The sequence below is a fragment of the Brachyistius frenatus genome, unplaced genomic scaffold (genome assembly GCF_029030835.1).
Source record: "Brachyistius frenatus isolate BFR_SWC_R1_liver_20210118 unplaced genomic scaffold, ASM2903083v1 Contig_36, whole genome shotgun sequence".
Classification (NCBI taxonomy): Eukaryota; Metazoa; Chordata; class Actinopteri; family Embiotocidae; genus Brachyistius; species Brachyistius frenatus.
In genome coordinates, this window is record NW_027210635.1 from 3,160,452 (window position 1) to 3,299,346 (window position 138,895).

At 40.6% G+C, this 138,895-nt stretch overlaps 8 protein-coding genes across 12 annotated transcripts; 7 read left to right on the plus strand and 1 right to left on the minus strand.

Annotated features, from left to right (window-relative positions):
• Window positions 1–5,533: 5,533 nt before the first annotated feature.
• Window positions 5,534–18,077, plus strand: nptxra (neuronal pentraxin receptor a). 2 transcript variants are annotated; one of them, XM_069701420.1, is made up of 5 exons: window positions 5,534–6,572; window positions 11,814–12,114; window positions 12,806–13,047; window positions 14,078–14,257; window positions 14,811–18,077. In XM_069701420.1, the coding sequence occupies exons 1-5, from the start codon at window positions 5,859–5,861 to the stop codon at window positions 15,039–15,041; spliced, it is 1,668 nt and encodes a 555-aa protein (XP_069557521.1). In that variant the 5' UTR covers window positions 5,534–5,858; the 3' UTR covers window positions 15,042–18,077. The 2 variants fall into 2 exon arrangements, with proteins under 2 accessions (XP_069557521.1, XP_069557522.1); XM_069701421.1 differs by having other exon boundaries at window positions 5,535–6,572; window positions 11,814–12,096.
• Window positions 18,078–37,792: 19,715 nt separating this feature from the next.
• On the plus strand, window positions 37,793–45,867 carry LOC138622547 (extracellular serine/threonine protein kinase FAM20C-like). The gene is made up of 10 exons (XM_069701428.1): window positions 37,793–38,352; window positions 38,998–39,182; window positions 41,179–41,257; window positions 41,396–41,488; window positions 41,841–41,956; window positions 42,089–42,269; window positions 44,731–44,840; window positions 45,114–45,195; window positions 45,342–45,401; window positions 45,609–45,867. Exons 1-10 carry the CDS (start codon window positions 37,793–37,795, stop codon window positions 45,865–45,867), a joined length of 1,725 nt encoding a protein of 574 aa, XP_069557529.1.
• A 1,520-nt stretch (window positions 45,868–47,387) lies between these two features.
• Window positions 47,388–58,917, plus strand: LOC138622546 (autoimmune regulator-like). 2 transcript variants are annotated; one of them, XM_069701426.1, is made up of 16 exons: window positions 47,388–47,921; window positions 49,144–49,318; window positions 50,488–50,733; window positions 52,784–52,903; window positions 53,144–53,277; window positions 53,377–53,421; window positions 53,536–53,575; window positions 54,487–54,567; window positions 54,686–54,814; window positions 54,963–55,102; window positions 56,422–56,490; window positions 56,786–56,919; window positions 57,641–57,758; window positions 57,860–57,934; window positions 58,127–58,270; window positions 58,408–58,917. In XM_069701426.1, the coding sequence occupies exons 1-16, from the start codon at window positions 47,778–47,780 to the stop codon at window positions 58,504–58,506; spliced, it is 1,893 nt and encodes a 630-aa protein (XP_069557527.1). In that variant the 5' UTR covers window positions 47,388–47,777; the 3' UTR covers window positions 58,507–58,917. The 2 variants fall into 2 exon arrangements, with proteins under 2 accessions (XP_069557527.1, XP_069557528.1); XM_069701427.1 differs by having other exon boundaries at window positions 57,680–57,758.
• Window positions 58,918–60,187: 1,270 nt separating this feature from the next.
• Window positions 60,188–65,329, plus strand: LOC138622548 (uncharacterized). The gene is made up of 4 exons (XM_069701429.1): window positions 60,188–60,918; window positions 61,081–61,149; window positions 62,616–62,908; window positions 64,023–65,329. Exons 1-4 carry the CDS (start codon window positions 60,687–60,689, stop codon window positions 64,884–64,886), a joined length of 1,458 nt encoding a protein of 485 aa, XP_069557530.1. The 5' UTR covers window positions 60,188–60,686; the 3' UTR covers window positions 64,887–65,329.
• A 1,175-nt stretch (window positions 65,330–66,504) lies between these two features.
• Window positions 66,505–70,510, plus strand: LOC138622545 (GTPase IMAP family member 7-like). The gene is made up of 3 exons (XM_069701425.1): window positions 66,505–66,559; window positions 66,665–66,895; window positions 69,132–70,510. Exons 2-3 carry the CDS (start codon window positions 66,862–66,864, stop codon window positions 70,091–70,093), a joined length of 996 nt encoding a protein of 331 aa, XP_069557526.1. The 5' UTR covers window positions 66,505–66,559; window positions 66,665–66,861; the 3' UTR covers window positions 70,094–70,510.
• A 1,314-nt stretch (window positions 70,511–71,824) lies between these two features.
• Window positions 71,825–76,331, plus strand: LOC138622543 (uncharacterized). The gene is made up of 14 exons (XM_069701422.1): window positions 71,825–71,871; window positions 71,969–71,985; window positions 72,091–72,310; window positions 72,503–72,565; window positions 73,130–73,263; window positions 73,357–73,410; window positions 73,501–73,543; window positions 73,690–73,881; window positions 74,005–74,087; window positions 74,548–74,593; window positions 74,760–75,128; window positions 75,213–75,362; window positions 75,515–75,626; window positions 75,710–76,331. The coding sequence occupies exons 3-14, from the start codon at window positions 72,103–72,105 to the stop codon at window positions 75,876–75,878; spliced, it is 1,623 nt and encodes a 540-aa protein (XP_069557523.1). The 5' UTR covers window positions 71,825–71,871; window positions 71,969–71,985; window positions 72,091–72,102; the 3' UTR covers window positions 75,879–76,331.
• A 720-nt stretch (window positions 76,332–77,051) lies between these two features.
• ccdc97 (coiled-coil domain containing 97) lies at window positions 77,052–81,516 on the minus strand. The gene is made up of 7 exons (XM_069701423.1): window positions 81,105–81,516; window positions 80,810–80,986; window positions 80,200–80,359; window positions 79,869–79,957; window positions 78,418–78,604; window positions 78,133–78,253; window positions 77,052–77,338 (listed from the first exon to the last, which is right to left on the minus strand). The coding sequence occupies exons 1-7, from the start codon at window positions 81,255–81,257 to the stop codon at window positions 77,206–77,208; spliced, it is 1,020 nt and encodes a 339-aa protein (XP_069557524.1). The 5' UTR covers window positions 81,258–81,516; the 3' UTR covers window positions 77,052–77,205.
• A 9,565-nt stretch (window positions 81,517–91,081) lies between these two features.
• On the plus strand, window positions 91,082–116,522 carry LOC138622549 (myocardin-related transcription factor A-like). 3 transcript variants are annotated; one of them, XM_069701430.1, is made up of 20 exons: window positions 91,082–91,388; window positions 91,516–91,661; window positions 96,659–96,724; window positions 101,893–101,948; window positions 102,449–102,560; window positions 102,650–102,811; window positions 105,992–106,158; window positions 106,364–106,480; window positions 107,027–107,089; window positions 107,219–107,403; window positions 107,566–107,746; window positions 108,169–108,442; window positions 108,704–108,873; window positions 110,490–111,383; window positions 111,613–111,810; window positions 112,483–112,569; window positions 113,703–113,852; window positions 113,969–114,052; window positions 114,321–114,369; window positions 114,511–116,522. In XM_069701430.1, exons 2-20 carry the CDS (start codon window positions 91,532–91,534, stop codon window positions 115,071–115,073), a joined length of 3,708 nt encoding a protein of 1,235 aa, XP_069557531.1. In that variant the 5' UTR covers window positions 91,082–91,388; window positions 91,516–91,531; the 3' UTR covers window positions 115,074–116,522. The 3 variants fall into 3 exon arrangements, with proteins under 3 accessions (XP_069557531.1, XP_069557532.1, XP_069557533.1); XM_069701431.1 differs by having other exon boundaries at window positions 91,082–91,661; window positions 102,449–102,524; XM_069701432.1 differs by lacking the exons at window positions 91,082–91,388; window positions 91,516–91,661 and adding an exon at window positions 92,200–92,229.
• Window positions 116,523–138,895: the final 22,373 nt, after the last annotated feature.

Consider the following 138,895-nt stretch of genomic DNA (forward strand, 5'->3'; position numbering starts at 1 on the left):
GCTGGTAAAGCATGTCCCACGTATCAAGGCTTAGTGGTCTGTGTCTAAATCCAGCCCTTTGCTGCATGTCATCCCCTCTCTCCCCCGTCTGCCCTGGCTCTCTATCACAATCAACTAAAGCTGAAAAGAAAACAGGTCAGTATTATTGAGATGGAAAGCAAATGCATAAATACACAAATGTAAATGCTGTTCTACTTATATTTATAGTGAGATGTATTCACATGTCAAATGAATGAAATGAAATCAAGTCTAAATTAAAAAAAAACAAAACAGGAAGAAAACAATATCTTTGCCAGCAAGAACAGTTGCCAGTTAACTCAAGTTAGAAAAATGAATTTAATTTAATTGGTTAGAACTGCTATAAAAGCTTAAGTTGGTCAATTGTGTGTGTGATTGATTTCTCTCTCCAGGTCTTTGTGGTACATGTTAAGGTCATGTGATCTCTGTTTGTAACTGAAAATTGCTTAACATCTTCTACACAGTTCAGTAGTCTGTACACTTATTAAGATTTTCCACAATGTGAGTCTGCTACTTTGCTCTACTTTGTGCACATTACATCTATTTAATGTCCACCCACACTCAGAGGCAGGTTCCTCCTCTTTTGCTCTCTCTGAGGTTTATTCTCTTTTCCATTAAAGGTTTTCAGGGAGTTTTTCCTCATCTCAATCAATGGTCTGATAGAGGGTGTATATGCTTTATATATTGTGAAGCCCTTCATGATTTGTGATTTTGGGCTACATAAATGAAATTGCACTTGTAAATAGAGCAGATTAAATAATGCATAATATACTATGTCCCAAATCCTTTAATACAGTAATGTCACTAATTCTCCTCATTTTTGATTGGTTAATGCAAAATCCAGGGGTCATATGTGCTGACAATCATGTAATCCTTTTATTTTAATCAATTTGGATGTCAAAATCTACTTGTCCAAATTATATAAGGCATAATGAAGCAGCGCTGTTTAAAATACAACATGCAAGAAAATGTATAAAGTTGAATGTATCTCAGTAATTTTCATTAGTATAGAGGCGCTAAACCATCAATTGATGAGGCAAAACATGCACTTCTTCCACAAAAGATGAGAGAAACACAGAAAACCTCTGCATCTATTACACAAGACATGGAAAGAGTCGCTTTGCCATATTTGATCAAAACCTCAGATGAAAGAAGAGAAAATTATTAACTCTTTTTCGTATTTCAGCCATCACATTTCGGCACAAGCCTCGGTGACACACTGCTGTGCTCTTCTCTCACCCTGCAGCTATGGTGGATTTATTATTGTCTGGCTGTAGATTTTCTTTTTTCCCAATATGCCAGAGTCAGTGAACTACATGGATGCTGATGTATTCCTTTTGTGAATGCATGTGGTGTCATCTGACTATTAATTCAATATATTTTAATTCTATTCAATTTGATGCATATTAAGAATCCAGGCAGGAAGTGAAGATGCACGCTGTGAAACCTTTGGTTCCTGCTTTAATAGTTCACAGTTTAACAGATTACAGATCCTAATGGAGAGAGAGAGAGAGAGAGCGAGAGAGCGAGCAAGAGACTCGTACAGTAGATGGCACCATAAACTAATGAGAGACATGACTGGAATTTTAAACAGCTTCATCAGACATACTCATTTAATCTCTTTCTTGTTTCTTCTTCTCTTCTATTCTTTTGTCTTCTCTCGAGTTACCATCTTCTCTGAATATTGATTGTAACGTGCAGTATTAAATGTTATCTGATTACAGACTATCAGCACTGGAGGAAGCAGCAATACTGCAGAATAAAAATCCTGCTTTTAAAGGCTTAATAAAAGAACAAATGCATTATCAGTGAATTTATTTACACTATCAATAGTAAATAAAAGTAAGACTGAAAATTTATGTCACTGGATTATTATTACTAAATTTGTAATGCCTGGGCAGCCTTTTCTAGGTTGAGGCTGTAAAGCTGCTCTCTCTCTCTCTATGTATATATTTAAATATATATAAATTAACTGATAAAGGCTGGTATGTTAACCCTTAAGCTGCAAAGTAACCAGTGTTTCTGGGTAAATGTGTTGAACTGTGGTACTTCAGTGTATTTTATTAGCAATAATACTTTTGACTTTATTTATTTATTAGGGCTCGAGCACCGGATGGTGCGAAAGCCCTATTGTTCTTCCCCGTTATTCTCGCTCATTAGGCTTAATCGGCATTTTGGCGGCTTTAACATACTAAAAAACTCATGAAACTTGTAACCTGCATCAGTTGTGGTGAAAATGTATGTATTGTAGTGGTTTCACCAAATGGCTCACTGGTGCCCTCTAAACTGACACCTGAGCACCTAGTTTCACCTGCATGCATGAAATTCAGTGGACGTGTAGATCATGCCTACATCTAAAGAAAGTCTCCTGGCACGAAGACCTACATTTGACATGAAGTCCGCCATTTTGAATTTAGTCGCCATTTTTGGCGATTCGCACATGTTGTACTTTAACGAACTCTTCCTACAGAATATTTCGGACCGACTTGAAATTTTGTCAATACAATGTTAACACCTTTCAGATTAAAAATTGTTAAAAAAAAAAATGTTTCCATCGACCGGTGTGCCCGTGGCGTGGTGGCCATTTTGAGCATCTCGCCATGAAACTATAAATTGCTGTAAATCTTATGTACATGGACTGACCTTCTCCAAACTTTACATGTATGATAACTGTCCATCCCTGAAAGTAATATTCACTCATAGTCGTAGAAACTCTGCCGGGAACTAGAAATTAAACTTTTCATACTTTCACATGCTTCGTTGAGCTGGTTGATCACATAAACCTAAATTCAGGTCAGAATAGCCTTAACATGTGGTTGATGATGTATTAAGAAGTTCGTGCGACTTCGTTGAAGGGCGTCACTGTGGCGTTGCTATCGTATGACTTTTTTTTTCATATTTCCGATGACATGCTATAGAATGACTTTTTTTTTCATATTTTAGACGACATGCTATAGTATGACTTTTATTTCATTTTCTGAAGACATGCTATAGTATGACTTTTTTTTTTTCATATTTATAGCATGTCCCAGATTTGACAAATGAAGCAATGGTGCAGTGGTTTGAACAGTTGCCTCACAGAGAGAATTTCCTGCCTTTGATTCCCACTTGAGCCATGCATGTCTGTTCAAAAAAAGTCCTATGTGTTGTACAAATACTTAATACAAAGGAATTCTGGAGTATGTCCTCAACAGCACAATGGAAAGTTAAACTACCAAAGGCATGATGGTGTAGTGGTTAGTTCCTTTGCCTCGCATGGAGTAGGTCATAGGTTCAATTCCCACTTGTGGCATGTACATTATACAACATAATGACTTTTTTTTCATATTTCCGACGACATGCTTTAGTGTGACTTTTTTCATATTTCCGACGACATGCTATGTTATAGTATGACTTTTATTTCACATTTATAGCATGTCATGCTCTAGTGTGACTATTGCTTCATATTTCTGACGGCATGCTTTAGCATGACTTTTTTTCATGTTTCAGAAGACATGCTTTAGTATGACTTTTTTTTTTAATATTTTGGACAACATGCTATAGTATGGCTTTTATTTCATATTTCTGATGACATGCTGTAGCATGACTTTTTTTTAAATCATATTTTAGATGACATGCTATAGAGTGACTATTATTTCATATTTGCAGTGGTTTGAACAGTTGCCTCACAGAGAGAATTTCCTGCCTTTGATTCCCACTTGAGACATGCATGTCTGTTCAAAAAAAGTCATACTATTGCATGTTGTACAAATACTTAATACAAAGTCATACTATAGTATGTCCTCAAAAGCACAAAGGAAATTCACAGTACCACAGGCTCAATGGTGTAGTGGTTAGTGCTATTGCATCACAGTGAGGAGGTAATGGGTTTGATTCCCACTTGTGACATGTATGTCATATGACTTTATATGATTGATTTATGACTTAATATGATTGATTTATGACTTTCAGTAAACTAACTGAGCAGCTCTGATAAAACACCCCTCATATTATAGATACAAACCTGTGGACAAAATGTACTAAAGAATGAAAAATCTCCAGCAAAGGAAAACTTTAAAACCCTCACATCACTGCAGAACACAACATAACGGTCAAGGGGGACTGAAATGATGAATCGAGCCCCTACTAGCCAACCACAGAATCTCGCAAAAGCTTTTATAGACATAATAGATCAGCAGTATATTTCAATCATCTCACTGGCCTTTTTTATGCCTCTTCCATTACAGCTCAGAGGAGTGAAAATGGACCCTGCAACAGTGCTGATCCTTCATTTAGTTAAAAAAAAAGAAAATGTATTTTAATATTTGTTTACTGCGCTCAAAGATACAAGAATTATTACAGTCAACATGAGGGCAATTAATGCGACAAGCTTGAGGAAAGATAAGAACACACAGTGCTGCTGCAGAGCCAAAACACCAGAAGTGACAGTGAGTGTTCTTGTTGAATACAAATGTGTGGAGCTCAGACATCGCTGTTACTTGTGTGTGTGTTTTGTATTTACTTTTCCCAGGCTCTTGTCTCCATCTCTACAGGAGTACTTAACAATCTCTTTTACTATTCCAGTGAGCCGGAGAAGATCGAGCTATTTCTGCTGCAGACATGTTCCATGCTAAGATGGGCATCTTAAGTTCGAGCACTCAGCGCCCACAACTTTGAGAAGTCTTAGCCTAAATCCCCCTTGTTACTTGTGTGAGAATGCACATCCCACCACTAATTGCATGCATGTGAGAGCTATACTTCCCTCCAACAGTGAAATATTGTTTCCCACACCAGTCTTTGCCTATCTGGGCATATGTCAAATATTCTGTCTCATGTACGCCTATTAATTTACTTTTTATATTATGTGTCAGGTCTTTATCATGCTCTGCAACACACACACACACACACACACACACACACACACACACACACACACACACACACACACACACACACACACACACACACACACACACACACACACACACACACACACACACACACACACACACACACACACACACACACACACACGAAACGCCCAGTGTCATATCTGCTGCTGTAGAGCTGTTCCACGGGGAGCCTCGAGGCTGACTTATGGCTATCCACACATCAGTAAGCTGGTGATGTGTTGCTGAGCGAGAAAATATTAAACCAAAGGGAGAGAAAAAAACTAATTTCTGATGTAATGTATGCGTGCAGGAATGATCAGGTTCAGAGCTCAGTGTTCAATAAATGCTGAAGGAACAAGAAAAGCTTCATACAGCATGCATTTTAAGATAAAACAGAAAGTCTGATTTGTTTCTTGGAGCAAAGAAAACGTGACATTCTTCACCCTGTGCACAGCAAAAAAGCAAAAAGATTACAGTTTGAACACTACTGTGAAACTGAGCTGTATTTGGAAATGTATCTGAGGCTAAATCAGTATCTGCAATATGTGTTTTCATGTGTAACTTCATCTCTGTCTTGTATGCTCCCCCTGCGTCTCTCTCCCCCTCATTCCTCTCAGTATTAACAGGCTGGGTTTTGCCTGCATACCGAGGACATGCGCGCTGAACAGGGGGAGGAGGTGGAACACATTCTGCTTCTGATGTTTTGTGTTGACTACATGATCACTCAATTATGGTGCGGAACTCTCATTTTCTTATCGCCTGTTGTAGTGGAGAAGGAGGAAAGTGAGGGGGGGGGTTATTTTTTTTTCTCCATTTAAGCTCTATTCACGTCAGTAATTTGATACTTTATTTCACTGTTTTGGGGGATCTAGTTTCTAACAGACCTAGAGTGTTAGTATTAGGTTTTTCTAATAATTGATCGTCACCGCCGCCACCCTGAAGTTCATTGTTATTATCTTAGCCGCCGGAATGGTGGCCTTCATCGGAGCGGTTATCTGCATCATCGCGGCTGTCCACACCGGATCCTCCAAGGCGGCTGCGGCACAACGGCAACCAGCAACCGACAACCATTCACTGTATCCGGACGCCGCAGCGCAGACCCCCGCTGCAGGGGGCTCCGTGGCCCGGGCTGGGTCTCTGGGCGCTCTCCATGGTTCTGAAACACCCGATTCAGAAGCGCCTACCTTCAACATAGGGCTCAGCGGGCTGGACGGGGTCACCGGTCTCACCGGACATGACCCGACGGTCAGTCGGCTCATCTGCACCCCAATACCCGTCGGGGAATGCAACCCGAAAAACTTTCAGCAACAAGCGGATGAGCCGACGCTGTACGCGGGAGAAGATTGGGGCTATCTCCGCACCACCGCGGAGGAGCTCCGACAGACCGTTCTGCAGCAAAAGGACCAAATACTAACAGACCAGCGGACCATCAGAGACCTGACGGGGAAACTGTCCGATTGTGAGAAGGGGCTGGACGGCAGGAGCAACGGCGCGGACAGACGCGGAAGCGCCGCTGGGCTGCGGGGGGGCAAAGGCGCGGCGGAGGAGTCGCACCTGGAGCGGATCATGGTGCGGGACAGCCCGGCGTCCACGCACGACAGCGTCCACTTACTCACCGTTCGGGCTGTGGATGAACTGGAGCAGGCTATCGCTCAGCTCAAAGACCGTATAGAGAAACTGGAGGTAGGTAGAGTGTGAAGAAAATCACTAACCACCCCTCCACATATATCATCCTCTGCATCCAACTAAAACAATACTTGACACGGGTGTAATTAATCCCAAGGAGCAGTGATAGTCCCACGTGGTAGGAGAAAACAGAAAAAAGGATGCTCTTATTATATGAAATGGTGTTTCATTGTTCTGCTTTGAACACTATTTATAATGAACTCCTCCAACTCTGGCCACATTTAGCTGTATTGAGTGATTATCAGAGCTGACATCCATGGCTATATTTGTCTCTTCTTTACTCCAAAGCCCCTTTTGTGGTTTCTGGGTATGAGTGTTTTTTGAAAGGAGGGGGTTTTCAATTTTAGATTAGAATACGTGATTTATTCAAAAGGCTTTGTGTGTGATATATATTGGAAACGTAGGTCTCTCCATACTTGCATTGCCTAATCACGTATTAATATTGTCAATGTTAATCACTGGTAACACTTATTTTTATCATAGCATGCAAATGTATTAACAATACACAACCTGATTGCTTTGAAAAGGTTGATAATTCTATCATGCTGAGAAAACGGACTGAAATGTCAAATTAAAAGACAGATGAAGAGTGGGACAAGGACAGGAGGAGGGAAGAGGGAGGGGGTGAGTGGTGGAGGAGAGAATGTAGCAGAGTAACATGAAACACGCTCTCAGTTGACCAGAATCAGATGATGTATAACCTAATTTTTGGCGAAAGGAATACCATACATAATTTATGAGGTGCCTATATTTGCTGAAAGCACGGACTGAATGTGCTTCTCTGCAGGGTATGACTCCTCTCTCACTGGTATGTAGGACATGCTTCTGTGGGTCATTCCTTTTGTGCAATCTTTTTCTGATTTGCCTCTCAGATAAAAGCCTGAATGGCGCACACATTTATTTCCAAGTGTTGCACTTTTCAGGAATCAGTGGATTCCTTTATTCCTGTAAATAAACAGAATTAGATGTGAAAGATTTCACAGGTCTCACTGTGATGCTAAAACCACACAGTATTCAATATGTTTTTCTCATCCTCACTGTTTCGTTCACCATCTGTTATATTTCTACAGTATGTACAGGAGCTAGAAGGCCTAGTTTATGTTGTGTTGTTTACATCAGATCTTATGCTGGTGAATACACAAGAACAGCATTCAGACCAGTCAGGTTAAATTCCTGAACCTCTCCAGCTTTCTTCTGATGTCTGCTGACATTGTTTTGCTGAGTATGCATCATGACTACTCTCTACTCACTCTAAGCCCACATATTATTTTTAAACCAGAGAAAAAGAATCTGTCATGACTCCTCATCGTTGTGCCAGGACAGGAACTTCACATACTATCTGTGGCCTGTATTTTCATAATATAAGTGAAATCCGGACAGACAGAATTATGCCAGTTATATACTATCTCTCTCTAATATGCTACAGTGCGATGATCCACCACACTATGCTTGCATTTGAAATTTGAGTCAAAGAGCAATATCTCAGGCAATGTGGGTTATTGTCTATTTGTATAATTCTCAGACTGATCAAATGAACGCTGACCTTGTTTCCATGCAACTGTTTTAAATTAGCATGAATAGGCATAAACTGCAGCAACACAGTATGGGCTCTGAAATTTAGAGCACTTATCCTGCAATAATCTTCAAGATGATTTGGAAGAACATTTTGTACAAACATTCATGGCCCTCAGAGTTTGAATTCTGACGCCTCCTCTTGTGCCACCATGAGTTTGACAATTGTGGTTTTCAGTTCAAATTTTTCAAGTACCGAATGGATTGCCATGTGCCAGGCAGCACCAGTCAGTCCGCTAGAGGATACCATGTCAGTGTCCCGCTCTGACTCTCTTATAGGTGTGAAAAGTAGACACATGTATGACCAGGTTCAAAGAAGAAGGTCATGTGACAGAGGTCATGTGATGAAGTACAAATCGTGATAAAGTCCACATAGGAAGGAGGTTGGATGGAACAAACAGAAGACAAACAGACAGAGAGCTTGAGTCTGCAAGAAAGCAAAAAAATGTGTTTAGAATATAATTTAAGTGAGTTACTGACATAACATAACATATTAGATTAGATTTGACTTTATTAATCCCACAGTGGGGACATTTTGTAATTTATTTTATGTACGTAATGTGCGCTAAGTAAACTACTTGACGTATGTAACTATACCTAAACTTACTTATGTCAACCCAAACCATGATCTTTTCCTGACCCTGACCATGTAGTTTTGGGTGGCCAAACCTTAGCCACCTTACTTTTCACGCCTAGACTAGGCCGAATGTGAAACTGACACAATATCCTGTAGACTGACGGGTGTATTACACACATTTTGGCTAGATATAAGGTTGCCTCAGGATAAACAGTAAACATTTTGATATTTCCTTGACTTTTCACCTAGCGCCACCATCATGTTCCAATTTTATTTCTTTAAACTTTGGTTTATGACTAAAAACCTGGAAAGGTAATGAAATTCCCATAATCCTCAAATGTTGACTGTGTTTAGTGTTAATTTGCTGATATTAGCATTTAGCTCAAAGTGCCATTGTGCAATATCCTCACAGAGGCTATCATGGTACAGCCATTATAGCTGATTGTTATCAGATGACACACTTGAGTTTGTGCCATGTTAGTGTGAACTATGTAGTTTCTAAAGACTTATAATGCCTGCCCCACACTTATACCACACAATATTAATTTCACAGTCATTCATGTATTTGTGTTTTAGAGGGTATTACAATTTTGATAGTTTTCTTTTTAGAAATGTTGGAGACCTGCACGTGAACAGCTGCCCTGAAGCCTAACCTCAGGCTCTATAACAGAACTGTCAGAAATATAGATCACCTATAGCATAAACACGTTTTGAACAGGCCCTTATATATTTTATTTATTTGTTTGCATACAAAATATAGCTATTGTAAAACACATGGTTACTAAGCGACTCACAAAGTACAACAACTCTCTTCATGTTTCTTTGAAGAGAAAGTGATCTGTCATTCTTGGGAAGAAAATCAATTCTCTCTCAGAACCTTCAAATATACAGGAAAGCTATATAAAGTGATCTTTTTAAAAACATGGCTTGCATTAAACACTATTTTTTTAATTTTTTTTATGAACTTATTCTTTTCCCCTCAGTATCTTTGTATAATATGGATGGCACACACTGTGTGGCTCGTATGCATTGAACATAGCATGTATATGCTGTATATTTCAGCGTTCTATGTGGTCTCTATATATTTCAACTTCTGTGAAACAAAATGCTCGGTGAATATACTAGGTTTTAGGAAACTTGCAGAGTTTGTATTTCTCACTTTTCTTCCCTTGTGGTTTGAATGTTTTTTTCAGGGAACCATTATTCAGCGGAGTCCAGCAATTTGTTGCTGACTGAAATAGTTCATTCTCTTGGCAGCCTTTCAAATTTTCTATTATTTGGTGTGTTATACTTAATTAAAAAAGTATTCTCTCTGAAACCAGTGTTCTAGAGTGCACACCCTGCTGTAATCATGCCTCAAGACTTAAAACTCAGAATCAGTGCTAGGTAATATTATAAAATCATGTTTGTGCCCTGAGAGATGTAAAGCTGTCAGATTAATTTCAAAGGAAGAAAACTACAAGTTTAGAGGGATGGTTGGTCATTCAGAAATTGTCTTGATTTGTTTTGTTGCCAAGATTTGAGAATATCTGCCTCCCTCATATCTATATGTGCAGTATTAAACTGGCTGCCACTTAGCTTAGCTGAACTTCTGTTCTTCTACAGAGTGTGTGAGGCTATATTTGGCCTGGTGCTTAGCAACCTCACAATGACTGTAATAGTATAGAAATAGTCCCACATGTAACTTCACCTAAAAGATATTGTTTTTATGTTTCCAAAAAATGCTGAATTATTCCTTTTAGGCAAAACCACATTATTACCCACAGCATAGTTAAACGTTATTAAATCAACCCCCTGATTTATTCCCAGGCGTAATGTAATGTTTCAGGGAAATACATTTTTAATTGGATGGAAGAACATTGCTTTACAAGTGACACACACTAAGAACCACCGGTATATCTAGTATGATGATATGTTTTCAAGACCAATGCTGCCTCTAACAAAGATGCTCTTAGTTGACAAAGAATTGTTTGTTTAAGCTAGTCAATGAGCTGCTTTTGACATCTGATATCAATATAATTATTCAATTATATCTTTTTTGGGTCATTTGAAAATTGTGAAAGCTCTGGGGCTGACCAAGAATGTAAAAGAAGCATCGTTGACACTGTGCTACAGTACAGTCATACAAAACCATAATAATGAGATGTTAAAACCTAACTCCTTAATGTGTGGCAACAACTAGCAAGGAGACGTAACATTTTGTTAATCGATTTCAATACAGTTATCTTTATCTAATAGCATCCGTGTCAAGCTAATAACAGATTATTGACTGCCCGGGCATGAGAGGTTCTGCTCTCCATGCTGTGTCTGTGTGTGTGTGTGTGTGTGTGTGTGTGTGTGTGTGTGTGTGTGTGTGTGTGTGTGTGTGTGTGTGTGTGTGTGTGTGTGTGTGTGTGTGTGTGTGTGTGTGTGTGTGTGTGTGTGTGTGTGTATTTAAGAAAGAGTGAGTGGAAGAGAAGAAGGAAGGTGCACGCAATTCAGAAAGCCTAATGCCTATTGCATGCAATGTGTTACGTTTCCAGACCCACAGCTCCTGAGTGTGGTCGTGTCTTTGCTGTAGCCAGTCCGGACCGACTCTGCAGTTGGAGGAGAGACAGAGATGTTGCAGTAGATTTCTTTTCAGGGAAAGGAACAGAACATGCACAGCATTTGGATTACTGTTATGCTGAAATTTGGGCTTTTCTGGACACTTGATGGCTGATTATAGTAACTTAACGGCCGCTGTCAGCGATGTTATTTCTCACATCTGAGTCGCTCACTTCCTACAAGGGCCCACTGGACACACATCACCCCCAGGTTACCCACAAATCCACCTTGGAAAAACTCAGCAATTAACAAATGTTCCTGAAAGTTATTCATGACGTCTCTCACAAAGGAAAGTTTGATGTTTCTTTTCCTCCCTGTGACTAAATGAGTAATGGAAAGGTGCTTCACTAAGACCTTTTGCTGAGTCGACCATTTGGGGGCCGCTTAACTAAATACGATATATTACCTAAACTGCTAAACACCACAGTGAGAGAGGTGAGAGCCTTACACCATGTAACCCACACTCTAAAACAGTTTCCGTCCATTGTCTCCCTCCTCTGCAGTCAGACATTGGCCCATTTCCTCACAACCAGACGGACATCAACATCTCTGGAGTGCCAGAGGAAGGCGGGATGTCAGGCGGCCCAGAAAGGTTGGCTGCTCTTGGGCACAGAGCTGGTGCTGACAGGCCCTGGAGGATGGAAGACTTGGAGGGGGAGCTGGAGAGGAAGGTGGAGCTGCTGGAGAAAGAGAGAAAAGCCCTGAGGCTGGAAACACAGAGACACAGACAGGATATCGACAGGGGCATCAATAAACTCCACCACAGACTCTCAGGGCTGGAGGAAGGTGAAGTGTTGAGACAAAGTATGCAGAGTGTGTGTGTTCAGGTGCAGGTACATTTGAATGTGTATACTCATTATAATCTTCTATCTCTTTTTGCTCACTGCGTACTTACACTGGTAAACAGCATCCTCTGTGATCCATTCCAAATTCTGTGCTGTCAGAATGAGCTGTAACCATCAGGCAGACGATACAGAGTTCAGAGTTCAAACTGAATCAGTATAAAGACTCCTTTGTGTGTAATCCAGTCGGAATTTTATCTGTCTGTTCATCCGTCCATCCGTTCAATCATCCATCCGTCCGTCCACCCATAAAATAAATGTCAAATAACAACAGAGGTGATGAGTGACAGTGATTGACCACTTGTATAACAAGTTAAGTCACTAATGAAGAAAAATAATCTGGCATAAAAACGACCCCAGCGGTTTCAATTTCATTTAGTCTTCATCATATAAATGTTTATAGTTTATGATGAATATATCATGTTTAACTTATGTAAAAGAAAAAGAAAAAAAGATCAGAAACACTATGAAATGCCTGCTCTGCTTAAAAAGAAAGAAATATATTTTTTGATGTGAAGAAAATGCAGATATAAAAGCAGGGAAACAATGTGATCTTCTTAGTCAGATAATTGTAGATTCCATAATAGATTTGTCTTTGCAGCTACGACTTTCTCACTATTTTCCATATTCATGCTTTCTTTCTCCTTTCCAAGGTATGTCGGGGCATTCCTTCCCAGAGGGATACAGACTCTCCTTCCCAACACGGACAAACTACATGTACGCCGTCGTGAAACACTCCATCCCAAAGCTGCGGGCCTTCACCGCCTGCATGTGGCTGCGGCCCGCAGAGGGAGGCATCGGGACACCTCTGTCTTATGCTGTACCTGAGCAGCCGAACGAAGTGGTGCTCCTGCAAGGCCTGCACACCCCCACTGAGCTGCTCATCAATGATAAGGTACAGTATGGGTCTAGAGATGCATGGCTGTCTTTGAACAGCAGTGTCGAGGCACAGAGCATCTACAGTACAGTAGAAACAACTGAACTGGCCTCTGCTGCTTTGGTGCAACAGATTTTTTTTTTCAAGGAATATTTATTTCAGGGATTTTGCATCATATTTCAAATCATGTGATTATATTCTTAAAATACATTTTTAATGAAACACAAATCTCCTAGACTGTTGGGAAATTCCATCATCCAAGCATTTATTTTGAAGAACTTTATTTCAAATTCTATTGAAGATGTCAAAAATCACATATGCAATGGAAATATGTGTTTTCATGCATATATATATATATATATATATATTATATATATATATCTTCAGATTGGTAACTGTTTAGAACGTTCCTGTAAGGCCCAGTGATTGGATCCAAGAGCCTGTAACTCTAACTCTGTAGAGAGGACTTGACAAAAAACAGCGTATCTCTCTCTTTTTTGTGTTAGATTATAATCACCCTGGAAACATCTGTAAAGAGTTTTCGCTACTGCTTTTTTTTCACCGTCTTTTTAAATTTTCACTATTTGTAGCAGTATTGTAGCCTCGATTCGAATTTCTAATGTCCATTAGGGAGGAAAAAGTGCTCTGCATTAGCATACAAATAAGAAGAACACGTCAAATGAAACGGCCAATTTAGCAGACAAGCTAAACAGTCTCATTCATGTGTTTAAATGACAAACTACAGCACCACCTTGACAGCATTGCAGGCTGGTGTAGTGCAGTGTGGTGGCTGTAGGTATAATTCAATGAAGTCATTATGGTAATAGATGCCTGGAGGAAAAGTTGTGTGTCCTTGGAGGTAGCAGAATGTCTTTGGAACTGGGGAAACACTGTTTAACAGGCAACATTGGACCCCAGAGACTTATAGAGAGAAAAAAGATGTCAAAGAGATGTCAAATGTATGGCCATGGAGCGGCATATCTATATGCAAATTAAATCTGCAGACATCTGCTTCATCTGAGCTGCCCTTTTGCACCCATCTTCCTAGGTGGCACAGTTGCCTCTGAACCTCTCCAGAGGCAGCTGGCAGCACATCTGTGTGAGCTGGACCCAGAAGGGAGGAGCGTGGCAGGCCTACCAGGGGGGAAAGCTGAGGGGCGAGGGCCATGGGCTGGCCGCCGGACATCACATCAGACCCGGAGGAATGGTCGTACTGGGGCAGGAGCAGGTGAATAACAGAAGTGTTTGAAAGACTGAATGATTGGATGGAGAGGAAGGTAAGGCAGGCAGTTTATTCTAAAATCAAATGTATTTATCGAGCCCTTCAGATGACTGCTGAGAACAGCACTGCAATCCAAAAAAGTAGTTTAACCACTGCAGCTGATCGTCTTTGCACTTTCTGGCTTCTCCATGAGTTGCAAGTAAAAGAAGACAATAAAAGCATGAATGACTTTGAGAGCTTTGCAGAAAGAGGACAAGATAAATCTACAAATTCAATTTCCTGCTAGCCGAAGCGTTGCATTGGTGGGCTAAGTTGTGATGTTGTGAATCAGGTGTGTGTGTATAATAGGTTGATAGCCTAGGGGACCATTATAAGAACCCCTCCCATATGGGTGTTTTGCTTTGTTGTCTTGCATTCAAACCAGTCCCCTTTTATATCATCTTCCCGAAAGCGAGTCCAAAGTCTTGCCTAGGCTGAGCTTGAGTGCATAGAAAAGTAAATGTGTTTTTATGTTTTTTGAAACTTCCAACAATCTAACAGCAGTCTGTTTTCTCTCCAGGATTCCCTGGGTGGAGGTTTTGACTCATCCCAGGCCTTTGTTGGAGAGCTGTCGCAGGTGGGTCTGTGGGACCGGGTTCTGTCATCTAGCCAGGTGGCCAGCTTGGCTCGCTGTGGCAAAGTAAACCAGGGCAGTGTGGCCCCCTGGACCGAGAACGGAGTGGAAGTTTACGGAGGAGCAACCAAAGACCCAGGGGAGCCTTGTAGTAAACATAGCAGGAGCTCCCAGTGATTGACGGGAGAGGCGTCTGAGGGAAGAGTCCATCTGCCCAGTATTACTGCTGATACAGGATGTCCTAACCTCTGTCCAAAACTCTATGTGGCGTGGGATGATCAGTGTGTTAACATGGAAAAACTAATAGTACATATGTATATGACATCAACGGTGGTTTTGCAGTTACTTTAACATACTTCGAACAACCTAACAGATGCTATGGAGGTCCAGTGGAAAATAGAGCACACAATGAGACTCCTCATGAATACACCCGTATTATGGGAATAAAACCCATTTTGTTAAAGTTATATATACTTTAAAAGTATAAGAACATTAGTTTTATTTTTAGATTCAGGCCACACGAAATGAAAATGTCATTGATTATCGCTCCTTCTGCTTACCAGAACTGGAATGATTAGCTAGCTACCAGGCAGTTATTTAACCCTTTTAAGAAATAATTTAGCATCTTAGAAAACAAAATTTCTTTCATTTCTTGCTGAAAGTTATGACCAGAGGAGAACCCTCCATTCAGATACAGTAAATAGGAATGTACCACCAGCATCCGGCTAACTCAGCTTCTGTTTCTTGGCCCAGGAAAGAAATCAGAGGTGGAAACCATGAACCACTTTGCTGATCTGAATCCCTTTGCTCAGTTCAGTTTCCAAGGTTCATGCTGTTACACCAGTCGGTGAACGTACGGTATGGTTACTGAACTTCACCTCGGTAACTATGTGACTGATTGTCTTCAGTTCAATAGCACTTTCAGTCTGTTCCAAGCTGTCACGTTGAGTTCAGGACAAAATCAGCCTGTACAAGCACAGTGCATAAAATCAATAACTCAGCAGCTTATTTTTTTCGACTGAGTTAAGATGATTTCTGTGGATTTGCCGTCTTTATAATACGTTTTTAAGGAGGAAAGAACTTTCTGTAAAGCACAGCTGAGCTAACAACGCCATTCTCAGTCTCAGAGGGAAGCTCCACTGCTACAGACTAGATGCATTCAGTTCACTTATAAACAAAGATTCCTTCATTCACCTCTATAAAACGCTTCCTCAAGTCTCTGCTGGTTTTCTGGCATTGTCCTGGAAATATTTTTGGTCCCCCTGTAATACTTTGTACAAATTACACAAATAGAAGATTTGCCAGGTTAATTAGTGAGCTTCAGAGGTTTGTTGCCTTCGTCAGGTCATCTGTTTCCCCTTGTTTCCAGTGTTAATGCTAAGCTAAGTTAGCCAGCTGCTGGTGGTAGCATCATACCTACTGTGCATGTATATATGAGAGGGGTGTTAATCTCCTCATGTAACTCTGGACAAGAAATGTAATTTACAAAAGGGTGAAATCTTCCTTTAAAATGTTCAGATTAGTCAAAATTGGGCAGAAATGACGATCTTGTTTATTTTGTTGAGACATCTCGCAAACAAATTCAACGAGTTGTTCTCAGCGGCAGAGAGCTGACCTCTGCTACGAGGGCCACAAGTTGTGTCAAGCCAGCTGAAATCCCTCCATGTGTGCAGCTCGGTGGGAGTGGAGGTAATTAAGGGCTGTGACAGCTTTAGAGTTTGGAGTCAAGGTAAGGTGATGAAAAACGGTAGCGAGGGTGGTGGGAATATTAAATAGTAGATGGCAGCAAGGAGGAGATGATGAAAGAGGAAGGAAAGAGGTGGGAGATAGAGAGATCAGGAACTTGTTAGGACTGATGCCACATTGTTTTTACCTCTGCATGATGTGTTCATACTTTTAATGTCTTGCCACTGCAGTGTGTTGCTTACAAGTTTCACAAAAGAGGACAGTGCCTCCAACGTTCATGCCGAGGTGGCTGTCTTTGTGATTGTCTATCAACTTTTAAGGGCCTCTGTTAATCACCTGAAATTCCTGAATTTCTGAACAAATCAAAAGTGAGAAGAATAGTCCTTTTTCCAAAGAAATCACCACCACCAACAGAATGTACATTTTTGTTTTTTTTAAGATGCATTTACACATTTTTTTGACAAGCTTTTTGCCCCATTTGTCATTTATTCTTTACGTAATAGAATAATTTTGTTACTGGGATTTATAGCTTGTTTGGTTTCATGGTTTGTTTTTCTGTGAAGCACTTTGTAAAGTAAGTTTAGAAAAGGGCCGTATATATAAAAATGATCATTATTGTTTTATTATCATTTAGAAATCAACATCAAATTAAAAATAAACTTATGTCAGATGACAACTTTTGGCTTAATCTTACACACTTTTCATAATGCACTTGTATTAATTTGAACATTCTTCAATGTCAACTGTTTCCTCTTTAAAATTTTATACATGCAGCCGCTCAGTAATGTGACAAATTAACAACCTGCAACCTCTAGCTCTTTCAACCTTAATACATTCCATGCATGAGTCGTTTGTTTGTAACATGCTTTGGTGCGTTTCTGAAGTCATTATTCTTAGCTGTTGTATGAGACATGATGTTCAATACAAATTATTAATTTCCAAATGTCTGAGACACTGGCTCTCCCTCGCATGAAAACAATCCTTAGCGGAAAGTGCCTGTCGGGGTGTTTGTAACCATCTAATTTATTATCCTGATGGAAAATTGTCACTGCAAGATATTTTGAACTAATTCAGCATCTGTGATTCTGTCAATTCCCCGGTCCTTTTTATTTTTAAGATTTAAGAGGTTTGATATCACTTTACTTGAAACTTCTGCGCAGTATCGCCAAACTGATGTTAAATCAGGACAAAATCATCTTGTAATGCCTGATGCTGTCTGTAATGATGCCTCTCGGTCTTCAGCGTTGATATTATATGTCATGCTTGGTGTCTGTTCAGCTCATGACAGAGCTATTTTTGGGGCTTTTTGATAGCAGTGTGGCAATATTATGTTTACTGGAACAGAAAACTACTGAAAATCTTTTTATTTTTTTTATTTTCACTGTATACATTGGTATCTGTCTATTTTCATGTTGTTGATTGTATAAATACTGTATGTCTATCTCTTGTATGGTGTTGTATTGTTCTGCATACGTGCCATGTACAAACCACAAATCTCTTATTAAAGTCCTGATTTTCAGATGCAAAGGATGTGATCCTTTTCTTTCTAATACCATTAAGAAAAAAGTAAATGAAGTCCATGAGAGTTTTCTTTAAGCTCCTCTTTTATCCAAGCACAAAAAAAAACTATGAACTGAAGGGCAGAAGCAACAGAACCTGCTGTGAGAGCAAACTCTCCTTCAGTATGAGTGCTCACTCATCAGACTCAACACGAGAAATTACTTTTTCAATTAATACGAAAAAAAATTATATTCTGATGTCCTTTGCTCATTCTTCTTTTTAAGAAATTAGAGACTGGAGAGAAAAAAAAAGCCTGGAGCCTTCTCCCCTGGGTGCTGCAAGTCTATCAATGAGTCATGAGAAAATTGAGGATTAGGGGGACCCAGTGAGTCATTTGTTGGCAGGCTGTATTTCTGTGACATATGGTTTAGTGGCATAAAATATTAAAGACCTCACATTCAGCTAAAATCCTAAATGGATAACAAACTATATAAATACTATGAGAACAAATAGAGCACAAAGGACAGAGCAGCCAATATGTTATATATGCATTAAACAGCATCTGTCATGTGTTTAATGTGTATCTACTGTGCTTGTGAAGACAGATGCACTTCTAGTAATTATGGGAAATAATATTATAACCGCTGAGAGTTAATTGAGATGATCAATATCACTTTCATATTTATGTGGTGAATATAAAGTCAGCAGCTCATTTTCTTATCTTAGCATAAGAACTGGAAACAGCTGTTGTCCAAAGGTCACACATCTAACAAGCATTGTTTCCCCCACTGACTGTACATAAAAATGCAATACCACCGAGAGCCACTGGGGTTTGGCTCCAAAAAGCCTCCGGCTCCATGGACTCCCATTCAACTTCTCATGAAATACAAAGTCAATCATTTTTTTCCATGAGTCAATTTTGTGTCATTCGCTAAATAATCCCATAAATTATTAGATATTAAACCTCCAAAAGTAATATGTTTTGGGGCGTGAATATGATTGGCAGGCCTGTGGTGGAGTCAGATTTCCACTATCAGTGGGCGGGGCATAGTGTCCTAGGGCTCCCAATCAGATCGAGTGAGATCCCCGCTTGCTCCCATCCTAGCTCATCAGACTTATGGTCACTTCTGGCTCCAAAATAGCAAGATGGCGACGGACAAAATCCGAACTTCATAACGGCATTTCACAAACCAGTGGGTGACATCACTGTCTGTTACCGCTTGGTTTCCCCCCTTTCTCCAGTCTGTATGCTGAGCTAAGCTAACCAGGTTCCAGCACTATCTTAAAGGGAAAATTCACAACTTTTATGTGGAAATTCACTTTGTGTATGTAGTGAATGGAAGCAATAAATTCCTTAGTGTGTGCTATACTTGCTGAGAAAGCTGACTTTTGCTGCTGGAGGAAACATGCGAGCAGCACCTTCATGTACCAGGATGCATTGCACATGAGCTTCTGACACCAAACCTCCAAATCTTTTGGTTCCCTTTGCCAAGTCTCTCACTTTAGCACCTACTCAACAAAAACAACAATACGCAGTCAGATCATACTGTCTGTAGACAGCAAAAGACAGGCAAGAAGGTGGTTATTTATCAGGAGGATAAGAGGACTGATCATACTCTGTAATGTTAGCAGCTGCTGTAAACACAAACAACACAGCGAGTTGAGAAAACTGCTTGTCCAAGGTTGCCACGTATCTGAACCCCAGTGTAATGTGTTGGCCAAAACGACGTTAGGTGATAAAAAATACTCACTCAGTATCCATCCTCTCTGTCCTGCTGGTTTTAGTTATCTTTTCCAGTTTATTGTAGGAGGCAGAAGGTCTCCAGCACACGTCCAAGTGAGGACCATAGTAACACACACAGCTCTCTTGAGGTTGGTGTCAGCATCCAGCTAAAACTGCCCTTGCTGAAATTCAAAGCAGCAGAACGGTTCAGTTTCTGTCGTCAATCTGGAGGGCAATTTGAGCCGAGGAACCACCAGAAGCTGTTTGCTCTCTGCTGCTCATGGATCAGTCTGGAGGATCCTCTTGTACAGCTGATGCAGCTGCAGCATTGGCCTTTCTCCACTGCATTTCTATGGATATATACTCGGGCTAAAATAAACACTGGCCAACAAGTCAGCCAAAACACTGTCAAATGTATCCTCATCAATAACATCCTAGTCACTTGTTTTTTTTATATGCCATTGTCAAACGTGGCTATTTGCAGAACAATCAAAGAAAACAAGGTTTTGTTTTCTGGTGGTATCTAGAGCGCCCCCTGGCTACTCATACGGCCGACCTGGCCTGTTGCTCTACTGGCCGGCAACTTTGTTGTTTTACACATGAAATGATGAAGCTGGTGCTGAGAGAACAATAGATCTTGCAGCTGCTTCCTACACACAAAGATAATTTATTGAGGACTGTGATGCTTCAGCTAACTACATTTACAATTTTCACTGATTGGACATCTACATAAAAAGTGGAAAATTATTGTTTTAATATTTAGCAAACACGAGAATATTATTGATCCCCCTCATTAAACTCTCAACAAGTAAGTAAATGAGCACATTTCACAAAACATCAAACTTTTCCTTTCACATCTGAATAAAGAAGTACGGAGCCCCTAAAGGGTCACAGCAATAATTCTTTAATATAATATATTTTGCATTACTTCAAAAATGTTCATCCTTTCGCAACATGTTTTGTGTTCTCTTGCAATATTTTACTGTTTGAGATCGGCCTTTAAAATATCTGCAGAGTGTTTCCTTTAACTAGCAGCATATTAAACCTGCAACATTACTGTTCATTACCAGAGCCGCTGAGTGCGAACAGACATATGGCTCCGAGGGAATGGAAGAGGAAAACTATTGCGAGGTAACACAAGACATATTGCAAGGAAAATTATATTCCATGAATACGGGATCTCCGTGAAGAGGCGATTTTAAGGTTGAATAAAAACACAGTAAGTAGAATACAGTAAGCTCTGGTAGGCCGCAGGCTTTGAACTAACCAGCTGAATACTGGAGTCTTACATAGCAAATAAAATGTCAACCTATTCCTTACGTCCATCACAAACTCTTCTGTGACATTATTATGTAATCTCCATGGCTCTCTTTTGCATGTATTACCATAAAACATCTATGTGGTGGCGGGGCGTGGTTAGCTCGGCTGCAGGGGGGGAGAGAGTGAGGGAGTGGTTCAGGGAACGGTGCCGGGAGGAGGGTAATTGGCGCAGCTGAACGGAATCGGGGGGAATTGGGTTCTTCCCTTATATACGTGAGCAGGACCTGGTGAGGGGAGAGGAGGAAGCAGCCTGGAGACGGACGCTCGGAGGCTGGGCAGGAGAGCGCCGACACCGGGTGTAACAGAGTGTGTGCCACAGTGTGGATCCCCCAATAAAGCGAAACCATAAACCAAACTTGGTGGCTCGGCGTGTGTCGTCTGTCTCAAAGAACCCCCACGGTAGCTCAGACGTGCTACAATTTAATTCTCACTCTTTATTCGTTCTCCCACCTCTCTGTCACCCTCCATTCTCACCTTCCTCTCATCTTCTCCCTCTCTCTCCTCCTCTCAGTGGCATTTCTTCTTTAGACATCTTCCTCCGCTTCATGTTGATTGTCACCTGCTCGTTATGCAAACCTTGCATTCCTCGGGTCCCATTCTTCAACCATTTCTTCAGCCGAGACACCCTCAACATGTTTACTGACAAAAAAAAGAGAAGCACACACAGCATGAGGCTCTGACTTCAAGGTTGCTGTCATTCATTTGTAATTTTTATAGACATGTTGGGAAAATGTGGGAAAGCACTGAAGGAAGCAGGCGTACAAGAGATTTGTAAAAAGGGGGTATAAAAAAAACTACTAGTTATGCTTCCTTGCGTCGAGACAGAAGTCATGCAACATCTTTTTTTAGTCTCTTTTTGGGGCCTGTATGCTTGCAAACCATAGAGAAGCTTTCACAAGCAAGTGACTGATAGTGAAAAGGTAAAAACAAAAACCATCTTTGGTTACAGCAGCGAACAGATACTGTACCACAGAGTTGTACAGACCAAAGCAGCAAAATCTCAAATCCCTAATTAGCCTGAGTCAAACTGGTCAACTATTCCAGTGGGTAAGACTCAAGAGAGCGTCGTTTGTTCACGCAATCCTCTCCTTTAGTAATAGATTTACACCACCTTAAGTCAATAAGCAACTCTCCAGTTCATGCCAGACAGGCACAGTCAGCTGTTCGATGTCACACAACTTAGATCTTAACAGAATCAAAGTCCCGCTAACCTCGTTACTGTGCGGGTGTAAACTGCTGTGTGTGTGTGAGAATCTGCTTACACTCCATAATGAGTTACAACATTGAGTTAACACTGACGCGCTCCTTCACTAGCCACTGTTATAGTCACAAACAATTCTCATTTTACTTGTCTTGTTGGGTTTAATTAAGGTTAAAAGAAAATGCAGCTATTAAGACGTCTTGTGCATCATTTGAAATTCAATCTGATATATTTTGTAATGTTTTTATTTTGAATTTTACATGATATTTCACTGGATCTGAGAAATTGTCAACATAAACATTTATGAATAATAGATGTATGTCTGGGTCTGTGGAGGCTGTAATATATAGACTCTTGTATGTTCCACAACTGTGCAGCACTTGTTATGCAACATGCAAGCGTTACAGGCAAATTCTTTTGCTGTTGCTTCGTGTCTCACACCTGCTGTGGTGCTGCAGCTTTAACAAAACTGCCTGTCACAGCCAGTTTCTAACTGCTGCTGGCAGGCTGTCGGGTGTTAATTTCTTTCTCAGCACACTCAACATTTTTCAGAGGCAGCAAATGGAGGAGACGTGAGAGGAGATGCAAATTTAATGTGTGATTCTTACACATTAATTAAAATGTTTTCCTCACGTTTTTGTTTTTTTCTGCTGAAGCAAAGGCATCAAACTTAAAAGCTGGCACCTTTGCTTTTCTTATTGCAACATACAGTAAAGAGCACAGTGCATCGTGTAGCACTGTGTGGAGGTAAAACAGCACAGGCCCACTCTGACAGGATTGGTATTATACTAGCTGCAGCAAGGATTTAACCTTTGACCTCCTAGTTTTTGTTTAACCTCGATATGAGGCGGACCATCTTTCATGTTCAACACATATCATCCACAGTCATAAAATTATATTCCCCCGTGGATTACCAACCCCTATCTAATCCATAATGTTCCATCTAGAAATGGACAGATTGTAATCCAATCTAATCCATGGACTGGATGGAGAGTTTGTCTCAACTCAGGACCCCAGACAGCGCAGCTTATGTACAAATACTTTACAAGGGCTTTTTTCCCTATAAAACACACAGAATCAAATGCACATAATTCCTACTCAGTCCTGATTGATCTGGTGATACCCATTGTTACTGATGATATCTTCTAGTGTAAAAGTAGCCTGGTGTTACCAGGTGCAAATATTTCTTTACATGGGTCTGAGCGCGCTCCATAGGAAATCGTTTGCTGTCGCTGCACCCTACTGGGCGTAAACCTCGGGTTCATTTTTAAACTATTGGAGCAGCTTCAACCAATCTCTATGCACCAAAACCGGCCAAGACTTTACAAAAACTGCCACTACTTTTTGAAAAATAACAACTTTAACGTCATCGCACTAAACCACAAACACTGGTCATTGATTGGTCCGTTCTTCAGAGTGGCTGAGCGAACGTTAATGCTGACAGGATGTCCAAAGACAGCAGAAAACTGAAGTTGTGGGCAGGAGTCTAGCGGAGCCAGGCTAATGTGGAAGTGCCATAAAGTGCAATACCACTGAGGACCACTAGGGGTTGGCTCCAAAAAAATGTCCAGCTTTATAGACTCCTATTCAACTTAACTCATGAATTACAAAGTCAATACATTTTTCCCACGAGTCATCATGGTGTCATTCGCTAAATTTACTCCTTCTGATTAGTTTTCTGGAAGTCCATTTGAAAATAGGCACATGATTAATTACATTGTAGCTCTGTTTGGGGGCGTGTCTATTTGACTGACATGCCTGTAGTGAAGTCAGGTTTCCGCTATTGGTGGGCGGGCGTAGTGTCCTCGGGTCCTCAGTTAGACTCAGTCCCCAGTTCGTCCACATATGGTCACTTTTGACTCCAAAAACTCTGAAATGGCTGAAATGCAGAACTCCAGGCTTCCACGAGGGCAATTCACAAACCAACGAGTGACGTCACGGTTGCCGCTTGGGCTCTCCCTGAAGTTTTTTTTTTTTTTTTTTTACTTCTTGAACTGGCAATAAACATGACTGAAATGCTGAACAATTTATAGTAATATGTTACTCATCCTTGTAATTTTAATCCATTTTAGAAGAAGTCCTCCTGGGATAAAAACAATAAAAAGTATTTTCAATAGAAATTGCTAAAACATCATGACTCGTAAACAATATCTGAGTTCATAAACATCTTGAGGATATTGTCTTAAACGTATTGGGTTTCTGCTTTATATTTTGTCAGAATAGTATTCAGTGTAAACAGAAGCATTTAAAAAAAAATTACATCATCCCAATAACTACTTTCTCTCGAAATCCTTAAATTCACCCAGTCATCATTTTCCCTCATTGAACCAGAGCATGTAATCCACCTACTCAGCCTCCACATGGTAGCATAGCACAATCATTACTCTACACACACACACACACACACACACACACACACACACACACACACACACACACACACACACACACACACACACACACACACACACACACACACACACACACACACACAGACGGTCCAAAATCCCATGGAGGCTCCATCTGGACAGGAACAAGCTCTGCTCTTCCTCTGTTTTTTTTTTTTTGTCACCGACTTTGCATCTCATATTCCGCCCTCCATCCTTACGGCTTTGTCAATACAGCACTCGCGTACAGACAGGAGGCTTTGTATAACCACGGCTGTAATGCTGCCAAACTTGTTGGTTTTGTTTCCTCTTTGGCTGCTCATGTTAAAAATATATACTGTCATGGTGAGTGTGTGGGAGGCACTTTGCATACAGCTATCCACACAAATGGTTATTTGATTAGAAAGAAATCTCCACTGTTTTCCTTAAATGTTTCATTAGTTTAATCCATAAATCACTCCGTTTAGTTAAATTTTTCCTCAGTTAAAAGCAGCTGTTGGGACGGTATACGATTTGTTGGTAAAAATAAGCAGTCTTGACTCACCTGGTTGTGTAAGCCATGTTATTTCAATCGGGTGGTATTTTTGCAGCACTTTAGAGAAAGCTTTATTTCACACATGTTTCACACAAATAGGGGTCTGACATTGAAGCCAATCTTTCTTTTTATGTGTAGGATAGACTGCAGTGGAAGATAGCAGACGAATGATACCCATTAGGGAGAAATCTATCATCTTTTTTTGCCGGTTTTTGTTGCTCTTAATTAGCTTAATAAACTACACTACCCTCTCCTGACAATTGCATATCATACCATTTATTCTCAAGCATCAATTAAATAAATAGCATTTTCTGTTTTCTTTAATAATATTCTGTCATTAAAGCTAACCTAAGATCCACAAACAGTGCCTGATGTTGATGGCATCCTTCCTGCTTTGCTCTGCTGTAAATATTCACAACATAACTTTCAGGGATATCAATTACCCAAGACAGCATCTCAGTGCTGTACATGTTGTAAATTCATTACGACAGCAACAACAGATTGAACAACTTGTAGGGTGTGGCTCAGCGGTCTACCCAATAATTATAGGTTGGTTAGTTCGCCCCCCAGGCCCTCCTCTCCACATGCGGAAGTGTCCTTGGGCAAGGCCCTAAACCTCCAATTGGTCCCAATGGCAGGGCAGCTGCTTGCACGGTAGCTTTGCTGCCATTGGTGTGCAATCAACTCAGTGAATGGGAGGGAATCTGTAAAGCAATTGGAGACTGTTAAGATGATAAAGCGGTATACAATAGACAATTTAACTTATCTGACAGTTGATATATGTATTAACTCAACGTATTTATGTCAGTGAAGGTTCTTAGTCATTCAGGTCATGGTCAATCAAAATTTTATGTTTTTTGACTCTTGGAATTTATTCATCTCTTTTTTAAAATTATTATGACAGCTGTATTCTATCATACATTTTCTGGGGAGTTTTTAGCACCTGTCTATGCGGAAAGATGACAATTTATTCATTTAATTTTGCTTTACCTATTTAAGATTTTATATTTGTATTAATATTATTCATATTTGATTGTGGCATGAATCACTTATTGTAACTTCTCAAAAACAAACGTGCTCTTGACAGTTGCCAGAATGTGTTTTTTGTGTTGTATGAGCCACCTGCAGGGTCTTTTCTGGTCAGGTATGTCCAGACTGACATAATACCTCTGTGACATTTCCCTCCAGATCTCCCTCTTTCTCTCCTGCACTTTTGTTCCTTCCTTTCTCGTTACCTCTCTGTAACGTACTCTTCCTGAGCCTTTTGTGTCTCATTCCTACCTATCCCACTGCCATGGCGTGAGCAGATGTACGTTAATTCTTTGAAGCATGTGATTCAGTTCAGTGAGGACTTGGGCTTTGTTGGCAGGATTGTGTTTCCGTCTGTGACAATCCACTTTGTTCCTTCACTTATTTATAAAAGGCATTCTGAATTATTCATTTCCATTGTATTGTACTTTCTTAAATGTTCATTTAAACTCGGGCACTTCCTGCATTTACTTCTCAATGCGTGTCTGTAAAGAACCTTTTCTCTGACTTTTGAACTTCAAAGTGTGAGTCTTCAAGCGAGAACTGCTTTGTTTTGAGTTTGCCATCTTCAAGATGAAAGTTCCTTTGACTCACTGCTTTACTTTCTCTCAATCAACAGTGTTCGGAAATGATATATTTTACAAATCCATCCATCTTTGCATTCATAGTCAACACCCACTCTTTTTTTTTACTGTTTCTGCATACTGCTTTGCAACAAAAAGAAAAAAAAGAAAAGAAAAGAACCAGATGATAAAAATGTGCTGTGAGGACAAATGAGTGTCAGAAGATGAGTGGGGATATGAGAAAATGAGTGGTGTGTGAAATAATGAGGCGTGAGACATTGAGACTGATGAAGAGTCGGAGGTGTCATACACACACACACACAGAAGTGAGCAGAGTGTCTCCACACAGTGGATCATTAAAGTTAAAGATCAGAGCACTTCTTCCACCACCGTCATTAGAATATGAAAAAGCTCCATGTGTGTGTGTATTTGAACGAACATGCTTAAAAATGCCTCCATCTCTGTGTTTGGTATTTTGTCCCCCAAATTTGGAGTGAGCACAGACTCGTGTCCTGAGAGCTTTTCATGCCATCTGCCGGAAATCAATTTGCTGAGTAAAAAGAAATACACAAACACAGGTAAGCATGCACATACACACACAATTTGCAATCTTGGCTTTTTGCTGACAACCATAGCGAGGGCAAATTTCAAATTACTCTCTCTCTCTCTCTCTCTCTCTCTCTCTCTCTCTCCTCATTTGCCCGCTCAGCCTATCTTCTGCTCAGTACTTGAAAATTATAGCCAAAAGAAAAAGGAAAAAACACACACAACACACGCACACACCCCACGTCTTCAGTCTGACTTCATGAGTAATGGATCCTCCGAACGCACCACGCTCTCACTCTGAATAAAACTCATCAATTAAGAATCACTAGCGTGTATCAGCAGCACGACACCGGGGCAGCTCTCTGAGTCATGAGCCATATGGCCAGTTTCATGTTGTGCACTGCAATCTTTTACCACTCTAACTAATTCATGATGTCCCCGTCCACAAGGGTACCCGTGGACCCGCACGATGGTCAATTTTGTCATCTGTCTGTGAGGGTCTGCGGACGACCACGTGCAGCCTAAAAACTGTGCCCTCGCAGACTGTATGCAGTGCAAGAACGCAGACTAAGCAAACTACAGTAAAATAAATGGATGTTTATCATGAGGAGAGACTGTGCGAGGAAATCTGCAGTTTTACTACGCATCATTAAAAGAGTACAAGGACACACAGATGCCATTAAACACCTGGGGAAACAACTCTCTTTGAGTATGCTATCACTGTCATGACCGGAGGCCCCCCACGTCCACCACTGGGGAGCGATAATGTGCATCACATGCACCCGTGTAGATCTGTTTGTAAATGAAGTAGTCGCTGCGAGCACTTTGGACCTGCTTGGATTTGTACATGCTTTCCTTCGATGGCGCCCAAACGCAGTGGGACGTTCCTCATTCTCCAGAAATCCTTTGCTACGTCTGCCCTCTGTGCATTGGAGAGGGAGGCAACAAACCCCAGCTCCCGTCCACGCAGCAGTGACCTAATGTGCCAGATGGTAGGAAGTCTTCTTTGGACACTGTTTGTAAAAGGGCAGGCACTTTCCAAAACATACTTGGCATGTGAGTGGATGAATCATCTGTCTGTCACAGGGTTAACTTCAACCGTCACTGCTGTGTTTAATTCAACAATTTTCGTACTGTTGTCTCTCCTAAACCACGCCCACAGTCTCCAGTAGGTTCGGACACAAGTACATATCTTGATGCGTGACAACTCAGGAGGTAAACATAGCAGACTAATTTCTACCCATAGTGTTGCATCCCTTATCCAGGTTGTGAGGAACTTATATGTGAACAATACACTGTGGGTACTGGCTATTGTGAGCCATAGCCCACACATCACAACGCTTTGCAAGTATCTTTCCAAAGTAGCCTCTCATTTTTGCTCTCTACAGAAAAATCTTCTCTTTTCCAACCAGCAGGGAAAAAAAGCAACTCTAACTCGCTGCCAATCACAGATGCTCTGTCTCACACGGATCAAGTTCAATAGCACTCAGTAAATCTCAGTAACTATAGTAGATTGTTTTTATCCTAGCTGAACTGCTGTTCTGAACACAGTGACACTCACACAACCGCCAAAACTTGTCACTTAGTTCGCACATAGTCGGCATAAGTCAGCACATGCAGATACTGAAATGATAACTTGGCCTTTACTCCTGGCCTATCATACATTTTCCCTGTACCAACTTGTTCTGTACTTCTGCTTGAAGGTGCAGTCAAATTTCCAGGATGGTGTTTAAAACAAGCATCATTTGGATAAAAACAGGATGAGTTGTTGTAGTAAAAAGAAAACACCTACTGCTGTAGAAAGTAATGCTTATTTAACTGCAGTGCTGCCGGTTTCAGGGTCACTATCCTCACACTGCATCATGTTGCTGTAGGAAGCCACTTCAAAGGCAGACATATTGCTTCATCACAGGCCACCTGAGGCTCTGTTTGTCTGATGTGACGACCACTGATCTCTTCAATAGATCTGTGGAAATAATCTCTCTGCTCTTAGTGTCACCAGGACGACTGTGCTGGTAAACAAACCCTCAGGATCAGTAACAGACTGCAGTAGACAAAGCATTTAGAACAGCTGTAATGAAACTTATCTTATACAGCAAGTCCAGTTAAGACAAAAACAGAAGGTGAGACACAAGAGGAGACCGACAACATTAAAACCACCTGCAAAGATAAAATAGCAAAAGTCTGGATCAAAAATACTGCACTTGATTTGTTTGTTAGTTTGTTTTGGTGAAATAACCTGGTGCTGTTTGGTTTATGTTGTAGAAAACTACAGTATGTGTTTCTCCAGCTGTGGGTAAGGAAAAAGTCCTCATGCTTGCTACAGCTTAAAAGAAGTTCTTTTAAAAGATGTATTTAAATGATCAAAGTAAATGTCACAAAGCAATTTAGTATAAAGCAACATGAAACAATAAAAACAAAACAATGAATAAATAAAATGAATGAATGAAAAATAATAAATAAATTAATAACAAGTTGCACTAAAGGATTCAGAATTTTTTAGGTCACATCAGAGACTTACAGTCAAGATGTATTGGTCTCTGGATCATTTTTAACCATCTTTTTTCAACATTTCCAACAAGCCCCATCAAATCACTGTAGTCCTTTGTAATACTGATTGGATGAATGATGGACTGGACATGGGCATTTATTTCTGTCATGCCATTTATTGCATAAGAGTTGTATAATAAGTACAGGTCAGTTATTCAGTTAGTTGCAGTAACTGGCTTGTTTGACATTTTACTGAGCTAAATAACTGCTGATTCAGCTCATTAGTTACAGTTTGTAGAAATATTTCTGAGTCACATGTTCAGACAGAAAACATACGGATTTGCTGCAGTGTCTGGTGCTTAAATAAACAACCTACGTTGAGCTTATCATTAATTAACTGGCCAAATTACACAGTAAAAAAATGTTATGACTAAAGTAACATTAAAATATGAACTTGGATATGAACAGAATAGTCTAGGTCCTATATGTAAAGGTCAGCCATGTATTTATTTAGCTGTGGTTAGCTCAGACAAAACACAGCATTAAAGAACGACAGGTAATTTATCAGCAAGGATTGTTTAGGTTGTTTAACAAAGGAACAATTTAACTGTGAGAAGACGTTCCATTATGAATTTGCCATATTTAATAACCTTCCTCTGGCTTATCTGTCATGACCTGACCATGTTACACTATGAAAATAACAGAACAGCAACATGAAACTGGATAGGAAGAGAACATCCTGCTCCATCTTATTGGTTACTCTGACCTCATGCACTGCTGAACAGCTTCATGTAACAAAATGTTCATACAGGAACATTAATTTGCCATAATTGCGCCGAGCACAAGTATTACCTCAGGGAAATCTCTCATGGAACTGGCCACCAATTTACACTCTGAATAGAGCTTAGTTTTCTCGCAGGAAAGCTTCCAAACATGCTGTATGACTCCTGGAATCACACACTGTGCCAACCTTGTAACATTTATATCAGTACAACATGGAACTACTCGTTTAAATTTTCATCAAATTGAATCAGTCTTAAATGAATAGCGTTCGTATTATTCACACTGGGGTTGTACTCTAATTCTTTCTTCTTTTCTCTCCTAATAATTTGCCCTCCTCTCCTTCTTGCTTTCTAATCCCCCCCTACACGTCCCCACACAGTAACACAAACATTCATAAACAACACAGATCCATACACTTAGCTCCAGCCGATGACAGATTGTCCCATGTGGAGCGATGTGAGATTAGATTATCCCACAAGCTGTCACCTTGAAATGGATGAGGACAAGAGAAACGGGGAGAAAGAGGGAGAGAGATGCACATGAGTTTGGATTGAATGAAGAAATACAGATGAGGTGAAAGATTCAAAATGCTCTAAACAAATACATAAAACAAGACGCATACGTTGCAATATAACGTATGTCTGCATTGTGAGTGAATATGTCTCTCCAAATAAGCCATACGTATCAAACACATTGTTGCTCTACTCTAGTTGATATTCCACATGAGTTTCATCTCCGTGGTCTCACTCCTCCAACATCTATCTTACCCACCCCCACCCCCACACACCTCTCTCTCTCTTGTTTCCATCTTTTCTCCTTTTGCATTTTCTCCTCTTTGCCTTTATTTGTACCTGCTGCACTCACTTGCCTTCCTCCGTCCCTTCTGTCTCCCCCCTCATTCTTTCTCTACTGTCTCCCGTGTCTTTTTATCTCCCTCCTTTTCTACCTCTCATCCCTTCTCTCACTCCCAAGATGAAATATTCATGCCCATCCATACTGGGAATGTGGCAGCAGCAGCAGCAACAACCGGAGCCACAGGAGTCAATGCTTTCAAAGACTTTGGGCCTCTGAGCTTACAGAGAGATGGAGAGAAGGAAAGAGAGGTGGTGGGGGAGGAAGAGTGGGAGTAGACGGGGAAAAAAAGAGACAAGGTGAAGGCAGGAACATTTTTTTTAAAAAACAGGTGTGAGAGAGAAATAGGGAGATAAGCTGTGACAGTGAGAGAGGATGAGAAGCAGTAGTAAGATGAGTGAAAGACCAAGGAGCCCCTCCATCACATCAAACACCAGGAAACTCATGATGAAATGCTCCTTTTGCATTTGACATACACACACACACACACACACACACACACACACACACACACACACACACACACACACACACACACACACACACACACACACACACACACACACACACACACACTCACGGGTGTGCTCAGGTACGCACACACAAACACACACCTACAGACAGCTTGTGTAGGTTAAACACAAAGAGAGAGAAAACCACAGAGATACAGCGCCTCCAGCACTTCAAACATCGATTCGACACATGATTAAACACATCGCTATCTTTGTATTCTGCTCTCCACCTAAAAAAAAACACTTGCACCCTTGGGTGCTCATAAGGCCACTTAAGCAGTTTTTACACGCAGTCACACACACACACGCACGCACGCACGCACGCACGCACACACACACACACACACACACACACACACACACACACACACACACACACACACACACACACACACACACACACACACACACACACACACACACACACACACAAACAAGAGATATGGACATAAATATTACCCGCATACAAGATGTGGTATTACACACACACTGGTACATAAACAAGCACACAAGCAAGTATAAACACAACTACACATGCAAGGCCAACTCACACACACACACACACACACACACACACACACACACACACACACACACACACACACACACACACACACACACACACACACACACACACACACACACACACACACACACAGATATATTAGATCTCGGAGGCTTTCATCGGTCAACCCTCCACATGATCCAATAGACGTTCCACTGCTCGTTCTCCCTCCAATGTGCCAGATGTGATCTTGAATTCACTTTGTCTAATTATCCTGAGTTTGCACAACAGAGTCGCCGCCCGCCCGCCTGCTGCACGAAGCATGAGCACGCTCCAATTAATTGCCAAATTTGGGGTTGTTTCCAAGCAACCTACATTAAGCTGAGCGAAGCTTCAAAGCTTTGAAGGATGTTTTGGTTGTTTGAATGTGAGTGTTTGAGTGTGTTTTATGTGGAGCTGAATAGGAGAAAAGCAATAAAAATGGGAGAGACGCTTTAAAGAGATGGAAAGCAACACAAATCTCAAATATGTTATTATGCTGGCTTTGCTGACATGCTGTAATCATATCTGAGTACTGGCACAACAAATCCACCGCACGTAGGATTGTGTTTTCTTTGATGAAAGCAGCTCTGAAAAAAAGAAACACAATCTTTCCATTTCGTGGCTGTTAAGCTGCTGACCCTGATGTGACCTGATGAGAAAAAGAAAGTGATTCATAATGTATCACATTACTACACCACACTTAGCATAATGTATAACTTCTATTAAAACTAGCCTGTGACCCGTGTGACAGGACGTCCTTCACTCAGACATCAGTTATCAGTGTTACAGCCAGCCTCTCCATTTATTTCCAAAGCCATACACTCAGCTTAGGCCTTTTAAATTATCTTCACTGACCCTGTAAGCCATCCAAATGTCTATTTCACAATCCATAGGTGCTGTTACTGTCAAGGTCTATACCCTTTAAGGAATAGCTTCTGTTGCTTTTGATAAGTCTTGTCCCATAACAGGTTTTTTAATCATTTGAAATGTTACATGTCTGGCTGTGTCAAAAAGACTCAATTGAGGTGGTTCTGGCATCCGATTGAAATGCCTCCTGGGCTCTTTCCATCAGAGGATTTCCAGGCACAACCAGCTAGTAGGAGACCTAGAGGCAGACCCAGAACACGCTGGAGAGATTATATATCTCATCTAGCCTGGGAACACCTTTTGATCCCCCAGCAGGAGCTGGAACATGTTACTGGGGAGAGGGAAGTCTGGGCTATCTTCCTTCACCTGCTGCCCCCGCAACCCGACCCCGGATAAGCAGAAGAAAATGAATGGATGGATGGTACATATAATCCTGTGCTTATTGTACACGGATGAATATACAGAATGATTATATCAGTGAGATGCCACAAAGTTTTCAAATGATTCATATCGTGCCTTGATATACGCCGTTTTGCGATTCCTAATTTTTCTAGACGCTTTACTGGAGGTGGAGAGTGCAAAGTTAGCATCACCCGAAGATCCGCATATCAATTGGAAATACGGCAGGTTGAAATACACCCTGTAAATACTTGCTAATGCATATTAATCCATGGGTGAAAAAAAGTTTAAAAAGGCCCTATTCACCATATTTTGGGGCATGTTTGATACAAACTACAGCACATCATCTGAAACTAAATTTCCTTAATTAAAAATGAAACTGTATAACTGATCTGTTTTTAGATATTTATATCTTCATGGCCATTCATTGGACCATGACATTTAGTGGGCATGGGACAGATTTCCATAGACAGACAGAATAATGCATTGTTGGTTTTGGTCTTATCAGGAGATTTATTAAAGATAATGTCAAGAAAATCATTCATTTCATTACGTGGTTCTACTTTCAGAAAGTGGTGAACTGAGCTGACCTGAGATCATATCCTCTGTTTTTACCTGCATGTCTTCAACCATGTTAGAGGTATGATTCTAAGGCCAGTAATGTCGGTCTATGATCAGTCCACAGCTTTAGTTCTGCAGAGTGATCAACAACTATTGGATGAACTACAAACAAGATCACCTCAGGATGAACTGAATGACTTTTACTACTAAATCTCCCTAAAATAAAAGTATTAAAACGTGTCCACAATCAAAAGAAGATGCTGGTCTTCTTTTAGCACTGCCCAGTCCTATGCAGTATGTAGTACACAGTACGACTGTCCCAAACACTACACATTCAAATACATTGTCAGGGAAAATGTATTGAATCATCACAACATTTTGATACCACAAACCATGAATATAATGAATCATGAAACCCTAATGGTTCCAGTCCACATTACATCCATGGTTCCAGGTTACAAGAGTCCAAGGACCTTATCATCAGGATGCATAATTAGGATAAATATATGGGCCTATTTTCCCGAGTTTTAAATTTTGAGTATTCTAACAAGTCATCTTTTCCGTGTGTTTGTGTTTATACTGTAACCTCATTTGTGACATTTAAGAGTTGTTTACATGTAATGAAACACTCAGAACCTTCATAAAATACCACAGTTTATTGCTACAGGCTTAAAAAAAAAAGATCAATCTACTCTACTGGGACCTGCTGCAACATACATAATGCATTGTCTCTCAGACCACAGCTAGCTAATTAACAGGAACATATAGTGAGCTAATTAGCAGTATGTGAGAGAACGATTTTTCAACTCCCAGAGGACACGAGATGCTGAAAGTCAGAGAAAATGGTTTATAGTCATAGTAGGAGATATATGATAAAGAAGGGAGCCGGGCTCAAAGAAAGGCAAAAGGAGAGTGTGGTAAAGGGATGAATATTTGATTTAATCGCAGCTTCTTCAGAATATCAATTGATTACTGTGCATATTTCTTTATGTGAGTGTGTGTGTGTGTGTGTGTGTGTGTGTGTGTGTGTGTGTGTGTGTGTGTGTGTGTGTGTGTGTGTGTGTGTGTGTGTGTGTGTGTGTGTGTGTGTGTGTGCTCTGTAAAGCACTGCCAGAATCAAATTGTTTGTGACGATCTTGCTCACTGCTGTCTCTTCCATTTTGATTGAGAGTTGAGGCAAACCATTGTGCATAATAATCTTAATGACGCACAAAATGAACACAAACCACACTAACTGACATCTCGAAAAGTCAGAACCAGAGACAGAAATTATTGGATGTGAAAATGAAAGAGACACCGTGGACATGAGGGATGAAGGGCCGACGACACGATTAGAAAGGAAAAAGAGGAAGAGAATAACAAATGTGGACCAGAAGGGGATAAAGGAGTAGTTCCATATTTTAGGACATATTTACCACATTTATGACTAACACCACCATCATGTCTGTAAGGTAAACATTAATATGCCTACTCAGGTTTCAATCCCAGGGCATCAAATACTGTTGTTATGTCACAGCCGCTGGTATCAGAGAACGACGAACCAGGTGTCCTTATAGACAAACGCACAAGATACCATATGTGTTATGCACCGTGACAAGGTGGGTCAAAAATGGTAATGTGACAAAGTGCAAAGGGGGTAAAGTCTGCAGAGGGAGAGGTCAGAGGTGATTGGATGGAAAAAACCTAGAGTTTCAAAAATGGAAAAGTCTAGAAGAGCTGCACCATTGCTTTATTTCACCCCCCCCCCCCCCCCCCCTGTGAGTTAGCATAGGGCTAACCAGTAGTTAGCTGGCTTGACTGGCAGAAGTCTCAAGTACATATTCTCTGCCCATAAAGCTTGATGAGTATGCATTCATCGGGCCATGCAGGAGTGTCTCAACAGACACCAGATTGGAAAACTAAATACACTGTGAAATACTGAGAGATTCATCTTATGGTGATAAATTGAATAAGCATTGTATGAACTCGTTTGGAAAAGGCTTAAATGTAACGTATCCTCAAAATCACCTATTAAAGTGACGCACTATAGCTTTAAGATTAATATCATGTGTTGCTGATACTCTGCCAGCCCTGTGCACTAGACTCCTGTTTAGCACCACCAACCTGCATTGATCCAGGCAGACTAAAAGATCATTTGGCAGTGTATTGTGAGTGGGTCACGCAGACACAGGTCACCGTAACATGCCAGCCTTCTAACTTCTGTTTGCACTGCAGGGACCACGTGTTAACAAACAAGCACACAAATGCAATCTCCCTGGGAAAGAGCAGGACAGAAAATAACTCTGAATTTCCATCTCATTGACATAAGTAAAGGAGAGGAATAGAGAAAGAGAGGGGGAAGAAACAAGGTCTTGAAAGGAAAGAGATGTAAGTAATTCCCCCAGCCTGCTGCCCCTCAGAGGGAATTTGGGAGCAGAAAATTGTTCAATAATGTATTGATTTTCTTAGTGAGCTTTTCTTTCTTTGAGGATTTGATGGAAATGATGATCTGAGAGTTTGTTGCTTAACTTGGGCAGCGTGAATGAATGCCTGTCTGACTCTCCGCCAGTCTGTCTGGCAGTAATTGCTTTATACGAGTAAATACTGTATGGATTCTTATATATAGTATACATTACGTACTATATGATAATGATGGGAAACTGTTTGTCCTCAGAAAATCTGCAGTTGGGGTTTGTCGGGATATTGTTCCACCCTTATCGAGTTTACTGAGGGATGAGTGGAGCGGAAACGTGCTTTAATTTATGGTTAAACTGAGGAGCCCAAAGCACAGGTTTAACGGCTTTGAGACGACTATACAACTGCTGCTGAATTTCTTTAAAAGTAGGATATTATTGTGGAAGTATACGTGGTAACAACATTTTCTTTACCGGGTTTTGTGAAAGGTGTCTGCTTGTTAGATTGTTATACAACCATGCAGATATTCAGTGAACTAAATGACCCTATACTGGCTCCTATACTCAACACTGGAAACAGCTTGAGATGGTTTGAGGCAATGTTTGGCTTTTCCCTTGTGGGTCAAAAATTGTAGTTCCAAAATCATGTATTTTAATGACGCTGGTGATCCCTGATTTTTTTTTCTTTTGCACCACCACAAGGTTGACATTTGTGTTTGAGTAAAATGTCTGGACATATATTCAAAATAGTTCACATGTTGGCGTTAGCATTTAGCTCAAATTGCTGCCGTGTCTGAGAATTGTGACCAGTTAGTACACTCTTGGTTGTGTCATGTTACGTGTTATGTTATATTCAAATTGGAAAAAAAACCAGACATGGCCTTCACTGGATTCAGTGAAGGCCATGTCTGGTGTTTTTTTTTCCAATTTGAATACAGTATGTGTAGTTCTCTGAGCAGAAAATGTTTCATCATGTTCAGGTCTGAAGTGCTGGCCGGACTCCATGGTCTGTTTTTCCCTTTCATTCTTCCAGCATGATGAGACGGAACCTGTTTCAAACCACTCGCTCCATCTATCTGGGTCTGGCTTGTGTGTCCCTCGCTCTCCACGTCCTTCTGGCCCTCTTTTGCCTCTCAGTCCTCCAGACCGCCTGTGTCTCTCCCACCTCCTCTTCTACCTCTTCTTCTTCCTCCATTCCAAGAACAGATACTCCGCATCATCATCAGTCTGTCTCCCACTCCTCCTCTTCTTCTGCTACCTCTTCCTCAAATAAACTGCAAACGAGCCCACAGAGTGAAGAACTTCCTGCCAACAAGTTACATCATGAAGAAAAAGGCTCATTCGGTGAAGCCACTGAGAAAGCAAAGAATCTGACTGGAGCTGGAAAAGAGATTCAAAAAGTCAAGGATCATTCAAAGCTGGAGGTGCTGTTCAAGCATCTGCTGTACAACCTGCCACGCCCAGAGCTGCAAGAAGATGATTTGTTGCTGACGTTGAAGAAAAATGAAAATGAAAAGGACACAAGAAGTTATAAAAAGAAAACAGGAAGTGAGGAAAAGGAGGAGGAAGACACCATCTCCATTGATGGTCTGTGGTAAGTGAAAGACATGGTGAAAAAATATCAATAAAGTACAAACAAGAAGTCCTCTGAGGAAAAGAAACTATCCTCTGTGCTGCATCTTTTAATGAATGTCCTCTGGATTAATTAACACTGGTTTCTGAAAGATGAGTTCCACATGAGGCTGAGGAGTTTCAGAAGCACCCAGCTCCAGTGGTCCAATTTCTTGTAATCTTGAATATAAGTGTGAACATTGGCTTTAAAGATGAGATCATTAGATTATTTTTAGCCATGAAATATCGCTACAGGATGGATGTTGAAGAACTAGTATGCAGACGTTCATGTTGCCCAGAGAGGATGAGGCCTGACTTTTCCTCTAACACCACCGTGCCTTTTTTTTTTGTTTTTTTTTTGGTCTCAAACACTGCAGGATTGCCACTTTGGTTTATATCTCTAAAACAGATGACATTGTCAAAATAACTCTTTGTCAGTTTTCACTGACTAGTTTACATTTATTTTTTAGGACTTTTCGACTTCATGGTCTAGTTTAAAACATTTGTTGGAAAAGTTATCAAAACAATCAGAAGATAGTTATATTACATTGTAAATTTTTAACAGAGTAACTGGTAATCTGTAACCTATTACATTTCAACAACACTGATCACCTGCACATCCTCTCAGGCAGAGTGACAGTGAGGAGGAGGAGGAAGGCTACAATAAAGTTTTTTGGACAAGCGACGTGGAGACCCACCCTCCCTGGCTGCGGTTCCACCTGGGCATCTCTCGCTGGGAGCTGTACAACAGGAAAGACCCCAACCTGGCCCAGATGACTCACTATTTGGCAACACAGCGTATCCTTGGTGCTGGTGAGGAAATAAAGGGGAGGGAGGTGGGGCTAAGATTTCAGATGACAGAAAGGAGAAAGGACAGGGCCCGGGAAAAATATCCAAAACAAAGCAGAACGATTAGATGGTGCACGGTGAGGAAGGTGGAGGATTACCAGCAATTTAATTACTCTCCATTTTATCTTTCTGTTCCTAAAAACTGCATCCTGAAGTGTCAGCCGGGTAGAATTGCTTTTCATTTGTGTCGAAAAATAAGTCCCTTCAGAGGGCTGCACTGCTTTTTAAATAAAAAAAAAAAAAACTGACTTTATCATTACCCCGATTGTCTCAGTAGTGCTGGGGCTTTGCTTAAGTATGTACATTCATATTCCTCTTGACACAGTTACAAAGTCATAACCATGCTGCTTTCTCATTTTAACTCTAATCCGTTAATACAAACAAGCTAGTGTGTGAGAGAGCCAGAGGCAAGACAGAGTATTCACTGATGTTTTCACTGAGTAGTACAATAGACTGTGCAGAAGCTCATATTTAGAACAGTGAACAAAACATTTTTTACAAACACATCCTCACAGTCACTTCAAGACACACATCAAAGATGATGTATCTTTATATGAAAACACTGATGGATGGAAATGACATTACAAAACACATTTATGAAACCCAGGAGGATTCAGTTGTGTGAGCGAGGTGTTAAAGCTAACAGCAAGGAAGTATGCAGACTATAAATTGATGTCTTGGGTGCTAGTATTAGTACATACACATTCTGACACACACTGATGTCTATAAGCACAAAATACAAAATGAAATGTAATTATTTAAAACTGCAGGCAAATAAGTAGAAGCTCAGAGACATTCAGATAATTAAACATCTCCAACTTGCTGCTAATGTGATATTTTTTAGGGTCAAAATATAATCCTACCACAAACTATGTCAGTACAATCTCAACACCAACACACACACAGCAGACACGTACTAATAGAAAGTGACCCATCTGCATGAGTGCCATATGGATACTGTACGAACACATACATACAGTACACACATGCATTCACACCACCTCACTTGCATCCACACACGCACACATGCTCATTTTGTTTGCTCATCTCAGACACGCCGTCTTCAGCACGTTGCAAAATGAATAATGTATTGAGATTTGTGTTACACAGTGCAGATTAAGCACTAATCTCAGCTACAGGCTGATTTTTTTTTCTATCTGTGTCATCCCTTCTTTTTCATGTTTAACACTCCTCTCACCACAGTGTATACAGTAGATCTTTAAACGCGCACATTTGGCTAAATTTTTCTTTTAATCAGAAAATAATTGGAAAAATGAATAAATATGGCAGGATTTGGTTTATATCTCAGAATTTATGTTTTGATTTATGTTCTAGACTTGCTCATACAAGCATGGCATACAACAAATTAAATCAAATTCTTTTCCTGAAAGTCTGTTCAACTTTATTTGAACTTGTTCATTTGAAAGAGTGTGAACACATGTTTTTTTTTTTGTACTCACCCAGGATGAAATAAAAAAAAATCCTTCACAATATACAGATCTCAGCAGAGGTTAAATGAATCAAATCTACTTGTCTATGAGCTGCAGTGCAAACTTGTTTCAAGGTAGCCAGATATATTCATAGAATTGACATTAACAATGTGTATGGACTAAAAAAATTCCACAAATGAGGCATAAAATGCTGCCATTAAACTAATCAATTTTCATTACTAAGTAATTTATGCAGGTTTTATTGCAGTCTTATTGCAGTAATTTGCAAAATGGAGGTTCCAGTGGCATTTGGTGGTTTTACTATGGAACAAGCCACCATGTGGATGAACAGGTGTAATGCAATTTGAGAAAAACTCAAAGCAGTACTAACAGTAACATCATCTAATTATTTTTGTAATAATCATGTGTGTGATGTGTTTTTTATTATGGCCTCTAAATATTATACACAGCAAGTGTATGAGTAGTGATCTTTTCTATCTTTTTGTGTTATTAATGTACTCTCTTATTAGTTCAGAAGACTGGAGGTACCCAGCTGAAACTACTATTATCATTCCCAAATTATGGTGAAGCTCTGCTCAAACCCATGAAGTAAGATGTCACCGTGGTGACTGACTGAAAACATTCTATCTGACACTGTTTGTTTTGTTCTGGTTTTGTTACCCTGACGGGTAAATCATAATAAGAGGTGTTATAAAACATGTGTACGTGTGTGTTTTTGTCGCACAGACAATCCAGACATGCAGAGACGGACTTAAACCTCTTCTACTTCTCAGACTTTGAAAGACACAACGCAGAGATCAGTGCCTTTCACCTCGACAGGTACACGATTACACACTCTGTCACCAGGAAGTAGGTGGATACACTATTCTGAGTGTGGGAATCATTCATTTAAGAGGGTTTACTACTCTACATGTTTCAAGGGATAAAAAAAAAGAAAAGAAAAAGAAAAATCAGTGCTTTGATCTCTCTCATCAACACCACTCTGGTGCCCTTGGACAAGCCCTGTCTAAAAGTGTAAATATGATCGGCACGTTCTCGTAAAATAAAAAAAATAAAATAAAAAATAAAACAAACTCACTTTTTCTTGCTGCCGCCTTCTGTCTTTTTTTCCTGACTTTTCTTTCATTAATATTTGTGTCTGTTCCCATCTTTCTCTCTTTTTTCAACTCAGATTGCTGGGCTTTAACAGGATCCCCCCAGTGGTCGGTCGACTCATCAATGTCACCTCAGAGATCAGAGGGATTACCACCGACCACAAGCTGTCTAGGACCTTCTTCGCTTCCCTTGGTATGTATGTGCATGCATGTGTGTGAGTATCATGCGTCCTGTATATTCACAAGACAAAATCTATAATTTCCTCAAAAGAACAGCATATATTGTACGCCCTAATTTATGTGTCGTTTCTCGGACTCTGTCCAGCCGGTAACGTGTGTTTCTATGGCCAGTGTGAATACTACTGCTCAACCGAGCACCCGGTGTGCGGTCAGCCACATTTACTGGAGGTTTCCCTGGCTGCCATGCTACCTGACCTCATCCTTGCTCCCCGCAGGTCCTGGAGGTCACCATGGAGGAGATCCTACAGCCGCACCAAGCTGGCAAAGTGGGTACACTGTGCAAACAAACCTAGTCGGTCATGTCCATGGTTCAATTATGTGCACTTAAAACTCAAATTTACATTACATTGGGATGGCTAAACATCCAAAGGCAGAGGAGCACAATGTTTTGGCTGGAGAATTGGGTTTGACCATAGCTTGGTTGGAGATAGGAAGGAGCATTTGATGCAAGAAGGGAACCAGCACAGTGAACAGAAATGAGGAAACCTTGGAAGGATTGAAGGAGTGAATCGTCCTTATGTTGTAAGATTGTAAGATTGTCAAGAGCGAGCTACCGTTGCAATCATCCAGGGTCCCTCACAGGTTCCTCGCTGTAAGAGTTGCCACCATCACAGTATTGTCAGTAGAGATGGACAGGTCTCAGCGAGGGGACCCTTTTCTTAGGAGGAAAATGTGCTAGTCTTGTCGAATTTTACGTGGTGCTTTGAAAACCATTCCAAGATCTCAGCCTGGCAAGCGCCCACCTGAGTGTCAAATGAAGGGGGAAGTGACAAGAATAACTGTTCCCCTAGACACACTAGTGGTAGGAGAAGTTTTAAAGCATGCAGCCATCACCAGAGTAAAAAGAGGAGGAGGCCCACTATTGAGCCTTGTGGTTCTCCTATCGTCAGGCTCCTTTCTGTGTTGCCTGGTGGGAAAAACCCATCAAATGGATCCATGTTCAGACTGCAAGCAAATCCAATTTGTTTCTCAAATCAGATCTTTAGGATAGACTGTCCGCACTGCTATTTGCAAGTGAGGAGATTGGAGTGGGGTGTCCGGACATCACCAAGCTATCTGCATGGTTTGCTGTGGTGACAATGTACGTGCAGCTACGCTGATGACACGGCTTTCCAACACGGAAGTGGCTGCAGACGTGTATTTCGGCCTCTGTCCACAGAGTTTTGTTACCATTGCCCTCCACAGCGCCAACAACTACACTTTCTGTTAGCAGAATCTTTGCAGCCACAAGCAGAGTGCTTGAGATTCTGCTCAATCTGTCTCTCTGAAAATGACGTTGTCACTCGCAACGAGTGATGCAAGAAATCCGATCTGAACCAGCAAACTGAGACGCATTCGTAGAAATCTGATTGGAATCACATTTCAAACCACTTCCAAACGTGGTTTGGATCTGGATTGCAAAAAGTTGCATTTCATGTGGTTGTTTGCTGTTCAGACTTTTAAAAATCAATCTGTATACAATCTGGATATGACAGAAATCAGATTTGAGCTAGCAGTCTGAACTTGGCCAAAGAGAGTTCAGAGCCTGAGACACCCAAACATCTGAGGGTGCAGAGAAGCACCTGGTGGTTAAAATGCAACAGACAGGTCTAGTATGAGGACAGAGAAGAGGGAGTTTGCTTTAGCAGGACGGAGCCCTTCTGTTATCTCAGGGATGGCTGTCTCAGTAGAGTGGCCCGCTTTGAAACCTTGGCAGTGGTTTAAGTGTTAAAACCTTTTATTAGATTTTTCTTTTTACGAGTACAAATATAGGCATTAATAATCTGAGCCCCTGCTCTATGAAATACAAATAACCAGCCATGTAATAAAACTACGTTAAATCTTACCTCATAACATTATTATTATTATTATTATTTTAGAAGCCATTGACAGAACAAGAAACAGTTCAAATATTTGTGTTGTGTCTCTGACCTCGTGGAGCTTTTGATGAGTGCATGCAGACTCATGAGGGCTTAGTGGCCTCCAGTGGTCTAAACGAAGAACTGCAACATGAGTGGCAAAGGTGGCGAGATAGAGAGAAAGTGTTCTTTATGAGTCCCAAAGGGAATCTGCTGTGTTGCAAGAGCTTTGTAACATAAATCACAAAAACGAGGAAGTCTGCAGTTAAAAGACAAAATTATATACAACAACAACAACAACAACAACAGGCTGTTCATGTGTATATCTTTAAAGATGACGAGTACATTTTTTTCCCTGCTCTTACTCATAATTTAGATTGTATTAAGTCACAGTAGAGACTGCAGACCACCCACCTGATGATGGATTTTTATTTTACACTCCGCTCACTGTACTAACATTGCTGTTCAAGGTGCTGGTCCTGAAGCCTGCAGAGAGGATTTAATGTTTCAAAAATAACTTGGCAGCAAATGATGCTGTCACTGTGCCATTTCTGGGCACCATTCAGATTTAGTTCTATTTTGATTGATAAATTTCCTGTGGCAACCTCACCAGTTTGATCTCATTTGAGCTTGCAGGTTGAAATGGAGGTTGTGCCAAAAGACACTGACGCAGAATGTATATGCACAGTATCTGCACTCTACTTAGTTTCAAACTGTAGACACCTGAGTCAACCTGAATTACAAAATGAAGCAACAAAAAAAGAAAATGATCTTGACTTGGCCCTCAGAAACATCAATTTAGAAGCAAAAAAACAAACTGTTAGCAGTGAGTCTAAGATCCTTGTTCTTCAACTTGTGTGAGTGAATGCCACTGGTCTGTTGTTCCCAGGTGGGAGAAGGACCCGACCTACTGTGACACAGTGAAACAGACGCCTCCGTACAACCACGGCACCAGACTGGTGGATCTCATAGACATGGCTGTCTTGGACTTCCTCATGAGTCAGTTGGTTTGAAACTTAATGGAGGTCACTCACTTGTGTGTCATCACTTTCCTCTTTTTATGACTTGACAGCAAAATACTCAGTCACAACAGAATTTCAACAAACTACAAAATAAGTAAATAAGAGAATTATCTCCCATTTAAATGCACTCAGGATGCTTTCAGTAGAATTTGATATAAACTGCGTATGTGTTCTTTTTATAGTCCCTCTTATAGTAAGAGACTAATGATACATGAGTGAAACATCAAATATATATTTTTTTAACTTAAAGGCAACATGGACAGACATCACTATGAGACGTTTGAGAAATTTGGCAATGAGATGTTTCTGCTGCACCTTGATAACGGACGGGCGCGAGTACCACGAACATCTCTCAGCTCGTCTTGGCCCAGGCCGGCTATAATTTTGTGCTGTTACTTTTAATTTCTCACCCAGGTGTCAATCCTTGTGATAACATTTCATTCATGTTACTTTAAACTGTTGTTGTTATGCTTTCCAGGTTTGGCCGTCACTCTCAGGATGAGCCATCTATTCTAGCTCCTCTGCAGCAGTGCTGCAGGTAAAATAACTAACAAAGCCTACACCATGTCATTCAAGAAAATAATAGAGCTGCATACATTTTAGTGCACACAATGAAAGGATCCATAAAGAATTCTGAAACTTAAAGTCTTTTGCAAAATGTGGGTTTCAGTTGTTCAAGATTCTTCTCACCATTTCCTTTTTGAAAATGTTTTCCCTCTCCCTCCTGTTCCACCTACCCCCGTAGGATCCGTCGCTCCACCCTCCTCCGCTTACGCCTCTTGTCCCTCCCTGAGTTTCGTCTGAGTGACATGATGCGGGAATCTTTGGCTCAGGATCCTCTGGCAGGTGTGGCGCCGCTCCTCTCTGATTCACACCTGTCTGCTTTGGACCGACGGCTTGAAACCGTCCTGCAGGTGGTGCAGACCTGTCAGGAAAAGCACAAGGATGTCATTTACAATGATGTGGAGAAATATGATCGAGACTATGACCAACAACCTGACTGAGGGAAATTAAAACCAATACATTATGTAACAGTTATGTATTACGGAGCGGAGCCGCTCAAGTTGGGGGCCGTGGGGCCAGGTTTGATCTGCACTTTCTTTGTTTTAGAACACCAAAACTCTTTTCCCAAGATAAGCATATGGATGCTTTATCTTTTTGAAAATCATTTCTGCAAAGTAATAAAATTACAATTGAGCAAATCAAAGAATATATCGGTTAAGTTATTCAAAATATTATTTCAGATGTAGAATACATTTTGTGTACAATGTATTACATTTGAATGAAATGTAATTTCACATAACATAAACATTATTTTTGGCTGACGGACCTCAATCTAGATTTATTTTGGTCTTTTCACAGGAAAGTACACTTATGTTACAGAGTTTATGTCTCAAATTTAATCTCAAAATAAATTTGTAATTTGCAGGCTGCATGAGAAAATTGTTCATGATTGCCTTAAAGGCCAAAGTTGGTTTCGGACGGTTGATATGAAGAAAAAAGAAGACAGTTGAGTCGTCACCCTCAGTTACACTGAAAAGAAGTAATAATACAGATGCAACATGTTTGCAGATCTTAAGTTTCCCATGAACAAACATTAACAAAATGACTCAGTTGAATGTATTATGTGTCGAGTCTAAACCGTGAGACGGTCATTTAGATGAGTATCCTCAATTGTGAAATGTGTTTGCCTGTGATTCGTCTGGACACAGTTAAGCAGTTCAAATAATAATAAAAAAAAGTTTGGTTCTGATTGTTTAACTTTGTGAATGGCCTCCACTTGCCCCTCCTTCACTCTGTATGTTTAACGCCACACCACGGGCAAAATAAACAATGGACTTACTGTAGGCAAACAATTAGGACACATACAGATCTCCACCCCCTCCCTGCAGGGTCGCTCAGATCACAGCGCTCCACATCTTTGCATAACTGTGGCGAATAACCGCTACAACTGACTGGGACGTGTTATGTCAGCCCCGTGTGGAGGACAAACACAGTTTGACTTGCTGTATTCGGTTTTATGTGGAGGACACTGTGCCTACCACACAATTTCTCTGACAACAAACCCTGGGTGACCTCTGAGCTGAAGACCCTGCTCGATGAAAAGAAGAGATCTGGGGACAGAAAGGAGCTGAGGAGGGTACAAAGGGAACTTAAAAAGGAGCACAGACAAGGCAGCATTCCCACCAAACCTTCTCCACATCAAATGCACACTTTTCAACTCCACTCCACACTCAAAACTCAACCCTAAAATTAAATGCACCTCTTTAGAGCGATTCTCATTGTTTTACTCTTCTTTTATATGCGAGTAATTACGTGTGATGTGCAGTTTAATTGTGTTGGTTTGATGGTTGTCTTCGAGTATGTTTGAAAGCGCCATGTAAATTGTTTTTATAATTATTATTATTAATAATTATGTTATTACATCACAGGGTAAACAACAGTTCGCAGTCCTGGTGTTGTGCGCGCTCCCGCGAGAGTCCCTGAAGTTCTCGTGAGCAGGGAGAGGTCTTGTGGACAGAAAACAGTTTCACTTTCCAAACGCCACCGCAGAGACTCTGGGAGGAGGAACCGTGCGAATATGGGCAGTTCTCCAAAGGAAGCTGATCAGTCAGGGAAGATTTATTTAAATCTGACCTTCGTTTAATGTTGAGATTTAAATTTTTTTTTTTTTTAAACATAAACTGTGTTGCTTATAATAGATTGTGCGCGTTTGATGTCCAAACTGCGGAGGAGGGACTTGTTCAGGAGTTTGAGAATTGCTGCATGGTGGAATAGAAGAAGGGGCACTCTTAAGGTTTTTGCACTGTTTTATCTTAATGGCTACGTGGTGACCATTTAGCCTGATCACTTTGAAGACGTTTTTTCTCAGTAAAGTGCAGTGAAGAAACTGTACTGACCGCCGATTAACCTGATGGACCCGCTGGATTTCTTCAATCCGGATGAACTGTTGCGGTTTCTCCACTGCAAAAAAACAGAGCTGTCCTGCATGGAGAACCCGCACACCTTCCTCAGTCAGCTCAGGGACCACAACCTGGTCCCGGAGGACAGATACAAGGTAAGACACCCCAGTTTTGCATTTGTTATTACTCGTCACGCTCATCTGCTCATCCGGGTCTTGTTTGAGTGGGCGCTGGTGTGAGAGCGGGAAATGAACGACGGCAGCGCCCCACAGTACTACATAAAGGCTTTATCGTCATGCAGGAACAAGTCACCAATGCAGTCGAATTCTTAGTTTGACTTCTCCCTATCTATTAGTAAAATATACTTAAAACAAACAAGTTACATCGAGTGAAACATATGAAATTAAAAAAGGAGATAGACATGCATGAAACTGATATGCAAATTACATTTGTCAGGCAAGTACAAACACGGCATATCCCTGCCCCCCACATGTCCATACTTATACATAACTATACTTCACTTAATCTATGCATACCTCCATACTTGCACCCTGAGGTAGACTATAAGAGTAAGAATTATGCCAACACAATATTAAAGTATGCGCATTATAACATTAAGGTGTCAGCCCAGTAGGGAGGGGGTTTAAAATAGAAATAATTTCAGCAGACTAAAAGCTATAAAATGAAATAAATAGAAGTTAAAAGGTTGCCTGACAACGCCACCTAGTTTGAGGAGTCTAGGTCTCCATTCGAAACACTCTCACGCTCTTTTAAAATCTACATTGCAAAAAATGTCTCACTCTCTGCGTCATGACAATGGGGAGAATATTTATGGTACAATAAACATGGCTTGTAAATTACAGGTGCTGCTGAACAGTGATAGTGTTCCTGGTCAGGACATCACAAGCCATGCGCCCCTATTGACCCCATTTTTCTCCTCTCAATGCATTTTGTATGTCGTTAAATAGCGAAATAGTGACTTGCTTGTAAATTAGTAAACTATTTGTATGAGCTATTCATGTTTATTGTTGGCACATCATGTTCTTTTGTTTGAAAATAACTTATGATGGTATTTTTTACAACTCCATGCTACGTCAATAAACAACAAAGAAAACATTATAAATCTCTCACTGAGCCAACATTACTCATATTGCAGTTTTCAATAAATAAACAGTCCCATTTAATCAAAGCAAGATAGCTACAACTGCCATAATCAACCCACAGCCTCTTCCAGAAATCCAGAATTTCTCAGTGATAATACTTTACTAACCAAGACGAAGACATCAGAAGTGAAGGAGCATTAACATATCTAGGTTTAGTCATGGGTCATATCTTCCAATAATATGATCTATAATCTCCATACTTTTGTGTGTGCAGAAGGTGAGCCGTATGAAGAGTAAAGAAAACATCAAGAGAGCCCTTTATGAAATCCTAGACTGGCTGGAGAAAGAGAAATCGCAGCACATCACCGTGTTCTGGACATGTGTCTTCAAGGAGACTATCTTGAACAAGTACCCCAAACTGAGAGAACTACGCAACAGCCTCATGGACGGTGCGACATTTTTACGGTCATCATGGTGTCAAATGATTGTGATTCTGCTTGCTATGTTTATGATTTTTGTTGTTGTTTCTACATGATCCCTGACAAATGAATTGAAAAACAAGACTGTCAAAACATAGTACATGGCTGGACCGTGTGTGAAATACGAGAGGGCTTTTAACTTGAAAGGCAAACGAAGTTGCATAATTCGACCGAAAAGTTGTATAACTGATAAATTCACATGTATAGAGCAAAAACAATATGTAATAGTTATCCAAACTGAACACTGCATATACTTTATCGTTGGTTCAGGTTTATAAAACTCTGCTGCATGGTGTTCACACATGTTCACAGAAGTCTAATGTCCACTCCCAAACTATAGCTATAAATAAATGATGGCACTCTTCTCACCATCTCTGTGGATGAGAACAGATTTCCTGCCGCAGTACTTCTGTCTTTGCTGGACGTGATGTGGAAAGACAAAACAGCACCATTTCTCCTCAGTACAAGCTACAGGCTGCTTCGAACATCTTGGAGAACTTGCCACAGATAATCTGTGGATTCAGGTTGCATCATTTGCTTCTGTCCATGGAGCGTATATAAAAATGGAAGTGACTTTAAGTGCAATACCACTCAACCAAACCAATGGTTGACGTGATAATGGGTTTTCTGTCTATTCATGCAGTTCAACAGACATGATCACGTAAAGATCAGGGTTCTGTGGGGGCCAGCAAACTAAATCTATGCAGTGCTTTAAACCTTTAGAGTAACCCTGATACTAAGTGATCATGTGTTGTGTTTGAGAGTGCGTAAAAACTTGTTAGCAAGTCAGCATGCAATCTGGTGATAGTGCAAACTGCAGGAATGCAATCTTTACGTTTTGACAAGATAAAGGCAGAATGCCATAAAAAAAGTTATGAACAAAAACCCCAACACCAGAAAACTACTTAGCAGTTAGCAGGAAAGTCTAAACAGTTAAACAGACAGAGACAACTGATAACTGGTTGGGATAGCAAAAATACTAACCACCCTCCAGAGCTGTCCAAAAAATATGCAGGTCAAATAGTTAAAATACCCATCTTCTTTCCATTCCAATGGAAGTAGTATAAAGCTGATCTAAACATTACGAATTGTCTGTACTTAATATTTCTGATATTCTAGGACTTTTAATTTATCTGCAGGTTCTTACCATTGTGATGCACAACTGCCTCCGAGGGTGGAACTGGAAGAGAGAAACAAAAAGGAACTTTCAGCAGATGAGCAGCAAACAATGACAAAGTCAGGAAAAAAGAAGAGAAAACAGAAACACATGAGCATGTGTGATGATGATGATGATGAGGAGGAGGAGGAGGAGGAGGAGGAACAGCCTGGTGCATCAGCCCAGGTGTCTCTGTCTCCGAGGAAAAAGGCCAAGAAAATATGTTTCTGTAAGTCACCTCTCACTTTTATCAAAGTGACTATAAATTACCTGAAAGTTGTGCTGCTGCTATCCATTAATCCATGACTTACGTAAGCACTTTTCACACCAAGTTTTAGCCATACACCTGTCTGAGTTGTGTGTGATGAACTTCCTGTGTGGGACCTGGAGGCTTCGTCGAGCTTGCGTCTACCGATAGCCTCACATTCGTGAGGCTTTTACCGGACATGGGTAAAATGTAATCACAGAAAATAACCTGTGGTTATTTGCATGGAAACCAAACAAATTATACCATAATGTGTAATGTTAGTCTCTTTTTTGTTAAAACGGATTTTATTAAATTGGTACAGAAATTTTTTTTATTTTAGGAAACCGTATCGAAGTTAAAGTACTGCTATCAGAAACGTTTGAGTAATACCCTGCCCTACTTCCATCCATCCATTTTCCATCCATGTAGACTGACTGTTAACAGTCGAAACAAAGTAGACACTGAAGCATGCTCCCCTCTCCTTGTAACATTCTCCAGGTCCTTCTGGAGGACACCAAGGCCTTCCCGTGCAAGATGGGATATATAATCTGTCCAATGTATTCAGACTCTCCCCTTACTTCTCCAACTGGCTGGAAGTGCCTGGAAACCCAGGAGGCATCCTGATCAGATGTCTAAACCACCTCCATTGTCTTCTTTCACAGCGAAGGAGCAAGCTCCCTCCAGATGTCTGAGCTCCTTACCCTGTTTCTATGGATAAGCCCAGCCTCAATACCGTAGCAGACCATGTATAAAAGTGGACTGAGCTTCCCGGGCTAACAATTGAGGCCAAGTGTCATAAAGTGCAATACCCTTAAAATGTTCTAATGAAAAACAAAGTCAATACAGTTTTTCCAAAAGTCATAATGATGTTATTCACTACAGTCCCTCCTGATGAGTTTTCTGGTGGTCCATCTGAAAATAACCACAATTACTAATTAGATATTTGACATCAAAAAGCGGTATGTTTGGGGGCGTGTCTGTTTGATTGACAAGCCTGTGGTGCAGTCAGGTTTCTGCTCGAGGTGGGCGGATGTAATGTCCTTGGGTTCCCAGTCAGATCAAGTCATATCCACCCCTCACTCCTCCACAGCTCGTCCAAATGTGGTCACTTTGGGCTCCAAATAACAGCAATATGGCAATGGACGAAATATTGAGCTCGAGGCTTCAGAACAGCCATTCACAAACCAATGGGTTATGTTGCTGTTGGTTGCTGCTTGCTCAAAACCAAGGAAAGTCTTTTCAGCTGCTTGTATTGGCGATCTCCGGTCACTACCCAACCACCATGACCATTGGTGATGGTTGGACTACAGATCAACAAGTAAATAAAAAGTTGGCCTTCTGGCTTCGGCTCACTCTCCATTATTCAAGTTCACAGTATATTTTACCCCTACTCATAAACAAGACACCAAGATACATGAACACTTTGGGCAGCAACTTCTTCCCAACCGGAAGAGAGCAACCCACCATTTTCTTGCAGAGAACCGTGGCCTCAGACTTGGAAGAGCTGACTCTCCTGTTTCAAACTCAACTACAAACCCCTCCAGTGCAAGTTACACATCGCAGCCTGTTGAAACTTAAAGAAACACGTCATTTGCAAAGAGCTGACAAGCAATTCTGATGTCTCCAACCTCTGCCGGGTTGCGCCACAGAATCAGTGACAAAGTTCAGCTCTGACAGAGGCCACCTTCAACCAGAAACATGTTGGACTTCCTGTCGAGAATACGGATTTAGTTTATTTATGAGCTAGATGGCCATAGCAACAGCTTCACACTTCTGCAGTACCCTTTACAAGATTCCCGAAGAAAGATGGTTAGAAACCTTCTCCAGCTCCACAAAACACATGCAGACTGGACTGGATGGTGCACTGTCACTCTTAAATTGTGTTTTTCCTTTGCAGTTTGTTACTAAGTCTAAATGTCAAACAACTTTTTATGCAATAGATTCAACATAGTGGCAAATGAGGAGATTGTATGACTCAGCAAATGTATTAATGAAAAAAGTGTGAATGTTTTTTTTTTTTTCATTTTACCAGCTTCTCCCTTGAAGAAGGGAGAGAAGACCGACTTTTGGACCTGGCCCATCTACAAGTACCAGCTGCCTGTGACCTGTGGAGACCAGGAAGCATTTCTTAAAAGAGACAGACTGGCTAAAGGTCCGGCATGCAAAGTAAAATCAAATGTCTAAAGTGACTGACTGCATATGTGGAACTAAGGTTGCATTGCAGTCTGGATATATGTACTTTGTCCAACAGCGGTGGAGTAAAATGCTCCACTGTATGATGGATAAATGATAGAAAAAGTTACAAATGGGGAAAATAAAAGTGACATAAACTGTGTAAAACACTTTCAGTGTGTGAAAGCATCATTTTAACAACTTCTTCTGAATGTTTCAGGAGAGAAATGCATTGTGGTCAAGAATCAGTGGTTCACTCCCTCTGAATTTGAGAGGTTTGCAGGGAAGCAGGGCAACAGGAACTGGAAGTTGAGCATTCGATGTAGGGACATCCCTCTGGGCAAACTTATACAGGTTTGTTGCAAAGTGTTTTGGCTTGCTTTTCCGTATGATTGTGTGCCTTGTTAGATCACCTCACTCACTGTTTTTGTTGTTCTTCTAAATTCCTTGCAGAAAGGTCACCTGGAAGCAGCGAACTATAGACATGGAAGTAAAAAGGTAATAACAAAAACTGGTGAAAATACATCAATAAATAAATTCTGACTCAGCTGTGTATCTTTTTGTTCTGGGTTATTCCGATTTGAACCATATTCTTTTTTTTCTTCCTGCTAGGTCAAGAAATCCTTGTTTCCCTCTGAAGACTTAACCACAGGTTTGTTGTACTGATTCAAAACTCAGATTTTGGAAACTACAGGAAGACCCAGTGGGTGTTTTGGATGGCTTATGAGTAAGGTGACCAAGTGTCCCACTTTATGTGCGACTGCAGGGCATTTTTATCCTTTGTCCCACGTCCTGCATATTGAAACGATGTCCCACATTTTGATTGGCTCAACTTTTCCAAAAGTCTGCGGGACAGACACTTTTCTTAAAATATGGCTTTTTTTTTCAAAGACTATGAAGGAAGCAGGGAAGCCTATTATCATGGGGCTGTGTTCGATGTCAGATAAGCAGCTGTAATAACTCACGTTTAGCAGACTGCAGCAATCCCAATCATACAGGTCAGCAGACTGGTAGTAAGCTAGCATCGCATAAGACCATAAGAACGGTGAAACTTTAGTTTCCGTTTATGCTTATAGTTTAGAGTGGGGGTTGGGAAAGCTGCATTCAAATAAAGTATATTTCTTTAGTCCTTTACATGAAAAAGGTCTAACAATTTATTGTTTATCTTCTAAGTTGGACAAACATATCCAAATTTTAGACTACATCTCAGCATTGTTCCACATTGTCCCACACAAACACACTCTTCACCCCACATGTGGTTTGTTGGTCACCCTACTTATGAGAGACAATGCCTCCCTACAAACTATAACAAGTGTCTGATACAGTACCTCACATTAAATATTAAAATAATAACAACTAATAATGAGACTACAGGCAGCCATAACAGACTTTTTTTGGGGGGTGAGAACAGTCTGTCCATCTATCTTATCTCTTTTTCTTTTAGATTTGGATTTATTTTTGTGTTGATGAAATTGAGTTTCAAATTTACATATTTAAGAAAAAAAGCAGGCAGATTGTGCTTCTTAACTGCTGACTTGAAATGCTAAAATCCTCCTTTTTTAGAGTCTGAGGGAGAAGACGATGAAGGCGAAGAGAGTAACCAGGAAGACCAGGTTTCGTCAAGTGAAAAAGCAAGTGCCACAGGTGCTGTTTCTTTATAAACTGGTATTCTGGATTGAAGTACATTCATGCCAAAATATAGAAATTATAATATAGAATTGGTTTGGTTATGTATCATATTCACAGCATGTGTGTATTACAGATGAAGAAGAACAGACAGAGGAACAGACTGAGCAGCAGCTTGGAGTCGGCCCTGACAAGAACAAGATGGTGTTCGAAGTTACAAGCGGAGCTGTAGCTGGGAAATTATACAAAAAACGATTTGCATCAGGTAGCCATATCTTGCTAAAAAAAAACAATTCTGCATTTTGTTTTTGCTGTTGGAGAGGTGCGACTCTGACGAACACTGTAATTACATGGTATTTAGTATTCAGTTCGATTTAGAGAGGTGACTCCTCTAAACTCACTTCCACCTCCAGGCACTTGTGGGAAGAGTATCCGCACTGAGACGAGCTGGATGAGCCCAGTGGACTTCGTGAATGGGGCATCAGGTCAGACAGGAGTCTCCTGGAAGAAAGACATCCTGTGGCAAGGACAACCACTCAGTGTTCTCATAGAGGTAACCATGATGACATGACGACAACATCTGCGCGTTGGCATCCCAAACAATATGTATCTTGAATCAAATTGGAATATCTTATTGTTGAATTGTTGATTGTACTCAGAGAGAGAGAGAGGGAGGGCTGACAGTTTTAAAGATTTACATTCTGGTCGATTTGCTGTCACCTGTAGTTACTGAGCAAACGCTCCATGATCAGCTAACAGAAACACAACATCATCTGTTTACAGTGCAGCCAAATACAATCACATTTTCATAAAGAAGTCACGTAAAGGTGATTGATTTTATGCTGCACATGACTAAAGCTTGACATCTAAAGGATGGATTCTACCGAAACCAGCTACGTCACATTCAGAGTGCGAGACGGTCACTGGAGCTGATCACTGACTTATTAGAAAATGCTTGGTGGAATCACCAGAGGCGTCCCTGAAACGGCTCTCCACTTCAATAAAAATACGTGTCATATCTTTTGTACACAGAGACCACATTAAGCTGCACAGAGCAGATCAGCTGGGCAGGAAGTCAGACACAGAAGTCACAGAGAATCCGGTCAGTTTTCAAAATAAAACTCCCAGCACAGACAGTATATCATCAATACTTCAATGTCTACCTCCTGGTCTTTGAAGTAGGGAAAGAAATGTGTTGTCTGCCTGCTAACAGACACTATGTGAAATACACAGGAGATAATAATGAAGATTAATTTTTGTTTGAACTAAAATACAGCAAACTGTTAACTTTGTCTGTAGGCTATAACGCAAGAAAGTAGCAAATAACAACAATAAACACAATTAAAAGAGACGGAAATAAACTATTTAATAACATACAATATGTCCCTAAGTTCTTCCATTTAATCCTTAAACAAATTAGAAAGAACGTAAAAGCCAAAAACGACAGTTGTTGTGTACTAACATTTTTAATGAGTAATCATGGTAAGCCCTAACCACTGAAATACATTAAATAATAGAGTGGACTGGCAAACTCTGCCACTACCAATCATAAGAAATATATAAAGAGAAAAAATAACAGTAAATACATGGTGAAGATATTGCAGGAAAAATACCAGCCATAAATAGTACCAAAAATGGGGTTTGGAATCATGAAATCAATATGGATGATGAATTTAAATGGTATGGAATTAAGGTACAGGACGTAACTCAAGGATCGTAACTAAGTCAAGTACAGCATAAAGGATGTTGTTTCAGTAAACTGCTTCAGCTCTAGAAATGAGTGTAATTAGCCGGGGAGGTAATGAGAGAGCCATAAGATATGTTATACCAAAAGTAATAAAATATGAAACAATGTTAATTTGTCTTTTTCAGGCAAAGGTCTTAATGATCCACTCACTGTTATGTCCTTGCAGCCTTTGCAGCAAAAAGCCGACAGACCTGGTGAGTTTCGTTCGTCACTCAGTTTCCGTCTTAATCCTGCACTGGTCTTTGCTCTGCTTTGGAAATTGAACAATTCATTTTACATTCAAAAAGCTACTTTTAAATAGTGCACAACCTGTGTCTCTCATAGTGAGCTACTGTAGCTCAGACTTGTACTGTACAAGTCTGAGTTTGTAGAGACAAGCAACCTGTTTCTCAGTTGTCTATCAAGGTCTATTGGACCTTTGCAGAAATGTAAAACATAAAATGAAAGTGTCTGAACTGAAGTGCTGTCGTGTACTCTGTGTCTTGGCAGGATGATCAGAAAAATGATGATGAGTGTTGCATCTGTAAAAGTGAAGAGGATGGAGAGGTGGTAGAGTGTGATCACTGCCCTCGATCCTTCCACCCGACGTGTCACCTGCCTCCTGTAGAGGACAACATTTTGGGGTGAGCTCTGCCAGAATAGGACATGAAAGACATAATAAGACATAAATGTTGAGTTTTGTTGTTACTTTATTTATTTTCTTTGCGCTGTCAGCTGTTTTTTAGATTAAGAACGAGTTAAAAAAAAAAAAAAATTTAAACCGTTTTTTACAGCACTCTGGTGAGCTGAAGAAAAATGCTGCTTTTAGCAGTTTTTTGACGAAAACATTTTTGAGACTTCAGCAGGCAGCTATAGAGACGGGTATGATTAAAATTGTATTGTACTCTTTATCAGTCTGGTTCTTTATCAATACCGTCAAAGCTCCTATTGGTTCTTTTTGGAATATATTTACATTTTGAATATGACAAAATATTGTCCTTACAGCAGTAACAGAAGTGTTTATAACAGAAAAGTCAATATAAACTCAATAATATGTCACCAATAATATGGAAAGTATCAGACACGCCTCCTACAGGATTTCTGCCTCCCTCTTCTTATGAAAAATGGAGGGATTCGTAGCAGATGGAATTCAGTTAAAAATTGCTCTACTAAATTAAATAAAATGCTCTACAAGTTTAACTTAATTATTTAATTTAATAATTACGTTGGGATTGGGGTTATAAAATACGACCTAAATACTCACGTTACATATATAGATATACAGATATATACACGTATATATCTATATATGTATATATACATGCTGTACATATTGATATATATTGTGTCTGTGTGTTCGAGCAGGGATGACAGACCATGGATGTGCACGTTCTGTATATTTAGAACCTGTCAGGAGTACCGCTACGCTGATAAGCTGGAGAGGGAAGCAGCCATGTCCCGACAAATATCTCAACACATGCTAGTGAGCAATTTCCATCTTTCTCCACCTCTATGTCTGTCCACTAAACTGCCTGCCTCTCCGTCGCACCGCTGTCACTCATATGTCTGTTCTTCCATCTACAGGAATGCCAGTATCTCCTCATGCTTCTGTGCACTGCTGATGAGGAACAAATATTTACTAACGACCCAAGTCTCCATGTAAGTCTCTTTATCTGCTGTTCAGTGCACATGCTCACTGTCTCCCCAGTCTTGAAGAATGGCATATATTTATAGAGCTAAAGTGAACGTTATAGGTCTGGCTACTGGAGGAATCACACTATCGACAGTTCTTTTCATAATTTAATATGAAATGGATGCAAATCAAACATAATGTGTGTTTGGCACCCACAGGTTGAAAACTACTCCACTTTCATCATAACGCCGATGTGGCTGGGCAAAGTCGCAGAGGAACTCAGTAAGAAACAATACCTGACTGTTGGCAAGTTTGTGTCCGACGTCCAGCTCATTTTCACCAACTGTGAAAAGTACAACCAGGTAAGAAACTATGAAAAATAGTTTTCGGATGTCATGCATGGTTGTCAGTTTTCATCTGTTTCATATGTGGCACTAAAAGGTTCTCATCAGTAGTTTTTTTGAAAATACGTGGCAATGATGACTACGTTCTTTTTTAGAATAATGCTGAATTCCTTGCCATGGGCGACCGACTGAAGAAGTTATTTGATGGAGAATTTGAAAAGGCCTTCAACATCCATGAAGAGACCGCTGGCTGATTGAGGGGGTTCTGTTTTCATAATGTTCAAACAGAGGAAAAGCTTACAAATAACAAATATGAACATTAGAGTGATGGCTTACAGGTGCATTTTTGTGACATACTCCCATGTGTCTGGTTCAAAATTAGCCAAACAAAGAGATTAGGAGACTGTCTGAAGTCAGGCTAAAATTATCCAACGTCACAATTTAAGTGATATATTAAAGTGCTTATATATAGAGGTTACACTTTGAAAATGTGTCACAGTACTATACTGTGTAATCCTGGACATGTCATGTTGGGACGTACCATAAGACAGTTTAGTTTAATGTAACTCTGCCGTAGTGCATTAATAGTCCATCATTGTGTGTTTTGCAAACAAAAATAACCAAAGTTTCATATAATCAGTACTTTTCAAAAATGTTATACCGTGAGGTAAATGTGTTGTATTAATAACAATGTTTTTGTGTATTGCACCCAACATTATTCAATTGTCATTATTCAATAATTTTGTACATCATGTGAGGAGGATTTTACATTATATGTATAGAATATATGTATTAAAAGTCAGAAGAGGTCTAAAGAGGATTTCCATGTGACTCTACAGTAATTAATTTGATGTCTTATCATCTCTGATCTGTTGTATGTCGATGTCTGTTAATAAGATACAGACAACTTTCAAGTTGGTGTGATAAATTCTGGAGAAAGAGTTCATTCAAGCATGTTTTGTACCCGGCCAGGAGAAGAATGTATACAAACAAGTCAGCATTTCCCCTTTTTCCTGTGACAATGTTCACAATGATCTGCACATTTGTTTATATATTAAAAAAAAAAATAATAAAAAAAAATCACTTAGAAATATGTTATAAATAGAGATTGTATGTGACAAATTGTAAGATTTACTTTTGACTGTTTTGACTTTGTGATGGCAGTTACCTTCGTGTTTAACAGCAGGTTCTCCTGGGCGTGGCTTTGATTTTGGTCTGGGAGACACAAACAGGCCGATCATCCCAACATGAAGCTGGAAGTAAACAAAACTTTTAAATAAATAAATAAAACATTTCAACATTTCTCTTAAACATTGTTACATTTATATGTCATTAAAAAAAAAAAAAACTTTTTTCAGTTCATGATCTGGTTTATTCTTCACTGACAATTTCATTCATTCATTCAATTTAAGACAAACTTTACTTCTCCACATTTTAGCTACTCTTTTTTTATTTTTATTTTTTTTATTTTATACACTTTATTAATCCCCGAGGGGAAATTTCTTCACTATTAAGTACAGCAAACTATCAAACTAACTTTTAACCTGTAGACTACGAAGATTTATTTTTTGTAAAGCTGGATGCTAATAAATGTTTGTTTGTGTCACATAGCCTAACTAAAATGAATTACAAATATCAGAATTTTACTTCATTTATCCAGTCAAATTTCAACATACGACAATATAAATCAATTATCAACTTCGATATGCTTACAATTTTAGTTACCTTTGCATTAAAATAGTTTTTAAATATAATTAAAAAAAAAAAGATATAGTTAACTTGACCAAACAGTCTTACCTCTGCGCAGCGACACATCTTCGTCGTTCTTCGGTATTATTCGGGAAAGAAGCGGACGCGGATCATCCTACACGGCCCGCCCCCGTCTTGCAGTCTGCAGACAGATAAAACTCGTGGATGACAGTTGAGCGGAAACTAATCAATAGACAGTGGAGGGAAACGTGCAAGGACAGGAAGTGTATGAAACGAGGTGAGAGGCGAGTCTACAAAATAAAACAGGAAAAAATATGGAACATGAAAAACAGAGCGGGACGGGACTAAATTATTATGACGCTTTATTGTTCGCTTGACATCCATTGTCATATGTGCGGTCAGATGACGTCACTGTCAGCGTTGCCGGCAGTAAATCTGTGCGGAGAGCTGCGCAGCCGCCCTGCGCATCCGTCAGCTGAGCTGAGGTGGACAGCGCAGCCATTTCTCTGCCTCTCGCGAAAACATGCACGGGATGGCGTTTGTCCGTCACGCACACAACGAAGCAGACGTGCGGGAGTCATGACTGCGGCAGCGTGACTTCAGGCTGAAGTCTGCATCACCGACTGAGAGCCGCGATCTCCAAACTTTCTCCCAATTCAACGCCTGCGCAGTCAAAAGAAACTCCCCTCCATCTGGCTCATGTTATTTTGTTTGTGTGTCAGCCATGGAGGGGAATCTGCAAGGAAGCTGCAGCGACGTAGCAGCGATGCATGTGAAGACTGAAGCCGTGGACGAGAACACATCTGCGCTGGTTTTGGGCAGTCAGGAGTCGCCTGCGCCCTGCGGAGATACCGCATGCAGGGGAGGAGGAGGAGGAGGAGGAGGGGAACAGATTGCAGAGGAGCTGGCTGACACAGAGCTGCAAGCTGCCACGACAAGTACTCCTGTACTACTGTGTGAGTCCATCATGTGGCTTTATCTCTCTTTTTCCCTTTTGTAGCGAAAAATCAGAAGATCTGGGGGTTCATTTCCATGTCAAGGTCGTCTTATTTACCACATTTGAATTGCCAATATTAAATTGGTTGCTTAATCAATAGGTGATATGTCTTTGTCATCAGATTCTGTGAGCACAGACCGGTTCTTCACCACATCCGGGGATGGAAAAACATACCTGAAGATTGCTCCAGGTACATAAGCTTCAAAGTGAGAGGATCATGCAAGTTACACAAAACATATACAATTAGAATTCTCTGGTGAAAAGAAGAAGTATTCAGATCTGTTACTATAGTAAACGTAAAGTGAAAATCCTGCATGGAAAATCCTACTGATGTAAATGTACATAAGTGTTAGCATCAAAATGCAAAAGTATTACAGTAAAAGTACTGGTTTGGTCCCTCAGACGGTTATATATGTTTTTTTTATGACATCATTAAATGATTAATGTGTCAGCAGCATGTTGCTGTTGTAGCTGCTGCAGGTGCAGCTCGTTTGAACTACTTTATATTCAGTTTTATTTACATGGACAGCAGATACATGTGAGGGGTCGTCAGATGATTACCGGGAGAGGAAAGAAGGAAAAAACAGTTCTGATCCTCAAACCTGTTTTTAGTTTTTGTGCTTTTCTCCAATCTTTGATTTTTTTTTTTTTTTTTGGTGAGATATTGGATCATTTGGACATTTATTAAAATTAAAGCTCGGAGGGGAAAAAAAAAAATCACTACTTGGTGAAGCTTTTAACAACACCTAAACATGTGGGACCGACTACACACCGATTTTTGTAAGAAGTCAAAACACAAACAGGTTGAAAACTAATCTTTAACAATGTGTCGTATGTCAAATCTTCATGTGAAAAGTAACTGAAGCTGTCAGATAAATGTAGTGGAGCAAGTACAATGTGTCTTGTTGAAATGTAGCAGAGGGAGAGTATAATGTAGCATCAAATGGAAATTCTCAAGTAAAGCAGAAGTACTTAATAATTGTACTTTATACAGTAAATGTACTTAGTTACTTTCTACCAATGCTGGCAGTGAAAACGTAATTACATTTAATGTCATGAAACATAATTAGATCTCAAGTTCTTAAAGGGTGGTTTCTCAATTTATTTATGGCTTACGACTTAATTTGGAGATCCTATTGTTATGGATGACTTTCACTTTATAATGGGAGCTCCAAATACAATTTACATAATCATATTTCCAGACAGTTTTATTTTGAAGCCCCTGAAAACTTGGGTTCAAATCATTGGTGGTTCTCCACAACAAAAAACAAGCATGACTAAATAAGGAACATCCAAGTTAAACTTTATTATTACTTCCTATCATTTTAACTCAAAGCCTTTGTGCTTCATTGTGACTGCAGGTTTGGTTTAATCAGATTTGATTGACAGAAACCAAACAAACAAACACCTGTGCTAGATTCTGATTGGATGACAGGAGTCTTGCCCTCTTTAAGGCAGTGACAAGAGCGGTGAAAACTATCACAGAAACCGTCTCATGAGAAATGACTAAAGTTTTCCTTCAGGAGAGAATTGTGTTCGCAGGGCGTTTAAACTTTTTTTTTACCATACAGACAGGTCTATGTTAGATATATCTCCTTCAAACCCATCTACATAAAATGATGCAAAGTAATCAAAGCCACCTTTGTTCTGTTCCAGCTTCAGTGATGCCACCTGCCTCGTCAGAGAAGATGCTCCCCTCTGGCTCGGATTTCTCCTCCAAAGCCGTCCTGTGTCTGATTGAGGCGGTCGGGCGCCGCTGGGGTCTGTATGAGACCCGGGAACGCTCACAGCTCTTCCAGAGCGTCCAGGAGGAGATGGCCTCCAAGGGCCACATGCTGCCTGTCGAAAAGATCCGCCGCAAGTGGAACAACCTCATTGTCACATACAAGAGGGTTAAAGACCGCAGCCGGGAGACGGGACACGCTAAAACGTCGTGGGAGTTCTTTGATGTAAGTCTAGCAGCAACAGAAACCGGGGGACAGAATAAGTGCTTCCTTCCTGCACTTTATCAAACACCACACAATGACATTTCCTCCAAAGGGGGAGCAAATAAGTAAAGATATAGTATAGAGGAAAACATCAGGCACTTCTTGTATCCTATTCATAATTTTATAGAAGTTAATGTAGACCTGCAAATGGCTCAGGAGAAAGAACTGGATCGACCTAGACGCTGACACTGGTACAATATGGCTCAAAAGAAAGCACAGACAACAGCAGGATACCGCCACGGCATTAGTACGAGGCCGGATCAAAAAGTTCAGAGACTTCTTCTGTGGCGCATGAATGGTGCGCGGCACTGTGACACATGCGGAGCAACAGGAAACTTTGTTGCACATGTTTTTGTGACCACTGGTACTGAAACTTGAGCAGAGAGCGCACATCAAGGTTAGTTTCAAATCTTTGAGTAACAGAAAGAAGTTGCAGAGAAGCAAATGCAGGAGTAGAGGTGGTGGCAAGCTATGATTGCTGTGACTGAACTTGGTGTTGACAGTCTGACCCTGGGGGACGAATTCATGGTGTGCAACCCGGAAAAATGTCAATTCAAACCCACCTGGTTGCGCTCATGACCGGATTTGCCTTTTTCAGTTTTTACCAGTGACATTCTGCCACTCTTGAAACGTGAATGATACTTACCTCGCTTGACTCATGGCGCCATTGCCGTTAGCTTTCTGAAGCATTTCAAGAGTTTGACACAAAATTTGATGTCCATTGAGAAATCGCCATGCGTCTGGATCAGCATTCACAAAAACGGGTGTTACTCAGGTGCTGATTTTGATCAAGTGAAAAAACTTGGAATACTAATTCCCAAAGGTCATAGCTTCCTGCCGCTCCGGGTACTTCACGGTGCTGCTCACCATTCACGCACAACAGGAGCAGACTCCAGACTCTTTGATCCACCCTTGTATACTGTATGAGGCCTGATGTTTGAGTCGGCTAATCCGTCACGTGAAGGGTCCTTGTGCTGAGAGAGATCAGCTGATCCTCAGCTGATTTGGGTGACACAAGTTAGTACGTGTATTTATTTTTGTCCTCTCTGTCTCCGTGTCTCTTTTCCCACTGTAGTTGATGGACGCCACTCTCTGTGACACTATTGGCACTCAGATCCTCAACAACAAAAGAAACAAAGGCGGCAGCACAGTTTCCACACTGCCTGGACCTCTGACAAAGATCACTGCAAAGCAACAGCAGCTCCCACAGCCGACCACCATCATCCGCCCCAACGGTGACTTTGCTTCAACCGCGGGTGTGGAGTTAGTAGGTCAGGGAGCTGCCACCAGTCAAATCATCAGTAGCACCGCTGCCACTACCTCAATGAGTGCAGCCACTGTTAGCCCGACAAACGCTTCAGAGCTCAAGCCTCTGATTGTTCTCAATGGTGACATTGTGAGCACCAGTATTCATCCGGCCACTATTGTACCAGCGCCATCTTTTATCTCATCACCTTGTTTTACAGAAACGGCCTCCACATCGCCGTCTCTCGGCTCCACCAGCAACACAGACCTCAACACAAGCCGTAAAGCTCCATCCCTCTCACCCGGTGTCATACCCTTTCGCCTTAGTACAGCGCCGCTTACCCACAATCAGAGTGTCCTCGGCCTCTCCTCCTCGTTCGCCCCGACGTCTCCCTGTCTCACGTCCTCTGCCGCCGCCTCGTTATCCGCAACAACCATGTCAGGAACTGAAGGGCAGAACCAGAAAGGAAACAAGGAGCACACTTTGTTCCAGGAGATTCTGAAGCGACAGGAGGAGCAGGCCTACCTGGACCGAGTGGCTCGCCGCCGGGTCGAAGCCAGAGAGAAGAGGCGCGAGAGGAGGGAGGTGCGAATGTCAGAGTCCCTGGGAAGAATAGCCACGGCTCTGGAGCTGCTCTCCTCCAAACAGGACACAGTCATCGCCCTCCTGCAGAGACTTGCTGATCGGAAGTGATTTGGGGCTGAAAGGCTGAAAAGACTCTTGTGTTTTGTCCCAACCTGAAAACATGAAAATGTATCGTGACCCAGCATACAATGCTACTGAAAAGGAGGCTTGCTTAATTGACATAAAAATCAATTAAAAAAATGTACTTCTCACTTTTCTAAATTGCCTACAAGTAAAATGATGTTATTGTTCCATGCTTTGCATTTCAGGGCATTACAGTTCGCTGCACTAGCAACCAATAAAATCCTTCCCTCCAAACCCACAGCTAATAAGATTTGGTCCAAACTGCAAACATCTTTTCTTAGTAAAAGCTATTACAAAGTTTAAAGTAAAATACATAATTCCCTCTGGATCTCCTTTTTGATGAAAGAAAATGTTGAAATTACAGTCTAAACTGTGAGTGTTCAGATGGTTGCACATTTTTTTGTATAAACAAAATAAACAGAAATCTAAATAAACTGTCTCGGTTTAAATTTGAGTAGTTTTTGTTTTTTTTTTGTGAATACTGCAAGAATGTGAAAGTCATAGTACTTTCCACGCATAGTACAAGTGTTCAAAGTAATCCGGCCTCTAAATCGTTCATGGACAGCTGTGTGTTGTTTCAACATTGTGCACAAAAGTCTGCACAGTGTCTGTTCGGACTGAGGTGCAGCTGTCTGTGAATACGAGGAGTAAAGCGATGACCGTAGAGTGGAGGAGCAAAGTTTCTGGACAAATGAAACAAAAATCTACCTCAATCAAACAGAGTGGGAAAAAAAAATAAGAGCTCATGACCAAAAGCACACCGCCTCACCTCTCAAACATGTTGCTGCTTCTGACAGCAGCAACAGGATGAATTCAGAAAAACAGGAACATTCTGTGTCCTCAGATTCAGACAAATGCATGGAAACTCATTGGACGACATTTCATCAGCAGGACAACGGTTTTAAACACACGGCCAATGAAAGCACAACACCTTTCAAGGGGAAGAGGTGGGATGTCCTCGTCTGCCTTGGGTCTTCAGAAGTTAGTTTACTGGGGAATGTTTCTTTTTTGGAACAGTGAACACCTCATGGAAACATAAAACTATTTATTTTACTTTAGTCTTAATTAAAAATAAAGTAACTTTAGCCATCAGGTAAATGTAGTCATAATTCCCTCTAAAATGTAGAGGAGTAGTATCAAAAAGTTTAAAATTTAAACATTCAAGTAAACTTCAAACTGTTACTTAAGTACAGTACTACTTAAGTAAATACTGTACATACTTTCCACCACAGAGAGTGAATGACAAACAAAACAAATGATATTTTTGGCATGGGATCCTGTTTATTCTTAGATAATTCACCCAGATCTCCCAAAGGTTTTAATACCTCTAAAGTCAATGAAGTGCATTCGCCACTAGATGGCGCCTTTTGACTGCTACATTGTTCATGCTCTGCAGCGTGTCCAGTATCCGAGAGGTACAACATGTTGCTGTCACATGATATTCAAATAGTTTCCTCATTGATTTCCCCATATGACCCTGACAGTACAACACAACACAAACAACTCAAAGGCCGTTGACACCGAGCGACAGGATTTCAATATGTGGCTGTCATTTGGTTCACATGAGATGACAACCAATGCGGCAGAATAGTTGCATGTCCTCCATCAAATCACTGCTCTTTTAAAGGCTTCGTTTCACGTCAACTCGTGCTTTTTACGTCAGTACTCACTTTCACACACTTGAACCTTTGAACCAGTGAAACCCAAATCACTGCGCCAGTGCTCAGTCCTTCTCAACTCACTCTGTATTGTTTCACTTTCAGTTTGCTCGCAGCCGCAGGAAGAAAGCTGGGGCGAGAACTTGCCTGACGAACAAGCCTCTTAATCGGACGTTTAGAATAAATACACTCCAGGCGAAAGCAACGGGTGCAAACACGGACATTACCTGAGCGCACCTGGTGTTTGTCAGCTCTGGTGGGAGACAACCGCTGTACCTTCGTCTGCCACGAGCCTTCCCAGCATGTCGATTGTAGAGCAAGAGGATCAGGGCCAAGGTCAGTCTGAAAATGAACTTTAATTTAAGCTTTTTGTCATATTGCAAAGTAAATTGTGTTCATTCTACCTGTTATACCTTCTCCAGTGAGCACTGTTTGGAAAGTAGTTAACGAAGTAGCCTGTATTTACTAAAGGTACGTCTCTAAGCCTATTCAAGAACACTTTTCTGGTACTTAACTTCACTATTTTCACTCCAATACATTTCAGAGGCTTTTTTTTTTTGTTGTACATTCTACTTTATCACATTTATTTGACAACTGTAGTAACTTTGACTCAGTCTTTAAACCAGGGGTCTCAAACTCGCGGCCCGCGGGCCAATTGCGGCCCGCGATACGATATTTTATGGCCCCCACCTTATTATGAAAGTTTAATGTTAGTGCGCGAGTTTTATATGAATGGCACTTTCCAGTGTTGTGTGCGGAGCTGAAAGAACCGACCAATCACAGTGGGTATTTGGCTCTCGGGGGCGGGACATCGACCGGGCTTGATGCAAGCAGAGAAACATTTCTCAATGAGTGAAAGTGACAGCAGCGTTGCCATGGAGAGTTTTCTTCCGGGCCTGGCTGGCTGCCTCGTTTCTATCCGGTAAACGTGGACATCCGTCCCAGCGCGCTGCGTTCACAACACTTCCAAAAAAAAGTTTTTTAAGTTGCTGCCCAGCGGGACATTATACGTATATATGTCTCTCTCTGACAAAATAAATCAAAGTGATGCGTACGCGGCGAGATAAAAGAAAGGAAATAATGTAGTCTAACGTGGTCTGCAGTCACAATACCGACACCTGTCCGTCGGCAATAACAGTCCCCGATAACCCGGACCAACTATAGGGTCGCACCGTTATTTGGGGGGGGTCATTATTTTGTTATTTGCATTGCCTCACACGATGAACACTACATGTATTTCTATATGATGTCATAAACACGACAGTGACACCAAGTGGAATTAAAATATATCCCACAGCCCCAAACATGTCTTTTTCAAAGCCTGCAGTGAAGAGAAAGGTTGGTGATGAGCACAGACAATCCCAGGGAAAGTGGGAGATGCAATATTTCTTTGTTGAGCACAGGGGCACCCCGACGTGTCTTATTTGCACAGAGAAAGTTGCGGTGCACAAGGAATACAATTTGAAACGTCATTACACAACTAGACATGCTGAGGAGTATGCAAAATACCAGGGATGCTACGCGAGAGGAAGCGCTGCCAGGTCTCCAGCAGCAAGGAGTAGGCAAGAGAAGCCATGTTCAGAAGAACAGTTCATGTTCTTCAATGTTCCATTCATGTTCAGAAGAACAGTTCATGTTCTTCAATGTTCCATTCATGTTCAGAAGAACAGTTCGTGTTCTTCAATGTTCCATTCATGTTCAGGACAATTCATGTTCAGAAGAACCCATTGAGGTTAAAGAACTGTTAATAAAGACGTTTAAATCTGAATACAGCAGATATAGAAGACTGAAGAAACCACACAGTTGCTGACTAGAGAAATCTAATTATTATTATTTTATTTATTACTGATTTATTTACTTATTTACTTATTAATTCTTAATTTGTTTACTTATTTTTTCATCTTAGTTTGTGTTCAAAAAAAATAAAAATAAAGACATTTGAGAAGATTGGAATTTTTTTTAACAAAGCTTTTCTTGTGGAGTACCCGATGCGGCCCAGCCTCACCCAGACTCTGCCTCCAGCGGCCCACAAGTAAATTAAGTTTGAGACCCCTGCTTTAAACCAAACACACTGCTAAAGATTTAACCATCCGTGTGGCTGCTGGTGTCTTACAAAAAAAAACCAGTGTGCAGTCGGGGTCACATTTCAGATTTCCATGAATTAAGAACAGCTGCACCAAACAGTAACATGTTGCTTACACACTCACTATTCATAATCTAATGATGTCATATATAATGTATCAGTTAGCAGGACCAGTACACTTACTTTAATAGTTTAACTACATTTTATTGCTAATACTTATGTTTGTGCCTCTTTGTCATTCATTTTGTTTTATGATAATGCAAATATATGTGTGGCACTATTGTGGACAACTTGTACTTTAGTAAAGACCTCACTGTCTGTGTTTTCCATACCATATAATGTGCAATTATTATCATCAGCAACAGAAGCTGAATATAAACATACAATGTTGATGAGCAATGATGACGAATAGGAAATGAAGGTGAGAGAAGACTGTATGAACCAAAATGATTGTGTAATAAGAGTATTTGTCATTTGTTGGATTCGCAGAGCGTGTGAGGATCATGCTTCTTGGAAAGAGCGGCGCAGGCAAGAGTTCAAGTGGGAACACCATCCTCAATAAACTGGTGTTTAAATCAGACATGAAGCTGAAGAGAATCACTTCCTACTGCGAAAAGGAGGATGGGACTGTTGAGGATACGCCCGTCTCGGTCATCGACACACCGGGGCTTTTTGAGAAAGACACCAAGAAGGAGGTAACTGTTCGAGAGATTCTGAAGCGTGTGAAACTCCAGGAACCGGGACCTCACGTCTTTGTGTGTGTAATCCCGCTGGGAAGGATGACTCAGGAAGATCAGAACACCAACATGCTGATTGAAAACATGTTTGGTCCAAGAGTGTGGGACTACACCATGGTGCTGTTCACCCACGGGGATCGCTTGGAAGGAAAAACAATCAACGACGTCATCACAGAGAGTGACGAAAACCTGCGCAACTTCATACGCAAGTGCAGCGGTGGCTTCCACGTCTTCAACAACAAAAACCTGGAGGACCAGATGCAGGTGATGCGGTTTATGGAAAAGATCCAGACCCTGATGGCCCTGAATGGAGGGGGTTACTACAAGACAGAGCTGTATCCCAAACAGGAGAGGAAGATCAGGGAGAGACAGCAGGACATCCTGTCAGAGAGAAACGAAGACATCAGCAAGAAGGAGACACAGCTGAAGGAGCATTTCCAGGACAAGGAGCTCAACACAAAGATCAGGGATCTGTGGAGAAACGAGGAGGAGGATGCAAGAAAAGCTGCTGAGCGTAAGAGCGTCATGGCCGTCTTCTTCTCGAAGGGATCCATCCTGTTGGTGTTATTAGTGTGTCTACTGATAGCGTGGGCTCTGCAGGTATCAGTTGGGTGGCTGATACCTGCAACAATCATTTGGATGGTGCTCTTCCTCACTGGGATGTTTCCATCTATTCCAGAAAAAATGTCATGGCTTGAGAAAAAAATGCAATAGGTGTGCTTTCAGATAATGGAGCATTGTTAACAATTAATAACACCTCAGTGATGGTCATTAGGAATGTTATGTACTTCAGTCCTAAGTAACTGCTTGGTTATATATTGCTTTAGTCCACAAAGATAAAATGATTTACAGCCTTCTCTGCTCCTGCATGATTCAAATTGAATTCATCAGGTAATTCAACTGTATGCTAAATGATCATTTCAGCTATACGGTTTGAGGGGAGTTTAATGTTTACTGTTTTATTTTCAATAAATGGAATTATTTGATGCATCTAGTATTTCTTTTTTTTTTTTTTTTGCAGTGAAAATGGGACAGCCTTTGTAATGTGACTGAAATAAAGGCAAAATAAAGGCAAAATGATCTTGCGTTGATAATAAACACAAACTACTATAATGGTTTAAATAGAAGAAACTTGTGCTTTTGTGTCCTTCTATGTAGCATCAGAGTTACCCCTTACAGGACGTCTGATTTTCATGTTACAGCGCCCTCTGGTGGTAGTTTTAGCGGAACAACATGGCTCGGTGGAAGTCAGAGTCAAAGTGGCTGAATCATTTTTTGGGAGTGTCTACAACTCTTACTTTCTGTTTCATTTCTCTTACTCGGGGACAGCGGAGGTAAGACACTAACTTCTTCTGAGGTTATTCAGATGTTGTTGTTTTTTTTTAACAAATGTAAAGTTAATATGATTTTATGTAGCTTTGTGTCGATTTGATGGTTGTTTTATGGTGATATAGCCTAACAAACAGACATACGTTTGTGTGCAGATAAACATGCCTGTCAGTTCCACTCAGTGATGGATTAAAGTGTTATTGCACAAAGCAAAATGAAAATAGTGCATCAGCGCAGCCTGTGAGAGATACATAAGACTACAAGGGCTTTATTCCGTTTTCCCTGTCAGATGAGGCACTTTGGATCATTACGTTTGTCCACAATGCCACATTTTGCTGTGTGTGAAGTTATGTGGAGAAATGTCTCCCTCCTGTTTTAGATTCGTTAGTTACAGAAATAGGCTTGTCACCTACAGGCCAATAATACCATGATAAAATAGGCCTAGTCAGTGATCTGACTGTAATGTGTTTGGTACCCTTCGGGAGTCATCCTAATGCATTTATGAGGCCTTCAAAACATGAAGACAGAACTTACCAGACACTGGGCTGCAACTGCATCTACGTCTTAAGGAAACAATGGGCTACCTGTGCCCATTCTCTGTATTTTAAATTCAAAATATTGCCTATAATTCACCTTTACTGCTGGGTTCATCTAAATAGCCTGTAGCTTCTGTTGGATGCAGGACTGATCTACTGCAGATTATTAAAAAACCTGCACCAGGTGTGTTAAACACAGTATCTACATCTCCGTATAGATAATACTGATGTTAGAAGTTACATTTTAAGTCTCTGGATCAGGCGTCTCCAACCAAGTAGACCTCGATGTACCAAGTGGATCGGGAAGCTCTTAGAAGAAGAAAAAAAGGTTGGAGACCCGAAAAAAACTAACAAACAAATAATAAATAAATAAATAATAAAAGCATGAAAACTATTGCCAGGGGAAAAGCTAAAGACAAAAAAATATTTATTGTTTCCCCTATTCCTACCTCCAATCTGTACAAACCATTGGAGGCCCACTGCACTTCCTCACTGTCTTGGTCTCTGAGTTGTGTAGCAAAAATGACACAGTGTAAACAGACAACAAGGACTGATGCTGACAACTGCTTTCTTCAGGGGCTCACCAGAAGCACCGGTGTCATGAACTGAACCTGGATTTGTACTGTGGTAGGCAAATCTTTTTTTCCCCTGCTTCACCCAGGTTAACAAAAGATGTAGCACACTTTTCAGGACAAAAATATTGTCTTGCTCTTTTGTTTTTCAGATTGGGTCTTTAAAAAGGTTTGCTCAGATGTAAAGCAGAAATGCATAGAATAGAATTATGAATTAAACAACATAACTAAAAACTGCGATGGCAGTCTGAGGGGAAGTGTGTATCTACTTTAGACAGAAGAACAAATGGAGAGGAAAAGAACTCGGTTAAGAGTCGTTAGTGAAGAAGAAGAGGAGGAGGACGACGAAGAAGAATGGAGGGTCAGAAGAACAAGCCTAAGGGAAAAAAAGAGAATCAAATACATTGAAGATGATGTTGAAGAGGAGATAGAGGATGAGGAGGAGGAGAAAGAAGACACGGAAGATAAACACAACCAGATGACACCAGAACATAGTGAGTGTTAAAAGTCCTGTTTTACAATAAACACTCGTATCAGATTTTTAAAATAGGTTTCCATAATCCTGAAAACAAATTCCAAGCACAAATAGCAAAATAAAATATTCTTCTGTAGAGTTCTGCTAATTAAGATGCTGGAAATGAACATGTGTGTAACACCTGTGGCATTTGTGTTGATGTCAAATCTAGGATTCTTACCTGTAACCTGTGGAACCAAAAAAGGTGTCCTGGATGTAGAAAAGCTGGACAGAGGTAAGCACATATAGTTATCTGAAAATAATACATGCCATGGAAATTGTTAACTTTTTTAAACTATTGGAATGAGCGAACACTTGATCTTACGCGACACAATGCCTAGAGATAAAGGTGACATACTCATGCAAATGCGACATAAGGGCTTATCAAGTGAGCACGTCCCTTCCTCCGGTGTTTCCTCGAGTTAGGCCCACGACACCTCGGGAAGGTTCAACTGTAGTCCGGGCGTCCCCCTTAATACCCACCCACCACTCTGCTCTACCTTCTTTACTTCCCAATTAGTATGAGTTGTGCCGAAAGCAACAAGATGTCACCTGCTACAATTACGATGGATTCCAATTGATTTTTGCCAGTTTCAAGTTATTTCAGAGAAAATTGTGGGTTTTTCTTTGTAATGTGAAAAGGTACCGACACAATCCTTCCTGCATGTACAGCATGTCAAAAAGACCAAATAAAACTTCATAAAAAAGACTAAACAACTAAATGCAATTTTCTCAATCCTTTGATATTTTCCATACTTATTTGTAACTTTTTGGTATGTAATGTGAATGCTTCTTTTAGGTGCGGCATGTATTATCTGTGAGGGCTGCTGGCTTACTCCAAATGCCTTTGAGGACTTTGGGGGGAGAAGCTCTGCTAAAAAATGGAAAACAAGTATTTTCTCTGGAAATAAATCTCTGCAGTTTTGGTTTGAGGTAAGGTACTTTTTTCTTTTCATCTTTTATGTACTTTGGTTTATTCAAGAAAATCTGACTACAATAAATAAACTGCCAACTAAATTATCACAGCAAGGTCGGCTTGCCACGAAAGGATATAAAAAGAAAGGAACCACAACAACAGAGGTAAATGAGCACTGGAATACTGTTTGCAAAATAAATGCATGCAACTTTGACAGTGCTGCTTTTTCTTTTTCATTATTCCTCTCACAAAAGGAGATCCTGCCATCGAATCGTGAGCCAGTGAAACTCTTTGAAGGTTTGTCTGCAATTTGGTAACAGTAACTTACAACTGAAAAATGAAAACATTAATCAGAGTGCATGCCAACATAATATTATTCATTTGAAACTAGGTACTAATTAATACAAAAATCCTTAAGTGTACATATTATTTTATCCCTAAAGTGTCAGAAAAACAATCTGTAGAGGAAACTGAGGAAGAGGGTGTTAAGAATGAAGAATGGTTTCAAGGCTGTGAAGACCTGGCCCTGGAGACAGAGGAAGAAAGAGCTGGGGCTGAAAATGATGTAGAGGTTGTAGAGTCAGGAGATACCAAGAGCAAAGAAGAGGAGGAACAAATGGAAAGTGTCATTCTAGGTGACATTTCTGACAGGAGTCATCATCTGTAGAAATAGTTTATCATTGAATTTAATGTTGTCATATTAGCATACTAAGTTTTTTAGTTGTAGATGTATCAATATCTCTCTTTTTTTTTTTCAGAAAGCGAGGAATTGATGATTTTAACACACGAGAAAAGTCGATTTCAGAAGAAAGCAAAAGTTACCATCTGCAGGCTTCCACAGGTAAGATGGAGGGGTGAGTGTTAGTATGTGTCAAAGCATTTCTCTAGTTTTTAGCCTGATGGTCTGACGGTTTGATTTTCACTCCATTGTGCTGGCATGTGTGGCTCCCATGTGAATCCTAATGACTTTGTATAATATCATCATCAGGTCAAATTTTGTATTTGTCAAACACTTTGGTGTAATAAATAGCTACAAAACTAATGACACAACAACTTGTGTTTTGGTCCTTTAAGCAAATGTCAGCATGGTAATATGTCCGTGTTACTACATTGCCATTTGTGGACACACTAGCATGCTGATGTTAAGTGCACTGCATGTGAAAACTTCTGCCAGTCATTATGCTGGCAGGGTTACATTAGTACCGACCTTACTGCAAACTGCATTTTCTATTGACTTTGTACACAATCACCTCCAGATTGTAAAGAGAATCTGTTCACTCTTCACACTGTGCTTGTCTCAGGCCGAGAGTCATCGCCTGACCAACGGCACGGATCATACAAAAGAAGGTGTGTGAATATTATTGTAATAATTGTCCTTGCTAAGCAAAGTTTTTGCCTTGTGAAATATAATTAAGTCTAATTCATTTGCGCGATGAAGCTGAAAGTCAATAAAGCTAACTGGACTTTAACTGGAGCGACCCCGCTGTGTAACCTCAGGTTGATTTGTGTACAGACTGTTGGTGTAAGCCCTTTGCTCAGGGTGCGTGCGGTGAAGAGGAGAGAGAACCCAATGGTTTGGTAACAGGTGACCTGACAAACGCAGCAGCCACGAATGTTGATCCTCCACAGATTTCAGACCTACTAATCACTGGAGTTTACGGAGTAAAAAGAGAGGATTTTGCACAAAGTTCTGAACGAAAAGATGAACAAAGAGAAAACGAAACTGAAACATCTCATTCTGCGTCAGCTTTCTCGTCCCAAGGCATCATAGATCAAAATAAAGCCACTGGATTAATCAGCACTGCTGACACTGCTGGCCTCCGTACCTCCCCTGTCCTGTTATACACTGTGGCAGAAGCAGGGTTTCCTGGCAACGTGACAGGTTAGTGTCAAATAGTTCCATCAGTTCCTGCATGTTTTTTTTATACTTTAATGTAACATTTATTTGTATTTTTCTTAACATAAGATGGAGAGTTGGAGATGCTGCATTACATAAAGGAGGAGAACGAATGGGACAAAAAAGAAGATCTTGACATGTCAAGACCTGAAGACAGTGGGCAAACTGGCACAACTGGAAATAGAGATGTGACCTCCAGCCCAGCAGCTCAGCTGACAGGTATTCAGGAAGAACTTATCGATTCAACGAGGGAGTTGTTCAGAAAACAACAAAAAAAACCTGCTGCTTAATTTGTTGCCTTTTTGCCTGATTGTTTGTACAAGAGCACAATTACATTTTAAATTGTAACTATGTGTCACTTAACTTTACAGATCGTTCTTCTACACCTCAGGTTGGGTATGTACACGACAATCCGGGGTGCACAGATGTAACCCCCTCTGGCCACAAAGCATCACAGCAACAAGCGATGACACCAGATACAAGGTAATCTGGAACGGTCACATCATCTAGTTCAACAACGATTCTTGATTTGTTTGCACGGCCTAAAAAGATCATTCCTTCTGCAGCATTCCCAAAACCACCCGCGGGTCAACGGTGGCGGCCTCGTCGTCGAGCTCTAACGAGGATACAATGGACCTCGATCAACTGAAGAGAGAAAAGATAAAAATGCAACTGAAAGTTTTAAAACTACAAGAGGAATATTACAGTTTGAAAATAAAGGAATTTAAAAAGTGAAACTCTCACGGGCCTAGTGTCACACCAAAACATGGAACACACACGTCAGTCCAGTAGAGGACACCGTGTCAGTGCTGTGTTTCGCCTCGCCTCGGCAGGACAGGGACACTGAAGAAGAAGGTTGGGACGAAGGTCGTGTGCTTTTTCATGCCTAAGGGAGGCAAAACGTGACACTGACATGATTGCTGAAGTGGAGCGACGGGTGCGTTACACACTTTGTTGTGACGCCGGCTTAGCTGCACTGGAGCCTGCATGTAAAGTTGACGGTACGGAGGGTTACGGACTGCAGAACAAACTGAACACGAGACGAAGAGGAAACAAAATAATACAAATAAAAACAAATGGATGACAGGAGAAGTTTTATATTGTATCGACTGTGTCATGCATTTATGAGAAGACCTCACTTAAACTTTTGGTTATGGTCATATTAAGTTAAGTGTTGCACAACACACCCGAGCATGAATTATGAAAAATGTATCATGTGTACACTGTTGTTTTGGAAATATTGCAATATATAAAACTGGGAAATCATTTACTTGCTCTATTACTGGGCTGAGTTTATATCTAGTTTTTAGGCATATTTTCATGTTTTCAGCTCTTGGAGAGGAAATCCATCTGGTAAAAATCTCTACCTAAACAGAAATGTGGTGAATCCATCAGGAGTATCATTCAGTACTTCATCTGTGTACGTCGGTCAAAACTTTACTTCCTTTTAGAAGATGATAATATCCTTCTTCTTTGTTCGGTTCACATTGAAATAGAAATGTGTTTTATTTGTACGAGATAAATAGAAAAGGTATACCTCATCCGGGCACAAATTCAGAGGTCATTAGTGAGAAAGCAAGTGTACATGATTTGTTCCCTTCTAGCTGAACCACGGCACAAACGGCTTTGTTGTCAAAATGACTTGGCCGACATAATAAAAAAAAAAAAAAAGAATGGCAGGTTTCTTCAGTTTCTTCTCTGTACTGTTGAATAAGACTGATTACCGAAGCAAGACACACCATGTCCAGGCTGGGAGGAAAACCAGGTGGAGTGTGGGAGTTACACTCCTAATTAATCTGCTATGTGCTGCAGAGGGATTTCTCAGGCTATTCGCTGTTTTATGTAATTTCAGTAGAAAATAATAGAGCAAAGGTGCCCTCGGGTTTCTGTGAAATAAAAAATCATATTGAAACCAATTGCAAAAGACCCAAAACAATATTTATTACAGGCTGTTTGCATTCAGAAGTAAACTTAAAAAAAACTGAATACATATTCCTGTTTTGTACATTTTTATTTACAGATCAGTCAGAGCAATGAGAAGTTGGTATTAATAAAACAGATACTATTCTGTCATATTTTCTTCCTCTTCCTCCACTTCATCTTCCTCTTCTTCATCATCTTCATCAAAATATTTATCCTCTGCATCTCGGCTGACTATGTCCAAGTTGTCATAGTCTGGGTTCTCGTCCACTTCGCTGTAACAGACACACAAACACTTTGGACTTTCTACTTTCTTTCCGGAGTTAATGTGCAAACTAAACGTAAACAGTCACTAGTTACTAAATGGTTCCTTCACTACTGTGTGTGAGAATGTGAAATTTTCCATTTATAATTTAACTCCTCTTTGAGTCATGAAAGACTACATTTCAACACTATTTGAACATTATTAGCTACAAATGTCAAATTTCTGTGTGCAACTGTTATTCTGTGAGCTCACCTCCAATTAAGATACCTTGTTGTATTAGTAAGTTCTTACACTTTAATCATATAACAAAACCAAACAATGTTTTTTTAGTCAGTAACAATATTTTTTAAAAAGAATGTTCACTCAGAGCTCATTTACAACCCTAAATAATAGACATATGTATTTGTAGTGATGTTCAGGCAGGAGCTTAATGAAATTGTTTTATCACTACACTGGTCAATGACAGCACATGCTGTCACCAACACACACACACACACACACACACACACACACACACACACACACACACACACACACACACACACACACACACACACACACACACACACACACACACACACACACACACACAGTGGTTCCATGATCTATCCTGTCACCAAGGTTACCCCACATAAAGCCTCTGACTCAAGATGGTCACTCATAATTATAGCCTTATATGTCTATGGTGTGGCCTGATTAGCAGGAAGTCGCCATAGAAAAATTCAAAAGCAGATGCAGCATTTAATCAGCAGCTATGCTTATAATTGAAAATATACATGTCCAGTCAGTGGTGGTGCTGCTGACCTGTAGTTGAAATCCTTGTCTTTGCCATCTAGGAACCGCTGGTGCATCTGACTGATGAACTCCTCCCTGAGCAGAGCCTTCTCCTCGGAGGTGGGCTCCCAGTCCTTCTGCTGGACATTATCTGCAGTATGAACACAGAGCAGTCGGAGTTAGACAGCTGAGGCGCAACAAAGAAGAACAAAACACCCCCTGTTTCCATCTTAGTCTCTTTACTTCAGTCCAAAAAAGCCCAGAAACAACATTCATTTTTTTAAACTTTTCCCACCAACCCCAACTCTTACTCACCATCGTCATCCTCGTCCTCCTCCAGCGCGCCCTCCTCTCTCTCTTGCTCCTCCTGTATACGGCTCTGGATGAGCCGCTCCTGGTAGGAGTTGAGGAGGAGGTGTGCGAGCCCTGATGTGCCTGCCCCTTGTGCCCCCGGCCCTCCTTCTGCACCATCCAACATGGCCTCCTGGGAGCGCTCCAGCACCTAAAGAAGAAAATAAAGTCAAGAAAAAGAAAATATTTCAAAAATAGCCCAAAAGAAAAAGAAACGCAACCCACAGAACCCGACAAATGCTCACTGCTTTCAAATTCACATCCCTTGTCAGTTGAATTGCTCTGGAAGTACTTGTCCCAGAGAAGTGGAGCTCATATGAAACAGCACGACCTTTTTTTAATGATGCATGTTGCTTGTCTGTGAAAAAAAACTGTTGCTGAAAAAAAAATCTTTTTAAATTTGCATCAAATGAAATCATAGTTACAATCTGTCTGCAGCTCTGCCACCATCTACACACCCCTTAGTCTTGTTTGAAGCACTCATGAATCGTCGGTGCATTTATACAGAACACACACACCACAAACGAGAGCTCAACTGGAGCTTTATAATGATAACACTCACAAATTTGTATGCCGAATAAATCACCTTATGAAGACAGGTCAAACATCTGCCAAGAAATATCTTTCCTCACCGATTTTCAAACGGCTGCCTCACAATGGAATAAATCCCAAAGTCTCTACCGCTTCACATCGTACCACATATCAAAACAAACCGCAGAACTTACCCTTTCTGATGACTCATTGCTTCTCTGCGCGATGAAAGTGTTGTCGAGTGATCGGTTTCAAAATTACAGCAAATTTCTGCATTGTCTCCAACATCGGGATGACATTATAACCCAGTTTGTATGAATAATAAACCAGAATAAAATGTATCTGTGGGTCAACCCAGCTGATGAGAGGTTGAGGCTCAAACCACGTGGGCTCATTTTCTCGAAGCAGTGAGTCCCCATTTTGGGCCGTGCTCACAATCCCACTTCACTTCCTGTCAGTCTCCACTGACACCGTCAAATAAAGGCATACGTTGACCATAAATAATGTATTTGCTGTTTATGGCGATGATTCAGAAGTTGTGGTCAAAGGTCGTGCAAGCCTTAGGTGAATACAATACTGACATGTATTTGAGGTAGACACTAGGGACATATTTTCTCAAACAGCTGATTCATAGTGTCCCACCACCGTGGTTCTGATATTGCCAGATTGTAGACGATCACTACACAATTATGAAAAGACGTTTCTTCTGCTAGTCTTTTATGGTAAGATACATGTAAAAATATCAACATTTTATAAGATGCAATATTGTTCTTCCTCAATATAAAGACTAATATAAACAAATCCGCCCTTATAATTACAGAGAAACATGCTTAAAAGTAAAGGTAGTGAAATTACCCTGAAAATATAAATCATTTGAAACTCACCTCTTCGTCCGTCAGGTACTGTCCAATGTATTGTTCATAGAGCAGCGGCTCCCTCATTCGCATCTGTTCTTCACTGAAATACTGACCCTCTATAAGACGAAAAGAACAGAGGGATGACATGTTGGAAAGAAAAAGACTACCAGTGATGAATGTGAAGGTTGTTGGAGTGGCAGCAGGTATCTACTGATCAAGTATCTGCATGAGGGGGAAATTAAGACACGTAAATATGATTTGTGAAAACTGATCTTCCATTAAAAAGAAAGGGTACACTTGGCGGGACCATTTAAGAATCGATATGTTGACAGTAGCTATTGACAAACAGACCGCGTACCCTTCTGCAGAGCCCTGAGGGCAGCATAGCGCTGGTTTCTGACTCTGGTCCTGTTGGTGCATGCTGCGGTCCGTCTCTGGATCACCTCGCTGTAGTGCAGGGCTCGTGGGTCCGAGCTGACGTGGCCAAACGCTGACAGGTGCTGGGGTTTCAGGCAAGCCTGTAAATGCAGGAGAGAAGACAACACAACAAATACAATGGAAGTATTCTTGAATTGAAACAATTCCTTGATTTGCCGTTTGACGTAAAATGAAGCGTCAACTATTTTGATATTCCACGAAGTGTTTGGAGTCATCTTTTAAAGTGAATAATGATCAAACTCTCTGGTTCCAGACTGGAAGTTACTGACTTTCCTGAAAATCCACCAAAAAAAAAAAAAAAAAAAAAGACAATTTAACGGGAGAGGATTTGACCAAACCTTTCTTTAGCTTTTGTCATTAATCTGACACAGAAGCGAAGAGACGCCACAATTAAACATACACTCAATTAGAAATGAAAAAGGTACACAAGTATCCAAAGAGGGGGGCGGGGGGGGGGGGGTTGGTGTAATCGCTGTACTTTAAATGTATACTTTGAATAGAGAGTACAGTACTGAGCCGTGTACACGTACATGGTACCTCTCCAGGAACACCAGCGGTCTGCTCCGGTACTGTCCCAGCAGCTCCTGGACGCGCTGCTCCAAGGTCAGCTCGTCGTCTCCAAGCTGCTGGCTCCTCACCCGGCTTCCGCTCCTGGCTACTGCCTCCACCATGCTCTTAACACAACTGGACTCAGCCTGGTTTACGTCCTGTGTGGGCAGCAGCAGAAACTATTATCAGTGAAGCAGCACAACAACTGACGGATATCTGTCCGTAATGGGCAAATACTAACAACAACAACAACAACAAAAAGACCGCGCGCGTCACCTGTGTTTCTGGCAGCGGCTGCCGGACATCTTTGGGGATGATAAAGTCACATATGTGGGACCGTCCCACCGGCTCTTCCGGCAGTTTGATCTTCTCTTCACGCTCGAATAAACTCGGTTGCGTCTTAACAGGAGGGTCGATCTCACCCCACATACTGAACCACGTAAACCGGCTCGCCGACTTGGTTTGCGGTGACCTGGAGGTAAACCAGCTTGCTCGGCTGCCGTTTATGTCGGTTGTCAGATTATCTCGTCTTTCGCGTAAATTCACTGTCCTCGATATGCTCTCGGAAAGAGCTGCTTAATGTGAACACTCTGGCATCATAAATTGTAGTTTAAGCTGAATTAAACATGGGCTTTTACGTTACTGCAAACTGCGGCTTGTGTTGACACCATATTCGTCCGTCATCATTTTTGTACCCCCGTTTCTGCAACCAGAAGAAAGGTTCCGCCGCCCACGCGCTTTTGATTTTTGTCGCCATCTGGTGGTAAACGTTTAACCACAGAAAGAAATACTGAAGAATTTCAATTTCATTTTTATGTATTCACAATGTATTTACATGGCACTTATTAGTATATTATGTGTTTCACTTTACATCATTTCTTCAAACAGTCGCCCCCTGAATATTAAGCTAAATAAGTAACCCGCAAAATGCTGTAAGGTGCATGATGTGACAGGACAGGTGGGACTCACATTAAGGTTTCACTGTAAAGCAAAGAACAGCGCAGCAGCAGAGAACCACCTGCAGGAAAAAAAAAAAAAAAAAAAAAGACAAATATTTGTTTGTGACGCAGCCATAGACTGTAGGTCGCAGCTTTACTCTCATCAGTAGATTCTACGGGTGCCTCTCGGTGGGTCCAGCAATGTGACTGAGATTTGTCCCTGAGTACTTTAAGATGCTGCGCCACACACAAAGACACAAATATAGGCAAGTCAAAAATTCGGAGCTAAAGGGGCCTTCGTTTTTAATACATCAGTAGCCTATTTGAAGGCTGGAACAAAGATAGAAACAAGGTACGTGTTTACCACAGAGTTTCCAGCTGACTCGCACAGCACGATGTGTGATGCCAGCTGTTCCTGTGTGCGGATGATACAGCTGTCAAGTAGACTTTAAGCTCGCCCTGAGCCTCCCAAAGTTTTGTGTCTGGCCAATTTTAGCGGTGGCAATAAATGCACTTCATGATTAATAGGAAACGGAAGTGATCATGCTTTGCTGCTGCAACACTTAACACCGACACATATACTGTACAACTACAACAACATGCATCTTGGCAGACAGAATTCTTATTTTGAAAGATTTGTATTGACTTTGTATTTAGGCCCCAGTAATTGGGGGTAATTGATGAGTAGGTTCATGTGAATTTAATGACTGTGGAGTGTAGGAAGACACCAAAGCAGTCGAAAGGAAAGCCATGCAGACACAGGGAGAAGTAAGCTGGTCGGCTTTGGTCTGTCACAGTGATAACACCAGCTGTGTGTGTGTGTGTGTGTGTGTGTGGGGGGGGGGTGATCAGGTAGGAATAGGAGTTGGCCCTTCTCCTTCATTCCCTTCCTCAAACCAGAGGTAGCAGATTTAACTGCAAGCTCTTGTTAATAAATTTTACTTTTTGGAATGATGACAAATGGAATATGACATGTTCATTGGTGAGCTGCAGACAGTTGGGTAGTTTTGTCTAAAGTAATACCTTATCACAAGCGCTTTGAAACCGCTACGGCGACAGAGCGCTAAACAAGACCATTTATATTCTATAAGACCATAATGATTGTAGCGTCAGTGTGAAAACTACGTATCCCTAAAAAGTCAACACGCTCAGGAAAACAGCCCCGTTTTCAGCTTTAGGACATTTGCCATCTCATCCAAGTGGGTTTTTAAAAAAGAAGTAGGAGAATTTCCTCAACTCTAAAGGAATCTTTGATCTTACCAATAAAATTCAAGTTCAAAATCACCAAATTTGGAGACACGTGGTTGGACAACACACATGAACAAACGTTCATACAAAAACCTCATACCACCAACTTGTGTTTGTCGTAGTTGGCTTAGATAGTATAAAGTGTATGTATGTGTGCATTTATGTATTTTCCCACTTTTTAGGTTTGCCTTTGAGCCTCACTCTCCCTCCCTGGTAACCATGGAGACCAGGTTTGGAGAAAAACCAAATGCAGATTCCTCCATCCCCAGCCCTCAGAGCGAAGCTGTAGCCAATGAGCTGCAAGGAGCTGGCTCTGCAACCTGCCTTCAACCTTCTGCCAATCAGAGAGAGGAAACACAGACAAATGAGGCCTCCCTTCACATTACCTCATTGTAAACAGCAAGTGATGTCTTCCAAATGCACACACTCTTGATATTGTACACCATATTTAACTTCCTGAAACGATGGCTAACTGAAAATTTGACCTTAAACTTGACCTAGGCCCTGAGACGTGGGAATGAGTGTGTCTGCAAGTACAGAGCTTAGTCGTGGAATTTGAACTAACTTTTACTTTCTACTCCAAGTGTTTCTATGTGGAGGGCCACATCTTCTCTGTTATTATTTGCATTTTTAAATCCCTTCTAAGTGAAAACTTATAGCTGCAGCTGTTCTTGTAGCTCTATCTTAACAAATAGAGGTGACCATTCAACATGTTGGGCAGATTTTTATTTCTGTACGGATTACATTGATGCCTGTCTGTGATCACATCACAATGCAAGCAAGACCTGGCCAGATGTTATCAAGCTAGTTCATTCTGCATGCTTTTACACGGGCATTTATTTGCATTGTTCCTCATATATACAGATATAGAGGCAAACATTTGATCTTAAGGCCGAGTATAAATATGGTTTTATTGAACACTGTTTTTCTGTATCTGGAATCTCTGCCACACCTGCTTTATTTGTTTTTTTCTAATCAATATGATAAAGACAGAGACCATGAGAACTGAGCTACCCAAACTTAAGCACAATTTTGTTTTTGTTGCATTTTGTAGAAAATTAAGTGCTGGTGCTTATAAGTGTCTGGCTAAATTTCTGTGTATAATTTGAGGAAAAAGAAAATTGACTTTCCCACACAGCTAAAAAGGGATGTTTCTTGTTTCCACTCGATATGTACAGCTTTTGCATATTTTCCTGGCATGATTGCTGAGATGTTGGCATCCTGAAATGCTTGCTGTTCTTCTTTTTTAGTTTATATGGAGACCGCACTAGCTGGAGGCATGCAGTTGGTGTATTGTGGGCTCCTGTATTTGATAATGCAGTAAACAGAAAGAATACCGGGTGGTTTATGTACAGCAGAGATATACAGAAGACAGGCATAAACAAAAACAAAAACAAACCATTGTGTTTTGCAGAAAATATTGTGCATATTTGCATTTCTACAAAAATAGAGTTTTACTAACTGTCTAACTAACTAATGGAACTGTTGCATTATTTGAAGTTGTGACTGATGCAGCTGGCCTGTGTGTGTGCAGGCCATTTGTATATAAGTGTTTTCTTTGTGTCACCTTCATATAGAGAAACTATGAATTATTTTCTACCTCCCTGCATTATAAAGTTGTAATTATTTATTTAGTTGAATTCTGAGTTAAAATGACGGTAAATGTGTAAGACGCAATAACCTTCTCACTCTGTGGAAATCTGGATGCATGAGCATATGACCAATTAAAGTAAACTGTGGAGAGGAATTCAATTTTATGTGGAAATAAATCCCAATAAGCACATACATGACATAGCTTCTTAAATGCCAAAGTTGTATTTGTATCTCTCCATGATTATCTTTTCATACAGCAAAGTTTCTTGTTTTGTTTTTCATAAATCAGTAGATCTGCTACAGTAAGTTACAGCTCACAGCAATCTGAAACGTGGGCAAGACAGGAACATACCCTTATCGAAATGGCTCAGGTCAACACCACCTGTTCAGTACAAGTACTACAAGAACAATATAGATTTCTACAACATAGAAAAACATGTAAATGCATTGTGTCTGCTTCATGAATACCAGCTGATAGATTTAAGTTGGCATTTAGTCCACTTCAGGTCCCATTAATCGGCCTAACCTTTCTGTACGTGGTCGCATGTTTCTGTGTGTATGTGTGTAAGGTATGTGTGCAACCTTAGCCCCAGTGTGCACAGATAAAGAGGTTCTGGATATAGCAATGAGGCCAGCTGGTCCTGCTATTTAAACCTGTGGCAGAGAGTACAGAAGTTAAGAGGAAAGAGAGATGTAATATCAGAAGAAGAGTTGTGTGGGGGAGTGATGTTGGATGCTGGGTCAGTATTGGCTGAGGAAAACAGATAAAACTGTGATATTAATATACAATTGAATATAAAGTCAAACAAAGCCTTTTTTTTCAACCTTACAATTAAAACTCACCTGTCAAAATATCACTTCTAACACAACAGAAACATACTATAATGTTGGTGAGGTTTCCTGTGAAAACACAAACCAAAAAGGATGCACACAACTAAAAATTTGCTCATAAAATTCATTGGTGAATAAAATCTGGAAAACAAGCTGGTAAACCTGGAGAATGTTTGGACCCAAAGTGCATTTTCATAACTACAGAATTGAATGCATCTTGTGGAGCTGTCAAAACAGGATCTCATTATTTTCAATTTTGGTGAGATGGACCCAAATCATTCTGTCTTTGGTTTTTACACAGGCTTCAGTTTGACTGACATGTGGATCAATAGTTAATAACTATATTTTTTATTTTGCAGTGAATTATTTCTCAGAGGCCTGAAGGGAGAGAAAGAAGGAGCAGCCGCCTATCCACTTTATCTCCTGGGCCAAAAATGGATATCATTGAGTCAGCAGCTAATTAAAAAAATAATTGCTCTGTAACTTTCTTCGGGCAATAAGAGAGACTTTAGGTGACAGATATGATTACTGTACTTTAATACCATGGCAACGCCACCAGGGGGAAGAGGAGCATCTCGGATTGGAGTTAATTTGACACGTGTTTACAGCTTTGTCCTGTTTTCAGAAGAAGAAATGAAACCAAAGACAAGGTGGGTAAATCGTCTAAGCAGCAAATAACAGTGGGAAATACAATATAAAAATAACGCATATTTTCTTTCTTTAGTTCTTGAAAAACGTTACATACATATTATTCTTTATCCCTTAAACGTTATGTGTGACAGTTTACCCATGTTCCTGTACGACCCTATTAAACGGCTTCTTTACAAGAACCAAATATTAAATAAAAGGCCTGAACTGAACTGTATCCTGCTGCTAGTGCCTTTAGCTCAATGTCTTGAAGCCTGCATAACTATTCCTCTGTGTGCTGCAGCCTCAGAGCCATGCTTTCATTTCCTGTATTATTGAACAGAGGGTCGTGGGTTCTCTCTCGGAAGTACTGAGTCAGCCTTTTAATGAACACACACATAGTGACGCATTACTTTACAGCAGCTGCTTTTGGCAATGCCTTTTGACCTCCAGTCCTATAATTCCCACACAACAGTGAATCCTATTAATAAACCCACGGTCTACCTCCTGAGAGATGACGGTGATGAACACATAGCCAGACATGCTGTAAGGCTGCGAGGTTAAACAGAAGCATTAGGTAGAAACCTCTTTGATATTTGAACTGTTTTTAATAAGATGTGCTTTGTTCGGGGCTCTGACTGGGTTTGCGCCACCACTGTGGTCCAGACTGAAATATTCCAACAACTGGATTGATTGTTAGGAAATTTGTGCAGATGTTTGATGTTCCCAGAGGATGAATCCTTAGGACTTTGATAATCCCCTTACATTTTACTTAACCCAACCTGTAGGTCACAGTTTTCACTTAACAAGAGAAATATCTCAACAAAAACTGGCACATAACTTGGCACAGACATTCATGGTTCCCAGATGATCTTTAGCATATGACCTTGGTAACACCAAGAAGTTGAAATCTTTTGGTTCGGAGTGAAATGTTGTCACAAGTGTTGGATGGAATACCGTGCATTATTTTAGTCTGTACACTGTCAGCTGACAGGTTTTGTTACACACCTAACCAAAACGAATGTCATTTAAAACAACAGGCCTACATTAACATCTTCCTTCATGACGCTGTTCAGTTTTGTTGAAGCTGTTTTAGAGAGGCGATGATTCAGCTGTATAGTTATGTTGGAGGATGCAGTTTGTGGTGCTGTTGAAATGTATTGTGTTATACGTTGTTAGTTATTTCTGTCATTAAATGTGCCTCCATTGATATAAACGAAGTGGACGTAATCATACATTTCATTTCCTTCATTGATTTTCTTTTTTGACTCACTCGATTGAGAGGTAACCAGATTTGAACAAGCTGGGGAGGATCGAGAGGTGGATTGGACTCGATATGATTGAGAACCTGAGGACACTACGCCTGTAGCAAAAGCCTGACCCAGGCCTGTCAATCAAACCAGACATGCCTCCAAATACGCTGCTCTTTGAGGACTAACATGCAAATAATTAATAATAATAATAAATTAATTAATAATGAATCATTTCAGATGATCAGCAAGAAAGCTAATCAGAAGCAGTGAATTTAGTGTGTTTAGAGGCTTTTTGGAGTCAACCCCAAGCAGCCCTGAAAGTTCGGGCATTTCCGCATTGGCTTCACTTTTCCGACCCAGAAGCTGCACTCACTTTTATACATAATCTATGGGTGGCGAGTACTTCTGCTAAGGAAACATCAACGCCTCTATAACTTGTGTTTTTATGCACAACATGAAAACAATGTGACTACGTGAAAAAGGCCACTTGAAGTGTAAACCTGCAGAGAATGATTACCTCAATCTGTTGTTCCCCTCAACTTCATAAAGCTTTATACTGAATTTCAGCCCATTGTTTAGCTTCTAGTGCCACAACTACTGTTTAGATTCCCTCTCACTGCTCTCATAGCATGTTTTCAGCCATAGCAAGCAGCTGTTTTCATCAAAAAGGCTCTGACACCCCACTGTATACCTGCTCAGCACCGAACTGCCAGACAGATCCAATTAGTGACTCACTGTTAAACATAGTTGAGCTTTCAGCAGCTGAAGCACCAATTCTTCCCCCCAGGAGTTGGAAGAGAACAAAATACAGACCAAAAGGAGAGTGAATGTCAGATTTACATTAACCACACACATGACTCCAAATGAATAAAAATGTTGTTCTGTAATTGCTGCATGTTTACCTGAGCAGCCTTTTATCAGATTTAATGGTCATTATAGGAGGGATAATGTCTTTATTTTTTCTTTTAGATGGATTTTAGTTACCTTGGGGATTTGAACTTGGAAGTTCATTCTTGCCCTTTGTAGAAGTGCCACAGATAGATACATCTGATAATAGCTCCATGTTAGCTGAGTGGGCATGAAGACTATGGGAATTAGTTGAAAGCTTTTTGTTTCTGTCCAATGTTGTCTCACTAGAGACGTTATATTAGTTGTACTCCTATAAGAAGAAACACTTCCCTCGCCCCCACAGGGACAGACATCTGATGGTGATGTGAAAATCCAAAACACGGACCTTGTTTGATCCGTAATTTTAGTTTTAATGGTCGAGAGATGTCACTTCTCCAAACCACTTCCTTGGGATCTGTTTGTGTTTATTAATAAACAGATTAATATCTGCCTCTGCTGAAACAGCCAGACAGAGCTCTGTGGGTGGGAGGGAGAGGGAGAGGGAGGGAGAGGGAGAAGGAGGGAGAGGGAGAGGGAGGGAGAGGGAGGAGAGAGAGAGAGGGAGAGAGAGAGAGAGGGAGAGAGAGAGAGGGAGAGAGAGGGAGAGAGAGGGAGAGGGAGAGAGAGAGGAGAGAGAGGGAGGGAGAGGGAGGGAGAGAGAGAGGAGAGAGAGAGGGAGGGAGAAGGAGGGAGAGGGAGAGGGAGGGAGAGGGAGGGAGAGGGAGAGGGAGGGAGAGAGAGAGGGAGAGGGAGGGAGAGAGAGCGGGAGAGAGAGGGAGAGGGAGAGAGAGAGGGAGAGAGAGGGAGGGAGAGGGAGGGAGAGAGAGAGGGAGAGAGAGAGATTTACAGTCCACTCTGTTGGCTTTTTATCTCAGCATTTATGGCTCATGTTAGGACACACACTTAATTGAGACTGTGACCGACTCAGATACGCACAAACAAAGACACACTTTTAGATACACTCTTCTTGTTACGTAAATTATACAGATATATTAGATTTAAACACCTCGCACACGCAGATACACTCTTGCAGAGACGAAACAATCACACACACCTCCACACGAGCACACAAACACACACCAGGATTATCCCTGCCAGCGTTTCGGTCGGGGCCTTATCTGAAGTAATGGCGGATCAGAGTCACGATTCGTTTTCCCCTCTCTTGTCAGAGTGAGGAGTTCTTCGCCTGGGGACGACACTTCTTGCATATTAACAGCCTCTGTAACGGGAATGCACACAGACACACGTCATGCTGCCTATTCAACGCAAACACACAGGTTGCTGCTTTTTGTTTGTAATAGAGTTACTGATAATCAAATCATTTAAGATGGCCAGTGCTGCATCATGTGCTCTCTTCTCTACCGTGTGCTTTGTTTTTGAAGCACCGCTGCTGATACATCATTCTTTCATCAACGTAATGCGAACATGACAAGAACCACCAGCTCCTCGTAATGCTAACCGACAGATGAAAAGAGAGCGTTTTCTTTTGTTTTGTTTTTTCACCTTGGAAGAGCCCTCTCTCACCTTTTTAATGTCTTGTCATATTATGTGATGTCACCTGAGACAGAGCCTTAATAATGGAGATGAATGGAAGTGTCGGAACAAGTGTTTTGCACTGGCACACAGAGGAGGAGGCAAAGTAATGCAATACAAGCTCGCAAGCAGGTATATGCACTTTATTGACCCACAACAGGAGAACAGCTGTTGGACTGGATATGCAGTCATACCTTGTGTTTCCTACGTGGGACGTACTATAGCTAAATGTCAAAGCCACCGCAGAGGAAACTCTGATCAAAATCAATGAAAACGTTCCTGTAAGAAATGAAGCTCTTTATATCTCATGTCACTGTTCTTCTGTGTGCTAGTTAGCTACTGCTCTATAAACTTAGTATTAATTCTCAAGAGGGTTAGTTAAACCTTCTGTGATGCTTTGTGTTCTTGGCTTCTCGTACAAAAACCGAGTGGCCTTTCAGGAAAATCTGTCGCATTACTATCCGATTGTTTTCAGGGACATCTGTCCTCACAACAAGTTGGGCATTTCAGTATCACATTCAGGAGAGTCATAAGAAGAAAAAAACAACTAATTCTGATCGTTTTAGCTTGGTGCAGAGGATTTATCTGTGCTCCTTCATTTACCCTGTGAAGAACACATGACTCATGAACGTTAGCTGCATCCCTGACTGCTGCCTGCCCCCCATGTCATTTACACACCGAGCTTTGCATGCATGAATAGCTGCTGTCTGTCAGATATAAACATGGATCGTTTTTGTTTTTTTTACTGATGAAAGCATTACTGAAATTGTGCAAGTCCTTGTTGAATCGTTACATCTGAAACGCTCGACAGAAGATCTTTAATTTCAGCGTTCTTCATCCAAACAGTTTAATGTTATCCTCAGTCTGAATAAATGCTTTCAAACGTGGTTACCAGGAAGAGAAAGAACATAAAAGTCAGACGGGTGGGTACGAAGACCGCCAACAGAAAAACGCTAAGGCAGACAGAAATAATTGCTGTCGTGCGGCGTGGCGGAAGGTGTTGTGGTGTGTTTGTATGCGTGTGTGTAATGATTTTAGGCCTGAAGGGCACGACGTTAGAGAGCTATTCACACAGGTGCATATCACTGACACCACACTGAGCTGAGATCAGAAGTGCAAAGTGAGAGAAATTTGGTGAGGAGGACTGTGTGTGTGTGTGTGTGTGTGTGTGTGTGTGTGTGTGTGTGTGTGTGTGTGTGTGTGTGTGTGTGTGTGTGTGTGTGTATTCATGTGCGCCTGTTTCTGTCTGTCAACAGCTGAATGACTGAGTACAGCAACAGCTGTGACAGACTGCTCGATCACGGATTCACCGACATCTGACACACATGAAGGCACTCACGCACGTCTTAGTCAGTCCTGCAGCAACAGCAAATACAGGAGAAGCTCCGGTGAAGCTGCACAGTAGATCTGACACACTTTGTATTGTTGAGCTCTTTTTTATTTTTTAATTCTGGTGTTATGTTGCATTTAAATCATTTATTACAATGTTTTTTATTGAATCTAACCGAGGAGTTTTTCCAGAACAAGTGGGTGGAAACGGCTGTTTTGATGAAGACAAATCTCTTAATCATCTCTGATTTCTGAAACTTTGCAGCACTCCTCGTCTTCCTCTTCCTCTCGTGTTTTTACTCTGAAGGATGTTCAGCTCTGTAAGAGGATTTTGCCTCGCTCCGTTTTGTGTGACAGCTGCATAAACCCAGCACCTGGACTCAGCTGTGGCTAACCACCAGGCTTCTTGTTTTCGTTGTTACTCTTTCGTGGATGACTCACTCATAGTTGGATCACGCTCGCCATGCTGGAGCACCTGCAGTGTGTCCGCATCGACCCCGCCCCTTTTGGGCCGCAGCCAATCAGCAGCAACATGGATGAGAGAGCCATACGGTTTGAGTTAAAGCGCCAGGCCTGTCAGAGTCTCAGACAAGGTGGGATACCCGCTGTGTGTCATGTTTCCAGTGCACTTACAGCACACAAACATTTTTACAGTCACGCTCGCGAGCATGTGATGATTTTGAAATGTTTGCACTGTAGCATGTGGGTGCTTTGACAGAATCGGTTGTTCTTTGTAGCTACCGTGCCGTAATTTCCCTAAATGTACACTATACAAAAAAACAACCTGCATGTTAGAAACTGGATTTACTGTTTTACGGACCTTTCTCCAAATGTCATCCAGGTTTATTTTCTGGGCTGAGGTGTTAAGTGGATCAAATACTCTACAGGTGGCTGGGTTACATTTGGAGCTCATCCAGCCTGGGCACAGCACACTTCGCCTCCACTGCATGAACCTGTTGACTTTAGTGGCACCGAAGTAGCGGGACAGAGGAGTTTGGACCAATTTAAGAAAAGAAAAAGTCTTCATTAAAGATTTTTTACGAGCTGACATTAGGCTACAGTTGAAAGGCCTTTATTCTAAAGACATATTCTTACACATTATCTATTTACAATTAGTCGGACACACCAGATAACTTTGCACAGTGACAGAATTTAAATACGGTGAGCAAGGACAACTCGTCCATCGACCTTATTCTGTCTTCCTTTTTCTCCATCCATGTGAGTGTGAGTGTGTGTTTGTGTGTGTGTTGTAGGGAGGAAGTGGTGGGGAGTGGAGGCAGTTTACAGTAATGTTCCTTTTAATTTATCTGGCTGTCCAAAGGGGTTACAGTTACAGCATGAACACAAATAGAAAACTGAGTGGGGTGGGGGTGGGGGGGTGGGAGGGGAACTGAGTTAGGATCACAGGTGAAGGGCAGAGAGAGAAGTTCAAAGTACAGTAACAGCATTACAGTCTGAAAATGAGTTTAGAATAGAAGTTTTTAGGATATGGACGAATGGAGTTATGTTACTGTAAGTAGTAAGCTGGTTCGCAGGATATGTTAACATTTGTAGCCTATTGGAAAGCAGACAAAGACCGTTTTTTTTTTCATTCCTTGCACATTTGATGTTATATTTCTGGTTTTGGAGAGCTCAGAAAAAGAACACCTAAATATACATAGAACTGATCTTATAAAAATCGCACCCACAGCATGTCAACATGTGGTCAAATCAAAACCTTGACAGCCTTGAGTGCCTAACTACAGCTGACAAGCAGTGATTGGACAAATGTATTTCAGGGGAGGGGTTTAACAAATGATGACTGTAATATGTTGCCATGATCTGGCAACCTGTTTCAAGTTGTTTTGAAATCTATGCTAACTGCTAAACTTCTTTTTACAGAGGAAAAATGAGGGTTGGCTTTTAACTTGATTTAAAGGAGCAGTGTGTGGTATTTATTGGCATCACCTTTGCTGGTGAGGTGGAAGATTGCAACCAGTTGTCCACCCTCGCCTCGAAAGGCCCTCTGTGGAGCTAGCCACAGGGTTGGGCCCTTCTGGGCTATATGGTGGTGCAACATGGCGTGCTCCATGTAAGACCTGCTCCCTACTGTAGGCCTATGTAGATATAAAGGGTTCATTCGAAGGTAACAAAAACACAACTCTTAGTTTCTGATGATTATATACCAATACAAATATAATGATGAATATCATATTTCTGCCAATAAATCCCCCTAAATCCCACACACTGGTCCTTAAAAACTCACCTTTGTAGTAATATGTGTAATTGATTCAGAGTATTTTATTCATTTGTTTACCTTGTGTGAGACAAATCAGGATTCCTCTTGAATCTGTGTATCTGTCTGATCATTGGTCTGCATAAACTGTTGTTGAGTAAAGGTACACTGACTATAATGTAGAGGCATTTGAGCAATGAGCACACTTTCCCAGAATAGATTCTATATCAGCACATTGCATCACTTTCCCGTCATCTCTGGGCACAAATCATCTGCCTCATAAAGTGTTTTGTGTGAGCCCCTGCGAGTGCATCGTGTGTGTGGGCATGTTTCGTGACAGTGTATGTACATTCTCATTTTGCAGCCGTAAGTGGAGGCATTAAAATGTGTGTCGTTGTTTGTGTATGTTTTGCAATTATTATGCATCTTGTAATGAGTATCTGTGTTAGTGTTTGTTTTGTTAGTCTGCCCATGTTTGCCTGCAGGAGCCAGTTAAATCTTTCCTGCTGCCAAGGGGAGAAGCTGCACCATCCTGCGTCAGCAACGTCCTCATCACAGAAATCAAAGGAATATGAATGTTTTTATCTCAGGCTACTGTAGGACACACACAGGGACTCTATGCACATTTTGCTTGTAATGGGCCACGGCGACAGAGCCTGCTCTCATTATTTCACACTTGGAGGACAGGAAATCTGAATGCACACTTTTCTACTGTCTAGAAAAACATGACTTTACAAACAGGAATGTAGAGCGTAGAGTGTTATGCAGACCTGAGGTAGATGAAGAAGGAGAAAAGAAGGGCAGATGTTTGAGAGACGAGGCTCTTCCTTCTGTTTTCTCTGAAAGTGAGATTTTAAGAGCATAGCAGAGGAATAAATGAACGACAAAGTTTCAGTTGACATGAGGGAAACCAAAAGAAAAGAAAACAGACATGTTTTAGTTGATGAGGACTACTGTTGGTTTGAGGGAAAGAGGTTCAGGGATGTGAACCACGTAGTCGTCAGGAGTAATGTGGAGGTTCGGATTCAAGTTTGGGGAAGATTTGGCCAAAATCTGAGGGGCAAATCCAAAACTTGTTCAGTCCTACAGTATCGTATAGTCTTTTTAAGGAATGGCATTTAATCAGTTTAATGTGATTTCAGCACTCTGACTCACCAAGCATCAGCTTTCCTTTATTCTTTATGCAAGCAATTCAGATAAGCTCCTTATATAGTGTAAAAATAATCATCAACTGAGATGTTAGTGCCTAAACAACATGCCTTTAAAACAAGCTTCATTATTTATATATATCCAATTACAATGTGTAGTATAAAAATGGTTACGATTTGACTGAGAATTATCATTCAAAGCCTGCAGATTGTCAGCTGGTGTTTAGTGATTTAGTGTTTTCCAGCCTATTGTTTTCTTTGTTTTTATGTCTCTGCATTGTGTTTTACGGCCATCTGTCCATCCAATTCTCATGAAAAATACCTTGAGAACAGCTTGAGGGAATCTCTTCAGATTTGGCACAAACATTCACTTGGCCTCAAGCATGAATTGATTTTTATTTAGTCGGTCAAAAGTCAAGGTCACTGTGACCTCATGTTAACTCATTCTCTGGAACGTGACATCTCAGAAATGCCTGAAGGGGATTACTTCATATTTGGCACAAATGTTCACCTGGACTTAAGGATCAACAAATTCAGTTTTGGTGGTCAAAAGACAAGGTCACTGTGACCTCCATTCTCTGTTGTGAATGCAATATCTCAGGAACAACGTGAGGGAATTTCTTTAAATGTCACACAAACACTCAGAAGCATCCACGTATTAGAATTTGTAGCTCCTTTATAGCACCTATATTTGAACTATTTTCTACTCTTGATCACTTTCATTGGCCAATCATGTGAACACTTCATCCAGAAGTTTTCACTACATATTTGATATGAGTCTGGACAGATATGGATGTAAACTGCAACTTAACTGGTTGGCAGAGGCCGACAACTGCAAGGAGGTAGTTATAATGTTTAAATAATACAAATATACATTGGTAGAACTATTTATAGAATATTGAAAATGACTGTAGTTTTCCATTTAATTTTATGTATAACCTACCTAGCCCTCCTTTTAGATGCAGATCCTGTATCAATCATATGATAAGTTTATTAATTTTGGTTTTATGAACTTGGCTGCTGACCAAGTAACCTCATGTGTGAAGGAACTCTCTGCTGAGGGAAGTTGAGCTACAGTATGAATGTCATTGGGGCGATTAACCTCAGCCCAGAAAGTACAGCAGTAAATTTTGACTTTATGGATTTGTCCTCTCAGATCACTGATCAGACGTAATGACCGAGCAATGAATTTGGGGTTTTTGGTTTTGGACTTAAAGCAGAGAGACAGATACTCTTATTGGTGCAGGTTTAAGAAATTGGGAACTGAATATTATCATTAAAAACATGTACAATAATTGCGTGGATGCAGCATCCAGTTTATTCTCTACTCTAGGAGAGATTACCTCCTATATTCTATAACATAACTGGATGACCTTTATGACCATTAACGAAAGTCTTAGTACTGAGCGGTAGTCACAATTTATATCACATTGTGCAACACCTCCACGCCACAGTTCTGTAGTGCGAAGGTGTAGGCTATTATTAAAACCACAGATGGCCAGGGTGTGAAAAAGACCTCTCCAACCAAAATGTTTCCAGATGCAGCATTTTATGACACTTCAGTGCAAATTTCACGACGCAGATCGAACTGCTGATGTGCAGAAAGTAATTCCCTATCAATTCATACTTTGATATCATCTTGTCCTCAAAACATTTCACAAATAGGTTTTCCTCTGAGGAGACGTGATGCTGTTTCAGAACAGGTTTTATATCTTTTCAGTTGCTCGATAGAATACATTTTCTCTCTCTCTATATACATATATATTTTTATATATATGCATTCTAATGTCTATTTCTTTTTTTCTCGTGTGCTTTTTTATGATCAAATTTCTTGAGTGTGTATGCTGCTATTTAATCAAAGACTTGGAACAGGAAACTGCTAGTATATGTGTTCATTTGTTTGACTTCTCTTTCACTGTGTGACAGAAAACCATGAATTTCAGGGTGAACTACAGGGTAGATCAAATCCTCAATACTGTGGCTTAGATGTAACAGCATACCAACATTTACTGCTTCCAAATTTTATTCAACGGTATTTTTGTCCGATTATGACTTTAACCTGCGCCTATGTTGCGTAATATCTCTACTTTTGTGGTTTTCTATGTCTGAGAACTGAGGTAAAGATGATGCACAGTTGGTTTGATGATGCACTCCATTCATTCTGTATCACTGACTTTTTTTTTCCCTCTTCTATTTATTGTGTGTGTCTGTCTGTCTCGGTGTTCAGTTCTCAAGCTGAAGTTGCAACAGAGAAGGACCAGAGAAGAACTGGTCAGCCAGGGGATCATGCCACGTAAGTTTACAACACAATATTTGAGAGAAAACATGCTGGGATGAGCAGTCATATGTACCTGATGCAACTTGTGAAAAACACTTTTTACTGTATAATAATTGGTAAACTTCAACCATTCATTCATGAGAAAAATGGAAGATACAGTACTGTGTAAGCCTTTAAGTGAACATGGCCATGACAGGGATTTAAGAGATTAAGTTTATATTTGATGTGATTTATTCCACTATTTTAAATGATTGAAATTTAACTTGAAAAAGAAAAAGTAGTTTTATTTGACCACATCACAAGACAGAGTTGCCAGAAGTGATTGTTTAAGAGTCTTGTATAAAATGTCATTACATGGTAAATGAAGCCTGTTCTTTCCTACAGCCCTCGGATTATGTATTGAGGTAGCTCTTTTTTAACATCTGACAAACCTGTACCAGAGAATTGTTGCCATGATTGCTTAAAAATGTTTTTTAAAAAAATCACAAATCTCAAAACTTCATTTCTCTATCAACTGTTAATCATTTAGAATAGTATTCAAAACAATAAAACTACTATGTCCACCACAGTGTAACATTATCTTTGGCTTATCAAAATATTCACGCGGCACAAGAATCTGTAATATTGAAAATGAATAGAACAAATGTGTACTATCACAGTACATAAGTGAGGAGATACAGACAAAATACTGTAAACAAAACATAAATCAGCAACACAATATACTGTAACGAAGGAGTTTTGTCATAGGTACTTCTAAGTATAATGCAATGCCATTCAACATCTTAGATTATGACATTTATGTTGAATTAAAACCTCTATAAATAGCATTACACTGAATTAGTTGGAGCTCTGTGCGCCTACAAAAGCCAAAAGGACAATAGTGCAGTGTGTCATGGTGAAGTTTTTCATTCAGCAACCTCTGAGAAACTGTCCCGTTGTTTTAGATTTAGCCTCCTTGGTTGCACCACGGCAGCTTCTGAAGTGATTTGAATTGTGGTTAGGATGGTACCATCAGTAAGTGGAAACAAGGTCATGCTTCAACTGCCATCATGAATATCCGTTAACTGCTTCTTTTATCTGATTGAGAGATTTCCTCCTCCACTCAAAATGTGTAGCTGTTTTAAGTTCCAGCTTGTTAATGACTGTTTATACACGTTTAGGTCCTTTTAACAAACATCGCTTTATTTCTGCTCGACAGAAAATGTTTCTGCAGTATAAAGTTAAGTGTTTAATTTTCATTAGGTAGCACTTTGGAGAGCATACCATTATGCTGCTGTTCAGCACATGTATTAATACAAGTATTTTCTACCTACATTTCTGTATAAGAGAATAACTCATGACTTAATGATCCTATTTGTTATGCTCATGGGAACTCACACTACCAGTTTATTTTCACTGCTATAAAGGTTCATACTTTGCCTATGACAGATGAGCTTGTGAATTACTGTCATGGCACACTTATTTTCACACGTTGTCACACAGGAAGTGCACTGTGCTGTGCCTTATCTGCTAGTATTTCCTGTTGTTATCATTCTCCTGTGGTAAATGCATGAATTAGCAACCGGAAAACCATTTACGTGAGCATTTTTTAAGTATTCACCTTATTGTTGAAGGAATAAATTCTGCATCACAAATATGTGCAAACACAATTTTATATCATTATTTGTAACAGTTAAATTGCAACAACCAGCTCCTGTCTTCGTGGGCAGGTGGCATTAATAATAAGCCTGACTCAGACCTCATCCACTTGGAGAGCTGCTCTAAAATGAAATGATATAAAATCTAATTTGCCATTCGTAACAATGAGGGGACAAATGGTAATGTCGAGTTTCTCATTATCTGCGTAGTGAGCATTAATGCTACACGTGGGTGTGAGAGTGAGCGAGGCAGAGCCGCAGTCCAGCTGTGATTGGGCTGAGTGTGACCGGAGGAGTTAATGTTATCACAGCTCTTATCTGTCTTGACTCGTGTGTCTTCTGCTCGGCCTCTTTGTAGAAACTGGCTGGGACGAAGATCAAAATGTTTTGCTTCCATGGTTTACTTTTGCTAGCTCATGACTTTTTATGCTCCCTCAGCAGAGGCTTGTTGCTTCATTGGGTGCTTGTTTTGACCTTGTTTGATGTGTCCTGCGGTGTTCAGAGGAACTCCAGCACGGCTCTTTTAGCCTGGACAGACTGATTAAACTCTGCATAAACAAACTGAATTCTGTGTTTGAGAGGTAGCTGAATTGCAACTAAATTGAAAGGGCCACGAGGGGCTGGCTCCAAAAAGGCTTTGTCAATAAGTCAATACATTTTTTCCACAAGTCTTAATGCTGTCATTCTCTGAAGTCACTCCTTCCTATTAGTTTTCTGGCGGTCCATCTAAAATTAATCCAATCACTAATTAGATATTAACCCTCAAAAAGCAGTATGATTGGGGGGGTGTCTTTTTGACAGACGGGCCTGTGGTGCAGTTAGGTTTCCGTGACAGATAGTCAATCAGACCGAGTTAGGTTCACTGCTTGCTTCTCCACAGCTCATCCAAATGTGGTCACTTCTGGCTCCAAAATAGCAAGATGGTAAAGGCTGAAATGCCGAACTGGAGGCTTCAGAATGACAGTTTACAAACCAATTGGTGACACCATGGTTGGCTGAAACTTGGGTGCAAGAGACCGCTGTTGACTCCCCATTTCTAACCACAAGTTTGAAAAGTTTTTAATGTGCCGTTTACTGCTGCCATGACGACAAAGGTTGCATAACTTTAATGCACCACACGATTTAAGTCATTTGAATTCAACTCATTATTATTTCTCACCAACTGTTTTTTTGTCCCTAAACCTGGCAAGAATTAGGACACATTTCTGGGAGTCCTTTTTTGGGGTAGGAACAAACAACCTATTACTTATTGTTTGAAAGGGTTTGCTCCAGTTAGTATTGTACTCCTGTAACTTTTTCTGACTCATACCAGACTGTGTTGCTATATACACTTAATCATAATAGTCTATTCAGTCTGACAGGGAGCAGTTGGAGGAGCTGTTACACACAGTAGAAGGGCAGTGATCACAACATCTGATACCACTTGACCACAACATCTCTACAGTTCCCACTGACCTATCTCATCGTCCTGTTTATGTCTTCTTTCCTTCTCTTCTCTTCTCTTTTCTTTCACCTTCAGCTTTAGTTTAATTGCTGTAACCTCTTTTCCCATCTTAACTTTTTTCTATCTTCTTTTTTGCCTTTTCCTTTTTTCTATCTACCGACTCTTTCTTAAAAGAGTGTTTCCCAGGCCAGCACTCTCAACATTAACCTCCTTTCTTCCGTCTCTCCTCTGCTTTTGTTCCCCGCTCCACTACAGCCATTATTTCCGCCTTCTTAGCCATCAAAGTACTTCTCTTAACTCCATGTCCTCTTCTCTTTCGTAAAACATCAGATTAGGCTTCAGAGGAAAACCTCCTCTCTCATTCTGGGGCGATAGTCTCACAAACAGCCAGTTGACCTCTTTTACAGAGGTGGTGTTTCCCTCTCTCTCTGTCCACCTGCCTCAATGTCTCTTTGTATCTCATGACCTGTTTCCCCCTTCATCACACCATCAGATGACTCTGTCAAAGGCCTTCTTTTTTTTTTTGTTGGTGAAAACATTTTGTTTCCCCAATAATTGACGAGAATGTTTTCAGCCAATTTTTTTTTCTATACTAAAGATGCTCTTGGCCTGGTTGTATTGTCAAGTACCAATATGGTTGGAGTGGCATTTCTTAATTTGCTTCACCCATTATTGTGTATATTTTCCATATTTTTCAGATTGGGAAATGTTTGTTAGTTTTAGCATGGTGGTAAGAAGCTATTCAACCACATAATGGGGTCTTTTCTCTCTGACCTCATCCCACCTCTCTCTGTTCACCCCTCTTTATTTCGCCCTTCAGTCTGTTTTTCCATTTTTCTTGCCGCTGCCTCGCCCCATTTATCTTTTCTCCCTGTCTATCCATTTTACGATTCTCCATCTTCCTGCTATCTATTTCTATCTCTTTCACTTTCAGCTCTGCCTCTAAAACCTCATTCTGTGCTCATCCATCCATCCCTCCCTTGATCCCACCACTCATTTCCAATGTAGCTGACTGACAGGCAGGTTCATACACCCTCAAGGAGGCCACACAACCTCCTTGTGGACGGGTGAGAGGTCTAAGAGAGCTAATGTCCCCAGGGTGTGCAAGAGCAAGTGTGTACCAGCAGTGTGACAGTGCTCAGCGACGTGAACTGAGGCTTGAGCAGGTACCAGCAGTGTTGCCCCGGGGTTGCTAATCCAGTCACACCATGGTGTGTGTGTGTGTGTGTGTGTGTGTGTGTGTGTGTGTGTGTGTGTGTGTGTGTGTGTGTGTGTGTGTGTGTGTGTGTGTGTGTGTGTGTGTACAATGCAGCGAGACGGTGTTAGGACAGCGACACTTTTTTCTGTTAGCTCCTGCGCATTGGATTTAAAACTGCAGTGTGATATCGAAAGCAAATTGGCATCTTTTACTGATCAGATTGCCAACATGGGCAATCATGAATATACCACTGTTTAGAGACTGAACACTTTTTAGTTGCCTTGTCTGTATGTGCAGGATACAAACAAGCCAGTTCAAATTCAATACAAAGGGCTACGAATCATACACGTCTCACTCAGTATGGACACACACCAAACTCCTGGTTCACTTCTCTTCTTGTGTGTGTTTTAGAGAGCCACAAGAACAAAATATATCTCATCATTATGACGTCCTGTATGAACAATAAAAGTGTAAACAAAGCAAAATACAGTGGTGCCTGAAAGTTTGTGAAACCTTTAGAATTTTCTATATCTCTGTATAAATATGAAATAAAAGTTCTCCAAACATTTCCATGCTACTCCTTGCAGTAGGTCAGTTATTTATAGAGGAAAATGCTTGCTCAGCTGTTTGATTACGGTTCTATAATTCTAATACCTAAATTTAAATTATTACAGTTATATAGAGTCATAGCAGACATTTACTACACTAATACTCAGGGAAAGCCAGGGCTATATATGAGCAATAATTATCATCATCAATAAACCTATAGATACCGAACTAAAACTAAGCTCAAGAGGAGTGGAGCCATTGAAAGCCATTTTGCTCTCCTCCGTAGCATGAATTCGCACAATGCCTTGTTGATGCCATGTCTCTTCTGCTTTGCTGTTTCTCTTTATTCTTCCAGCACTGAAAAGTTCAGCTGCCTTCCATGAACAAAGACGAAGCTTGGAACGAGCACGGGTGAGTTTTCCACCCGCACATCAGTCAATGCAGTCAAAGCTGGCCTGTTTCAAGCTTTGTAACACTTGACATCATATCATGTAATGCAGAAAATCTGGGAAAGACAAATAAGTGGAGATGAGAATATCTGCACAGACGATGAACACACTCACTGGATTGTAAGGTGCAATGTAAAAGCACCCACTAAATCTGTGATCGCTCCAGAGGATACATCATCTACACAAGTTCAACTGATTTGAAATTCCATTTTGAAAAGATTTTTCATCCACATATTGGAAATATTCAAAATATTCACCATAAATGGTGAATAGCTAAAAGTAATTCTCCATTTGTGAATAGCTAAAATGATTGGATAAACATAAACTGCAAGTTAGCTCAAACCGGTGGTCTACTTAATTCACTGCCATGTCAGAAGGGGTAGTGAAAGGAGCAATCACGACATGAAATGGTATATGATGGTCATGTCTGCGAAACTGAAGGACTCCTCTGTTTCTCTCCAGACTGAGGACTATCTCAAGAGGAAGATCAGGAGACGGCCAGAGAGGTCCGAACTGATCAAGATGCACATCTTAGAGGGTACGTGCCTCATTGTGCCGCCGGCCTTGTCCGAAGGTTAGGAAAGTCAAACAAAAAACTTCCAAAGACCTTTGCACTCTTGTAAAAATAAATATGTCCATGTTCGGTTTTGCGCATCTTTCCAGAGATGTCAGCAGAGTCATCGCTTCAGGCCAAGCAACTGCAGCTGAAGAGAGCTCGCCTTGCTGATGACTTGAATGATAAGATCGCCCACCGGCCAGGGCCCATGGAACTGATCCACAAAAACATCCTACCTGTTCACTCCAGCATTAAACAGGTCATCATAGGTAAGCCAGGTCACGTTTTAGATGGCACTCTTGTATTAAAAAAAAATAATAATTGCAGTCTTGAACATCCAGAACAGATTCCATTTGTCATTTACATTATGTTTCCACAATTATTTTTCACTAAAGGAACTATTTCTTGGACTGTTGCCAACTTTGGCTGTACCATAATGAACCCCTCTCACAATTACTTCTTTCCAGTGGAGCCAATTATAAGCTTGATTATAAAGGTGGAATTATTCATGAATGATTACTATAAGACGACCACATGCTCTAATGCTTTGAATACCAAGAATGTATGAGAGCAGCCACACTGCCTGCGTGAGACATCTCACGTGCGCGCTTCCCAGCGAAAATATACAGGGAAACGATCTGTGATCACATGTGCACTGTATAATCACAGCAAAAAAAAACATTGCAGGCTCTGATCATTATAACGACAATTTACCAGGCGAAGGACGGCGTTTCCCCTGCTGCTCTGTCCGTCCCTCTCTGTATTGCTCCTGACTGAGTGTCTGTGTGTCTCGCTCTGAACGAGGGGAAACAAAGATCACATGACAGGTTTTTGGCTACAACTCATCACTTGTTGGACCTCAAACATTAAATAATGATGGCAATTATCAAAGGGAAACTAATTGATTCAGTGGGTAGGACCTGCAGTCGCAGCACCGCAGCTGACACGCAGCCGGTGTGGACAAACACACACAACCAGGCCACATATCACAAAGGCAGTGTGTCCCAGGCCTAAGAATACAGACATAGTGATGGGGAATATGCTGTCCCTTTCATCTGATAAGCTTCTGTTCATGTTTTGTCATTTCACACATATATATTTAGTCTGTACAACACACAAATCAGTGATAATAGTTTCCATATAACTTGGATATAAGTAAACAACTGATAACACATTAGCCATGGAAACTTTATACGATTTGATGCCATAGCAGCTGTATGCAATATCTTGTTTTTTTAATATCCTGTATAAATGTGTGGGAAGGAAGTGTGATATCATTTTAAAAGTGTGATCTATCACAACACACCCACACTTTAAGGCTCCTGACAGGATGTCCCCCCTGACCTCCTCCTCCAGCTATCGTAAACATACCAATAGTTTCTCTCAGGGGCCTCAGCTGTGCTTGCCACACACACACACACGCACGCACGCACGCACGCACACACACACACACACACACACACACACACACACACACACACACACACACACACACACACACACACACACACACACACACACACACACACAAGTACCAACACTCAAAACAAAGGCGCACACGCGCATCCAATATGCCCACAAGAACCATGTGACACAGAAACTCCCCCACATGTGTATTCGTGCTTCAAACAGCCACTTCTGTGGGTTTAGAAAGGTTAAAGTGAGGTAGTAAATCATGTATGCCCTGTCATCCCTGCTTGACAGACAGGAGGGGAAGACAACACTTCCATTTCTTATGTAAGCTTAAATAAAAGCGCCAGGGCATCTGCAAATAAAAGATATTATGTTTTATAAAAAAAAAAAAAAAAATCACATGCTAATTGAAGAGTTGGCGCTCCAAGTCAATGAATGTGATTCCTCAGTTGCAATTTGGGGATTGAGGGAGATTTAATGACCCCAACTTAATATTTTTGTTCTGTAAACATAAACAACAAAAGAAATCAGGATCAGTACGATCTGAAAAGAAGTTCGTATACAGAACACAAACAACTTTCTTGTGTGTGTTCAGTCCAGTGGGTCGAGCAGCTTGATTGATGTGCAGAGGGAAGATGCTGAGATTCAATAACATAGTGTCAGTGGATTATCCATCTCTGTCACCACTGCACAATAAACACAATTACATTACCGCCACACAAGAGTCACAAAGAGTGGACATCCAAAGATATGAACATACCGTACAAGGCACGAAGCAAGCAAGTGCAAGCGCGCGCACACACACACACACACACACACACACACACACACACACACACACACACACACACACACACACACACACACACACACACACACACACACACACACACACACACACACACAGCACAGCAGTAGGTAAGTCATCACCTTATTGGATCAGAGGATATTAAATCAACCCCATGTTGTCTTTTCATCATTGCCTGCTGATGGGAAATTGATGGCCAGCAGTGGATTTTACATCGCTGTCTTCTGCAGCACATAGCAGCTCCTGTAATTAAATAACACACTTCTATTACTTAGAGAAAAAAAAGTCTCTATACTGGTCCAGGGGAGCCTAGCAGGTACCGTTATTCCCTAAATCCCTATGAAGACTCATAAATCTGCATAGTAATGAAATGATTATATGATATGCCTGAGGTGAAAATTAGCAGGAGGATTATGGCTTGGACCCATGGCTGTGCTGTAGGATGTCTCAATCTTTCTAATGCTGGTTACTATGGAAACATTTGCCCTGTGGTTGACAAGTTTCTGTGACGTTCATCTTTACATCAGCTTTTTTTATTTTTTATTATTCCACTCAGCAGCGTTAATTTGTTGCCTGAAAAACGTTTTGTAAGGAGGATATTATTAGCAGCGGACACACACTCAGGAGGACCCGGCACATAAACAGCTAATGTATTCAGCGCATAAATGACACAAGTGGTCCTCTCCAGAAGTCTCGTAATGTCATCCTCAGAGAGAGGCCATCTGTCACATAAAAAGCGCTATGAATGAGGTGGCCAGCCTCATTTGGCTGTGCTGAAAATGAAGTTAGAATGAATGAAAGCAATTGCTCGGGTAAAGCTTTGACTTATCGCAGCCACACCATGGACACAAGAGAAGATGTCATCGCAATCTGGCTTTTATGATGCCAAGGCAGAGAGGACAAGCATTTAGGTTGTCCTGCAGCAGTCATCTCTATCTCCGCACTGGCTGACAGACACTGGAGAAAACTCTCTTGTGTGTATTTTCTTATAGTATAGGAGACAATCCTTGTAGAGGAGGCATTGGTGATGATGTGGCAGACTTTGGGGATGCTCACAGGATGTTAGTGCATTAGCAGGGGCAGCTATGTAGCTCGGTATTTGAGGGACACAAGAACCACGCAAGGAGGTAGATACAGTAGCCGGTAATGATATTTGTTTTATGGTTTCATTTAGCGCGACATCAATTATTTATTTTCCACCTCTTCTCTCAAACCCCCTCCTTCTCAGAGACACAGTATACAAAGGCCTCAGGAGAGAACTCATCATGTGACGAGGACAGTAATGACAGTCTGAGTCCAGGACTGCCGGTCAGTCAAGAGTGCCCTCTAAGCCTGGGACCTCTGCCCTCTCCGGCAGAGACACTTGCTGGGAGCAGCATCCCGTCTCCTACACAGGTAGGATCACTCCAGAGCGGGAGTTAGTGATTAACATGTCGTGTACCGTGGATCCAAGGTTGTAAACTTGGAGCTCAAAGTGAATGTCACATGCACTTTTTTTTTGTAATTTCTTCCTCTCTTTTCCAAAGCTTTATTTGTATGATGTTACAGTGCCAGACCTGTAAGATTATGATCACTCTGAAGCTTTCATCTTGTCATTCAGGTCCCTCCTCCAGCTCCTCCTCTTCCACCAATCTCCAGCTCCTCCACTTCACTAAAGCTGACCAATGAGACAGTGACATCATCTGTCCAGAGGACAGGTGTTAACTCTCACATCAAGGTGAGTGACATCTATCAAAACATGTGTTGGCTGTCCGTTCACGGTAGCTGCTCTGTCTGTGCTCTGACTTAAAGCTGCTCTAATCAATATTTTATATCAATAACATGACATATGTTGTACGACAGCGGTTGCTCGAAGTGATGAATACAACATTAAATATTTAAAAACGTAAAGTTGGAACTCCCACTCAAGCTATGGACCATTTTGGTGTCTTTCTGCTACTTATTTATATTTTGGTTTCGCTTCCAACCTGTTTTCAGCCCAAAACTCTTTAACCCACTTTGATATGCCTATCTACCCAAACAGACAGAAAGTTGGCAACTTGCTGGTGAGTTATTGTGTTTAGAAGCTAAATAGCAGAATATTTTCCTCAGGAGTTAGTAGAGACAAACCACTGCTGCGAGGGGAGTGAATACAGGACTTAAATTCATAATGTAGCTAGAAACGCAAGTCAACATAAATGACAATGTTGCGCAGCGCAACTGCTCGTCAACACGTTTGCTTTACAAAACACACTAATCAGTATCACCTGTCATATTTTTACAGCCTAAACTGAACTCTGATCGCTCCGCCCAGAGACACAAGAAAACCAAAGACAACAAGCCGAAGGTGGGTTTTTTTGTTCCTTTTAAAAAAACAGAATATCTAAATCTACGAGAAAAAACTAAAATTGTCATAGAAGCAGCAATGTAGTTCTAAAATAAGAACGTGATATATCATCAATATGTTGCCGTCTAGATAAAGAAGTTAAAGTACCATGAGTACATCCCTCCTGACCAGAAGGGAGATAAAGAGCCTCCTCCACATCTGGATTCATCCTATGCAAAGATCCTCCAGCAGCAGCAGCTTTTCCTGCAGCTCCAGATCCTCAGTCAACAGCAGCAGCACTACAACTACCACACCATCCTGCCAGCGCCGCCCAAGTGAGTTGAGTGGGGGGTTTGTCAGGATGCTAAATTAGCCACTTCTTAGAGATATAAGAGTTTAACATAGGCTTCATTTTGAAGGAACATGGGACGTTTAAGGGGGTGATTGGGGACCTGTTATAGGTTGTTCTTGTTTGACCTTATCTTTCTCTCCAACAGACCTGAGACAGATCAGCAGCCATCTTCCTCCTCCTCATCCTCCAATTTCATTCCCACCTCCTCCCCACCTCGACCCGCATCTTTAACAATCCCTTCTAACCAGCATAAGCACAGCTGTCTGAGTTCTGCTCCTATAGGAGGGACTAGACTGGCCCTCCCTTCAAACCTGGATGAAATGAAGGTTAGTTGCTCGGCAACATGCAAATCCCAAAGAAAACTGCAGCTATTCCTGCCTTATGTCTCATTATCATGAGGTGAGCAGCACAGGGGATGTTTGAACACTCAGTATTCAGTATAGAATGGATATAATGTAGATCAGTGGCTCTCTGTGTTATGTACGAGCTGCTGAGTCGATGGAGTGACTGGTAAAGCATAAAAAATATCTTCTGTTAACAAAGTTTTGTCTCTGAAAGCTCTGAGTGGCCTGTCAACTCAGAGCGGATAAAGAGCGAGAGACGTTGATGGATTATTCTGTCCTCTTGTTCTCTCCTCTTTTTCTTTTAATCTTTTTTCAATTTTCCTTTCATATTCATCCTCGTCTCTTTGCTTTTCCTCGTCCTCACACTTCAATCTCTATTTGCCTTTTACTCTGTCTTCTGTCAGGTCGCGGGACTGAAGTCTGAGTTGAAGCTGCGCAGCTTGCCCGTCTCCGGCACCAAAAATGACCTCATTGAGAGGCTGAGGGCTTACGAGGAAGTGAGCCGAGGCAGCAACACTACCTGCTCTCCAACAGCAGGGGGTACCACAGGGCCAGGGGCTGAAGGAGCAGGAAGGTCCTCCAGACCTGCTGCAGCCACCACCACCACCAACAACAACAACAACAACAACAAATCACAACAGCAGCAGTTTCAGTGCCATCAGACATCGTCTCTGACCGGTCAGTAAGGTGATTAGAGATTGTAAATACACGTCATACCTTTTTTGTAATTAAGAAACGTGACAGAATTGTGTAGGCCTATTAGTCAACAGGGAAATAATTATTCCCACATAATATCTGATGGAGAATATACACGCTCAGTCTATTTTCTATGAATAAATCAAGTGGCAAAAGAATAACGCAGACAGAGAAATCAGTATATACAGGAGATGAATGTCATTTCCTAATGTAATTTCACCTTTTCTGAACCTTCCTGTTCAGCTGATGCAGGTAGTAGTTGTGTCACCTCAGCTGTAGCAGCTCCTCAGCAGGTCATGACCTGTGGTGCCAGCGTCGCCCCCCGAGCCGTCTCCCTCACCCCCTCTGACTGCCCGTCGGCCCACTTGAGCCCAGAGGACGCCAGCTTTAACAGCGACCCCTCGGAGGAACTGGTCAGATATTTTTGTTGTTCTTGTAACACACCACCTAGCCTTACGGTGTGTATGGCTATTTGATTACACCTCACTTGCATCAAGGTCATACCTAATTTTCCTATTATTCAATGTGCAGTCATGCTTAATGTACTTACATACTAGTTTTACATTTTAAGACACGATACTATTAAGTTGTACGTGTATTTTAAGAATGTTTTTGGAAATAATGATGGACTTTTTTTTACCCATTAGTTATCTTATAATTACGTGTAATATAATGACTTCTTTATACTTACTTAAAAGTTATAGAACAATAGAATTCTATACTTCAAGTAGTACATAGTATTATGGGATTGCGTGATAAGTGTAGGATAATTGAATACACTGTGATAGTTAGGAATGAGATGGGGGGGATATATAGACGTTGATATACCAATGTAGCTATTTCACTATACAGTACTAACGTGTATCATTTAGTAATGTTATGATTCTGCATTCTATAATAATAACGTTATAATAAGTCAAAGTATCAGTCATAAAGTTTACGTGAACTGTGTTTGTGGTTTACTCATAGTTAATACAATGCAATTTGGTTACAATTAAAGAATGTCTATGTAAGTACAAAGTGAGACACCTTTCACCTCAGCTGTGTGTGACAGTCACAGAGCAGCGACAGTTTCTGACGTGCAGCTTGAACATCAATCATATCGAATTTTAATGTGGAGCTTATTTTTCATGCCTGAGGTGACCGGTTCTCAGCAATAATTGACAGTGAAAGAATTGTTGATAGTCATAGTGATATCATACCAGCAAGATTACATAACTGATGCCTTTTACCATAGTTTCAATGCCTAGGCTATAAATATATATATATATATAAATATAGATTTAAAAAAAAAAAAATTACAACTCAGCACATGCCTCTTAACCTTTTTCTTTCTAAACTTAATTACTTCCATCCATCCATTATCTATACCCACTTTATCCTGAACAGGGTCAACTTAATTAGGTTAGGTTAGGTTAGGTAGTTACTTTATTAATCCCAGAGGGGAATTTTTTTTCGCTACAACAGCATACAGAAGCAATGAGATAATAATAGAAAAGCAATAAAATAGCAGTAAAATAGCAGTAAAAAATATAAAATATAAATATAAAATATAAAATACAAAATGCACAGTATATACAGTGTATACAGTACAGCATATATCTATATAATTATAATAAAATTACTTTTACAATGAAATTAAATCAAACATTCTAATATTGATGGACATTATCAAAGGCAGTCTCCGTGTAGAAAGATAGGACTGGTGGAGCAGCAGCGCTGCAGCATCTACGCTGGCAGTGTGGAAACACACATGCGTGTGAGATGCAGCAGTTCAGCAATGTAGCCGTCAAACACAGGTAAAGTAAGCAGGGTGGCCCAAGCATAATGGTCTCAAATGAGCACAGACACGTACACTAAATTAGAGTCAAATATATTTTAAGGTGCACTACTTACATCTCATTAATACTCTAATTAGAAAATAGCACAGATTAAATACAGAGATCATTACACACTTCTTAGTCAAATCAAAATATATTCTTTGCTAATTAACAGTCTAAAAGAATCCTTATTTTTCGTCTCTCTCTAGATGAGTTCACCTCTCACTCAGCTGAGCCTTCAGCCATCTTTAACTACTCATCTCCACACTAACATTAAAGAAGAGCCTGCATGCTCTGCCCCAGCACCCTGTCAGTTCTCTCTGCAGAAACACAGCTCGATTCCCTCAGCTGCTCCCATCACTACAGCCACAGTTGCAGTCGTCACTATTGACAAAGACAGACTGCTCCAAGAGAAAGATAAGCAGATACAGGAGCTGACCATGATGCTGAGGCAGAATCAGAGGCTGGTGGAGGTGCTGAAGATGCAGCTGGAGCATGTGAACACAGGAGGACGAGTTCCTGAGCACCGGATTCTTCTCAAAGTAAAAGAAGAACCTCCTGATAAGCCCAGCGTTGCTCTGTCGACTGGAAATCCTCTACTTCTCCCTCACACAACATGTGCTTCAACTATAATTGATGTTACCAAGGTAACTGTCAAACAGGAAGCCATCGAGGGAGAGGACGATGCACCTGAAACAACTGTACAATCACCATGTACTCATGGATTACTGCAGCCTTCAACCCAGACAAAGCAAGAACATGTTTGCCTCCAGCGGTCGGCTCAGCAGCGGGCCATACAGAAACTCCTGCTGCAGCAGCAGCACAGCATTCAGAAGCAGAAAGTTCTGATCCACAACCAGATGATGGACAACAAGCAGAACCCACAGAAACTTTGTCAGCAGAGAAAGAAGAAATCCCCAAAACTGCTGCTCAGACAACAACAGCAGCCGAAGCTACCGTCGCTGGCACAACAACAACAGTCAAAACATCTGCAGCAGATGCAACTGAAGCACCAGATTCTACTGAAGCAAAGAAACTCACTGATACAACAGGAAGTTAAGCTGCAAGTCCAGAAACAGCCGGTGCAGCAGCAGTCACCACAGGTCAGGAGTAGGTTTTATATATGGTGTCAGATTTCTATAATACAGTATATACCAGTAAAGTTCTGTTTTTAAAGATGCTCCGAAACAATCGATCTGGTCAGATATAAATAGAATATAATCAGCACAGCAGGGAACTGCCAAATCATAAGAGAAGCTGCTGGTGTAAAACACAGTCAACTACACAGAAATTAAGATTCTTTCTCTAAAAGTTATCATTGGTTTTATACAGGTGTCTCCAGCGTACCTCAACCAGCAGTCAGGCTCTGCCCCCTCTTTCCCACTGGACCTCCTTAAGAGTGGATCCACCCCTACACTGGTCACCGATGGCAACGGTAACCACTTTTTGATTGCCCTGACCAACCACATCACTGCTAACCAAAGACCTGACATCTCTGAGGGAAAAGCAACCAATCACATCACACTGCAGGTGCATATACTCATTTTTTGGGTGGTTTGGGGGTTGGGGTGTGTGTGTGTGTGTGTGTGTGGGGGGGGGGTATTCTTCCTTGTGCCTGAAAATGTTTGTATGTTCTGCTGACAATCTGCGGACCTGATGGTCGAGAAGTACAATCACAGGTTTACCAGTTTTTAATGTTGAAGATTGTGTATCTCTGTCTACCATGTCAGCATTATGGATACGTTTATTTGTCCATGGATTGGGTGTACTAATAATAATCTAGAGTGGTGTGTCGATGTAGAGTCATAACAGCTGTTTCAGTCAGCCAACTCACATTACAGTATGTAAACGTATGGTATGCACCACTTTAAAGTTTGGCATCCAGGACTGATCTCCCTCCCACAAGGAAATATCAGCACCCCCCCCCCAAAAAGGGGGAAGCTAGACTCAAGAGCCTGAAGGTGGAGGCTGGGTTATTGGGGGTTATAGGTGGGGCTTTTGTAATGTTGTAAGCAGTGGCAGCGTAGGTTTGAGGTTAGTGCTGTACAATGGCATGCCGAAGACAAAGAACAGATCACTGGTGGCTCGTGCACCAGTTGTGCTGCCTAAATTTAGCTCACAGGCTTTGATTCATTTTCTGATTTCCTTCATTTTCAGTGCTTTACATTGATAACTGTTTATGTTTTTGCATTTTCCCTCCAGCGACTTCATTCAAGTCCAGCCAAACTCCCCGGCCACAACCCTGCTCAGCTGACCAGAGCTGATGATACAACCAAACAGAGCTCAAAGGTGAAAGGCAAAGACATTTCTCATCGGATTTTGCAGCCCATTTAAAAGTAGCCAGAGTAGCATCATCAGATTGTAAACACTTGAAAAACGGACAATATGATATGCCACTATAAAGAGATTTTGAGCTTAGTGAGTATTTCTTCTGTAACACAGTATGGTAGTGGAACATTTCTGACAGTGAGGTATATGGATTACCTATCAGAACAAGGGCAATGTTTCAAAACAGCACATCCACATGTATGTTTTCACTACTCTGAGTAAAATAAACAAAGTTTCATCCACCTCTATGGCACTGAAGGGCTGGAAAAAAAATCTCAACAAATAAAAGCCACACTATCATCTTTGTGAGCTTTGACAATGTTTGTGTTGGAAAATGCAGCTTTTTATTTGCTTTAAGTGAACTGACCTTTTCAAAATTCTAACCGGGACACTCCTGCCAGCCTCAGAACAGCTAAAGTTAAACCTCACACCAAGCCGGGGAGAGAAATTTTAAATATTCATACCATCTCTTTTATACATTTCATGCATCACGGTCATAAAACGTATTCTCAACCAAACCTCAGAGCCTCTTTTCCTGTCTCTAGTGCAGCAACAGCACAGTCTGCTAACGCTCCTCAAAGGCAGACAGAAACATGAGAGAGTTGGAGAACTGCTCCAGTGGGTCCAATCGCAGTGAGAATTAATGATGTATGCTGTTTGAAAAAAAAAAAATGACAGCATTCCTTCATAAATGCCTGACACTGGCCTGGTGCTGATTATTATTGCTTTGCTAATTACTCCAACGACGTGCTCCATTACTGTGATTTATGGCATTAACGGAGGAGGAACAAAGACTCCATCGCATCTCGGCTAATTGAGACGTACAGTATCTCCTGCCGAGTGCAGGTGTGCCGGAGCGCTCGGCCTTCCGGGCAAATTCTGCCTCGAAAAATGTCAGAATTTAGTACAGTATATTGCTGTTATCAGCAATTTCTCCTTTGTCTATTTATGCTGCTGTGACACTTAATACAGAAGTGGCATTGGGCTAAAGTTTAGCAGCAGAATGTCCAACTTATTGACGATCATACCAGTGTTGCCGATTCTTCAGTAAGGAGGACTAACAGTATTTTTCCGTTCCTTTTATTGAATCGAAGACGCAGAATGGAGCCCTTCAAGTATCTGTAGCGCAGCCGCAACAGGAAGCAGCTCAGTGTTTGTCAGCACCACTCAGTCTGTTGCCTTTCTTCAAGAACCAGGCGACCACTTCCTCTGGGAAAAACACCTCATCACCATCCTCTCAGATGGCAAGTTATCTAACAGTGACATGAATAATCTCTGACGGTTACTTTGTAAAGTGAGTGGAAACCTTTTTTTGATTTCTTTAATCCGGTCTCCCTCACTTTGCTCGTCTCTCCTGTAGAAGGTGTGCTCTACTCCAGACGTCTTGTTCAGTCCTCTGTCTCCAGCTTCCATCCAGACGGCCGCCTCATCGCCTGATGACAAAGTACGCTGCACTGTCCGATTATGTCACACCACAACAAGCCATTTCATTATTTCAGTAACGCACCAAGCTGCAAAACTAACTGAAAATTCATGATCTATTTTTTAGTGTGGGGTTTGCTTCGTAGGTTTTGTTACAGTAACACAAATATTCAGCTCTACATCACGGCAAACCACATCAAGCCCTCCTGTTATATAGTAGTTCTGTGTGTTGTGTGAACTTTTCATTCAGTTTTGAAGGACAATGCGTTGTTCTGTGTGTTTGTTGTCAGGATACAGAGCATGAAGATGATTTCATTGACATCATTTTGCAAACAGGAGGTAAAGTGTTATAACACTGTCTTTTCTGTCTATTCTATCATTTTTTAATATTTTTTTATTTAATGAATTAATAAATCATTTGGGAGTGAGCACATGCCTAAAATTCATGCTTTTATGGTTGCTCCATGGTTTTTCTTTCAGAAACGTCCACCACCTTCATACCAGCGCCTGACCCCTCTCTGGACCATCTCAATTCAAACTTCTCGGCTCCTTCCCCTCCTCCCTCACCCCTCCAGCTGCTGCTGTCTCCCCCCAGCCCTCCCAGCTGTGACACTCCACACACGCCCGCCCCCTCGGTGCAGCCTGAGCTTCAGGCTCCGGCCGACACCACAAAAGAAAAACAACACCTCGGTCACGCTGGAGGTGGACGCCTGGAGGACTTCCTGGAAAGCACCACCGGAACGCCTCTCCTGGGGGTGGAGCCTGGCGGCCTGTCCACTTTGATTGATGACCTCCACAGCCAAATGCTGTGCACTCCCAGCATCCTTGACCACCCCCCGTCTCCCATGGATAGCTTCTACATGGCGACTGAGGGGGAGCAAGGGCTAGACAGTATGGACTGGTTGGACCTTACAATGGGAGCGGAGAGGGATGAGGAAACTCCCACACTGGAGCCCCCGGCCCCTCAAACGCCCCCGAGTGTCTTTTCCACAGACTTCCTGGATAGTTATGACCTGCACGTACATTGGGACTCCTGCCTATAGCAGTCGGAAATCTAACATCCAATGTGGAGCTGCATGCACTCACACAGCTACAGTACACACTCACACATGCCCTAAAACATGTAATTGGTTGCCAAGGTTTCAATATTTGATTAGAGCCTGTATCTTCTCACACGCTGGCATATCAAATCCTCCGGCACTTTGACCTTTATTTATTTCATTTACACACTGCCATATTGATTTGTGTGCACTTATTAGGCAGGTCCTATACTGTATCTCATCTTGCTTGTTTAGCAAATGTTTTGTTGACACGTTAGAAGAACATTTAACTGGAACATGAACCTTTTGCTTCATTCATTCAATCTTTGTACAAACATCAAGTTAGAATGGGAAGGTGGGTATATTGGCTAATTTGATCTTTGTCAAATTAGAATGCAAACTTTTTTAGCTGCATTTTGTAGCAAAGTTAATCAATATTTTCCCACCACATGAAATGAGGATAGGTAATCAATAACTAAAGTTTAGGCGAAAGACAATCATTTACAGGGAAGAGTGGAGATGTTATGTGCGCATCATTTTTGAATGCTTTGTAATTTGAGGTGGATGATGCTACACTATACTTATCTCCATGTTTGGGTTATTGGACAGGTTACATCAATGAACATGTTAATCTATCGTGTTCTTATACTAATGAAAATGACATTACATGCATTCATTATGCCTGAACTATTGCTTAACGTGGATTCACTCCAGTGACAGTTCATTGGTAAAGAAAAAGTGTTACACACATTTGTCAACTTTCCATTAAAATACAAATATGTTTGAACATGCTTAACAATAAAGTCAAAACTTTCAAAAGATAATTCAAAATTAAGGATAAAAGGAGCCAAAATTATAAATTCAAAATCTTGATTTACAGCATTGAAACAGTTGACAGTTGAAATGTTGCATTCGGATCTTTTTCCAGTTTTAGTCTTGCAGTATGCTGACATCACAAAACAGATAGTCACCATCCTATGTGACAGGGTTCAGTGCACAGAACCTCCTCAGGCCATAACTTAATTGAAGGTTGTACTGTAGTTTTACCAGACATGTCCAAATGAGAGTTGCAAGAAACTTAAAAAAAATAAAATAAAACACCTCATTGTGTCTGAATGTATAAAAGCAAACCAGTGCCTTGATTTATTAAGATAACAACGTATGATGTTATGAGGAAAACTATTGAAGGATGTGTTCTAAATAGTCCATCATGATTTCATTCACAGCTACACTTCTTTTTATGTAAAAATACAACACGCCGCAGACTACTCACCAGTTTTGAATGTTTCTGAGATGATTTCCTGCACTATGTAACGTGTACTTAAGTTCTGAAATGTAATTTGTGATGCCTAATCACAGCAAAATACATTTAAATGGTCAAACTTATTTGGCACAATTTCAAAGGGAATATTAAACTGATATTCATCATTTTGGCATTTTGAATATGTTACGTGAAGCCCATTGTTTTATTATTCTACTTAATTCTGTTTTATAGTATGTGCATTTTAAAAACCTACACACATTGTATTTATGTGTCATATGTGAGGGTCTTGGTATGAACTTTTGAATCTCATGAACTGCACAGCTTGATGTACATTCTACATGTATGCTCAACATGCTTCATGTTTACATACAGGGAGGTAAAAACAGGTTTTTGTGGTCATTTTAGTCACTTCAGTCTTGAAAACTGCCACTTTTGTAGCAAATTAGATTTATATTCGGGGCACCACTTTCTGTCTAGCAGGAAACAATTAAGATTTTATTTTAATAGGCTGTATAAGCCAATATACAAGTGATCAGTCAACATAGTCTGAACCGTGACTTCTGCATTCAGGGATTTCTTTCAAGTTCTTCCAGGAAATACACAACAATAAGTGCTTGGTCGTTAAGGATATTTATTGAACAATATTTAAACCAATAATAAACTATATGAATATATATTGTAGTATATGGATCATGGATGTGATGAACAGGATTTCTAAACTACAGTGGAGTGATGGTGGGAAGAATAATAGTTAGGTTATTGAAAACGGAGCGAGTTCCTGATGTAAATTAGAGATTTAAGTAATTTAGAATTGGATAAAGCAACTATTAGACATCAACCCAATGAATCAAAGTACTCAGACAGATTGTGCCTACCGGATGGTGGTCCTATCTTTACAGGAGGGTGGTCCCATCTTTACAGGAGGGTGGTCCTATCTTTACAGGAGGGTGGTCCCATCTTTACAGGAGGGTGGTCCTATCTTTACAGGAGGGTGGTCCCATCTTTACAGGAGGGTGGTCCCATCTTTACTGGAGGGTGGTCCTATCTTTACAGGAGGGTGGTCCCATCTTTACAGGAGGGTGGTCCCATCTTTACTGGAGGGTGGTCCCATCTTTACAGGAGGGTGGTCCCATCTTTACAGGAGGGTGGTCCCATCTTTACAGGAGGGTGGTCCCATCTTTACAGGAGGGTGGTCCCATCTTTACAGGAGGGTGGTCCCATCTTTACTGGAGGGTGGTCCTATCTTTACAGGAGGGTGGTCCTATCTTTACAGGAGGGTGGTCCTATCTTTACATGAGGGTGGTCCCATCTTTACTGGAGGGTGGTCCTATCTTTACTGGAAGGTGGTCCCATCTTTACTGGAGGGTGGTCCTATCTTTACTGGAGGGTGGTCCTATCTTTACAGGAGGGTGGTCCCAGTCGTCCAGACAAGCCTCTTTCCTGCGGACCTCCGTGCAGATGTCAGGGGTCTGGAGTTTGGTGTCGTGCTGTGGGTGTTGATTCCCGCAGCTGTCGTCCCGTCCAGGCTTCTTCTGCTGGTACCGTTGGGTCTCGTTTAGGATCGACTACCAGGGTGCAGTGATGCAACACTTGTCAGCTTTGGCAAAAAGGATCTTCTGAGCTTCTTCGGGTTGAGAGGTAACTTGACTTATCCTTACTAAATTATCAAAAATATTTCTTGTGAGCCGAGAGAGAAAAAGAATAAAACAACGGCATTGTAATAATTATTAATTCAACTCAATTAGTCCAATTAAAAGTATGCGTTCTTCACTTGGCTTAAAGTTTACTTGTGGTTAATACAAATATAGAGTGTGGTAACTCTACGACGATCGGAAAGTGTGAGATTAATTTAAACAGAGCGGGACTAATGATCAATATTAAGGTTGATCAGAAGAGAAAAAGCCCGTTTTCAGTCTGAGCAATACAGTTTTTATGAACGTCCAGGTTGGAGGCGGAGTCAAGTGTCCGATGACCATTCAATGAGCCCGCTCTGAGAAGAGGGACAATATTTCCTTTAAGAAAAGGGCTAATTATTAATTTTGATACGGCGAAGAATAAAAGTTTATTATTCGTCCACCATGACTAAAGTTAAACACTCGTTGATATCAGTAACACAAATACTTAATACAAGTTTATATTGTTAGCCAATATGAGTGACTAAAGACAGGCAGAGAGTCTGCAGATTAACTATATAAATGCTTATATAGTTAATCTGCAGACTCTCTTATAAACATCAATGTTATGATATGTACAAGTGTTATTAATTTGCATGAGAAACAAACAGAATAAAACATTATATGCGCATTATAGTTTCAGCTTGAATACTGAGTTTGTCATTGTGGAGTTGTAACAATTCTTCATTATAGGGCAGCAGACATTAGTTGTCTGGATAGTTTCCCCTTGTTAGGCTGATGGAAGGGTCAGAGGTCAGCCGAAAGGGGAGTTGATGTTTGTTTATTCAGCCTGGAGTTTTATTCGGTGAAAGCTTTTTGGAGTTTATCTGTAGATCTGTGGTGTCCTGCGTCATAAGTTCTTGTGACTTCAGGATGACTGGATGCTCTCTGTGCTGAACAGGATTTCTTGCTACACTTTATTTATTCCCTTTCTGCACTGGTTCTAATTAATAAGTACACACAGAATATATAATGAAAGGGAAACTCTTGCATCTTAGATTCTTGACATGTTTCCGTTTGATGAGGTGCCTTCTATTTAGGGACTTGAATAAAAAAATTTGTTGTAACTTTTTTTGGCTGCCCTGTTCTGTATCAGTACTGCCAATACTGAAGAAATACTTCAAGTGTTTTGCCTCTGAGATAATAGGCAAGTTTGGACACTTGTCTGTAGATTTGTTTTGCCCCGTTTTACTGTAACACTGTGGTCATACGGGTTTATGTGAATTCATATTTTGACCAAAAAAAAAAACCGTGTTGAGGAAAAATGTTACTGCAATTTAATTTATCATTATACACATCTTTTCATTTTTCAGGACAAACATACTGACCCATACTGTACATTACTGACCCATACTGTACATTTTGTGATTGTATTTGTACTGAATAGATGATAAGTTCAGAGACAACTAAGAGAGTTTATACGAGATTACTGCTTTCAGTGGTCGCCATATTTTACAGGTTTTACTGATCATCTCCCAATGTGATGTGATTCAAATGGTGCTACTGAATTTTGCAGATGTGTTATCTCTAATTGTTTGTTTCGCTCTGAGGAATAACAGCCACATAAGTTTATATTGTTTGTTCAGTGCAGCCTCCCGGATTTTACAATTTTGCTTGTACATTTCTGTCTACTTAAAGGATCAAAGCGGTTACTTTTTTATGTATAACAGGTATATAATAAAATTTAAAAAAACTAACACTATCATTACTGTGCTACTGAACAACAAACCAAGGCTAAATACTGTAAACTCAGTTCGTAAAACAGCTGTGATCGCATGTCCTCCTCTCATGTAAAGTTCTGTTTTAACTTTTCATTAATTTGAAGTGTTTGTCTTGAGATATTAAGAGCACTTAAGCTCTGTCAAAGTTATGAAGCCTTTGAAATGAGGCTGTTTATGCTGTGAATTAATGTGAGCCAGAAGCTTTGAGAAAAGTCCTGGATAGTTTTAGGACAAACTGTTTGAGCTTTTTGTGTACTCTTAATGCAGCATTTTTTTTTTTTTTCTTTTTCGAAAAGAGGAGTTTATTAATAAATTTAAAAAAAACATAAAACATAAAAGTGAGACATGGATGGGACATGTGCTGTCTCGTCTATTTTCATCTCCTGTAACTTCAGATAAACTGATAATAGTGAAAATATTCATACTACGTTAATCGAAAAGATACAAACAATAATAATCTGTGACCCATTACTTACCTTGTAGGTTGAGGGAAATTCTTCTCATTGCTCCATCACCTACTTTATAATTAATTATAATTCACATAAAAACAATTGTTATTTACAATTCCTATTCCGACTTTTTCCTGCGTTTTACATTCATGTAACATTCATGTTCAGCGGCACAGACGTAGTAGTCAGAAGTAGTCTATTAATGATGCATTAACGTCATAAATTATGACCAGCCGCTCTCCTCTACGTTACCACATTAGCATATTTTAATATTAACAATATCAGTTATGGTATTGATATTGGTGATTCTGGTATAACAATGTATCCGATCATAACTGAATTGTCATCCAGCCTTAATTTAACTACAAAGTGGACACTGTGGATGTTTCTAAAAGACAGGAAGGTAACTGTCTGCAAAAATTAATCCAACAGACACAGAAAACAGACGAATAATTTCTAAACTATACTTCAACAAAGCATTGCCCTAGTTCAGTTTTTCCATGTTGTATGTTAGTGATACGGCACTTTGCACCTCTATTTCATTATTGGTGGGGACAAGCTAAAGCATATTCCATGGACATTACAAGATGGCTTCGTCACAGATAAGGATTTGCTTGATGAGATAATCACTAACGTACGTTGACATTTCGATCACTTAAGACGCAACGCAAACAAAATAATTTGTCCGTGAGATCTATGTGTGATTGGTTCCTGTTTGTGAGTGATATTCTGTGAAATTAGAAAAGCAAACGACATTGAAAGATAACTGCATGCCAACTTATAGTCATCTTCACACCCACAACCTTCCTGCTTATCTTTAAAGATGCAGTAAGTCACAGACACAGAAGCTCACACCGCTTTAAGCCTGCATGAGAGTGAGCAATACAACATGCATATGTTGTCACTACAAAGTGATACACACATGCACAAGAATTCATTACACACACACACACACACACACACACACACACACACACACACACACACACACACACACACACACACACACACACACACACACACACACACACACACACACACACACACACACACACACACACACACACACGTTTGGTTGGTATAAACGTGCTTTGAAGAGGAGGATGACAGAAGTGGAGTTTTGTAAGAAAATAGTTACAACAAGGCGTAAAATTAGATGACTGCACAGTTAGAGCTCTGGGGAGGGGAAACACACACACACACACACACACACACACACACACACACACACACACACACACACACACACACACACACACACACACACACACACACACACACACACACACACACACACACACACACACACACACACACACACACACTTCAGCTTATGAAAAGTAACAAACACACACACACCATTGCCAGACCAGGAGACGTGTGGGCGTGTGAGCAGGAGGTGCCGGGCTAACATCTCCTCCACAGTGGGAATCCCAATGAAGCCCACAACAGGTTGGCAAGCCTACACCTTCATTGTTCTTTATATACTCTTGCTTCATTTCATTAACGTTCTGGGAAAGAAGCAAACTTTAGCTCTAAGGTCAATCAGAAAAACGCTGGAAGATAAAAGCTCAACTATCTGAAGTAGTCATGCACATTATGATGAGGTATCTTAAACAAACTCGATATGCCTTCTTGTAGTTTTTTTCTCTTCTCCCTCCAGTTAATGACACGCATGTCTTTTCCTGTAACTTAAGCCCTGAGCAACATCTAATCAACAGTTTTGAAATACACTAAAGCAAAAGCCGTGTTAAATCCTGGTTCAAGTTTTAATCTGCTTTGATTGACACCAAGCAGCTTGTGTTTTCACACCACACCACTGGCTCCACTTCTGGGACTGTTTACCAGAGACACTCACATCCAAACAAACTGTCCCGTTATCCCACTTTCCCTAAGACGCAGAGCTTCACCTCTGGCACTTTTAGTGTAAGATTAAGGTTACACAGATGTGCATGCACACATACACACATATACACAAATTCATTAACACGCAGACACTCACACACTCGCACACTACTAAATCCAGCATTCTAAAGCTGGACTGAGCTTAGAGGAAGTTTTGCCATCACAGGCCGAAGTCACTGCTCATGCTTTGATGCATCTCGGCAGTACAGTGGGGGGTCTGCCTGTGATGTGGAAGTATGTCAATGTTTCCAAACACACGGCATGCGTGTGCACAAATATACAGAAAATCTAAATGGGGATTTATTCTTTAACACAAGCACATACATGTGTTTTTGGGAAAGTTACTGTAAATCGAAAACAACCCAAGGCTAAATTATGGGCAGTAAAGCAAGCAGTGTTATTGTGATGGAGAATAGCAGAGCAAAACACAGGCGCGCGCACACACACACACACACACACACACACACACACACACACACACACACACACACACACACACACACACACACACACACACACACACACACACACACACACACACACACACACACACACACACAAAGGAGAATTGTGCATCTTATCTAGTGAAGTTTAAACTGGTTACATGACAATGCGAAAGAGGAAACAAGCTCAGAGTTGATCAGACACGGTTGCTCGGACTTTGTGTAGGAATGTAGACGTTACAGAAGAAACTAGACGTGAAAGGACGAAGATGTTTAGGTAGTTGGTTTTTTTCAAAGGTTTTTCTCCCTCAGCTACAAATGACATCATCGTTTGAGGATATCAGATGCTAGACATATCACACACTACAGTATATATGATTTGATCTGCAGACTGTCAACTCTAATTCAGCCAGACTCAGTCAAACTTGGTTCCATGAGTCATCACCCCGAAATCGTTCCCAGTCCTTTGAAAGCTCATATTTTCAGCCCAAAACATCATGACACTTCCATAATGGATGACGATGAAATTAATTCCTAGTTAGTAAAAATGATTGAACTATTGAAGCGTCATTATTTCAAGCTCACACATTGAGGTGTAGAAATGATTGACAGAGAGAAGAAAAGATGAAAGGAGGAGAAGAAGAGCAGCAGAGTAGAAAACTGTACAACATGTACTCTTAGAGACATCCTCAAGGTCAAAGACATCTCACCACCGATGACAGATAATATGCTAAATCTGGAGCGCTCTAATGGCAACCTGCTGTGATGAAATGTTCAAACTGACACACACACACACACACACACACACACACACACACACACACACACACACACACACACACACACACACACACACACACACACACACACACACACACACACACACACACACACACACACACACACTAGTGCCAGACTTCAGCTCCAGCTGCACGGGCAGACAAAACTGCTGACACTGGCTGTCAGATGCACATGTGCACGAGTAAAATGTGCTTGCATGTGCATGAGCACGCACACAGACACACAAGCATACACACATATTCTTGTATTTGATGTGTTATTGCTTGGACCAAGGTGAAGGCTTTTAGAGTGACTACTGAGGGCTCGCAGTGAGTTAGCTGAAACAGGCCCTGCGACTGACATGGGACAACTGAACAACCCAGCTTTTTAAAAAGTATACATTGTGTTGTCTTTGACTGATGAACTGCTGTGGTTACTTCATTCAAAGATGACACACAGCTCTTGCTCAGATTACCAAGAGATCGTTGGACAAAGAAGAATTTATTAGAGTATTCTCAGCACTCCAGCATAGAAGGCTGAAGTTTCAGACAGAGGAATATCTCAGACTGAATCAACGGTAAGTCGACGCAGAGATAAAGTTAGTAATAAAAATATTAAAAAAATAAACGACGTATTTCACTTAACGTGATGAGGCAGCAACCCACTTATTAATTTTCCAGCAATCCCCCTCTGCTAGTTCTCCAATCTGTCTCTACAGGCTCGTAGAGCTGATGGTGCTGAACGAGTGCAGCGCAGTTGATTGTGAAATACCAGTATTTTCAAACTTTTTTTTCATTCCCAAGCAAAATATGTCATTACTCGTTGTTAATTTAATTTGAGGTAATTGTTTAATATGTTTTTATGTTAGCTAATAACCCATGGTACTATTTATTGAATAATAATGGTTCCAGAGAAAGGTGAAGCATGTCCTCATTCCAAAGCGAAAATGACATCATTTCAGTTTTTAATTAAGGGGTTAAAGGTTTGAATTGTTTCTGTGTTGATGATGCTGGACATGATGAACATAATGCATTTAAGTTCAATTTTGAAAATATATCATCATTGATGCAAACCAACATGAATCCTCACTATTATTTCCTCTTTTTGGCTGAAACGAACACCCAGATGCTTCAGCCCGGCTCTGCCAGCGGTTTCCACAGCTGCCTTTAGATTAATGCCTCATGTAAGGGCAGAAACAAAGAGCTGGGGTCATAAACATGCAATGTATTTTCATGAATTGGTTACATGAGGGATAATTTCAGCCAATTGCCTCACACATTTGATCTTATAAAATTAGAATTATGAGACTTATGAGAATTTCTTCATTGCAATGCCTTATTCACATGGATCCTCAGCTAATTCAAATGGCAACATGGTGATCTAAAGGCATGTAGGGGTGACAAAAGAAAAATTAAAGCTAAATCATAGGTAATGAGTGCCTATTAATGTGTCTAATCCATATCAATGAGTTCAGGTGCAGCTCTTATAGTTAGGCCTGCTTTTCTTAATTGGCTTATTAGCTGAAACACCACATGTAGCTGCGGGCTTCATTGGCCCTGGCATGGCTCAAGTGACAAAGAGACCAGCCAAATGCAAAGTTACACTAAGCTAATGAGCAGTGATGACACAGAACATTTTGTGTGTAAGAGCCCTCTAACTCATTCTATTTAGTTCAATTAGTCACATTATTAGTGGCCTAATTTCAACAGTTATTAAACCATTTATGAAAAAAAAAAAATCAGGCAATATTTTTACATTAGCAACAGATCAGATGTGTTATGGGCATCGTTTAACTTATTTTTATGGCAGACAACTTTACTAAATCTCACTGCTCTCTACTGATGCCAGCTGCCGCAGGGTTTAGTGTATGTACACTTACCTGCCCAGCACCACACAGACATATTTGGAGACCAGCTGGTGAACGTGGTGGAGCATTTAACAGCTAAAGAGATGGATATTTACCTTAGGAGACAAAAAACAGGAAAGAGAAAGGGAATATTAGACTTGCATGAGTCAGGTGGACAGAAACAGGTCATCAGATCAATGATTGCGTTGATCTGAACTCATCCGTCAGATCTCTACATATGAAACTGTTGGCTGATACGTTCACCATATCAACTTTAGAAGGTGATAACATGGCAATGTTGTGTTTACTGCTTGTTGTGTTGCCCAGAAATGGACAAAAAACCAAATCGTTACAGGTTTCAACATGAAATATTAAAGTCATCACTAATATACAATTATAAAGATTAATGAGTTCCTGAATATATTTAAGTTTTTACCAAAGCATTGGTACTTGTGTTCACACCGCAGACTTTTTTTTTTTTTTTTAAATTATGACATCCTTTAAAAGTTGGTGGTGTTCATTTGAAACACTGTGGTAAAATTCAGCTGTGAGTTGGGTTCATTTTTGTGTCATTTTGTCACAACATGCTGCAATAACAGGAATTTCCTTGATAAGAGTATCTCATGTTGAGCATGTGTTTGCTGGAAGCACAGAGCATATTTTCTGTCTGCCAGTCGGCCTCTGTTCAAGGCTGTGACATTACCTCAATAGTCACTGACACACAGAGTGTTTCTATTTTAATACTATGTACCTCAGTGTCTATCTTTTGGCCCTTTGTAAAACTTAAATAACTGGAAAATGTAATGATGATGCAGGAAATGCTGACATCACTTCAATTCAACACGCAAAGGGAACAAAGACTATGCAGTTTAGATAAATGAAACGGAGACTGATAAGACGCGAGAGGATGTGTGTGTGTGTGTGTGTGTGTGTGTGCGCGCACAGGAACATTTCAGTTTCACCTGAACCAGAGTCGAGTGTTTGAAAGTGTGAGAAAATGTTCGCAGGCAGAGACAGAGGAGGAAGACAACGAGGTGAAGAGCAGGAGAATGGAGAACAGAAATAGCTGCGGCCCATTATCATCACCTCTACCTGTCTGGCTGTCGCACCTCTAATTACTGCTGCCACATTGCTGCGAATAGCGCACAGTCGGGCAAGTGTGTGTGTGTGTGTGAGTGTGCGCGTGTTGTCCTTGTGTAGCTGTATTTGTGTACAGTATGCATTCATGTGTAAGATGTGGTTGTTTTTTTTTCCCCCTTTTGTGCCTTTACAAGACAGTTTCTGCGTGTCGAGTCACGATGTTTCAGTGCCTGTGATTCTTTGTGTGTCTGTGTTTGTGTGTATGTGTGTGGAGATTATACCTCTCCTGTTAACCACCTGGAGAGAGGCTGCCTGGTGAGAGAAGCTTAAGGAGAATCTAATCCTTGCCTTAATGTGACAGCAGCATTTCTGTGAAACTCCCATCATTACTAAACTGTTGAGCCTGGTGTGTGTGTGTGCGTGCGTGTGCGCGTGTGTGTGTGCGTGTGTGTGTTTGTGTTTGTTTAAGCAGACACACACACTCTTAAAAGCAGACATTTTGCAGAAAGATACACTAAGTGTGACTTCATGTGTCGTCTTAAGCACACTGCGAGCAGCCGATGTAGGTCAGGCGTATTGCAAACTGAGTCTCTGGCTGTTCTATGAATTATGCTTGAAACCAAATGCTACCAGAGGGATTATACAGAGACAGTGTCAGGACACACACACACACACACACACACACACACACACACACACACACACACACACACACACACACACACACACACACACACACCATCTAGGGCAGCCAACTGATGGGAGACAATAATGACCTTTATCAAATACAACACACATTACCTGAAAAAACAAAATACAGGTATTAAGTAAGGGGTTAAAAAAAATATATATGAACCCACTCTGGCTTGTGTCTTTTATGTCCTCCTTCAACCCCGTGTTTGAGATTCGTTGTCCTCTGAGAGAACCCTTTATGTCTCTGTGTCCTTGCATCAATCTCCCAGTCAGTCTCCATGAGTAAACTGCAGAGGCAGCATCATATGCCCCCTGACAGCCTCCATACTTTCTCCCTCTGCTCAACAAAACCGCTGAACCCTTGCCAGAGACAGAGGCATGCAGCAATGCATTCTGGGTTCCATCTGTTTACAGTGATGTGCACTTTTCCTTTTCAGGGTCTCTGTCAGGTTTCTGTGTTTGAGCTCATGACTCGGTATATCCATCTGTCCTTTGGTTGTGGAGTGAATGGCTTCAGCTGTATCTATGTTTCTGGTTTATGCCGAGTGTGCATTTGGGTATTTTAATGCTCCATATGGAAGACAAATACAGTTTGAAACAATTTGCGTCATTTGACATGTGTAATTTATTCTTATTGTACCATGAAGAGCAACAAGTCACTGATATTTCCGACTATAAAAATGAAACACTTGGCCAGTGTGTGAGCTCCCAACAAGGTAACAACTGCTTATCTTTGTGCAGCTTTCTCATCAGCCAATCAAATTTGTAAACTTTCTGCTTTATCCACTGATTGTGATTCTACAAACAACGTCTATACTCTTACAGTAAAAAAAACTTTCACATGTACAAAAACTCGTGACCACATACACATGTGACTGTGCACATGTGAAACGTGGTTTTGGAACATTTTCATGGTGTAATGTGTGAAGTCCATGTAGATTCCCATGTGAAGACTTTTCCACATATTCCCCCCATGTTATCATATGTTGCAATATGTGATAAACACGTGATAACATGTGTCCCATGTGAAAAACACAGGGATATATTTTTTTATATTTCATGTTTTTTTTGTTTTTTTTTGGTAAGGGTACTTGGAATATATTTGTTTATATCCAGTCAAGGTTTCTCAGTTACCCCTTATTGGTGAGAGTCCTAAACATCAAAATCCAGAGCCACGCCCTACGTGTTACAGTAACTCATCTAACCATAGGACAATCAAAACCAAGTATCCATAAAGATACTAAGACCTTCTGGACAGTAGACATACAATATGTGGAAAGAAATTGTCACTAGTAGTGACGCCTGTTTCAAATAAAAACAGGGACTCACAAATCCAAGAAAACAGTGGTAAATACCATCAGCTTACTATAATGGTCCATGTTGTGGACACTTTCACACTAATGCATCAACAGAAAAGGTAGTGCACTACTTTTTAAAGACATATTACAACACTTCAAAGATCCCTTCCCAGAATGTAAATTCTTTCCTATGGCCCAGCTAATTTATGAACTGGCACTTCAAGTGGTGCTGCAGTTCACCTAATCAACTGTGTTCAATTATTAAGTACAGCAGTACGTTTTCTCCTTTCACTTTCACTGTTTTTGGAATAAATTCTGCATAGAAGCAGATTTTCAAGTTGAAGCATCACAGGCAGGATAAATATGTTGTTGATTTTAAGGGGAAATGTTGATAAGAATAATAAAAAGATCAAATAATAAAAAAAAACCTTATCTCCATGTCCACATTCTTTACGAAGCCCCTCTGACAGCAAACACCATGTTAATTAACACGAGGAAAAACCACATTGATACGAGTTTTAGCCTCAGTCTACCCACACTGCCTGACAACTCTCTGGCGTGATCAATGAGCCCGTTGTTTCCTGCTGTACTCTCAGTCAAGCATATTAGGAGGCATTTGTGATATTCCCAGAGAGTAAAGATCAAGGCGATGAGCTTATCCTCCTCTTGTTCAGCAAACGCACATTTCCCATGACAACAGATTGAAGGTGGAGTTCAGATCTTATTATTCTCCCTCAGATCTCTTCTCTCTCCTACAGGCCGAATTTCCAGTCCTACTTCCTGTGCTTATGTATTTATTCATTGCTCTTTTTCATATTGTGTGCACCTTTTTGTTCTTTCTATGCTGCTGTGACGACCGAATTTCCCCACTGTGGGATCAATAAAGTCAAAAATCTAAATACAAATCTAATTAGCTTCTGTGGCTGCTGTTCAGCTCCTATATGGTTGTTTATATCATGATAATTGTTTCCTTTTTCATGTAAATACAGAAAGGTGTCATGTTTAAAAAAAAAAATAGTATACATGGTTACATGGGGCTGGTCTGTAGTGAGACGGCATGATGAAAGTGTGTTGTGTAGTTATTACGAACCTTCAAAGAAGTATGTAACAATTCGATCCCCCCCCCCTTTTTATTGTAATATCCTTTATAGACACATTTTGCTTCATATGCATGTTTATGTCAGTGTGCACTGATTCATCCATCCTCCTGGATGGGGAAGGCTAGGGAAAAGGTTAAGCAGCAAGAGACTGAGGTGAACTTCACCAACATACACAACTGTTTACACACCTCACAACTGCCTGTTGGACTCGGCGTGATCCCGCTGCATGACCGCAATCTCACCCAGCATCTGCCCAGGAGCGAGATGCGCGTCTGCCTCCGTGTGCTGACGTACTTTGGTCCACAGTGTAACGCACGGTCTGGTACTTCCGTGGGTTCCCTCAGCACAGAGACACACGCAACAGCTGAAGTAACGGCAAATGTGTTTATTCTAACAACACAACCATCTCTCACAGTGTGGCAGGTCTGCAGCCGCCCTGCTGCTCTGCGTCCGGCGTGCTACCGCCAGTATATGTGCAGAGAGAGACAAGCACCTGCGCTAATTAACTCTCTCCCTGGCAGCGTTCCCTGAAACACTCCCCCAATCAGACCCTCCTGCAGCTGACCCACAACCACACCGAGGCTTCTGAGAAAGCTGCTGATCCAGCTCCACTCTGGAAACTCCCAAGGTTGTGTTTGAGTCCGGATGTGTGAACGCAGACCCATTCCAATATCACTGCGAACATACTGTAGTATGCCAGAAAAAGACTGAGCCGCTGAGCAAGTCGGTGGCGCTAATGCTCGGCCCGCAAGAGGAAAAACAAAATGATTACGCATCGAAAGGAAGCGTACTCGTTCCAAATTACAGAATTTGTCTTTTTACTTCAAATTTCTTGCTACGGATCGCAACGGATATGACCAGAGGGGTCAAAGTGCATCTTTATGATGAAACATCACGTCCCAATTGTTTACATGCTGCATAAAACAGAACATACTTTTTAAGGGTCGTCGCAGTACGTACTAATAGTCAGGAAAGTATTCGATTCGGAAACACAGAGAGACTTTGACGCAAACACCCACGTTCGCTTCCTGATTGGGTCTCATCGGTCATGACCAATCCGTCACCGACTCATCACATGACCGTTTTCCTGAAGTAAACGAAGAACATCAGCTTTGACTACCGGTTATTATTTCAACATGGATAATGAATTACGAAAGTGTTGCTGACCTTTGTTGAGAATGCTAGCAGCTGTTGCGCAGTTAAATTCAGCTTTTCATAATGACACCACAGACTACATGGGCAGGAGTCGAGCTATTATTCAAGTGATTGGAGACAATTCCAGAGTTTGGATACTGCTCGAGTTTTCATCTTAAAATCCCTCATTTCCAAGTTGAAAGCTCTCCAACACTTCATACACAGTCTGGCCGTACACAATGTTTTGACCTGGTCTTGTTATCACAAGCTTCTGTTATGCCCCTGAAAACGGGGAGAAATAATCAGGAGAGTGATGTGATGATGTTTCCTCAGCGAATGCATTTACTGGAATCAATTACATATATTTACAATATACAATTTAACTAAATATTTAACACGCGGCTACAGCAGAGCACAAAGTTTGCATTACATCCCTCGACTGGCCATTAACATGCAGCTGTGGTTGAATTAGCTCATGCAAAACGTCTTAAAGTTGCTACATTAACAGTATATAAACTGTGTTAAACACTTGTACATGCATACATTAGGTCTACAGGTGAATTGACAAAATGGTGAAGTTCCGGGTTGAACGGAGCTAAGGAGCGCGCTTCACACGTGCGAATACACTTTCCACTGCTCGACAAAACTCTGTATTAACTCACTCAAAATAGGACATATACATTTTTTTTGGCACTTAGGAAATGATTGCAGTCACTTTACTACTCGAAAACAACAACAACATACCTGAAAACGGGGAGAAAATGATCGCGAGTGATGTGGTGACGTATCCTCAGTGAACGCATTTCCTGCAATTAGGAAAACACCGCGAAATCTCCGCGCGTGCTGCTGATCAGGCTACTTAGCAGATGATTGATCATGTAATTGTATCGATGCAATAATTAACTTTTAACAAAAACGAATGAAATAAACAATGAGTGGATAACATTTTCTCAGAATTTTGAATCTATTGTATTGAGTAAGGATTATCAACAGTCAAAGACCAGGCAGAGAGTTGAACTCTCAGTACAGATCCTGTGTCCCATACACCCCAAAACCCAAAGGATCCTCTAATTATTTAACTTCAAAACTTGTCATATACATTTCTCACAGTACAAATAAATACACAAGAGGACATTTCCATAACGCCAAACTCACGTCACTCATGGTGCCGAATACGAAACATTAACACATTAGTTCAGGGCATTCTGGGAAACCCCCTATTACCTATCCCAACACACTACACTATTTCAGCACACTACCAGTTCTTGCTGTTTTAAACCCCTTTTCAACACATTTTATACATTCTTCGTCATGACGTGATCTTTTTAACCATTTTACAGGATTTTAAGGAGTATGAATTCACTCTTTTCTAAAATTATAACAGATCATTAACATTTCCACTTGTCATACTTCCCCCCCAGTAAACATTAGCACAACCTTAAAACAGCAGCAAGTCTGAAGTGCTGACAAAGAGGCGGTCAAAGTGGACCTAACTTTAACTATTGAATACGTTGTTGGGAGTTTAGTTTATTACAAACTATAACATCTTATAAAATCATCGTGCTTAAAAAATGTGAATCTGTGAAGTGATAACTAAAACTGTCAAATAAATGTAGAGTAAAAAGTGCAGTAAGTCCTTCTGAAGAAGCTGCAGCACAGAAAATACAACTACATCACTAGATGATTTTCATGTATATTCACCTTCATTTGAAGTTCAGTCATTATTCCTACTGACAAATCATTTCGTTGTGCTCTCGTTCGGACAGATTATTTTTTTTTATATCTTTACGGCTGCATCTGGCTGAACGAGGACATAAATCAAATTGGTTATAAATCAAATTGCACATTTTTGTGAATACAGCATAAACTTAATCTGTAGTTAAAATTTTCCCAGTTTTTATCTAACAATTCATGCATCTCTCCATAATAATTTCAATATTTTATTCATGTCAGCCAATTATAATTTCCTTGTTTTATAATTTAAAAATTCTTATCTTTACAGGCACCTCATGTTCTCTCAGTCTCGCTCCTGTTTCAGCCGCTCCTACCTCATTTGCCCTTTTTCACTCTATGTGCACCAGCATTCGTTTCAATTTTACTTTGTAAAAAAAACCTTTCTTAACAAGTTTGCACCTGCAGGTTCCAGCGTTGCTAGAACAACACACTGGGAGGATTTTGTACTGAGGTGAAATGATATGGAAATCAAGGAAATGACTGTAAGCTGCAGTGACGAAAAATATGAGGAGAGGGAAACAATAGAACATTACATTATTGTGAACAATACTTCTCATAGCAATATGTTTTACTTTCTGCATTATAATTGGAGAAGAAATATGCACACATCAAAGCGTTTCCCTGCACACACCACAGGTGGCTTTGCAGGAGATGATGTTGAATCATTTGTTGACATATGAAAATTCCATTTCGAGCATTTATTCTTATTAAACTGAATCCACATGACAGTTCAGTTATTCTTCTTTAATGTCTTTACCAGTTCTAAATCTGTCAGACTACAAATGATTCTTTCCTTTCAACAGCTCCTTTTTTTGAGAGAGTTGTAGATGATCACGTCAGATGTTAACACACAGGTCGTCGTCAAAAGTCCAGTTCCATGCAGATTATTTAAATCCTTTTGTTGGAGATAAGACTGCAGTGCAGAAAGAGAATAGTTTGGTTTGAGGAGGGAAAGAGAATTAGTGAGTCACATGTTCATGTCAGAGGTTGAAATCACTTATCAGGAATTAATCAGTTATTTTGAGAAAGAGACAAAATCATTAATTAGAAACAGGAGTTAATTGGAGTCATCCTCTGAATACAGAGACCTCGTGTACACACATGCACTGTAATTGACCTTTTTGTGCTTTTTCAACTTTAATATGATGCGTTTCAGTGCTTATAATAATGAATAATAAGGTTAATGTCTGCTGCATGCATCACTGTCATGAATGGAGGACCAACATTTTTTGGTAAGACTTAATGTGAAATGATGCATATTCAGTTAAATGCACTATATAACTGAACAGCAGATTGCCCACCGTATTGTTATTGTTCATCCTGCATGTTTGAATTCAGGTAACATATAACTTCTGAACATTGTTCATCCTGCATGTTTGAATTCAGGTAACATATAACTTCTGAACATGAGCAGAACTGGGACGCTGTGAAACTCGTGTCTGCATGACAATGAAAATGGCACTTTTTCCCACTAAGGTCTTGTTTGACCTTTACAGAAAATGAATTACTCGACTACAGCAAATGATTTGAACAAAAATTCTTAGAAAGATTAACAAAGGAGACAATTCTCCACAAAGACCAAAACCGTCAATAATGTTATTCTGTTACCAACTAATCCCAGAGTCTGATTTAGTTTATTGCTCTGTAGACTTTTATTGTTGACCACAAACTGTTTACAAGGGGAAAAAAAGTGTGTTTAGACAGGAATTTTGTATCATCCACACAAATTTGACCTCTGGATCAAAGCTATCTGTGTTTATTCATTATGAACAGCAAATGTCCCACCTGTACAAACTAACTGTATTTGCTGTAAACAGGATGGCAAATGGCACAGTTTACCTGTGTGTGTTTAGTACAGCCTCTGAACTCAAATTCATAAAGGAGCAGGTCAGGTGGAGTGCCTCAGCAAGATTAGCATCTAATTCTGTCTTTCTATTAAATGTATGTGCAATCACACTGTTAAAATATACCTTTGAGCTTACCAGTGGGTGGGAATGTACTAACTTTGGCACATATTCAAACACAAAATATTGGACAAACTGAAATTGTGGCCCATTGAGGCTGCTACTTGAAAGGTTACAGCATCATTAAAGCAGTCAAAATTCATCCAGAGGGGCACACAAATATGTGCTCCAAATTTCATGGCTAGGTTTTCAGATGACAGGTGAAAACCTTTGGGGACAATGTCAGCTTCTACAAAATGTTCAAGTTTTGAAGTTTCAGTTTGTAGGTCAGGACTAAAGTGATGAGTTTACCAACAGTTCTATGGCCTAAATACTAGAGTCCAACAAATTGATTGCTTGGCTGAGTTACCTATCACATAAACTTCTTTTTTTTTTTTTTTTTTTTTAACAAAACAGTGCATAAAAAGATGTTTGGGGTATTTTAGAAACTGGTCTGTATATATTTTTCATTTTTATAGTTATATATAATTATCATACTCCCAACGTTCACTGTCATTTTGAATGGTAAAATCTATGTCAGTTGATATTATGATAACCACATTTTTCACCTTCCTCATATCGATATCAGCATTGGCCCCAAACGTCCAATATCCATTGGGCTCTACAAAAAACACATCAGTGAACTACACTGTTCCCTCATTAAAACGAACATACACACTATAGTTTGCTTTGAGTCACTCCCACGCTCATGTATAACTCACTGGTTCAACACAACCCATGGCTGAAAACAGTCCCCAACAAATACACAGTGTACATCAGTTTGAATAACCTTTGCTAAAAACTGCAGTGCCCAGCTGTTCCAGGAAATTACTTTTCCAAAGCGTAAGATTTACATCCTCAGTAGGAACAATTGGCCTTGGTGCTGACGGCCAGAGATAGACTGAGCAAGTCAGTAAATATTGAGAGGCAGACGAATGGATTGCTGATTTGGGCCTTTTTTTGTGGGATTTGTTCGCAACGAACTATAAAATATCTGCCACCTTATCCTTTAGGAACAACTGCTCTGAGAAGCTGCAAAAATAAACATGCCTTCTTATCCTCAGTACAATGTCCACATGTCTTAGACCAAATTATGGCTTAAGTAAAGTAAAGAAAAAACAGAGGTCAATATTTTGGGTTTTTTGGTGGTATGCCATTTTTTTTTTTACATCATCTTGATAGCTTCATATTTGTAAAGCAAAACTGAAGGCAATCAAAGAGATTCAATCTGCTGTACACAGGGCCACTGATCACTTATAAATCAGTTGTAGTTGGACATTACAACCCTAAAGGGAAGGCTAAAAGTAAAGTAAATTGTTTTGCTCCATTTTTTTAGTCATGTTTCAGTAATTCTAGTCATTCTGTTTGGTATAAAAAACAGTATTTACCTCTTCAGCACATGAGTCGAAGTAAGGACACTGGAAAGCCCCACTACGGTGCCAGTTTGCCCGCACACAATTGATTTCCAATACATGCGTCAGCAGAGAGGGGAATTTGTGCCAGGCAGCATGCTGTTTAACTTGGGACCACAGTGTCAGGCCTATAGACACCTCCAGTAGAGCATGTGAATACAGAGCAGGCAGCGATGCTGTAAATTAGCACACAGCAGACTTTTGTTTCGATTTCTGCAATGAAACGTGTCCCATGTCACCTGTACATTTCAGTGGTTTTGAATTGATTTAGGGAATCTTTTATGCATAATTTATATGTTTATAAATATGTTTATATGTATAATAATTACATGTGGGTGACTCTCCGATCACCAAGTTGGATCGTCAGCTGCACTCACAGAACTTATTGTTGCACTAAAACAAGTATTTTTTCCAAGAGTTTGCTTCCTACTTCTGTGATACTCTTTGAGGTAACCAACAGTTTTGCCTAAAATGCATGTTTCCCCTGCTTTCTTTTTCCTCTCCTCTCTCATCTGCTTGTTATCCTGATTACCAGCACAGCATCAAAATATTGCAAATACTGGCTTGAAAAATGCTGCTGTCATGCTTTGAATTAAGGAGGTTTGTGCCCACAAGGAGAGAGATGAAACTGGATAAATAAACAGGATCTGTCAGCAAACCAAAGTATTGCACACACTTCATCCCTTTCTGCTCTTTTTCTCATCATGTATTATTAACATTATTTAACCCACAATAAAGAAAGATCTGTGTTCGTCTCTTTTTTTCCTTTATTACCTGCCCTGTAAAATCAGAAACATTCCACCCATGCATCCTCAGTCACACTGAACTCTGCAGCCATCTCTCAAGATAATGATAACATTGAGAAACAAAAAAGCTGAGTGTGAATTCGGCCTATTCCGGGGAAGAAGAATACAGCTTCAAGCAATAAGTGATGAAAAAGCCACAATATCTCTTTCAGTTAGACTAGCTGAATGCTCTATCACACAAAAAGTGACAATTAAGGGAATCGGATTTGTGACAACATTAACAGCTTTAAACAAAATTGCACAGAGAAATATCCAAAGCCTTGTTATCTCCGGGCAAGAATAAAATATGTGTATCTTCTCTGCCACCAGCTTGCTAAGTTTGCTCTTTGTAAAAGGAAATCTATTTAAAATCTAGAGTTGATTCAAAATCAGACGAGCACAGAAAGACGCAGAACTACGCAACTGAGAGTTTCTCTCTTTCTGATCCATGTGAAAACACACTACAGATCATCAACAACAAATAACAAAATATGGTTTTCAGTTGTGGCTTTTTTGTTGTTGTTCATTGTTGCCTCTATTTAGACATCATTAAAAGTAAAGCTTCCTTGTGTTTCCAGGAGCCCGTTGTTATTAACAGATGTTCTCCATATATACTAATTTTCTGTTATGCTCTGCTGTACATTGAAAATGCAAATGACTCAAAAGCAAATGACCATTCTTTATACCCTTGTTTGCATTGCAAACAAAATATCACTTTTTTTAATGGAGCCTGTCTTCAGCAAATGTTGTTTGTCCATATGTTAATAAAAAATAAGGCTGCTTACTGTCTGGTACTGTTCCCCCTGTAGACAGGGGTGCTTTTATTGCAGAGGGATCTCTGCTAAATAATTGTCAGTGATGGGATGAATGCATCTATTATTATAATGTTGAACAAAGGGGGACAATAATAATTCAACGATGTTAACATGGTCTCTCAGGTAGGGATGGAAAGATAAGAGGAACTCAAATAAAAGTATTGTTATTCTGAGGAAAATTATAAGTAAAAATAAAGCCTGTTTATGGGACTGTTTACCAGAGAGACTCACATCCAAACAAATTGTCCTATTATCCCACTTTCCCTAAGACGCAGAGCTTCACCTCTAGCACTTTTAGTGTAAGATTAAGGTTACACAGATGTGCATGCACATACACACACAGATACACACATTTATTAACACACATACACACACTTTCACTATCCCAGTGGCAATTTTCATTGAGATAATGCCCCTCACAACAATCACAACTAAATGTCTAACTTCAAGCATTGCCCTAACCCTGACCTCAACCTAAATATAAACCTAAAAACAAGTTCTAATGCTCAAAAAGCAGACTCTACCTCTGGGGACCTCAACCTATTTCCGAAGAGTGGTAAATACCCCAATGAAAGATATTCATTCTGCACCACAAAGTCCTCCTGAATCTGCCCCTGTCTTCTCTGTTCAGTCATTCTTAGTGCAAAATGTCAATTCAACTTCTTTGTCCTACTGAACTCCTCAAAGTTGTCAGACACTTCTGAGTTGAATGATGCTCCACAGTCACAACAGTACAGAGAGTAACAGTAAAAAAAAACAGTGTAAAAGTGGTAAACACCTCTCTGAAGGCTGATGCTGATGATACTGATGATGCTGCTGCTGCTGATGATGATGATGAACAGGTCAGCTCAACCCGAATGCACCTGTTGGTCATGTGCTTCTCGGGTATATTTCATCTCATCGGGTGATTAATTGAGGGGAATGCAACTTTTGTTTCACTTTATATAATTATATATAATTCCCACTATGCCACCATTCATAAGTTTATTGTTCTTCATCTTTGGCACGGTTTACCTTAAATGTCATCCAAATTGAAATGTTTATAATTAAGAGGTGGGAGAAGTATTCAGCTCTTTCACTTAAGTAAAATACCAATACAGAGATGTACAAATCTTCCATGTCCTGCATGATAAATCCACGAAACCAAGTGTGCAAGCAAAAGTATTAGCAGAAAGGAACATTTAAAATATAGAAAATAAATGAGATGCATAAGAACAGATCAAATGCATAGGAAACAGATCAAATGCATAAAATTAAACACGAATAGAGGTAAAATATAAAATAAGCAATATGCATTTCAAAGGTGCTGTAGTTCAAGTACAGGCAAGTGCAAGAGAGTTTCAATAGTAACTATCTAAAGGCTAATGTAAAGAGATATGTTTTGAGCTTTCTTTTAAAAGTATTAACTGAGCAGCTTCCCCAATATCTACAGGTAGTTTGTTCCTCAGCTTTAGAGCGGAGCTGACAAAAGCTGAATCCCCAAAACAATTTCAGCCATTGCTGGGAACCGGCAATAAACCAACAGCAGATGATCTCAGTGTTCTTGAAGGCACATAGTTAACCAGAGAGTAAGTGATGTAACTCGGTCCGAGCCCATTAAGAGTTTTGTATGTGAGGAGGAGGACCTTAAATTCAATGTCATTTTAACATGCTTGGTTACAGTATCCCCTATCAAATAGTGCCTGGTTCCTGTTTGACTTTAACTGTGTCTCTTCTGGCTCTCGATCTTGCAGTGATTTTGGGGCTGTTT

Bases quoted from the DNA above. Each gene is read 5' to 3' on its own strand.
- LOC138622549 (XM_069701430.1), top strand. From the start codon at position 91,532: ATGCTGGAGCACCTGCAGTGTGTCCGCATCGACCCCGCCCCTTTTGGG. The intron at 106,481-107,026 runs GTGAGTGACATC...ATATTTTTACAG, and splicing joins GTGTTAACTCTCACATCAAG to CCTAAACTGAACTCTGATCG. The intron at 112,570-113,702 runs GTGAAAGGCAAA...ATTGAATCGAAG, and splicing joins CAACCAAACAGAGCTCAAAG to ACGCAGAATGGAGCCCTTCA.
- LOC138622546 (XM_069701426.1), top strand. From the start codon at position 47,778: ATGGACCCGCTGGATTTCTTCAATCCGGATGAACTGTTGCGGTTTCTC. The intron at 47,922-49,143 runs GTAAGACACCCC...TTGTGTGTGCAG, and splicing joins TCCCGGAGGACAGATACAAG to AAGGTGAGCCGTATGAAGAG. The intron at 56,920-57,640 runs GTGAGCTCTGCC...GTGTTCGAGCAG, and splicing joins GTAGAGGACAACATTTTGGG to GGATGACAGACCATGGATGT.
- LOC138622547 (XM_069701428.1), top strand. From the start codon at position 37,793: ATGATGAGACGGAACCTGTTTCAAACCACTCGCTCCATCTATCTGGGT. The intron at 41,258-41,395 runs GTAAGATGTCAC...TTTGTCGCACAG, and splicing joins GCTCTGCTCAAACCCATGAA to ACAATCCAGACATGCAGAGA. The intron at 41,957-42,088 runs GTATGTATGTGC...GACTCTGTCCAG, and splicing joins GACCTTCTTCGCTTCCCTTG to CCGGTAACGTGTGTTTCTAT.
- nptxra (XM_069701420.1), top strand. From the start codon at position 5,859: ATGGTGGCCTTCATCGGAGCGGTTATCTGCATCATCGCGGCTGTCCAC. The intron at 6,573-11,813 runs GTAGGTAGAGTG...CCTCCTCTGCAG, and splicing joins ACCGTATAGAGAAACTGGAG to TCAGACATTGGCCCATTTCC. The intron at 13,048-14,077 runs GTACAGTATGGG...CCATCTTCCTAG, and splicing joins AGCTGCTCATCAATGATAAG to GTGGCACAGTTGCCTCTGAA.
- LOC138622545 (XM_069701425.1), top strand. From the start codon at position 66,862: ATGTCGATTGTAGAGCAAGAGGATCAGGGCCAAG. The intron at 66,896-69,131 runs GTCAGTCTGAAA...TTGGATTCGCAG, and splicing joins GCAAGAGGATCAGGGCCAAG to AGCGTGTGAGGATCATGCTT.
- LOC138622548 (XM_069701429.1), top strand. From the start codon at position 60,687: ATGGAGGGGAATCTGCAAGGAAGCTGCAGCGACGTAGCAGCGATGCAT. The intron at 61,150-62,615 runs GTACATAAGCTT...GTTCTGTTCCAG, and splicing joins ATACCTGAAGATTGCTCCAG to CTTCAGTGATGCCACCTGCC. The intron at 62,909-64,022 runs GTAAGTCTAGCA...TTCCCACTGTAG, and splicing joins CGTCGTGGGAGTTCTTTGAT to TTGATGGACGCCACTCTCTG.
- LOC138622543 (XM_069701422.1), top strand. From the start codon at position 72,103: ATGGAGAGGAAAAGAACTCGGTTAAGAGTCGTTAGTGAAGAAGAAGAG. The intron at 73,544-73,689 runs GTTTGTCTGCAA...TTATCCCTAAAG, and splicing joins GCCAGTGAAACTCTTTGAAG to TGTCAGAAAAACAATCTGTA. The intron at 75,627-75,709 runs GTAATCTGGAAC...TTCCTTCTGCAG, and splicing joins GCGATGACACCAGATACAAG to CATTCCCAAAACCACCCGCG.
- ccdc97 (XM_069701423.1), bottom strand. From the start codon at position 81,257: ATGTGGGGTGAGATCGACCCTCCTGTTAAGACGCAACCGAGTTTATTC. The intron at 78,605-79,868 runs GTGAGTTTCAAA...TTTCTTCTTTAG, and splicing joins AGTACCTGACGGACGAAGAG to GTGCTGGAGCGCTCCCAGGA. The intron at 78,254-78,417 runs GTGAGTAAGAGT...TTCATACTGCAG, and splicing joins GGAGGACGAGGATGACGATG to ATAATGTCCAGCAGAAGGAC.